Consider the following 144,179-nt stretch of genomic DNA (forward strand, 5'->3'; position numbering starts at 1 on the left):
TAAAACACGGAGTAATACTCTACCTGCTGTTTCTGGAGTAGTATTGTTGCAGACAGAGTGACATCTTTACACGGCAGATGACTTGATTCTTGGTGGTAAAGCAAGTGGTTGGTTATAAGTATGGGGTCTCATCGTACCTAGGTTAACATTTCTTTTCCATTCACTATGTGCCATTAAGTGAGTGATTTAACCCATCTCTCTGTGCCTCAGTTTCCTTATATGCAAAAGTGGGGATGATAATATTACCTGCGTCAGAGAGTTGGTGTGAAGGTTAAATCAGATCAGATATTTAAGTACTTACTTAAGACAGTACCTGGAACATAGTAAGTACTTACTACATTTTAACTATTGTTCTTAACTAAATAAGTTTTAACTTCATAGTAACAACAAGGGGTTTTTAAATATACAAGTGGAATCTTTTTAAAAATACTTTTCACCATGATATTTCAAAGCCATTCTTTTAACATAAATTATTACTCTTTTTGCACACACTATGTACATTATCCACTGAAATTTGTATTTGCAGGTAACTACGCTTTTGTGGAGACCTACTTAAAAACTATCTTGTTGAACACAAGGTACCTTTAAGTGAGACAGTGTTACATGGGCTTCCTTTATAAGACATTAGTCCAACTAAAAATCCTTGTTAATTATTAAACCCTTAGGTGTTACAGGAATACCTGACACTGCAGATTGGAAACAGACAGTGTTTGTCTTTCAAGTTAAACCAACAAGCCGGTAGAAAAATGTAGTTATCAAGAAATTTTAAAAACTTCAACCCTTTTTCTCTTATATTTAGTAAAGAGAGTAAAATATCTCCTGTTTTGGCTGACATCTCTACAACCTGAACAATTGGCTTAAACCTCACTTGGGATTCCTGGTTGCTTGTTTTAGCATGGAGAAACTTGGCGTCCACAGAATCTTTCTTCTGGCTATTTCTCTGACAAAGTGTCTGGAAAGTACAAAACTGCTGGCAGACCTGAAAAAATGTGGTGACTTGGAATGTGAAAGTAAGTTTGCTTCCCCCGCTTCTTCTCCTCCTAAACTGGGGCTCTGAAATGACATAAAATCTTATTGTGGTCATGCATGACAAAAATGAGTACTGGTATCATTGAGAAATATTTGCATTATGAAGCATAGCTTGGTGTAAAAAAGAAATGTTGGAAGCAAAGCATTTTGTGATAGTATTTAATACAAATATACAAACAGCAAAAATCAGTCTGCTATAGAAATATATCAGAAGTTAAAATGATATTAATTCATACCTCAAAAACAAACTAATCAGCCCTTTTACTATTTTTAAAGATAAATCTGGGAGTCTCTGAGCCTATTCTGGCTCAGAAGGCTGCCCCATTAAAAAAAAAAAAAGGATAAATCTAATTGATTCATATAAAAAAAGACATCAGGCTAATTTGATAGTCCTTTATTTACGAAAGCCTTCTACTTTTTAGTTTCTGTTTCACATACAAAACTTTCTGATTCTCATGACGTTCCTAAAAAGTGTTCTTATTTCAAACCATCATGATTTATTCTTCTAAACTTTATCAAATGTTAATCATTTCTGTGTTATTTGTTATGTAAAAATACTGAAACCAGGGTTAGAATATAAATTTTTTATTTATATCATTGAATATAAAGCTTTTTTTTACTGTAAATGGAAATTAATTTCCATTCTATTAAGAACTAATTTTCTGTTATTCTATGGTGCAAAATAAATTATATCCCAATATATTAGAGTTGCTTTAAATAAGTTATTTTTCCTTTTGTTTTTATGTTATAATAAATATGTATTTTTTCTCTCGCAGCAAAATCAAGAGTTGCTTTAAATAAATTCTGCCTTTTTGTTTTTTTTTTCTGAGATGGAGTCTTGCTCTGTCACCCAGGCTGGAGTGCAATGGCACGATCTCGACTCACTGCAACCTCCGCCTCACAAGTTCTCCTGTCTCAGCCTCCAGGTGCACAACACCACACCCGGCTAATTTTTTGTATTGTAGTAGAGACGGGATTTCACTGTGTTGCCCAGCCTGAGCTCAGGGAATCCACCCGCCTCAGCCTCCCAAAGTGCTAGGATTGCAGGCATGAGCCACTGCGCCTGGCTGTGAGAATTACTTCTAATTTGTAACATGAAAATTAAAAATGGAAAACATTATTAGTATAAACATAAATAATTTATAAGTAGTAATTGTGAGTAAACATTCTTCTTTAACTTTTTGGACATACAATGTAGTATGTAGAGAAGTTTGCTAGATGATGTTTTATTATCATAATAATCTTTTGGCTGGGTGTGGTGGCTTGCACCTCTAATCCCAGCACTTTGAGAGGCTGAAGTGGGAGGATCACTTGAGTCCAGGAGTTTGAGACCAGCCTGGGCAACATAGTGAGACCTCATCTCTACAAAAAATCAAAAAAGTTAGCTGAGCATGGTGGCACAAGCTATAGTCCCAGCTACTAGGGAGGCTGAGGGTGGAGGATGGCTTAAACCTGGGAAGTGGAGGCTGCAGTCAGCTATCATTATGTCACTGCACTCTAGCCTGGGCAACAGAAAAAGACCCTGCCTCAAAAAAATACCCTGTAGTCCCAGCTACTCGGGAGGCTGAGGCAGGAGAATGGCGTGAACCCGGGAGGCGGAGCTTGCAGTGAGCAGAGATCCGGCCACTGCACTCCAGCCTGGGCGACAGAGCGAGACTCCGTCTCAAAAAAAAAAAAAAAAAAAAAAAAAAAAAAAAATAAAGAAAAAAAAATCTTTCTTTCCCTCTTTATATTACAACATCATTTTAGTTTCCTTAAGGCCAGACATAGAACCTGAAAAGGGAACATTCAAATTTATAGAAATTTATAATGTTATTTTAATTGCATGACAATAAAAATATCTTGTTTTACACATGTCAGTATAATTATAATAGATAATATGGTGTGTATATTACTTCATGTGTTGAACTGCTGAATCTGGCATATATGACTGTGATTCGTTCATAGTTATTGAGGGCCTTCTACATGTTGGGTTGGACGGGGGGCAGGTGCTATGCATCTAAGGGGAATAAAATAAGATGTAAGATAAGTTTCTTCCCTTTCAGAAAATTTAATTTTAGTGAACGATGACAAGACAGGTTAAATGAAACAATAAATAGTGATGCAGCCTAGTAAGGATAATACGTAATATTAAAGTTCAGAGAAAGGGCAATCGGAGTAGGTTGGAATAATCAGGCTGCCTCACAGAGGAAGCAGGACATGACTTAAGCATGAAGGGGCAAATAGGTGTCTAGAGTGGGGAAAGGACAGAAAGAAAAGCTCAGAATAAGGAAGGAGATTTTGCAGTGAGAAGAACCTCAGGGCAAATCGGGCTCCACTGGGGTTGTGTGACCACTTCTCTGAGTCTTCACTAAAGACTCATTTGTTAGACTGAGATGAAATTATTTACCTCATAGGTCTGTTCTGAGGATTTAATAAAATAAAAATATGAAAGCAATTATCATAATGCCTAGAATATGGTAAGTGCCAGGAAGAAAACTGATTATCTTTTTTCCTTTCCTACAGACTAGAGAATGATGATGATACGTTCCAGGGACAATGGATAAACAAGCTTGAGTGTAGCCAAGTCTGTGTGAAGGGATAGGAGGAGGTCCTTTCAAAGAGAGAAAGGGGACCAGGTTATGGACAGCCTTGGACACCAGGCCCAAAGGCTTAGACTCGCTAAGGCTACGTAGGTTTTTGAGGCCATAAATGATATAAAGATATTAGCATTTGGAAACATATAGGATGGATTGGAAGAGAGCAAGATGAAAGGGGAGAAATAACATTTTAATTTAATGTGTGTGTTTTTCTTTACATGTTTTACATAGCTTTAATAAGCAGAGTCTCAGCCATGAGAGATTACAGAGGACCTGACTGCAGATACCTGAACTTCACTAAGGGAGAAGAGATATCTGTTTTTGTTAAACTTGCAGGGGAAAGGGAAGATTTGTGGGCAGGAAGTGTAAGTAACTACTTTTAAAAATTGAATGCAGAATAAATGACCAACTTGCACAAGGATTCCTTTTCTTTTCTTTTGTTTTCTTTGGAAACAGGAAACAGGGCCTGACTCTGTTGCCCAGGCTAGAGTGCAATGGTATGATCACAGCTCACTACAACTTCCAACCTCCATGTCCTGAGTTCAAGCCATCCTCCCACCTTAGCCTCCTGAGTAGCTGGGACTACAGGTGTGTGTCACCATGCCCAGCTAATTTTTGTATTCTTTTTTTTTTTTTTGAGACGGAGTCTCGCTCTGTCGCCCAGGCTGGAGTGCAGTGGCCGGATCTCAGCTCACTGCAAGCTCCGCCTCCCAGGTTCACGCCATTCTCCTGCCTCAGCCTCCCGAGTAGCTGGGACTACAGGCGCCCGCCACCTCGCCCGGCTAGTTTTTTGTATTTTTAGTAGAGACAGCGTTTCACCATGTTAGCCAGGATGGTCTCGATCTCCTGACCTCGTGATCCGCCCGTCTCGGCCTCCCAAAGTGCTGGGATTACAGGCTTGAGCCACCGCGCCCGGCAATTTTTGTATTCTTGATAGAGACAGTGTTTCACTCTGTTGCCCAGGCTAGTCACGAACTCCTGAGCTAAAGTAATCTGTCTGCCTCGGCCTCCCAAAGTTCCAGGATTACAGGTGTGAGCCACCGCACCCAGCCAAGGATACCTGCTTTTCATCTTTAAAGAAACGTTAAGAATTTCAAAACACAGTATATATATTAAAAACCCTTAACATATTTAAACAAACAAAAAATGGTCATGTTCAGTGGGAGTTCCAATATTTCTATAAAAGAGGCTTTTTGGGAAGGCAGTATAGTTGGGATGGAGGGCTAAGAGAATGCCTTGAATTCTTGAATTTATTTTTACATAGCATGCATCATTTTTAAAATTAGATTTTTATATTTATATGGAGGGACTTTATATTATGGGATGGTTAGGCAACCCCAGTCATTTCTTGGTGCTGCCAAAGGTCAAGGTTTTTTTTTTTTTCGTTTTTTTTTTTGTTGTTTGTTTGTTTTTTGAGATAAAGTCTCGCTCTTGTTGCCCGGGCTGGAGTGCAGTGGTGCAATCTCTGCTCACTGCAACCTCCGCCTCCCGGGTTCAAGCAATTCTCCTGCCTCAGCCTCCTGAGTAGCTGGGATTACAGGCGCATGCCACCACGCCTGGCTAATTTTTGTATTTTTAGTAGAGATGGGGTTTCACCATGTTGGTCAGGCTGGTCTCAAACTCCTGACCTCAGGTGATGCACCTGCCTTGGCATCCCGAAGAGCTGGGATTACAGGCATGAGCCACTGCACCCCGCCAATGGTCAAGTTGTAAAGAGACTGCAAAGTTTTAGTTAATCAGATTAAAAGACATTTCTTTCTGAGCAAATGAAGGGCTGAGTTGTTATTGAAGAGATCTCCAGAAAGGTTGGTAGCGTAGGGAAGCTAGGTGTATAAGTTTTGTTTGTTTGTTTGTTTGTTTGTTTTTGAGACAGAGTCTCGCTCTGTCACCCAGGCTGGAGTGCAGTGGTGCGATTTCAGCTCACTGCAACCTCTGCTTCCCAGGTTCAAGCGATTCTCCTGCCTCAGCTTCCTGAGTAGCTGGGATTACAGGTGCCTGCCACCACGCCCGACTAATTTTTGTATTTTTAGTAGTGGCGGGGTTTCATCATGTTGGCCAGGCTGGTCTGGAACTCCTGACCTCAGTTGATCCACCTGTCTTGGCCTCCCAAAGGGCTGGGATTACAGGCATGAGCCACCGCACCTGGCCCTACACGTGTAAGTTTTTTATAGAAAAAAATAACAGCTCAGGTCAGGTGCGGTGGCTCATACTTGTAATATCAGCACTTTGGGAAGCTAACGTGGGTGGATCGCTTGAGGCCGGGAGTTTGAGACCAGCCTGGACAACATGGCGAAACCTCATCTCTACTAAAAATATAAAAATTAGCTGGGTGTAGTAGTGCATGCCTGTAAACCCAGCTACTTGAGAGGCTAAAGTGGGAGGATCACTTGAGCCCGGAGGTAGAGGCTGCAGTGAACCGTGATTGCACCACTGCACTCCAGCCTGGGTTACAAAGTGAGACCCTGTCTAAAAAAAACAAAAAACAAAAAAATAAAAACAAACAAAAACAAAAAAACAAAAAAGACAACCCAGATGAGAGAGCCTTTTATTTGGCCCAAAGCTTTAGTATGCGGAAATTTCTAGAAGGTTAAATCATCTCTGAATATATAACATGGGAAAATCAATGATTAATACTTTCCATTGAAAAAAGGTTTCTCTTTGATTGTATCATTATGGTTTATAATGCAAAGGTGCTACGATAAGTACTTTTACTCCCAAGCTGAACAAACATGATAGACTTGATACATATATCACTTCCATATTACATATGCACCAGACCTCTTCTTTTGTATAGCCCCTGTGGTCACTGTTTGAAGGAGCAGATTTTATTTAAAAATTCTCCTTTACCATCAGGGGCTATAGGACTGGACTTCTAATTGTCACTGGCCAGAATTGCTTGTCTGGCCTCTGCAGTTCCCAACTTGCCCTACTGCTTCTGGTGCCTTTAAAATGCCAATCTAAGGCCAGGCGTGGTGGTTCATGCCTGTAATCCCAGTGCTTTGGGAAGCTGAAGCAGGAGGAACACTTGAGGCCAAGAGTTTGAGACCAGCCTGGGCAGCATAGCAAGAATACACACACACACACACACACACACACACACACACACAAATTAGTGGGGTGTTTACATGTCTGTAGTCCTAGCTACTTCGGAGGCTGAGGGAGGCTGAGGCAGGAGGACAGCTTGAACCCAGGAGTTAGAGGTTACAGTGAGCTATGATTGCACTGCTGCACTCCAGGCTGGGCAACAGAGCAAGACTCTGTCTCTATTAAAAAATGAAAACGAAAAAACAATCTATGTCTTGAATTCATTGGAGGCATCCAATGCAGCCGTACAAAAAGTGGCATCTTAGATGGCACAAAAGTGAAAGAAAGCATTCTTTTTTATTTACTATATGTGAACATAATGGTTCCACATAAAAGCAATGTTTAATGTGTGGAGCCAGGGCGAAGTTTTAGGCACATTTACTTTTGTGCATTTGATGTTTAGTTCATGCAGTTAGCTGTTTAAGAAACTACACTGTGGACCCACAGGCTGTCAGTTTCCAAATAGTTACAGCTATGGAGAGCTGGACAAATCACAGTTGAGGTACAATGGTGCTGGAGTAGAGGACCAAAAGAAATATGTTCTTTAAAACTTTAACAGGGTTAGGAAATGGGCTGAGGGTGGCTGTGTAAAACATTCACCCTTGGGGGACAATCTGCCTTGCTTGAACTGGGTTAAGAGGATCTCTGTTATTAAGGTAGCCCCAGAAAAGCAGAATGGAACCAAATCCTCCCTGTAGGAATTGTAGACCTTTACTATCTTGATGAATCCATTTGTGGCCCTTCAGAGTTTAAACCGCCTGTCTGATTTTAACATCCTGAAAACATTGAATATGTCACTACTCCATCTAGCTTGGCTACCGCCACCATTGCCTTGCCTTTTGATATCCCAGGTCTACTCGTGTAAATCTGCAGTTGACCTGGACAGGAAAGGTTGTTAACGAACAGAAAAAGAAATAAAATGAGTAAGTGGAACAGGTTTCTTTCTGAAGTTTGAAACAGCGACATTTTACCATTTGGCTCTTTGTTCCTTAAATAAATGCTCTTCTTTTGAATAACAAAATATGATTTTACTCTCTTTTATATGGAAATTGATTGTCAATGTTTGCGATTTGGAGTAGATGAAAGCCAAGGACATGGGACAAAATTAGGTTCAATAATTATTATTGCTTTGATCATTCTTCCTCGATGGTCTTTGTTCTTCATTTTGACAGAAAGGAAAAGAGTTTGGATATTTTCCCAGAGATGCCGTCCAGATTGAAGAGGTGTTCATATCTGAGGAAATTCAAATGTCAACTAAAGTGAGTAAACTCATTCTCAGTTGTTAATTGAATTTAAAATTTCTTGGTTAAAACAGTTTTCCCCAGTATCAGTGCCTATTGGTTATGTACCTTTTATAGTGAATGCATGAAATAGTTGACCTGAGAACTTGCTCTAGGAATAGCTTGAGCTTGAATAAAATTAAGTAAGACAAATTTGGTGACAGTAAAAGATTTTGCTTTCTGAAAAATTAACAGACAGGCAGTAGAGTGTAGTTGTTAAGAGCATGGATTCTGGAGATGGACTGAGTTCAAAGTCTGACTCAACCACTTACAAGCTATGTGGCCTGGTATGCCTCAATTTCCTTATCTGTAAAGTGGAGGTGCTGAGTATAATACAGTGCTACTTCACATATATTGAAGAATAAATGAGTATATGTAAAGTACATAGAAGAGCACTAAGTGCTCAGTAAGTGTTAGATATTATTACTAATGCTATTGTCTTACTAAGATAAAAGTTTATTTTCCACCACACTCGTTAGTCTCATATCTGCACATCCTCTTTTGCTGTTGGAGTTTTTCATGAGCATGATAATGCTGGGCTTCAAGGGAATCAGGAGGCGACTTTTCAATTAATAAACTTGGTTAGCCCATTTAATTCAGATTCTAGCTTAAGCCAATTTACCTTAAATGAGGTCAGTGAGAAGGGAGTCTATCTAGTTAAACAAACTGCCTATTTTCTGGCTCTTTCCCATCACAAACTCTGGGATTAGCTGTCTATTTACTGTATAATAATTGGTCCTGTCAGTTCTATTTCTAAAATATATCTGGAGTATATTGTCTTCTCTTCAATTCCATTTTCACTATCGCCCTAATTCAAGGCACCATCATCTCTTGGCTGGAACGCAGTGGTACAATCAAACTGTACTACAGCCCAGAATTCCTGGGGCTCAAGCAATCCTCCCGTCTCAGCCTCACCAATGCTTGGGATTACAGGTGTGCCACCACAAGCGGGCTTCATCTATTGATTAGAATACTACAATAGCCTTCTAACTATACTCTTTGTCTATACTTTTGCCCTCTTTCAATCCATTCTCCAAACAATAATGAATCTTGTAAAAACAAAAAATCAGATTATGTCATTCCTTTAAAGCCCTTTAGTGGCTTTTCACTGGACCTGGAATAAAACCCAGACTTCTTACCCTGGCTTCACAGTCCCACATGATCTGCTCCTGCCTCCCTTGCTGACCCTGTCTCTGGTGCCATTCTCCCGTCACTCACCACGATCGTGGCCAATCTGGACTTTTGACTGTTCTTAGAACATGCCAAGCTCTTTCGCAGCCCGGGGCCCCAAACAGGCTATTTCTTCTGGTTGGAATGCTTTCCCCAAACACTTCACTTGGCTAGTTCTTTCTTATCCTTTAGGCCTGAGATTAAACATCAGTGCCTCCTAGGAAACTTTTGGAAGCAAAGGATATGTTTCAATATCTGGATTGTGGTGATGGTAACACAAGTGTATACATTTGTTCAAATGTGTACATTCATTATATGCAGTTTATGTATACCAATTATACTTCAATAAAACTGAAATGAAAGTATGTTGAGTTTGAAAATTAAAAATAAAAACCAGTGCCTTGGAGAGGCCTTCCATGATGATTCTAAAGGAATTGTTGCTTCTTAATCACAGTTTTCTGTTTATTTTCTTCATAGCACTTATTACAATTCTTTTTTTCTTTCTTTTTTTTTTTTTGAGGTGGAGTTTCGCCTCTTATTGCCCAGGCTGGAGTACAATGGCACAATCTCTGCTCACTGCAACCTCCATCTCCTGGGTTCAAGTGATTCTCCTGCCTCAGCCTTCCAAGTAGCTGGGATTACAGGGGCCTGCCACCACACCCGGCTAATTTTTGTATTTTTAGTAGAGACGGGGGTTTCACCACGTTGGTCAGGCTGGTCTCGAACTCCTGACCTCAAGTGATCCATTCGTCTTGGCCTCCCAAAGTGCTGGAACTACAGGTGTGAGCCACTGCACCCGTCCTCATTTATTGCAATTTACAATTAGTTTTTTCTATTGTTTACTGCAGAATCCCAGCACCTAGCACAGTGCCATGCACAAAGTAAGTGCACAGATGCCCCAAATTCTTATATCAAGTTCCCTGGGAAACAGATATTGAAATGAATCTTTGCATCCAAGAAGTTTGCTGGGTAGTTTGGGAATAGCACCTGTGAAGGAACAAAAGAAAAAGCAGGACTTGGCTGGGCCCAGTGGCTCACGCCTGTAATCCCAGCACTTTGGGAGGCCGAGACAAACAAACAAACAAACAAAAACAACGAAAAAGAAAAAGAAAAAAGAAGCATGACTGGGCAGACAGAGAAGTTGAATTGTGATGTAGTTGCAGTGAAGGTCTCAGCTGATTTCCTATGGAGCTCTGGAGCTGGAATGGCCCTTCAGAGTTGTCTTTAATAGAGAGAGAGGCAAGACGATTTGGCCTTTTATCCCCACATTTCTGGTTGTATCTGGGGTACTGTAACTTTGGGCTGGGATATGCGACTATTTACTAGAGATAGTTACTATTCTAAACACTTGACTTAATCCTCACAACACCTCGGTAAAATAGGTACTGTCATTATCCCTGGAGGATTCAAGGAGGAAAGTTCTCTCTGAAAGTCAGATGAAAAGTCAACTTGCAAAAGGAAGATTAATACGTGAAAAGGCATACAAATTTATTTGATCACAATTTTACGTGACACAGGAATCTTCAGAATGGAGAACCAGGCTGGGCGTGGTGGCTCACACCTGTAATCCCAGCACTTTGGGAGGCCAAGGCAGGTGGATCACCTGAGATCAGGAGTTCGAGACCAGCCTGACCAATATGGTAAAACCACATCTCTACTAAGAATACAAAAATTAGCCAGGCGTGGTGGCGTGCGCCTGTTTTCCCAGCTACTTGGGAGGCGGAGACAGGAGAATTGCTTGAACCCGGGAGGCAGAAGTTGCAGTGAGTGGAGATCATGCCACTGCACTCCAGACTGGGCGACAGAGTGAGACTCCATCTCAAGAAAACAAACAAAAAAAAGAATGAAGACCCGAAGATACAGAGGAAACTGTCCATTTTTATGCTTAGCTTCAGTAACGTATGGATAGCCATGTAGAGATATGACTGAACAAAAAGGGTGTGATCTAATTCAGTAGACTGACTGGGGGAACCCAGAAAGGCCTGTCTGTCTAGATTCTCCTTGGCTTTGCTGAACATGCATTGCATCTTTCTGGTTATAGGGCAGGGCCTTCCCTGGAATGCGGGTCTTATGCCCTACAATCAAACAAGGTAGGTCAGAGAATTTATGAATAGCTTTGCATAGAAAAGAGGAGGAAACATTAGAGTAATAATTTTAGATTGTATGGCTGGCTTTGGAGAAAAGGGGTTCTTGTTTCTATGAGCTGCCTTGGGAAAGCGGGATTCTACTTTCTATGACTAGCCTCGGGGGAAAATGAGACTGAGAGGTGGAGAATAGGAGAAGTTCAGAGAAGAATTTTGCTTCTGATGTCTTCATTTTGGGGGTATTTCTGAGCCCCAACATCCCCATCTTACAGATGAAGGAGACTGAGGCATAGAAAGATCATAAAATTCACCCAAGGGCACAGAGGTAGTAGATGGCAGGGTTGGACATTGAACCCAAAGGGTTTGACTCCAGAGTCTGTTCTTAATCATGTACTAGACTGTAGTGCCAAGTGTATATTATAAAATTGCAATTCTGAAGCTTATTCTTTAAAAAATCTGAACGTTATCCTCATTTCATAATGGTAATATCTAAAGGCAGCACACGTCACTATTTCTAACATTCGGATTAAAAAAAAGTCTTCATCATGTTTCTTCTTAATGATTTGGTTGTTCTGTGAGATGGACAAGTAGATCCTCACTTCCATTGGCTGTATGCAATATCTCAATAAATGAAGCCAAATTGTTTCAGTGCAACTTTTTTTTTTTTAAAATAGGATCTAACTCTGTTGCCCAGGCTGGAGTGCAGTGGCACAATTATAGCCCACTGGAGCCTCAACTTCCCAGGCTCAAGTGATCTTCCCACCTCAGCCTCCAGAGTAGCTGGGACTACAGCACATGCCACTATGCCTGGCTAATTTTTGTATTTTTTTTTTTTTGTACAGACAGAGTTTCTCCATGTTGCCCAGGCTGTTTATAAACTCCTGGGCTCAAATAGTCTGCCTACCTCACCCTCCCCAAACGCTGGGATTACAGGTGTGGGCCACCACACCTAGCTAACTTTTTTTTTTTTTTTAAAGACAGGATCTTGCCCTGTTGCTTAGGCTGGAATGAAGTGGTGCAACCATGGCTCACTGCAGCCTTGACCTCCTGGGCTCAAGCACTCCTCCTACCTTGGCCTCCCAAAGTGCTGGGATTACAGGCATGAGGCACTGTGTCCAGCCTTTTGGTGCAACTTTTAACCAGGTTTTCACGCTTTAGAGCAGAGGTCCAATCTTTTGGCTTCCCTGGGCCACACTGGAAGAAGAATTGTCTTCTGCCACACATAAAATACCCTAACACTGATATAGCTGATGAGCTAAAAAGAAATATTGCAAAAAAAAATCCCATAATATTTTTTAAAAGTTTATGAATTTTTGTTGGGCCACATTCAAAGCCATCTTAGGCTGCATGCAGCCTGTAGGCTGCAGGTTGGACAAACTTGCTTTAGAGTCTCTGGTCTGTCTGAGACATAACTATATGCTGTGAAATTCCCCTCTGTCTTAGTCAATGTTGTGCTGCTATAACAGAATAGCAGAGACTGGATAACTTATAAAGAAAATAAATTTATTTCTCACAGTTCTGAAGGCTGAGAAGTCTTCTTGTTGCAACATCTCATACTGGAAGGCAAGATGGGGAAAAACGCTGGAGAGAGAGAGCAAGACAGGTGCTGAACTAGTGGTCCTTTTATAAGGGAACCCACTTCTGTGATACTAAGCCCGCTCATGCAGTAATGGCATTAATCCTACTCATTCTGCCCTTATGGACTGATCACCTTTCACCAGGCCTCATCTGTCAACAATATTGCATTTGGGATTAAGTTTCCAATACATTTTTTTTGGGGACACAGTCAAACCATAGAACCCTACCTCAAATCACTGCAAAGATGCATGTGTTCAGTCAGTGTGTTCTTAGGAGGTGCAAAATTTGTGGATATGCATGCCTTTTCATGAGATTTTGTTTGCAGAATACACTGAAAGCATTGATTGTCTCTGCTTCTCAAAAATTCCAACTATTTGAAATAAATTTTATTTATTTATTTTTTTGAGACGGAGTCTCACTCTGTTACCCAAGCTGAAGTGCAGTTGTGAGATCTCGTCTCACTGCAACCTCTGCCTCCTGGGTTCAAGCAATTCTCCTGCCTCAGCCTCCCGAGAAGCTGGGACTACAGGTGACCACCACCATGCCTGGCTAATTTTTGTATTTTTTAGTAGAGATGGAGTTTCGCCATGTTGGCCAGGCTGGTCTTGAACTCCTGAGCTCAGGCAATCCACTCGCCTGAGCCTCCCAACGTGCTGGGATTACAGGCATGAGCCACCATGCCTGGCCCCAAAATTTCAACTATTTAGTAACAAATAAGTCATAATGGGCCTGGTGCGGTGGCTCACATCTGTAATCCCAGTGCTTTGGGAGGCTCAGGTGGGATGATTGCTTGAGGCCATAAGTTCAAGAGCAGCCTGGGCAAAATAGCGAGACTCCATCTTCACAAAAGATTTTTTTAATTAGCTGGGTATAATATCAGCTACTTCGGAGGCTGAGGAGGGAGGTTCACTTGAAGCCTGGAGTTCAAGCAAGCTGTGAGCTGTCCTCCACCCTGGACAGCAGAGCAAGACCCTGTCTCTAAAAACAAACAAACAAAGAAACAAAAAGCCATAATGTAAAAGGTTTTTCATTTAGGTTTACATACTTAGCCTCGAAGTCAGTTGTGATATAAGTGTTTGAGTTTTTGCTCTGCTCTTGAGCTAGTCATGTGTCTTGGGAAAATCACAGTCATCCTTTTTACTTTCTTCTTTTTTCTTTTTTTTTGAGACAGAGTCTCTCTCTGTCCCCCAGGCTGGAGTACAGTGGCACGATCTCAGCTCACTGTAAGCTCCACCTGCTGGGTTCACGCCATTCTCCTGCCTCAGCCTCCCAAGTAGCTGGGACTACAGGTGCTTGCCACCACGCCTGGCTAATTTTTTGTATTTTTAGTCGAGACGGGGTTTCACCGTGTTAGCCAGGATGGTCTCGAGCTCCTGACCTCATGATCCGCCTGCCTCAGCCTCCCAAAGTGCTGGGATTACAGGCGTGAGCCACCAGGCACAGCCCACAGTCATCCATTTTAAATGAGTCACGGCCCACAGTCATCCATTTTAAATGAGAAACAAGGAGCTCTAGTACATTCATGTTAATCACATGTATATTTTTTACTTTTAGGAATCTGACTTTCTTTGTCTTCTTGGAGTAAGTTACACATTTGACAATGAAGATAGTGAATTAAACAGTGATTATGGTGAAAATATATATCCTTTTGAAGAAGATAAAGATGAAAAATCTAGTATATATGAAGGTGATTTTCAGCTAGAACCTGGATTTTATGCAACTTACGAAAGTACTTTGTTTGAAGACCAATTTCCAGCATTAGAGGCTCCTGAAGATATCGGAAGTACCAGTGAATCAAAAAACTGGGAAGAAGCAGTTGCTGAAAGTGTGGAACAGGATCATATTCCAGAAGTGCATGTCCCACCATCTTCAGCTGTGCCTGGACTCAAAGAATGGTTTGGATTGAGAGGAGAACAAGCTGAAGAGAAGGCTTTTGAATCAGTTATTGAACCTGTACAAGAAAGCTCATTTCGAAGTAGAAAAATAGCAGTGGAAGATGAGAATGACCTAGAGGAATTAAATAATGGTGAGCCTCAAACAGAACATCAGCAAGAATCTGAATCAGTGCCAAAGACGCATTCTGAACTAGCATCTGAGTCAGAGCACGTTCCCAAACCTCAACCCACTGGTTGGTTTGGTGGTGGATTTACAAATTATTTAGGTTTTGGAGATGAGGATACAGGGCTTGAATTATTAGCTGCAGAAAGCAATTCACCACTACAAGATTTTCCCAATTCCATATCATCTGATAAAGAAGACACAGTTCCATGTACAGAAATATTAACAGAAAAAAAAGACACAATCACTAATGATAGCTTGAGTCTCGAGCCAAGTTGGTTTGATTTTGGTTTTGCTATGCTAGGCTTTGCATATGCCAAGGAAGACAAAATTATGTTAGATGACAGGAAAAATGAAGAAGATGGTGGGGCAGGTGAACATGAATATCCTCTAACAAGTGAATTAGACCCTGAAAAAGAACAAGAAATAGAAGTGATACAAATTATGGAAACAGAAGATCAAATAGACAAGAAACCAGTCTTAGAAAAAACAGATGAATCTGATGCCATACCATATTTGAAAAAGTTCTTGTATAATTTTGACAATCCTTGGAACTTCCAGAACACTCCAAAGGAAATGGAATTGCCATTTCCCAAACAGACACTGGATCAAAATAACGTGATTGAAAATGAAGAAACTGAAGAATTTTCCATTGATAATTATCCCACAGGTAATACAAAAGTTATGATGGTCGAAAGTTCATACAATCTGTCAGGTTGGTATGAAAATATTTATATTAGAATTTATTTTATTTTTAAACATAATTTATTTTCAAAAGTGCAAATCAGATGAAAAAGTCCAGGAATCTGCCTTTTTAAAAATACTTAGCTCTTTCTTTTTTTTCTTTTTTTTTTTTGAGACAGAGTTTCACTCTTGTTGCCCAGGCTGGAGTGTAATGGCGTGATCTCAGCTCACCACAACCTCCACCTACCAGGTCCTGGTTCAAGCAGTTCTCCTGCCTCAGCCTCCTGAGTAACTGGGATTACAGGCACACACCACCACACCCAGCTAATTTTTGTGTTTTTAGTAGAGATGGGCTTTCACCATGTTGGCCACGCTGGTCTCGAACTCCTGACCTCGTGATCCTCCCACCTCAGCCTCCCAAAGTGCTGTGATTACAGGCGTGAGTCACCATGCCCGGCTCAAAAATACTTAGCTCTTTCATCAATTTCTGGTTTACTCTGGAATTTAGATCTTAATATTATAAAATAAAATCTCAGCAGAAAAACAATGACTGGAGATCTAAAGATGTTCCAAGAAAATCTTAAAGTATTTTACAATAAATTTTAATTTTTATCAAAATATTGTATGTAAATAGTTTAAAATTTGAAATAGTGCTAAGGTATTTTTTTTTTTTTTTGACAATAGCAATGTCTGTTCCCTCCATCTACCTCCACTCCCACTGCTTTCCCAGAGACAATAATTTTCTTTTTTTGTTTTTAAAGCAGTATCTTTTTAGTATTTAAGAGTTTTCTAAATCGAATCTTTATACTATTCTGCTTTGATTACCCTATTTTAGACAGTGTCTATTGACTTTCTATTCTGGTAGGTGTGGGTTTTCTCATTCACATTCACTTTTTAGCCCAATAACACCTTCCCAATACAACTATATTTGAATGTTTTTCTTAGAAACCTAAGCTAAGAGAAACTTTTTTTTTTTTTTTTTTTTTTTTGAGACAGGGTCTCATTTTATCATCTAAGCTGGAGTGCAGTGGCATGATCTCAGGTCACCACAGCGTCGACCTACTGGGCTCATGCAATTCTCTCACCTTTGCCTCCCAAGTAGCTGGGACTATGGGAGCGTGCCACCACGACCACTAATTTTTGCATATTTGTAGAAGCAGGGTTTCATTATATTGCCCATGTTGGTCTCTAACTCCTGAGCTCAAGCAATCTGCCCCACTCAGCCACCCAAACTGCTAGGATTACAGGTGTGAGCCATCGTGCCCGGCCAACTAAGGGAAACTTCAATTAAATAGTTTTGATTCCTAAGTTAGATCTTATTCTAGGTCTGTAGTTTTGCTTTTCCTGAGAAGGACTATGATAACAAGAGTTTTCTTTTGTTTTTGTTCTGAGACAAGGTTTCACCCTGTCACCTACGCTGGAGTGCAGTGGTGTGATCACAGTTCACTGTAGCCTCAGCCTCCAGGGCTCAATCTACCCCTTGACCTCAGCCTCCTGAGTAGCTGGGATGACAAGTGTGCACCACTGCACCCAGCTAATTTATTTTTATATGTTGTGGAGATGGAGTCTCCTTATGTTGTCCAGGCTGGTCCCAACTCCTAGGCTCAAGGGATCCTCCCGCTTCAGCCTCTCAAAGTGCTGGGAATACAGGCATGAGCTACTGTGCCCAGCTGATAACAAGGGTTTCCTTTAAGTGTCAATGTAATAAGAAAACTCAAGCAAAAAAAGGGAAAATGTTTTCAACTTTCTCCCTCAAGTTCCTCAATTCTGAGAGTTCAACAGAGGGCAACAGAAGATAGCAGAATATAAGATAATACTTTCAGATCTAGATGTCCAGGTATCTAGCAATTCCTATGATTAAAAACATGTGGATTGTTTTTTAAGTAGAAAATTTTATAATATGACTTTTCCACATCTCCATCCTTATGACTCTGTGATGGACAGAATATAAATGCAGCAAATATTGACCAATAATACAAAAACAATTAAACCCTAGAATGACAGAAAACTTTTCACAGGAAGAGGGCAACAAACTCAGAAGGAAACACATTTCTGTTAGAACCAGGTGATTTTTTTGAATTTCCAGAACTATATGTAATACCTTAACATTCCCTAAAATGGGAGCTCTCTACTCAATATCCTCAACCAACATATGGATATTTAGATTCTAACCCTTTTCCAAATGAGAAAGGTGCAGGTGTGATGCTTTTTATGACTAAAAAGCTTAGAGACCTTTTTAGGTTGTTAAAGGCTAATTAAAAGGTAAATTCTCTTATTCTAAACTTGTTAGATCCTAAAGGAATATTTAAGAAAAGGCAGATCACAGTAATTAGAAGGAAGACAGACTACAACAAAACAATATTAGATACAGAAATCTAGATGATTCCAAAGATTGATATATAAAAATATTTAAGAGCACAATCATAGAAACTCCAGGAATTCAAAAGGATTTCACAAAAAAAATCATTTTTGTAAATTTTATTTAGCTGGGAGTGTTGGTATGCTCCTATAGTCCCAGCTACTTGAAAGACTGAGGTGGGAGATCACTTGAGGCTAGATGTTCGAGGCTGGCCTGGACAACACAGTGACACTTTCTCTCTGAAGAAAATATTGGCGGGGTGTGGTGGCTCACACCTATAATCCCAGCACGTTGAGAAGCCGAGGCAGGCAGATTACTTGAGGTCAGGAGTTCGAGACCAGCCTAGCCAACATGATGAAACCCCGTCTCTACTAAAAATACAAAAATTAGCTGGGCATGGTGGTGTGCCCCTGTAATCCCACCTACTCGGGAGGCTGAGGCATGAGAACTACTTGAACTTGGGAGGCGGAGGTTGCAGTGAGCTGAAATTACAAAACTGCACTCCAGCCTGGTCAATAGAATGAGACTCAGTCTCATATATATATATATACACACACACACACACACACACATAAATATTTAAAATTTATAATTTCATATAGAGATACTGGAAGAATTTCTAAAGTTGGTAAATAGTTAAATGAGAATAGGATGTTGCTGCAATTTTAACTAGTTTTGAGGAACTTTTATGAAAATATTCAGAAATTCTTTTAAATTTCAGAAAAAAAAGATGTCATTTATTAACAAAGTGGGTTATTCCAAAACACTACAATATTAAATAAAAATAGAATGAAAAACAACCTGAGATCATGCAAAAATTTGTTTTTAAAAAAGCATCCTAAAAGATTTCTATAAAGCCACAGGCCCTATTTTCTGGATATTAGAGAAAGAACTAAACAACAAATCTTTTCAGATTTCAACAACTCTTTCAGGGAATAACAAATGAAAACTTGCTGTAATTATAGTGCATAAGCAAGATGAATCACTGATCTTGAATCTATGTTTGTGAAAGGCTCAGACTTGATATAACCACATTTACAGAAAACTAACATATTGATTTAGGAATTTACAAAACAGGTAAATTAGGGAACAGTTATTTATATTACAACGTGAATAACGATTTTACAAAAGGATTCCAATTGTGCATACTTAAGTAATGAGTTTCCCAAGTACAGTTAAATATTAAAAATTATTATTTTATTTGACTTAAAATTCTGCTAATAAGCAATAACAAAGAAAATCATATCCATATTTAATGTAAATCTTAAAGCTTAGGTTTGTGTAAATAATACCTAAAAATACAACTAAATATGAAAATGGAATAGGGAATATTCATTTTTCTTATTATATATTTATTTCAAATGCAGTTTAAAACAATATTTTAAAATAATCAATATAGTTATGTATAAATTTGAGTATATTTATTGAATAACCCTTTTATTCTCATAGTATTAAATGTTATTGTAGATCACTACTTGAGTCCTGTATGTATAATAATCCCTTTGAATTCAGACTCCTGATTTGAATGCTTTTAAGTATTATTATCCACAGGTGCTATTATTAAATTACTGATATGTGTTTGCTCAATTGGGACTTTCCTCTTTTAAACAATGATAAATAAATGACAGTGTCAAAGTGCTATGTTAAGACTCATAGGCTCAAAGAGCAAAATTAAACATTGAACAATTCACTTACTACTCTTTATTATTGTTTTTCAGGACCACACTGATACTTTTTTTAGACATTACACCTTCTGGTTAACAAATGCATACATAGCAGGCATAAAATCTGAAGGGAATCTATGTGTTGCCTTATTCTTAGTCATAGGCTTATATAGTACAACAGAATTGTTGACAGTTATGTTAGTTTTAGGTTTTTTTTAAAAAGTAATTTTTAGGACAAAAAAGCATGTAGAGAATAGAATTACATATAGCTTTTGTAATTCTTCCTTGGCTGAGGAATAAAGAAAAGGCTATGTAGTAGGCTGAATAAAAGCCCCCTAAAAGATGTCTGTATCTTAACCCCCAGACTCTGAGAATATGTTACTTTACATGGTGGAAAGGACCTTGCAAATGTGATTAGGGACCTTGAAATGGAGATATTATCCTTGTGTGTCTAATAAAATTACAAGGCTCCTTTTAAGAGGAACGTAAGTGTATCAGAGTAAGAGAGACAGAAATTAGAAGATGCTACACTGCTGGCTTTGAAAACGGAGGGTGGGGCCATGTGTCAAGGAATGCAGGAGGCCTCTAGAAAGTAGAAAAAGCAAGGAAATGGATTCTGCCCTAGAGCCTCCTGACGGAATGCAGCCTTGCCAACTTCAACACCTTGGTTTTAGAATTTCTGACTTTCAGAACTCTAAGAGGATACATTTGCATTGTTTAAACCACCAAGTTTTGGTAATTTATCTTACTAGCAATAGAAAGGTAACACAGGATACAATTTATGTTTTAGTGTATCCTTTCTTTAACGAAGTATCATAATGACCTACAAAAGTTCAGAAAAAAGACCTGCCTAGAAAACAAAAGGGGAGCCCTCAATAAAGCAAGTATTTGGGAAAAACACATTTCTTTTTATTTATTTGTAGATATGGTCTCTAACATAGAGTTACCTGTGAGAATTCACGAAGAAGTACATTTCAAACCTTCATCTTCTAAAGATAGTGATGAAAATTCAAAACCATCAGTAGACACTGAAGGGCCTGCTCTGGTTGAGATAGACAGATCTGTGGAAAATACCCTGCTAAATAGTCATATGGTTTCAACTGATAATTCTTTGTCTTCTCAAAATTATATTTCTCAAAAAGGTAAGAAGCAGGTTATTTATTTTCCAATGCATCAATTAAGGAAGAAATTAGAATCAGAAGTTATATAATATCATGTTAACATATTTTTATTTATAAATCAACAGAAGATGCTTCTGAGTTTCAGATTCTGAAATACTTATTCCAAATTGATGGTTATGATTTCATGAATTCTGCATTTTCATCCATTGTAATTCTTACAGAAAGGGTAAGTTTACCTTTTAAACCTTTTGCAATAATTTTACCTATTTTGCTAAATATAAGAGTGGCTACAAAATATGTTTGAGTGAATCCTCCCTGTATAATGTTTATGTAATGTTTCTCTTTCCATGACATCTTACCTGTAAGATTTCTGTTTATATGAATGTTTTGTCAAATGGATATTGATTTTTAAAAACATTTCCCTAAGCTTTGTTGATGTTGACCTTGAGCAGTGTTTGCTTTTTACCTCACCCTCCTCATTTTTCAAATTAGGGAAAATTATGTACGAAATAAGTTAACTCAGGAATAATAGAAACTAGAGCTGGGTATGGTGGCGTGTGTCTGGAGTTCCCACTACTTAGGAGGCTGAGGCAGGAAGAGCCTTTGACTGAATGTAACAAAGAGAATAAAAGGGAAGAGTGAGTCCAAGGGTTTGAGACCAGTCTGGGCAACATAGCTAGACCTTATCTCTTAAAAAAAAAGAAAAAACCGAAAATGAAAAGCAACTTGTTTGTATTCAATTGAGAGTTGTAACCTCAAAATGGTATAATGTAGGAGTACAAAAGCAACTAAAATATCAAAATTTAACCAAACTGTAACTGAAATTCCAAATTCTATTCACTTTTTCACTTGCTGTAAATTTTACTATTAAATGAGATATTGCAAAAGGACTAGCTGTAGTACTTGGCATATAAGAGGCCTTTTACAAATGTTGCTTTTCTCATCTATTGCTATGATAGAAATAATTGAGGAAGCGCTTTTATCTTCTTATTTATATTCTAAGCTGAAATTAATAGTGGTTGTTTTCAAGGAGCTCACTCTAGTTGGAGGACACATATAAAAAATAATAATTGGCCGGGCGCGGTGGCTCAAGCCTGTAATCCCAGCACTTTGGGAGGTCGAGACGGGTGGATCAGGAGGTCAGGAGATTGAGACCAGCCTGGCTAACACGGTGAAACTCCATCTCTACTAAAAAAATACAAAAAAAAAAAAAACTAGCCTGGCCGGGCGCGGTGGCTCAAGCCTGTAATCCCAGCACTTTGGGAGGCCGAGACGGGCGGATCACGAGGTCAGGAGATCGAGACCATCCTGGCTAACATGGTGAAACCCCGTCTTTACTAAAAAATACAAAAAATTAGCCGGGCGAGGTGGCCAGCGCCTGTAGTCCCAGCTACTTGGGAGGCTGAGGCAGGAGAATGGCGTGAACCCGGAAGGCGGAGCTTGCAGTGAGCTGAGATCCGGCCACTGCACTCCAGCCTGGGCGACAGAGCGAGACTCCGTCTCCAAAAAAAAAAAAACTAGCCGGGCGAGGTGGCGGGTGCCTGTAGTCCCAGCTACTCGGGAGGCTGAGGCAGGAGAATGGCGTAAACCCGGGAGGCGGAGCTTGCAGTGAGCTGAGATCTGGCCACTGCGCTCCAGCCTGGGCGACAGAGCGAGACTCCGTCTCAAAAAAAAAAAAAAAAAAAGTAATAATTTTAATATAGTGCTATAATAGTCACAGGGTGCTACTGATATGCAGGAGTAGCTGTCTAGTAGATTGATTGGGAGGGTTAAGTAGAGAGGGTGGGGAGAAGGAGCCTGGGAGAGTGTCCCAGAGAAGATCGTATTTGAGCTGATTTTGAAGGAAGAGTAGGAGTTAGCCAGACAAAGAAAGGATAGGCATTCTAGATTGAGAAGAGCACTTTTAAAGTAGTGAAGTGGGAGGGAATATGGCACTTTTGGAGCACAATAAGCAATTGAGTTTGAACATAGATTGAAGTTGAAGAAGTACAGAGAGGTCAAATAATAGGGAGTTCAACTCTATCTTATAGATGATGGGACACTATTGAATTTTAAGCAGGGACTAAAATGAAAAAGTTTTATTTATAAAGTCTGTCAGTGCTGTCAAATAAAGATTAAAGGGGTAAAGACCAGAGGCATGGAGTTCAGTCAAGAAGCTGTTGTATTAGTTCTGAAAATGAGGAAAAGGCGAAAATCTAAATCAGCGTTTACTAACTCAAATGAAATGAGTGAAGTGTGGGTAAAGGTGAGAACTGTAGCCAACTAGAGATTTTATGCCCTGTCTAAAGGATAAAAGTACTACTTACCTTCAGCCTCATTTCCCTAGATACTCTGATTTTCAAGAAAAGCTGGAAATCTGGATTTTTGTGTGTGAAATCTCGCAGTTTTTAATACTGGCAAATATTCAGAGTAAAATAAAACACAATGCAGGTCAGAAAAAACATTCTGTGAGTGGGATTTGGCCTACTGGCCACATTTTTTAGCCTCTGGCCTAACATCGATGGTTGTAGTCGAAATGATTGGAAGGACAAATTGGATAGATCTTTTGTAGACAGAATCATTGGATTTAATGACTGACTGAATGCAGCATGGAGAATTACAAGGAAAAGTGAGGATACCAGGTTTCGAGCTCAGGGACCCAATAACTTATGAGGTTTCTAGCTTGGGGGACCCGTTAGATGGTGGTGCCACTGAGTCTTAGTGAAAACTGGGCTTAATAACATACATCATTTTGCTTTGGGAGGCCTCTTCCTCACTTAATTTTTTTTTTTTTTGCTTGGTTCAAGAGAGTTGACATTACGTGATAAATAAGCCCAGAGAAATCATTAATTTATTCTGTATGATTTGGTGTTGAAGATGTTGATTATAAAACGTTAGTTAGGCCGGGCATGGTGGCTCCACTTTGGGAGGCCAAAGTGGGCTGATCACTTGAGGTCAGGAGTTCAAGGCCAACCTGGCCAACATGGTGAAAACTCATCTCTACAAAAAATACAAAAATTAGCTGGGGGTGGTGGCGTGTGTCTATAATCCCAGCTACTTGGGAGGCTGAGACACGAGAATTGCTTGAACCTGGGAAGCAGGGGTTGCAGTGAGCCAAGATCGTGCCACTGCATTCCAGCCTGGGCCGTAGAGTGAGACTCTGTCTCAAACAAACAAACAAAACAAAACAAAACCAGAAAAAGTTAGTTAGAAATCTGTCCCAGGTTAGGAGAAAAAAAAAAAAACTAATAATAATGATAATTACAAAATAGTCCATAATAAAACTTTCAACTCCCCATGGAATTAATTCTATTTTTTGGTATGTCTTGCTGACATAACCCTCCCCTTTTAACCCCCTCCTCCACCAATTATATTAAGTTAAATAATTGAACAGATAATTTGCTAATCAATACATGATATTCACTTCTCTATAAAGTGCTTGTTTAATAAAGTCTATACTAAATATGCTTTTTTTTTGGACTCAGTAAACATAGTTAAATACATTTTACTTGGATCATTTTGGATGAAATTATTTAGACATGAAAATATTGAATTTACATTTATTAATTATCTTGTGATCTTGGAAAGTCACTTATTGTCTGGGAAGGAGTCCCAGTTTGAAAACTCCAGTATCAGAGCTGAGATGAGATCACAGGCTGCTGGTCAAAACTGGCTTTGTATTGTCTAAGAAAATTATGAATGAGTTGTCAACATTTAAAAGGTGAGCTCGTATTAAAATCTGAATTTCTGGGTTCTCTTGAAAAAGAAGACTGTGATATATAGCTGTCAATTTTTCTTGAGCGAAAAGAAACTCAAGTTGGTTAGTGCTTGCTTACATAGACATGGACTCTCCATTTTCCTACATTTATGTCAACTGCTTGGTCTCTACAGGGCTTTAAGTTCATAATCTTCAGACTAAATATTCTGAGAGTTCCTGCTAGATCTAGGATTCTAACAATCTGAATGTATCTATGAAGCACCCATAATATAGATTTGAATAGCTGTAGTAAATGGAAAATTTGAGCAATTTTCCAGTTACATTTACGTGAAAGGTTTCCTTGTCTTCTTGTCTAAATACTTTAGGTAATTCTTCCAATTCAATGGTAGTTTCAGGTAGATTTTGTGCAGAACATACTTTCTTTGTAATGTTCAAGTACTAGGGATCAACACTACATTTTTCTTTTGAAAATTAAAATGATATTTCTTAAATGATTCCATCACATCAAAAGCAATGGGAAATTAAATGAGGCAGTTTTTTTTAAATATAACAAAAAAATTATGAGAAAGCAAAAGGTTTTGGAAAAAAATGATTTTTAAGTTTAAAGATTCCAAAAATGTGAAGAAATTGGAATCAGCACTACTGAAAACTGAATAAGTGTTTTGAAAGTTCAAATATAGAAACTATCTAAAAAAGAAAAATAAACATAAATAGAAATTATGAGTAAAAAAAGAAAATATATAACAAGCCAGGAGATTTATGCCAAGAATAGAATTTCCAGAAAGAGAGAAGGCAAATGAAGAGAAGGAAGCAATAATTCAAGAAATTTTAGAAAGAAAACTTATCTGAGCTTTAAAAGTAATCAAGTTGGTTTTGAGTGAGATTCTTAATCCTGAGTTCTAATTCGATTGCACTGTGATCTGAGAGACTGTTATGATTTCCATTCTTTTGCAGTTGCTGAGGAGTGTTTCACTTACAATTATGCGGTCGATTTTAGAATAAGTGCTGTGTATCATTGAGAAAAATGAATATTCTGTTGATTTGGGGTGGAGAGTTCTGTAGATGTTTATTAGGTCTGCTTGGTACAGAGCTGAGTTCAAGTCCTGAATATCCTTGTTAATTTTCTGTCTCGTTGATCTGTCATAATATTGACAGTGGGGTGTCAAAGTCTCCCAATATTATTGTGTGGGAGTCTAAGTCTCTTTGTAGGTCTTTAAGAACTTGCTTTATGAATCTGAGTGGGTGCATATATATTTAGGATGGTTAGCTCTTCATGTTGCATTGATCCCTTTACCATTATGTAATGCCCTTCTTTGTCTTTTTTGATCTTTGTTGGTTTCAAGTCTGTTTTATCAGAGACTAGGATTGCAACTCCTGCTTTTTTTTGCTTTCCATTTGCTTGGTAAGTCTTCCTCCATCTCTTTATTTTGAGCCTATGTGTGTCTTTGCACGTGAGATGGGTCTCCTGAATACAGCACACCAATGGGTCTTGACTCTTTATCCAATTTGCCATTCTGTGTCTTTTAATTGGGGCATTTAGCCCATTTACATTTAAGGTTAATATTGTTATGTGTGAATCTGATCCTGTTGTCATGATGCTAGCTGGTTATTTTGCCCATTAGTTGATGCAGTTCATCATGTCGATGGTCTTTACATTTTGGTGTGTTTTTGCAGTGGCTGGTACTGGTTTTTCCTTTCCATATTTAGTGCTTCCTTCAGAGGAGCCCTTGTAAGGCAGGCCTGGTGGTGCCAAAATCCCTCAGCACTTGCTTGTCTGTAAAGGATTTTATTGTTCTTCACTTAGGAAGCTTAGTTTGGCTGGATATGAAATTCTGGGTTGAAAATTCTTTTCTTTAAGAATGTTGAATATTGGTCCCCACTCTGTTCTGGCTTGTAGGGTTTCTGCAGAGAGATCTGCTGTTAGTCTGATGGGCTTCCCTTTGTAGGTAACCTGACCTTTCTCTCTGGCTATCCTTAACATTTTTTCCTTCATTTCAACCTTGGTGAATCTGATGATTATGTGTCTTGGGGTTGCTCTTCTTGAGGAATATCTTAGTGGTGTTCTCTGTATTTCTTGAATTTGAATGTTGGCCTGCCTTGCTAGGTTGGGGAAGTTCTCCTGGATAATATCTGGAAGTGTGTTTCCCAACTTGGTTCCATTCTCCCCATCACTTTCAGGTACACCAATAAATCATAGATTTGGTCTTTTCACATAATCCCATACTTCTTGGAGGCATTGTTCGTTCCTTTTCATTCTTTTTTCTTTAATCTTGTCTTCACGCCTTATTTTAATAAGTTAATCTTCAGTCTCTGTATCCTTTCTTCTTCTTGATTGATTTAGCTATTGATATTTGTGTATGCTTCACGAAGTTCTTATGCTGTGTTTTTCAGCTCCATCAGGTCATTTGTTCCTCTCTAAAATAGTTATTCTAGTTAGCAGTTCCTGTAACCTTTTATCAAGGTTCTTAGCTTCCTTGCATTGGGTTAGAACATGCTCCTTTAGCTCAGAGGAGTTTGTTATTACCCACCTTCCGAAGCCTACTTCTGTCAATTCATCAATCTCATTCTCTGTCCAGTTTTGTGCCCTTGTGGGAGAGGAGTTGCAATCATTTGGAGACGAGGCATTCTGGTTTTTGGAATTTTCAGCATTTTTGTGCCAGTTTTTCCTTTTCTTCATGGATTTATCTACTTCTGATCTTTGAGGCTGGTGACCTTTGGATGGGGTTTTTGTGTAGGGGTCCTTTATGTTGATGTTGATGTTGTTGCTTTGTTTGTTAGTTTTCCTTCTAACAGTCAGGCCCCTCTTCTGCTGGTCTGCTGCAGTTTGCTGGAGGTCCACTCCAGACCCTGTTCATCTGGGTATCACCAGTGGAGGCTGTAAAACAGCAAAGATTGTTGTCTGCTCCTTCCTTACATCAAGGGGCACTGGCCTGATGCCTGCCGGATATCTCCTGTATGAGGTGTCTGCCGACCCCTGTTGGGAGGTCTCTCCCAGTTAGGAGGTGTGGGGGTCAGAAACTTACTTGAGGAGGCAGTCTGCCCCTTAGCAGAGCTGGTGCGCCATGCTGGTAGAATCCCTCTTGTTATGATCAGCTGCTCTCTTCAGAGCTGGCAGGCAGGAACGATTAAATCCGTAGAAGCTCTGCCCACAGCCGCCCCTTCCCCCAGGTGCTCTGTCCCAGGGAGATGGGGGTTTTGTCTGTAAGCCCCTGACTGGGGCTCTACCTTTTCTTCAGAGATGCCCTGACCAGTGAGGAGGAAACTAGAGAAGCAGTTTTGCCCAGTCCAGACCAAACTCATTGTTCAGTTTCCTGAACCTGGCCAAGGAGGCAGATTTTGGAGAGCTACTAGTATACTGACTCTCCTGGTTCAACAATGGAAAGAGAAGAAGAGTATCTCTTTCAAATCTCCACAAGGAGCCTTGGCAAGAGTAAGTTGAAAATTTAATGGATGTCTTTTGAAAATTTACTTCCCCTTAGCACTTTTCTTTTCTCTCTCTCTCTCTTTTTTTTTTTTTTTTTCTATTTTTTGAGACAGGGTCTTGCTCTGTCACCCAAGGTGGAGTGCGGTGGCCCTATCACAGCTCACTGCAGCCTCAGCCTGCTGGGCTGAAGCAATCCTCCCACCTCAGGCACCCGAGTAGCTGGGATAACAGGCATGTGCCATCATGCCTGGCTAGTTTTTCTTTTAAATTATTATTATACTTTAAGTTCTAGGGCACATGTACACAACATGCAGGTTTGTTACATATGTATACATGTGCCATGTTGGTTTGCTGCACCCATTAACTTGTCATTTACATTAGGTATTTCTCCTAATGCTATCCCTCCCCCATTCCCCCACCACAGGACAAGCACTGGTGTGTGATGTTTCCCACCCTGTGTCTAAGTGCTCTCATTGTTCAGTTTCCACCTATGAGTGAGAACATGCGGTGTTTGGTTTTCTGTCCTTGCGATAGTTTGCTCAGAATGATGGTTTCCAGCTTCATCCATGTCCCTGCAAAGGACATGAACTCATCCTTTTTTATGGTTGCATAGTATTCCATGGTGTATATGTGCCACACTTTCTTAATCCAGTCTATCACTGATGGACATTTGCGTTGGTTCCAAGTCTTTGCTATTGTGAATAGTGCCACAATAAACACATGTGTGCATGTGTCTTTATAGTAGCATGATTTACAATTCTTTGGGTATATACCCAGTAATGATGTCGCTGGGTCAAATGGTATTTCTAGTTTTAGATCCTTGAGGAATCGCCACACTGTCTTCCACAATGGTTGAACTAGTTTACAGTCCCACCAACAGTGTAAATGCACTCTTATTTCTCCACATCCTCTCCAGCACCTGTTGTTTCCTGACTTTTTAATGATTACCATTCTAACTGGTGTGAGATGGTATCTCATTGTGGTTTTGATTTGTATTTCTCTGATGACCAGTGATGATGAGCATTTTTTTCATGTGTCTGTTGGCTGCATAAATGTCTTCTTTTGAAAAGTGTCTGTTCATATCCTTTTCCCACTTTTTGATGGGGTTGTTTGATTTTTTTCTTGTAAATTTTATTAACTTCTTTGCAGATTCTGGAAATTAGCCCTTTGTCAGATGGGTAGATTGCAAAAATTTTCTCCCATTCTGTAGGTTGCCTGTTCACTCTTATGGTAGTTTCTTTTGCTATGCAGAAGCTCTTTAGTTTAATTAGATCCCATTTGTCAATTTTGGCTTTTGTTGCCATTTCTTTTGGTGTTTTAGACATGAAGTCCTTGCCCATATCTATGTCCTGAATAGTATTGCCTAGGTTTTCTTCTAGAGTTTTTATGGTTTTAGGTCTATCATTTAAGTCTTTAATCCATCTTGAATTAATTTTTGTATAAGATATAAGGAAGGGATTCAGTTTCAGCTTTCTAGATATGACTAGCCAGTTTTCCCAGGACCATTTATTAAATAGGGGATTCTTTCTCCATTTCTTGTTTTTCTCAGGATTGTCAAAGATCAGATGGTCATAGAAGTGTACTGTTATTTCTGAGCCTCTGTTCTGTCCCAGTGGTCTGTATCTCTGTTTTGGTACCAGTACCATGCTGTTTTGGTTACTGTAGCTTTGTAGTATAGTTTGAAGTCAGGTAGCTTGATGTCTCCAGCTTTGTTCTTTTGGCTTAGGATTGCCTTGGCAATGTGGGCTCTTTTTTGGTTCCATATGAGCTTTAAAGTAGTTTTTTCCAATTCTGTGAAGAAAGTCATTGGTAGCTTGATGGGGATGGCATTGAATCTATATATTACCTTGGGCAGTACGGCCATTTTCATGATATCGATTCTTCTTATCCATGAGCATGGAATGTTTTTCCATTTGTTTGTGTCCTCTTTTATTTCGATGAGCAGTGGTTTGTAGTTCCTCTTGAAGAGGTCCTTCACATCTCTTGTAAATTGGAATCCTAGGTATTTTATTCTTTTTGTATTAATTGTGAATGGGAGTTCACTCATGATTTGGCTGTTTGTCTGTTATTGGTGTGTAAGAATGCTTGTGATTTTTGCACATTGATTTTGTATCCTGAGACTTTGCTTAAGTTGCTTATCAGCTTAAGGAGATTTTGGGCTGAGATGATGGGGTTTTCTAAATATACTATCATGTCATCTGCAAACAGGGACAATTTGACTCCCTCTTTTCTTAATTGAATACCCTTTATTTCTTTCTCTTGCCTGACTGCCCTGGCCAGAACTTCCAACACTATGTTGAATAGGAGTGGTGAGAGAGGGCATCCCTGTCTTGTGCCACTTTTCAGAGGGAATGCTTCCAGTTTTTGCCCATTCAGTATGATAGTGGCTGTGGGTTTGTCATAAATAGCTCTTATTATTTTGAGATACATTCCACCAATACCTAGTTTATTGAAAGTTTTTAGCATGAAGGACTGTTGAATTTTGTTGAAGGCGTTTTCTGCATCTATTGAGATAATCATGTGGTTTTTGTCTTTGGTTCTGTTTATGTGATGGATTATGTTTATTGATTTGCATATGTTGAACCAGCCTTGCATCCCAGGGATGAAGCCAACTTGATCTTGGTGGATTTTTTTTTTCTATATTTTTTGTAGAGGCGAGATCTCACTATGTTGCCCAGGCCGGTCTGGGGCTCCTGAGCTCAAGGGAATCCTTCTGCCTTAGCCTCCCAGAGTACTAGGATTACAGGCTTGAACTATCATGCCTAGCATCTTTCTTTTCTTTTTTCTTTTTTTTTCTTTCCCTTTCCTTCCCTTTTCTTTTTTCTTTTCCTTTTCCTTCCCTCCCTCCGTCCCTCTCTCCCTCCCTCCCTCCTTCCTTCCTTCCTTCTTTCCTCTCTTTCTTTTCTTTTTTCTTTTCTTTTCCTTTCTTTTCTTTTTTCTGAGACAGAGTTTCACTCAGTCACCCCTGCTGGAGTGCAGTGGAGTGATCTCAGCTCACTGCAACCTCCGCCTCCTGGGTTCAAATGAGTTTCCTGCCTTAGCCTCCCGAGTAGCTGGGATTACAGGTGCACACCACCACGCCCGGCTAATTTTTTGTATTTTTAGTAGAGACGGGGTTTCACCATCTTGGCCAGGCTGGTCTCGAACTCCTGATCTCGAGTGATCCACCCGCCTTGGCCTCCCAAAGTGCTGGGATTAAAGGTGTGAGCCAACTGCGCCCGGCCCTTTCTTTCTTTCTTACTTCCATTTTTATTTTGGATTCAAGGGGTACATGTGTAGGTTTGTTACAAGGGTAGATTTTGTGGTGCTGAAATTTGGGCTTCTATTGATTCTGTCATCCAGATAGTGAACATAGTATTCAGTGGGAAGTTTTTCAGTCCTTGACCCCCTCCCTCCCTCTTTTTAAAGTCCCTAGTGTTTATTTTTCTCATCTTAATGTCTGTATGTACCCAAGATTTAGCTGCCACTTATAAGTGAGAACATGTGATATTTGGTTTTCAATTTCTGCATTAATTCACTTAGGATAATGGCTGCCATCTGCATCCATGTTGCTGCAAAGAACATGATTTCATTTTTTGTGGCTGCATAATATTCCATAGTGTATATGTACCACATTTTCTTTATCCAATCCACCGTTGTTGGGCACCTAGGTTGAGTTCATGTCTTTGCTATTGTGAATAGTGCTGCGATGAACATAAGAGTGCGTGTGTCTTTTGTTAGAACAATTTACTTTTTCGGGTATATACCAAGTAATGACATTGCTGGGTCGAATGGTAGTTCTATTTTTAACACTACTTTTTTTCTATTTTACAATTGAGGAGCCTTTTTGAGTTCTAACATTTATATATTCTTAAGTAGAATGCTTCATTTATTCACAGAATATACAATGGAAATTACCCAGCTATTGTTCAACAGGTAGTTCCTGATTCAATATGTTCTGAGAACAACTCTTACATCACTAGTACAGAGATTAAAGATGTGGCTCCACAATTTTGATTTTCTTCCAAAGGACTAGATCTTAAAGTCTGTGACACTGCCTATTTAATTAAAAGGGAGTAACTAGCACTTACAGCTTTGCAATGGGACCCTTCATAAGGGATGTCGGTGTCTAGGCTGTGAACAAGTTTACTGGTTAGCATGTTTCTGATGTTCTTGGATGTTTTCTAGTAACTGTCACAAACACTGACAGCATTTGTTCTAACATCTGCTTTAAAACAGGCACTATATAAGACCAAAAAAATCGCATGTCTACTTATGGAGGACAGTCTTTGAATATCTTTTAAATGATAGAGATCATGTACTCTATATGAATAGGCTATAGAATAAAACATTTTAGTTTTTATCAGTTATCAAATTCAGGATTTTTCTTTTCAATTATAGATTGTAAGAGGGTAGTAATATGTATGACGTTTAAAAAAATATATAGGCACGTATATATGTGTGTGAGTATATATATACTTAATAAGGAGTGAGGTCCATGAAATTGGGTTATGGGTTGGTAGTCACAACTCCACCTGTAGCACCCCTTCACCACACAAATGTCAAAACAGGATCACAGTGTAGAAAGAGAAGAGTGCAGGATATATTAGAATCTGAAATCTTTCTCAAGGATACGAGGTGCCTGGTAGAACTTTATTTACGTGTTAGGAAATTTTAACATGAGCTTTTTAAGAAATGGAATTGAAAAATCCAGAGGAAGAGGTGAGTTTGTAACTATTAAGCATACTGAAAAAAATTAGGTTTGGAATTTTGCAGTAAGTTTGTTAAGCTTTACTGTGTTTTTGCTATGGGGGACACTTGGATTTTTCTTTTTTTTTCATTTTATCCTCTGTCTTTACTATTTTTAATATTTGGAATGGTAATTATTGAAAATTGGAGAGGGGCATAGAGTGACTTAGGGAGGGCAAAGGGAGGTTTTGTTTTGTTTTTTATTTTTTTGCAAGTTCTAAAACCTGAAAATGATTCTGGAGTCTCCTGAAAAATGTTCAGACACATTGAAGAATTTTTATCGAGTAATACAATATTCTACTTGAGGCATACACATTGTTCTAGGAAACTGTTAAATTCTAAAGATAAAAGTTTGATTATGCTTCTGTTTTGACTTCAATAAACTATTCACATAATGTAATTTTAATATACACTAATACGTATGAAAGTTGTGTATGCTCTCCAAGGTTTAAGGTATAAACCTGGGAGAATTACTAAGGTAATGGAGAATTACTAAGCAATTTCGGCTACTCTGTTATTAGCATTTCCTGAAACTCCGCAGGCTGATGTGGCAAAGGAGAAATAGCAATCTGAGTTGTGAAAAGCTAGGCCGCATTTTGGTCCTGAAAAATCGCTTGCTGTGAACTTGGGCCAGGTTTTGATTTTTTAAATGGCATAACAATTCGTTGCTACAAGAGGTTACATCAGGAAAATTCCCTAAGGATTTAGGATTTTGTTCATCTATTGAGTTCTTTTGGGTGATTTATTTAGGAGAAGGTATCTGCTCCTTTTTGAGTTGCTTCACGAAAGACTTGAGTGAGAAGGCAGAATATAATAAGAATGATTATGCTGGCAAGGAAGACATATATATGAGATGGGTTATCCTTTACACCTACTTCAGCTAAAACCGTCTCCTACGAACAAATCCAGCACTTGGCACTTTATTCGACGGTCCTAAAAATAGGGTCCTAAATTTAGAAGGCAAGGTGCTACTTTTAGTTCCTCTTCTCGGAGGAAAACAGCCGCGCCGAGCCAGGCCAAGGTCCACGGGGATTTGATTTAGCATTTGGGTAACTGGGTGCTAATGGAATTGAAAACAGCTGGGCCTAACAAATGCCCAGGTGACTCAGGTAAGCGAGGAAACCCGAGCGAGGTTCTCTTGCGTGGGACAGGTTAAACTCTTGACTAGACCACAGCTGAGCCGGGACGCCTTCCTGTCCAAAGTCCAAGGTCCGGACTTGGTTGGCAGGGCGCACCGGCACCTGCGCGTGCCCCGCAGGCCATTTTTCTGACTGGAATGACGGCGGCGGCTGGCTTCCCGGGGCCGCCGGGGTCTCCCGGGGTACGCCGCCGTCAGGGCTTCTACAGGGCGCAGAGAGCGGGCTCTAGCGGGACTGCGGCAGGAAAGCTTTGGGTGTCGGGGTTGGGCCTGGCGCCGGTCCCTGGGTCGAGGGGGCGCGCTGCGCTCGCCCCAAGGGGTTGTATAGAGACGCCTCTAGGAGAAGCCTCGCCGCCGCCACCCGAGGCGGGGGACCTTGGGACATAGCCCTAGTCTTTCGGGCTGTGCGGCTCACAAGACAGCGCACAGTATGAGGCCGAATCCCATCCTCTAGTCCCAAGCCTCTCTCTACTACCACGGCTAGGTGACTGCGCTAGGTAGAGCGCCGGCCCCTTTAAGAGCGAACGACCGGGACACGTCTGCGAAGCTTGCGCGAAGAAGGGGAAGTTTGCGGCTGTCCGCGCCTCCCCGCCTTCTCGCGGCTGCCTGGCCGAAACCAAACCGAGGGTTGGGGTGGCGAGGACAGGGTGCGTCGCAGGCTTGTGCAAGTGGGGCTCGGACCTGCGCTGCCTCAGGATGTAAAGTGTAACAAGGGGGTCGGGATGGGCAGCGTGGGCCTGTGAGGCCTGTGGGTGCCCGCGTCCCCCAGCTCCCCCCGCAGCCGGCTCCGCAGTGGTCCGCTCCTGTTGCCGGGTGCGGATTCGGGTTCCGGACCGAAGGCTGTGTGTTCTCTGCCGTTTATCGTGGCCCCGACAGGCCGGGGTTACTGCGGCGACCACGAGAGCAGCTTTGGTGCTATGGAGGAGCCCGGGGCTACCCCTCAACCGTATTTGGGGCTGGTCCTGGAGGAGCTACGCAGGGTGAGCCCAGGCGCGATGAGTGTTACGTGGCCCAGGGGTCGCGGGAGCAGCCGGGGAAGGAAGCAGTAGATGGGCTTTGGGGTGTGAGCCGCAGTGGTTGGAGGTCCCGAAGCCAGTCCTCGTCTACTGCCCGGCTCCGGCCTGTGTTCGAGGCAGTAGTGAGGCTCGTAGGGAGCTCGAGTGGTTTTTGTGTGATGGTGGAGGACCTGGGGCTCTGGAAGGTGAAGAAAGCACTTGCTTAGCTGGACTTTGCAAGGATGTAAATGTTTCCCGATTCCTGAAACTAATTAGCCTTTTCGCTATGTTGTTTATTTTGAGCAGGGGTCAGTGACACGTGGTTCCGTCGACTGTGAGAAACTTGAGGACTGTTCCTTTAAATTAGTTACATTTAGTGATGTAATTTTTCGTTGAACCTTGAAAGGACACCTGAGATTGGGCGGGGAGTTGAAATTTTGATTCTCCTTTTTTTTTTTTTTTTTGGAAAGAATGCCCTTTTGAGATGCTCTACCATGAGTGAGTTTGTTCTTCGCTTCTGTCTTGTTAATGTACAGTCTAGAGATAGTCAACTCCCAGTGTTCAAATTTTGTTTTTTTTTCAAGTCTAGTTTATAATCAGGTTTTAGAGATTTTTCTCCTTAAGTGTTTCTAGGTATCTTTGTTCACATGTGTAGGGGCATTTATGTCGCCGTGTTTTTAAAAACTGGATTAAATCTTTAAAAAGACCACGTAATTATTGAGGCAGTTATGATTATGTTTTCGTGTTATGTGAATTAAAAGTACTGTTGCCATGATGTTAGTTTATGAGTTCATAGTTTGTCTAGTGCATACGTATATGTATTTAATATGAAAGGAGCACCTTTATGGAGATTCTAAATGGACTAAGACATAGTTTTGGCCACTAGCATCATGTTGTCTGTTAAGAGAAGACCAAAAAAAAAAAAAAAAAAGTACAAAGTAGAAACTGATGAAGTGCTTACCTAAGCATACACACAAAGTGCTTGAGAAATTGAGGGGTGGGAGAGATTACATTTTCTTGAGCGTTAGGAAAGTCTTTCCAAGGCTGAGCAAATAATTTAAGCAGAGGTGACATGAAACAGCACGGTGGGTGCAGGGAACTAGGAGCTATATTACTTAGAGTGTAAAGTGGGCTTAGGGAGTGATGTGCAATGATGCTTGCCGGAGATGTAAGTAGGTTCCAAGTGCTGTAGGTGTTGGAGAGCTGTTGAAGACTTTTCCGTGGTTAGGCTTTGGTTTAAAAGCTCTTCTTGATAGTAGCATGTAGATTAGATGTCAGGGAAACAAAACTTGAAATAGGGATTAAGGGAGAGATAACAGTAGTAGGGATAGAAAAGAGGGTACTGTGTGGGGAAATAGCCTCATAAGAGCTAAAATATGTTTAGCTTTATTGATTGCTTGTGAAGGGTGAGAGAAAGAGAAGGAATCTAGAAGGACTTCCAGGTTTCTGGCTGTGGTAACTTATTCATGGAGGTAGGGTTTATAGGAAGAGAAGCATATTGTGGGATGGGAGGTAATTTCAGATTGCACATTATTTCCCTTTCTTCACTAAAAACAATAATAATCAAGATTTAGTTTTTATAGGACTGCCAATTTACAGAGACATGGAGAAATGCAGCCAGATTTTGCAGTTTTCTCTAGTCTGGTGTGTTGTATCTTCACCTGCACAGTTTTTTTGTTTTTTTGTTTTTTTTCTTTTTTAAATGCAACTGCCCTGGCCTGGGGGCTAGGATGGCGCAGCATTGTTCTGCTTTAAAATTTTTTTTAGTTTTAAAAATTATTTTGTATTGAGATGTATTCACACAACATAAAATTAATCCTTTTATAATGTCCATTTCAGTGCTGTTTTTGGTATATTCACTATGTTATGCAACTGTCAGCACAGTTCCTCAACATTTTTATCACTCCAGAAAATAAACTCTGTACTGATTAGCAGTCTTAATTCCCATCCCTCATCCCTTGACAACCACTAATCTATTTTCTGTCTGTATGAACATGTCTATTCTGCATGTGTCATGTAGTCATACTCTATGTGGCCCTTTGGCTTCTTTTACTTAGCATGTTTTCAAGGCCTATCCATGTTGTAGCATGTAACAGAGCTTCATTTCTTTTTACTTTCTTTCTTTTTTTTGAGACAGGGTCTCACTCCTGTCACCCAGGGGGGAGTGCAGTGGCACGATCTCAGCTCATTGTAGCTTAGACTTCTCCAGCTCAGGTGATCCTCCCACCTCAGCCTCCTGAATAGGTGAGACCACAGGCATATACCACCAGGCCTGGCTAATTTTTTTGTATTTTTTGTAGAGACAGGGTTTCTTCATGTTACCCAGGCTGGTCTTGAGCTCCTAGGCCCAAGTGATCTGCCCACCTCGGCCTCCGAAAATGCTGGGATTACAGGCGTGAGTCACTTCACCTGGCCCTTCATTTCTTTTTATGGCCGAAAAAATATTTCGTTGTGTGAATATATCCCATTTATGTCATAGTTGATGGACATATGGATTATTAATACTTTTTGGCTGTTACGAATAATACTGCTATGTGTACAAGTTTTTATATATGTTTTTAGTTCTCCTGGGTAAGTACCTGGGGTGGAATTGCTGAGTCATATTTACCATATGTTTAACTTTTTGAGAATTGCCAAATTGTTTTCCACAGAGGTCATACCATTTTACATCCCCACTAGCAGTTTATGAGGGTTTCAGTTTTTTCTGCATCCTCTCCAACGCTTGTGATTTTCTGTTTTCTTTTGTTTTTAATTGTCACCCTTGTGGGTGTACGAGTGAGTGGTATTTCACTCTTTTTTTTTTTAATTTTGAGACCGAGTCTCACTCTGTCACCCAGACTGGAGTGCAGTGGCGTGATCTCGGCTCACTGCAGCCTTCACCTCCCAGGTTCAAGAGATTCTCCTGCCTCAGCCTCCTGAGTAGCTGGGACTACAGGCACTAACCACCACACCTGGCTAATTTTTGTATTTTTAGTAGAGACGAGTTTCACCATGTTGGCCAGGGTGGTCTCGATCTCCTGACCTTGTGATTCACCTGCCTCACCATGTTGGCCAGGATCGTCTCGATCTCCTAACCTTGTGATTCACCTGCCTCGGCCTCCCAAAGTGCAGGGATTACAGGTGTGAGCCACCGCGCCTGGCTTAACTATTTTTGTTTGTTTGTTTGTTTTGTTTTTGAAGAGATGGGGTCTTGCTTTGTTGCCCAGGCTGGAGTGTAGTGACATGATCATAGCCCACTGCCACCTTAAATTCCTGGCCTCAAGGGGTCCTCCTGCCTCATCCTTTCAGAGTGCTGGTATTACAGATACGAGCCACCACACCAGGCCTCATGGTTGTTTTGATTTGTATTTTCCTAGTAACTAATGATGTTGAGCATGTGCTTATTGTTTGTATCTTCTTTGGAGAAATGTCTATTCATTTCCTTTTGCTCACTTAAAAAATGGGTTGTCTTTTTATTGTTGAGTCGTAAGCATTCTTTATACATTTAGGGTGCTAGATGCTTATCAGATAAATGATTTAGAAAGATTTTCTCTCATTCTGTGCATTTTCTTTTCACTTTCTTGGTGTGTCCTTTGAAGCATAAGCGTTCTAAATTTTGATTGAGTCCAATTTATCTTTTCTTCTTTGGTTGCTTGTGCTTTTAGTGCCATAGCTAAGAAACCGTTGCTTAAGACAAGGTTACAAAGATTTACAGTTATGCTTCCTTCTAAGAGTTTTAGCTCTTACAGGAAGTTCTTTGATCCACTTTGAGTGATTTTGTTTTCATATGTGTTGTGAAGAATGGGTCTAGATTCACTCCTTGGCATATGGATATTTATTGGCTTATTCTAGTATGATTTGTTTGAAAGGACTGTTTTTTCCTCATTGATTTGTCTCAATACTATTGAAAATAATTTACCATAAATTTAAGGGTTTATTTCTGGACTCTCATTTCTATTTCATTGGCCTGTGTCTGTCCCTATGCCATTACTACATTATCTTTAAAACTTTTTTTTACCCAATGTCTTGATTATTGTAGCTTTGTAGTAAGAAACAGTAGGGAAGTATCAGTCCCCCAATGTTGTTTTTGTTTGTCAGTATTCTTTTTCTTTATCAATATTGTTTTGGCTGTGTGGAGTCCCTTGCATTTCTATATAAACTTTAGGAATTCAGTTTTAGGAATTTAGGATTCAATTTGTGCATTTCTGCAAAAAAGGCAGTTGGAATTTTGATAGGGGTTGCATTGAATCTGTAGATCAGTTTGGGGAGTATTGCTCTCAATAATATTAAGTCTTCCAAGCTGGGTGCAGTGGTTCATGCTTATAATCCCAGCACTTTGGGAGACTGAGGTGAGCAGATCATTTGAGCCCAGGACTTCGAGACCAGCCTGGGCAACTTGGTGAAACTGTTGTGGTCTTTCTGCTCCTTAACTCAGGTACGTCTGAGTTCTTGTCTCACAACCAAGAAGAATTAGGCATGCAGACCCTGGAGAGTGAGCGGAGTAGTATTTATTAAGTGAAAGGAAAGCTGTCAGCAAAGAGGGAATGCAGGGGGTGGTTCCCCTACCCGAAGGCGGGAAAGTCGCCCTGTGTGACTGGGTCTGGGGCCTTTTATGGACTCAGAATGGGGAGTGCGTGCTGACTGGTTTGTGAGTATGCAAAAAAGTTAAAGCAAAGACACCACTCAAAGGTGGGCATGACAATGTAGACAACTGATTAGGAGGCTGGGTGTGGTGGCTCATGCCTGTAATCCCAGCACTTTGGAAGGCTGAGGTGGGTGGCTCACGAGGTTAGGAGTTTGAGACCAGCCTGGCTAACATGGTGAAACCCTGTCTCTACTAAGGATAAAAAAAATTAGCTGAGCATGGTGGCGTGCATCTGTAATCCCAGCTACTCGGGAGGCTGAGGCAGGAGAATCGCTTGAACCCGGGAGGCGGAGGTTGCTGTGAGCTGAGATTGCGCCATTGCACTCTAGCCTGGGTGACAGGGTGAGACTCCATCTCAAAAAAAAAAAAAAAACAAAAAAAAACCAAAAAAGAAAACATTAGTAAAGGGTAGGTATATGTAAAATAGTTGAAAGATGGGGATCAATCAGAGGAAAGCACGCCAAGCAAGAGGGCAAGTTCTCAGTCTGGTCCAAGGATTTAACTTGTAGCTTGGCTTTCAAGCTTTAAACTGTCTTTGGCTTGAAGTTGGGGTTTCACTAGAGACCCGCCCCTATCTGCCTAAGCATTTGCCTGCCTCCTGCCACTTTCAAAATCCTGTCTCTAAAAGAAATACAAAAATTAGTTGGGCGAGGTGGCGTGTGCCTGTAGTTGCGCTGCTTGGGAGGCTGAGATGGGAGGATCACCTGAGCTTGGGTAGGGCGAGGCTGCAGTAAGCCAAGATCACACCACTGCACTCCAGCCTGGGCGACAGAGTCAGTCCCTGCCTCAAACAAAGAAGTCTTCTAGCCCATGGACATGGATTGGCTTTACATTTGTTTAGGTCTTCCTTAGTTTCTTTCCACAATGTTTTGTAGTTTCAGTGTGCACTTCTTTTGTTAAATGTATTCCTAATAATCTTACTTTTTTGATGCTATTATATATGGAAATGTTTTCGTTATTTCATTTTCAGGTTGCTCATTGCTATTGTATAGAAATTCAACTGATTTTTCTATGTTGATTTTTTATTCTGCAATTTTGCTGAGCTTATTAGCTCTTGATAGTTTTTCTATAGGTTCTTTAGGATTTTCTCTCTATATAGAATAGCATTGTCATCTTCAAACAGTTTTTCTTCCTCCTTTCCAGTCTGGATGCCTTTTATTTATTTTTCTTGCCTAATTGCTCTGGCTAGAACCTTCATTACAATGTTGAATACATGTTGATAGAGTGGATGTTATTGTTCCTGATCTTAGGAGAAAAGTTTTTTTTTTTTTTTTTTTTCATCATTAAGTATGATGTTAACTGTAGGTTTTGCATAGATGTTCCTTGTCAGGTTGAGGAAATTCCCTCAAATTGTACTTTGTTGAGTGTGTTTTGTTTTGTTGTTGTTTGTTTGGGACAGGGCCTCACTCTGTTTCCCAGGCCGGAGTGCAGTGGCATGATCATGATTCACTGCCGTCTCAACTTCCTGGGTTCAGGTGATTCTCCCACCTCGGCCTTCTGAGTAGCTGGAACTACAGGCATGTGCCACCATACTTGGCTAATTTTTGTTGAATGTTTTGATTATGAAAGGGTGCTAGATGTAGTCAAATGCTTTTTCTGTGTCTATTGAGGTGATCATGTGTTTTTCTTTTTCTCTTCATTTTCTTAATATGGTTTATAACATTATTGTATGTTAAACCAACCTTGCATTTCTGGGATAAATCCCACTTGGTCATGGTACATAATCCTTTTTCTATGTTGTTGAATTTGGTTTGTCAATATGTTTTTGAGGATTTTTGCATCTGTAGTCGTAAGATGTATTGGTGTTAATTTTCTTTTCTTGTGATGTATTTGTCTGGCTTTTAGGGTAAATACCGGCCTCATAGAATAAGTTAGGAAGTATTTCTTCCTCCTATATGTTTAGGAATAGTTTAAGAGTAATTGGTGTTAATATTTTATCTTGGAGAGGTGTACCTTCAGGGAACTTTGTGTTTTAATCAAGTATTTACAGGGCCTGCATATTGACATTCTTTTTGTTATTAATATATATCATGTTTGAGATTAGATGAAAAATAATTTTAGTTCATTCTTAGTATATTTTATCAACTTGATTAATTGATTTTTTTAAAGCTACTTGATCTTGAACTCCTTTAGTACTTACGTTTTGGAAATGGAATAGATTTTAAGTGTTCTATGGTTAGTCACTACCATATTTTATGGAGGGTTACTCTTCGGGGGGGGTTACCCATCACCCTTTAAATTCCAGTTTATCAGATTACGTGTAATTATGTATTATATTTGTTGATATTTGAGAAATTTGGTGGTTCTTTCTATGTTTTTGTGAGATAGGGTGTTATGTTGTAGATAAAATTTAAGGGTGAAAATCTCCTTGAGAAAGCTGGAATAATTTAGACCAGAGCAATGAAGTTGAGATGAATCCTTTAGAACTCAGTTGCTTTTTTTGTTTTTGAGATGGAGTCTTGCTCTGTCACCCAGGCTGGAGTGCAGTGGTGCGATCTTGGCTCACTGTAGCCTTCTCCCGGGTTCAAGCAATTCTTGTGCGTCAGCCTGCCGAGTGGCTGGGATTACAGGCTCATGCCACCATGCCCAGCTAAGTTTTGTATTTTTGTTAGAGATGGGGTTTCACCATGTCGGCCAGACTGGTCTCAAACTCCTGACCTCAAGTGATCCGCCCACCTTGGCCTCCCAAAGTGCTGGGATTACAGGCCTGAGCCACCGTACCTGGCCAAGACTCAGATTCTTTGCTTTTCTCCTGTCTACCAGATCTAACCACTCAAGGTTTTATTTTATTTTTTGTTTTTAAACTGTTTTTTATTTTTATTTTTTGTAATCCCAGCACTTTGGGAGGCCAAGGCAGGTGGATCACTTGAGGTCAGGAGTTTGAGACCAGCCTGGCCAACATGGTGAAACCCTGTCTCTACTAAAAATATAAAAACTAGCTGGGCATGGTGGTGGGTGCCTGTAATCCCAGCTACTCAGGAGGCTGAGGCTGGAGAATTGCTTGAACCCAGGAGACGGAGGTTGCAGTGAGCCTACACGGTGCCACTGTATTCCAGCCTTGGCAACAGAGTGAGACTCCGTCTCAAAAAAAAAAAAAAAAAAAAAAGATTTTAATATGGTTTATTACATTATTGTATGTTAAACCAACCTTGCATTTCTGGGATAAATCCCACTTGGTCTTGGTACATAATCGTTTTTATATGTTGTTGGATTTGGTTTGTCAATATGTTTCTGAGGATTTTTACATCTGTAGTCATAAGATATATTGGTGTGTGATTTTCTTTTCTTGTGATGTATTTGTCTGGCTTTTAGGGTAAATACCGGCCTCATGGAATAAATTAGGAAATATTTCTTATACTTCCTAACTTAAAAAAAAAAGTGTGTGTGTTTTTTTTTTAAAAAAATCCTTAATTTTCATGTTTCCTTAATCCCCCCCACTCCTTTTTTTTGAGACAGAGTCCAGAGTCTTGCTTTGTCCCCAGGCTTGAGTGCAGTGGCACGATCTGCAACCTTTGCCTCCCAGGTTCAAGCGATTGTACCACCTCAGCCTTTCTAGTAGCTGGAACTACATGTGCCTGCCACCATGCCTGGCTAATTTTTGTATTTTTAGTAGAGGCAGGGTTTTGCCATGTTGTCCAGGCTGGTCTCGAACTCCTGGCCTCATGTGATCTGCCTGCGTTAGCCTCCCAAAGTGCTGGCTTGAGCCACTGCGCCCGGCCCTAGCTCAATGCTTTAAACTAGAATTTACCGTGTCCTTTTAGAGGAGAAGAGCTGATAAAATATGATTGGATCAAAGAAATATTATTGCACTGAAGATAATTACATGTTTGATCTGAGAGATGCTTTTGGAATTGCCTTTTAGAGTATCATAAGTCATACTGATTACACAGTTTTTGAGGTAGTGTGCATCTTATGTGTGAGTAAGTTAGCTAAAAGTAAGATGCTTGGAAAATGCGTAAACTGTGAAGAAAACTTTTCTCACTGGTATTATGTACTGAATGCCTTTTTCCCCCAGGCAAAATAAGTATTTTTAAAAAATCATTAATTGCCTGTAATGATATTAGATTTCTGCGAACTGGTACCTAGGGTAACGTAGGGAGAGGCAGAAGCAGAGATCAGGGTAAAGGGATATTTGTTAGAAGTATAATCAGGTTTGTTTGGTACAGGTTAATGAAGTATAGATAGTACCTTGGAAGGAGTATGTATTTGGATTAGAGTTATACAAGATTTTGGAGAGGAAAATAACTATAAACACTGTTCTTATAGGCAGAAGGGGCCTAAAAGGAAGATTTGCTGTAGACATTTTGGGTTAAAGCCTGAAAAGAATGAAACCCAATCATACTTGAGATTGCTCTTAAAATGGCATTTTTCTTTTTTCACCTTACCTTTCCCCTTTTCTTTTTGATCGAGTGATATCTTGGGCCTGGTAACAAAGAGCAGAATAACCCCATTAGCTAAGGATGAGTAATGAACTGACCCAGAGAAAGGTGAAATATAGAAGCAACAGCAAAAGCCTTAGGCTGTGTTGTGCTGAAGGTCTGCTATGGGGAGAAGTAATGTGGAAAGGCCATGGTCAGAAGAGCAGGACCTTTGGAGGAGATAATAGAAACAATTACCCTTTATTGAACACCTATCTGGCATGTTCAAACAGCATTATTCTCATTACACATAAGAGAAAGGACCCGCAGAGGTAGGGTGGAGAGATTCAAACTCCAAACCCAAAGCTCTATCAGTGGTGTTCAAAACATTTTTTTTTATTTTTTGAGACAGATCTTACTTTGTTGCCCAGGCCGACTTTGAATCAAAGTTTTTATTTTTAAAGCTGCAAATTGATTTTTTCTTCCTGTAAGGAAATTGTATATTGGGGAACTGATTATACTCTACAGATAAAACCTAAACTAGTTGAAATCAGGGTAAGAGTACCTGAACCCCAGGTTACTCAGTTTCTTTCTCTGGCCTTCTCTTATTCTCATCCTTGGAAGCTTTAAGGCACCTCTGTAGAACTCCAGTTTGAAGATAATTGCATTTCACCATACTGCTGTTCTTTACTTGGTGATAGTGATTGAAAGTTGCCAAAAAAATGTACTCTGATACCTTCTGTTTCCCTGTTAGTCTGGTAGCCCATTTTGTGTTGACCACATAAACTTGTACCTATGTTTGTAATCAATATTTTTATCAAAAGTGCATTTTTAAGAACTTAACTTTTCTTTATCTTGAAGGTTGTGGCAGCATTGCCTGAAGGTATGAGACCAGATTCTTATGGTTTTCCATGGGAATTGGTGATATGTGCAGCTGTTGTTGGATTTTTTGCTGTTCTCTTTTTTTTGTGGAGAAGTTTTAGATCGGTAAGTAACCAGTGGTATACTAAGAGAATGTTCATTCTGTCGCTGGGCTGAACAAATAATATGAGAAACTTACTTATTTGTTATTTTAAGGAAACAAGTTAGAAACTACATAGGGATTCAGGGTTTTTTTTTTTTTTTTTTTTTTTTTTTTTTTAGGGATGAGGGTCACGAATGAGAGTCAGGCCCAGTGCTGTGGCTCCCACCTCTAATTCCAGCACTTTGGGAGGCCAAGGCAGACAGATCACTTGAGCTTAGGAGTTTGTGACCTGGGCAATATGGTGAGGCCCCATCACTACAAAAAATACAAAAATTAGCTGTCTGTGGTCTCACTCAGGAGGCTGAGGTGGGAGGATTGCCCGAGCCTGGGATGTCGAGGCTGCAGTGAGCCATGATTGCAACACTGCACTCCAGCCTGGGTGACGGAGAGAGACCCTGTCTCAAAAATAAAAAAAAGAGATGAGGGTCTTGTGTTGCTCAGGCTGGTCTCAAACTCCTGGGCTCAAGCGATCCTCCTGCCTGGGCCTCCCAAAGTCTTGAGATTATAGGTGTGAGCCACCATGCTTGACTGAGATCTTTTAATGTAAGATTTTTCATATATATGTATTTAAAGAGATGGGGTCTGACTATGTTGCCTAGGCTGTAGTGCAGTTGCTATTCATAGATGCAATTATAGTGCACTACAGCCTCAAACTCCTGGGCTTAAGCTATCCTGTCTCAACTTTCTGAGTAGTTCTGACTACACAGGTCCACGTCACTCTGCCCAGCTTCATCTTTTTTTAAATTCTGAGAAATTTTATTTATTTTTGAAACAAGGTTTCACTTCTGTTGCCCAGGCAGGAGTACAGTGGCACGATCTCGGCTCACTGCAATCTGTGCTTCCTGTGCTCAAGCCATTCTCTTGCCTCAGCCTCCTGAGTAGCTGGGACTACAGGTGCGCACTAGTATGCCTGGCTAATTTTTGTATTTTTTTGTAGAGATGGGTTTCACTGTGTTGCTCAGAACTCCTGGCTTCAAGCGATCTGCCTGCCTCAGTCTCCCAAAGTGCTGGGATTATAGGCGTTAATCACCACGCCTGGCCTAATTTTGGGAAATTTTTAATGCATTTTTGGGACTGCTATTTTTCAGATGTTGGCCCTTCTACTTCTGACTTCCCTATCTCTTAACTTCTATTTTTCAATTTCTTTATGGTTTTCTATACCTTTTGAGAGAGTTTCTTAATCTGAGGAACTGAAATCTATTCTTCATTTATGCTCATTTTAGAGTATCTTGTCTTTTAAAGGTTTTCCCTTTTAATTTTATCTCTATCCATATTCCGTAGATGATTGAAGTCCTCGTTTCTTTTCTACTTGTTTGTGTTACCTCAACCCTAAGTGATCCTTTTACAAATGAATTCCCCCTGCTTCATTATTTGAGAGAGAGGTTAAGGAAGAAAAAGGTTTGGTTTACTGTTTCTTTAGTCAGTTCAGATCTATGGCCCTATGGTAACGTTTCTCAGACTGTTTTATTTAGGATATTAGCATCAGGGGATATGATAATAGGGGCTTCTTGAAATTATTTTTTTAGGGTCAAATATGTTTGGGGAGCGATGAGTTGCAAGTGTCTTTAGAGTAAAGTTATTTCAGAGCATTTTAATATGCTAATTCACAATGCGAATCTTCAGTAGGGAGTCTTTAATAAGTAGTATTTCGGCTGGACGTGGTGGCTTATGCCTGTAATCCCCACAATTTTGTGGGCCCAGGCAGGTGGATCACCTGAGGTCAGGAGTTCTAGAGCAGCCTGGCCAACATGGTGAAACCCTGTCTCTACTAAAAATATGAAAATTAGCTGGGCATGGTGGTGGGTGCCTGTAATCTCAGCTACTCAGGAGGCTGAGGCAGAGGAATCGCTTGAACCCGGGAGGCGGAGGTTGCAGTGAGCTGAGATCATGTCATTGCACTCCAGCCTGAGTGACAGAGCAAAACTCTGTCTCAAAAAAAAAAAAAAAACAAAAGGAGCATTTATTTTCTCATTGGAAACAGAATACTTTTGGCTTGTATTTATACTAAGGCAATAAGAAACCTGTATTTTTAAGTTGGCAGAAGTTAAATTCATTGATTTATTTGAGAGTGTATTTGTTTTAATGTAATTTTTATTAAAAATTTGTTTCAGGTTAGGAGTCGGCTTTATGTGGGTAAGTTCTTTTTTCTGCTTTAACTCTCATTGTTGTGATGTAAACACTTATAATAATTTACTCATGATAATACTGACTTGACTCTTTTAGGAAGAGAGAAAAAGCTTGCTGTAACGCTTTCTGGACTAATTGAAGAAAAATGTAAACTACTTGAAAAATTTAGCCTTGTTCAAAAAGAGGTAAGATATTTTTGAAAATAATACTCATGTTAGAGTCAGAGAACTTTATACTTCTCACTGTAGGTACTTCTGTGTAAATTTAAGATTATGAATGCTTTCTTTGCAGAGTATGAGAGTTCGAGAAGCTCTTCATATTCAACACTTAACCAGTCTTACTAATTTTAACCATTGTAGTAGGTGTACAATGGTGTCTCCTTGTGCTTTCCTTTTGAGTTTTCCTGACTGATGAGGTCGAGCACACAAACACGTCCTCTGCATGTGCACATTTCTGGTATCTGTTTGTGTATCCAAATGTTCTCTTTTCCTAAAGATAGCAATCAGACTGGACTAGGGCCCACCCTAACAAGCTTATTTTATTTTGACCACCTCCAAAGGCCTTGTCTCCAAATACAGTCACATTCTGAGGTACTGGGGTTGGAGCTTCAACATATGAATTTGTGGGGACACAATTCAGTCCATAATAGTCTTTGATCCATTTGAAATCAGATCTGTGATGGTCCAGTCGATGGTCCAGTGTGTGTGTGTGTCGTGTCGTGTCGAGTTAACCAATGCCATTTATTGGAAGGACCATCTTTTCTCTGTTGTTCTGTAGTGTCATCTTAAGTCACTGAATATATGTGAGTCTGTTCTGTTAAATCTTCCATTTTGTTGGGCTTTTTCTTGTTTGTTTTTTGCCAATAACATACTTTTTTATATCCTGTAGTTTTATAATAAGTCTTAGTATCTGGTATGGTTAATTTACAGTTCTTGGCTATTATGAATAAAGTTACTGTGAACATTCTTCTACAAGTTTTTTTTTTTTTGTGGGCATGTATTTTCATTTCTCTTCAGTAAGTAGTAGTGGAATTGGTAAGTCATTAGGGCAGGTAGTATAGTTTAACTGTATAAGATAAGAAACCGGCCGGGCGCGGTGGCTCATGCCTGTAATCCCAGCACTTTGGGAGGCTGAGGCGGGTCTATCATGAGGTCAGGAGATCAAGACCATCCTGGCTAACACGGTGAAACCCTGTCTCTACTAAAAACACAAAAAAATTAGCCAGGTGTGGTGGTGGGTACCTGTAGTTCCAGCTACTCGGGAGGCTGAGGCAGGAGAATGGTGTGAACCCGGGAGGCGGAGCTTGCAGTGCGCTGAGATCACGCCACTGCACTCCAGCCTGGGTGACAGAGCCAGACTCTGTCTCAAAAAAAAAAAAAAAGAGAGAGAGAGAGAAAAGAAACCCTTCTGGCTATTTTTATCATTTTTTCTTTGTTTTTGGCTTTCAGCAGTGTTACTATGATTTGTCTGGGTGTGTTTTTTTTTTTTTTCTGTTTATCCTTATTGGGATTTATGATGCTTCTAGAATCTGTGGCTTAATGTCTTTTATTAGTTTAGTTTTTTTTTTTCTTGAGACGGTGTCTCTCTCTGTTGTCCAGACTGCAGTACAGTGGTGTGTGATCTTGGCTCACTTCATCCTCCGCTTCCTGGACTCAGGTGATCCTCCCACCTCAGCCTCCTGAGTATGGGACTACAGGCATGTACCACCATGTCCAGCTAATTTTTAAAAATTTATTGTAGAGATGGGGTTTTGCCATGTTGCCCAGGCTGGTCTCGAACTCCTGGGTTGAAGCAATCCTCCCACCTTGGCTTCCCAAAGTGCTGGGATTACAGCTGTGAGCCACCGTGCTCTACCTTCTGTTAGTTTTGAAACGCTCTTGATTGTTACTTTTCCACATACTATTTTTGCCCTTTTTTCTTCTTTCTTTCTGGGACTATAAAAATGGGTATTTTAACTTTTTGTTATTTCTCATCTGTCTCTTATGTTCTTTTCTGAGATTTCCATCTTTTTGTTTGCCCACACTTCAGTCTAGCCATGTTCTTCTTTAACTTCCATGTTACCAATTGTTTTCATTTATGTCTAATCGTCTTTTAAACCATCCATTGAGACCTTAATTTCATCTCTTGCCTTTTTCAGTTCTACAGTTTTATTGTGGCTCTTTTTGTAGTTCTTTTTCTCTGGTACAATACTATTTTTAAATTCCATTTACACATTATACTCTCTTATTTTTGTTTTGTTTTGGTTTGGTTGTTTGGAGACGGAGTCTCCCTCTGTCACCCAGGCTGGAGTGGAGTGCAGTAGAGCGACCTCGGCTCACTGCAGTCTCTGCCTCCCAGGTTTAAGCGATTCTCCTGCCTCAGCCTCCCAAGTAGCTGGGACTACAGGCACACACTGCCATGCCTGGCTAATTTTTTATATTTTAGTAGAGACAGGTTTCACTGTGTTGCTCAAGCTGGTCTCAAACTCCTGAGCTCAGGCAATCCACCCGCCTTGGCCTCCCAAAGTACTGGCTTACAGGCATGAGCCACCACACCTGGCCTATGCTCTCATTTTATTTATTTATGTGTTATTTTTATTTTCTGATTTTCAGACACCTGCCGAGAAATGTGCTCTCCTGTTTTAATGTCTACTGCATTATCTAGTAGTCTGTTTCTGGTGCTCATTTTTTTCGCCTGTTTCTTAGTCAAGTCTTGTCCTCTTGAATGCCAGGTTATTTTATATCAGCTGTCAGTGATAATATAATAAAAATTGTAGAGATAATTGTGAAGCTGTGGGTGCTGTCATCTCTCTTCAGTGAGGATTTACTATTGCATTTCATAGGCAGCTAGGCTAGGGACATTAGAAATTTTAGATAACTTTATTTATTTGAGTTTCTTTTTGTAAAATAAGTTTTATTGTATATACTTAAGGTATAGAAATTTCAGATAACTTTGAGTTTCTTTTTTGTAAATTAAGTTTTATTGTATATATTTAAGGTATAAACATGTTGAGATACATATATAGTAAAATGATTACTATAGTGAAACAAATTAACGTATTCTTTATCTCTCATAGTTACCCATTCCCTGCCCACCCACCCCCGAAGGGCAGCTGTAATGTACTCATTTAACAAAAATCCTGAATGCAATACGCTATTATTAACTATGGAACTCAGTTGATATCTTTTAACTTGTTCATCCCACGTTTTCTTTTCTTTTGTTGAAACAGAGTCTCATTCTGTCACCCAGGCTGGGGTGCAGTGGCATGATCTTGGTTCATTGCAGCCTCTATCTCCTGGGCTCAAGTAATCCTCCCACCTCAGACTCCTGAGTAGCTGCGGCTACAGGCACATGATACATGTTTGCCTGATTTTTAAATTTCTTGTAGAGATGGGGTCTCCCTGTGTTGCCCAGGATAGTCTCAAACTCCTGGGCTCAATGATCCTCTTGCCTCAGCCTCCCAAAGTGTTGGGATTACAGGCATGAGCCAACATGCCCGACCATATTTTCTACTTTGTATATTTTGACCTACATGTCTCTGTTTCCTCCCTCCCACCCAACACTGCTAACCACTGTTTTATTCTCTATCTCTATATATTTGACCTTTACAAAAATTTCGCATGTAAGTGAGATCATGCAATATTTTTCTTTCTATGTATGACTTATTTTACTTAGCAAAATGCCTTCTAGGTCCATCCATGTTGTAACAAATGGCAGGATCTCCTTTTTATGGCTGAATAATATTCCGTTGTAAATATATACCACAGTTTCTTTATTCATTTGTTCATTGATAGATACCTAGGTTGTCTCCATATTGGCTACTGTGAATAATGCTGCAGTGAACATGGGCGTGCAGCTATCTGTACAAGGTGCCAGTTTCATTTTTTTCAGATAAATATCTGGAAGAAGGTTTGCTGGATCTAGTAGCTCTATTTTAAATTTCTTTAGGAGTCTCCATACTATTTTCTATAATGACTGTACCAATCTACATCCCTGCCAATAGTGTAGGGCAAGCCCTCAATGTCCTTGATAGTTTCTTGAAAATTGACTTTAAGTGAAACAGTGTATATACTGAACTCAGTTTTCCCCCCTCATCAATGTTATGATGAAACAATGTTGAAGAAAACAATATAATTCAAAGGACAAAGGACCTGCTTTATGCCTTTCTCTTTTCTTGTCTAGAAAAAATGTTCTCTCTTTTTTTTTTTTTTGTAACTTTTATTTTCAGTTCAGGGGTACAAGTGCAGATTTGTTACATAGGTAACAAATTGGGTCTTGGGGGACCCCCAAATTGCGTCTTGGGGGTTTGTTGTATGAGGGTTCCCTTTTCTCCATAACTTCACAAATATTTGTCGTCTCACTTGTCTTTTTGATAATAGCTATTCTAACAGATATAAGGTAATATCTCATTGTGTTTTTGATTTGCATTTCCTTGATGATTGGTGGTGTTGAACACCATTTCATATACTGTTGGTCATTTTTATGTCATCTTCAGAGAAATATCTATCTCAGTCCTTTGCCTGTTTTTTTAATCAGGTTATATGTTTGTTTGCTGTTGAGTTGTATGAGGTCTTTTAAAATATTGAATATTAACCCCTTATCTGATATATTTTTTCTCAATCTGTAGGTTGCCTTTTTATTGTGTTTACTTATGTATATTTTTATTTTTTTTACCTTGCAGCTTCGCCTCAAAGGAACTTTCATTTTATTGTTTCTTTTGCTGTGCAAAAGCTTTTTAGTTTGATGTAGTCCTGTTCACTTATTTTTTGCTTTTGTAGCCTAAGTTTTTGATGTGATATTCAATAAATTATTGCCAAGGCCAGTGTCAGGGAGCTTTTTCCCTGTGTTTTCTTCTGGGAGTTTTGTAGTTTCAGGTTTTATGTTTAGGTCTTTTATCCACTTTGAATTGATTTCTATGTGTTGTATAAAATAAGACTTCAGTTTCATTCTTTTGCATGTGAAATCCAGTTTTCTCAGTTCCATCTGTTGAAGAGACTATTCTTTCTGCATTGTGTATTCTTGGTGCCCTCTTGAAAATTTGACCATATCTGTTTGGATTTATTTCTGGGCTCTCTGTTCTGTTCCACTGGTCTGTGTATTTTTTATACTGGCACCACACTGTTTTTATTACTACAGCTTTGGAATATAATTTAAAATCAGTCAGTCTGATGCTGCCAACTCTGTTTTTCTCAGAATTGCTTTGACTCTTTGGGATCTTTTGCTATTCCATATTAAATTTAGATTAAAAAATTTCTGTGAAGAATGCCATTGAGATTTTGGCTGCCTTTCCATTTCTTTGTGTGCTCTTTAATTTCTTTCATCAATGTTTTATACTTTTCAGTGTATAGATCTTTCACCTCCTTGGTTGAATTTGTTCCTAAGTATTTTATTTTATTTTTTGATGCTTTGTAAATAGGATTGTTTTCTAGGTTTCTTTTTTGGCTAGGCCGTTATTTGTGTATATAAATGACATAGTTTTGTTCTGATATTATATCCTGCATCTTTATTGAATTCAGTTATTAGATCTGTATTTTTGATGACATCTTTTGGGTTTTCTACATACAGGATCATGTCATCTGCAAACAGATAATTTTACTTTTCTGATTTGGATATCTTTTATCCTTGTCTTCCTTCTTTCCTTCTTTCCGTTTTTTTTGAGACAGGGTCTCACTCTGTTGTCCAGGCTGGAGTGCAGCAGTGTGATCTCAACTCACTGAAACCTCTACCTCCTGGGTTCAAGTGATTCTCCCACCTCAGCCTCCCAAATTGCTGGGATTGCAGGTGTGCACCACCATGCCTGGCTTTTTTTTTTTTTTTTTTGTATTTTTTGGTAAAGACAGGGTTTCACCGTGTTGGACAGGCTGGTCTTGAACTCCTGACCTCAAGTGATCTGCCCACTTTGGCCTCCCAAAGTGTTGGGATTATAGGCATCAGCCACTGTACCAGGCCTTTTATTTCTTTTTCTTGTCTAATTGCTCTTGATATACTTTCAGTGCTATTTTGTTTTTGTTTTTTTGAGACAAGGTCTCACTCTGTTGCCCAGGCTGGAGTGCAGTGGCATGGTCATGGCTCACTGCAGCCTCAGCCTTCCAGGTTCAGGTGTTTCTCCCACCTTAACTTCCCAAGTAGCTGGGACTACAGGCGTGCACCACCACGCTCAGTTAATTTTTTGTGTTTTTTTTGTAGAGATGGTGTTTGGCCAAGTTGCCCAGGCTGGTCTCAAACTCTGGGGCTCAAGTGATCCACTCGTCTCAGCCTCCCAAAGTGCTGGGATTACAGGTGTGAGCCACCGCACCCAGCCCTTCCAGTACTGTTTTGAATAGAAGTGTTGATTGTGGGCATCCTTGCTTTGTACTAGATCTTAGTGGAAAAGGTTTCAGTTTCTCCCCACTGATGATGATATTTGCTGTAAGTTTTTCATAAACGGCTTTTGTTATGTTGAGGAACTTTATTTCTTTTTATTTTTTCTTTTTATTTTTTTCATTATTTTAAAAATTTTATTATTATTTATTTTTTTATTTTTTTGAGATGGAGTCTTGCTTTTTCACCAGACTGGAGTGCAGTGGCACGATCTCAGCTCACTGCAACTCTGCCTCCTGGGTTCAAGCAATTCTGCTTCAGCCTCCTGAGTAGTTGGGACTACAGGTGTGCGCCACTACACCCGGCTGATTTTTTGTATTTTAGTAGAGATGGGGTTTCACCATGTTGGCCAGCATGGTCTTGATCTCCTGACCTTGTGATCTGCCTACCTCGGCCTCCCAAAGTGCTGGGATCACAGGCATGAGCCACTATTATTTCGTTTTTTGAGACAAGGTCTCCCTTTGTTGCCCAGGATGGAGTGCAGTGGCATGCTCATGGCTCACTGCAGCCTCAACCTCCTGGGGTCAAGTGATTCTCCCACCTTAGCCTCGCTAGAGTAGCTAGGACTAGAGGTGTGTGCGACTCCAAGCCTGGCTAATTTGTGTATTTTTGGTAGAGATGGGGTTTTGCCATGTTGCCCAGGCTGGTCTCAGACTCCTTGGACTTCCTAAAGTGTTAGGATTATAGGTATGAGCCACCACACCTGGCCGGAACTTTGTTTCTATACTTAAACTGTTAAGAGTTTTTTTTTTTAAATCAAGAAATGATGTTGGGCTGGACGTGAGGGTATGTGCCTATAGTCCCACCTACTTGAGAGCCAGAGATGGGAGGGTGGCTTGAGCCCAGGAATTCAAGTCCAACCTGGGCAACATAGGGAGAACCTATCTCTCAAAAGAAAAAAAAAAATGGATGTTGAACTTTGTTGAATGTTTTTTTCTGTGTCAATTGGTATGATCATGTGGTTTTTGTCTTTCAGTCTGTGAATGTGATGTATCACATTAATTGATTTATATATATGTGTGTATATATATATATATATATATTTTTTGAGACGGAGTCACTCTGTCACCCAGGCTGGAGCGGAATGGCGCGATCTCAGCTCACTGCAACCTCCGCCTCCCGGGTTCAAGCGATTCTTTGGCCTCAGCCACCTGAGTAGCTAGGACTACAGGTGCCTGGCTAATTTTTGTATTTTTTAGTAGAGACAGCGTTTCACCATGTTGGCCAGGATGGTCTGGAACTCCTGACCTCGTGATCCGCCTGCCTCGGCCTCCCAAAGTGCTGGGATTACAGGCGTGAGCCATAGTGCCTGCTGATTTGCATATATTAAACTGGCTTTGCATGCCAGGGATACATCCCACTTGATCACAATGCATAATCTTTTTGATGTATTGTTAATTTCAATTTGCTGATAATTTATTTAGGATTTTTGCATCAGTGTTTATCAGAGATATTGACCTATAGGTTTTTTTGTTTATTTATTTTTTGTGGTTTCTTGGTCTGGCTTAGGTATCACGGTGATGCTGGACTCAAAATGTGTTAGGAAATATTCCCTCCTGTTGTTTTTCTTGGAAGAGTTTAAGAAGTATTGGTAATAATTCTACTTTGAAAATTTGGTAACATTCAGCCATGAAACCATCTCTTCCTGGGCTTTTCTTTGTTGGGAGGTCAGATTACTTTGATAACAGATGGAGATATTTGGAAGCTGGGCCTTAGTTCAGAGGATTAGTCTGTTTTTGGTTTCGACTTTGTTATAAGGTAGGCAGGTTTTTTTTTTCTTTTTTATTCTTTTTTTTTTTTTTTGAGATGGAGTCTCACTCTGTCGCCCAGGCTGGAGTGCAGTGGCCGGATCTCAGCTCACTGCAAGCTCCGCCTCCCGGGTTTACGCCATTCTCCTGCCTCAGCCTCCCGAGTAGCTGGGACTACAGGCGCCTGCCACCTCGCCCGGCTAGTTTTTTGTATTTTTTAGTAGAGACGGGGTTTCACCGTGTTAGCCAGGATGGTCTCGATCTCCTGACCTTGTGATCCGCCCTTCTCGGCCTCCCAAAGTGCTGGGATTACAGGCTTGAGCCACCACGCCCGGCCTCTTCTTTTTTTTTGAGACAGTCTTGCTATGTCACTCGGGCTGGAGTGCAGTGGCATGATCTTGGCTCACTGCAACTTCTGCCTCCTGGGCTCAAGTGATTCTTGTGCCTCAGCCTCCTGAATAGCTGGGATTACAAGCACATATCACCACGCCCAGCTAATTTTTGTATTTTTAGTAGAGACAGAGTTTCACCATGTTGGCTAGGCTGGTCTTGAACTCCTGATCTCGTGATCCTTGTGATCCGGGCTCCCAAAGTGCTGGGATTACAGGTGTGAGCCACTGCGCCCATCCAAGGTACCAGTTTTGCTTGATAAGGATATTAATTTCCTTTTGCTGCTGTAACAAATTACTGCAGACCTAGTGGTGTAAAATAACACACATTTATTCTCTTACAATTTTGAAGGTCAGAAGTCTAGAACTAATCTTTTAAAAATTATTTTGTTGTAGAGGTGGGATCTCACTATGTTTTTCAGGCTGGCCTTGAACTCTTGGCCTCAAGTAACCCTCCACCTTTGGCCTCCCAAAGTGCTGGGATTACAGACATGAGCTACCATACCCAGCCTTAAAACCAATCTTAGGGACAGAAATTAAGATAGCAGCAAGTCTGTTTATGCAATGTTCTAGGATAGAATCTGTATCTTGTCTCTTATATGGAGTCTACCAACATTCCTTGGCTCATAACTACATCACCCCAATTTCTGTTTCTATCTTCATATCATATCATTCTTTTCTAAGTTTGGTCCTCTTGCCTCCTCCTTATAAGGACCCCTGGCATTATATTGGATGCATTATAGCATCCAAAATAATTTTGGATGCTCTTTCCATCTTAAGATCCTTTATCACACCTGAACATTCTAGGGTAGAATATCTTTGGACAGGTCATTGTTTAGCCAAGGACAGGGTTCATCCAAGTTGACAGGTCTTGAACTCCAAGTTTTTTTTCTCAGCTTTGATTCTCCTGAAATCTCTGCTGAGTTTCTTAGCCCATCAGCCTTTACTTCTAGGAGGAATAGACATGCCAAAGGTGGATCCAGAACAACCTCGTCTTCAATTTAATCACTTTTTTTGGGAATAATTGAAGTGCATTTTGCCAAATCTTATAGCATTACATCTTTTATTGTTCTTTTCATTTTTTGATGGCTGTTCCCTACTTTTACAGATTTTTATATTCCCCACTTGCTTTATTTGTTGTATGGTATGAATTAAAAGTGAAAAGTTTTGATGGTCAGTTACTATAAATTTCTCTTTAATGAATAGGCTTAAAGAAAGGGTTTACTTGTGGCCATAATTAGACAGCTTACATAAAAATATGCTCTTTGAGTAAATCTTTGAATAATCTTTAGTACAATCTTACCATTAGAATTTTTACCTCATTTTTAGTAAAAGACGCTGATACGAGTTATAGTCCTATGTTCTCTGAGAAGCAGACTTTACTCTTAGAGGTGAAGTTCTGATATTTGTTGCCTGAGCTAGTGGTCTGTGATGTGTTATTTGCTCTGGCATTGTTATAGTGATCAGATTTGAAAAACTTAAAGCTAAGTAAATCCAAGTAAACTTAATGTACATGTGGAAATGGATTCTGTCTGCTTCTTAGGCATCTATCCAGACAAGATTTAGAATAAAATTGGTAGAGTTTTTACTTGTGCTGTTGCTTTGTTTCAGTATGAAGGCTATGAAGTAGAGTCATCTTTAAAGGATGCCAGTTTTGAGAAGGAGGCAACAGAAGCACAAAGTTTGGAGGTAAAAAAATCAAATGCTATAATTTAAAAGCTGGGGAAAAAATACTAAATAACAAAAACTTTAAAAATGTGTCATCTGAAAACTAACTGTTTGAAAGAAATGTGAAAGAGCATCTCTGGATGTTAAAACTTAAAGGAGAAAATTAATATAGGAAATCGGACAATAGTAGGTAGCATAAAATATTATAAAAATTTGAGCTTTTATTGCTAACTTGTTTTGAGTCAGGCATGTTTATGGTCAAGGAATCAGGAGCTATATAGAAACTTCATTCTATCATTCCTGGGAAACGTATTAAGGTGATCATTCCTTTTTTGACTCAATTTGCTCTAGAAAGGAGAAATAAGATTCATTTTTACAAACTTAGGAATAGTTGGCAACAAGAACTTATGTAAATTATGACAGTATTTGCCTTTACTTTTATCTTGAGGATATTAAGAGCTAACTAGAATTAGGCCAGAGGCTTATAAGTAATGGTCCGTTGGTAAATGTTTAACAACTTTTTTTAAAAAAGCAGCCTGCCTTGTAGCCATTTGCTGAGTTCTGTAGTATGAATACTTCCACCATGGCCAGTTTCAAGCTACCAACATGATGTCACTGAATAAGGAGTCTGGGAAGATAATGCTTAAAGTAGGCTTTCCTGAGCCAAGTGTGATTTGGTTAATTTTAAGGAAGGAAAGTATGGTAATTTGTAATTTAGCTAAACTAAGACAGATAGGGTAAGTGATGGGAATGCCTTACTACTGTTTAGATATGGACGTCTTGTAAAAAGCAGAGTAGTGACAAAGGATAGCAGAGGACCCCTGCATCTGCAAATATTAAAATAGAAAACAGTAGACCTTGTACCTTTGATAAGTGTCCAGTACAGTGTGGCAGTTCTCAATCACTGCTGTCCGTAATCATCAGAAACTCTTATGTGTTATGATTCAGAATTTTCTAGTAGAGTCCAAAGGAAGTTATAAATTGGATTCCAAATAAGTTTCTTGGTATTTTCTTCACTTGTTGTCTATTACTGTCTTCAAGAAGTTGTTGAAATTATATTTTATTTGCTGACCCTCTGTCTTAACTACTCTCCCAGTAGTAATTTATTAGTTTGATAAAAGAATTTTAGAAGGCATTTGCCATGCTAACAGAAGAACAAAAAGTAGGTAGCAAAGACATTTACTCAAGCTTCATAATATTGAGGATAAAATATTACACACCAATTTATTTTCAAGGTAATGAATTATAGGAGTAAAATTTTCTGAATTTTTAGCTGCATTCAGTATTTTGGAAAATCTTCAATTTTAGTAATTTTTTAGCATGGTATTTTCAGTAATAGTAATCATAATTGAATTCAAACTATAATGTAATGCAATTAAAAAAATATGATCGCTGAATCTGTAGATAAAATCAAACCAATAGAGTAATTTTGATTCAGGTCAGGGAATTCCTGTAATGAAATTGTCAAATTTGGGGTAATATGTATAAACAAGCTTTTAAATCACCGTAATGCAGTATGTATTTGTTCTGCTTTTATTTTGGCCTGCATTAAAATCTTTGAATCTTTTGGTTTATTTTTCTTTAACAAGTTTGTTGAAGGATCACAAATATCAGAGGTATGTTTATTATAGTATTTAAAATCCAGTTGGAATAATCCAATAACGAATCATTTTAAATTAAAAAGGTCATAGAAAATAGGTCTTAATTCAATGTGGAATATTATCATGAAGCAGTGTTGATGGTTTTTTAGTTGATTTTTTATGTCATGCCTTTAATTATATTAAATTAGCTTTATTTCTCATTTTTTTCTTTATAATGGTTTTAAGCAGAGGTTGGCAAACTGTGCCTAGTGGGCCAATTTTTTTAATAAAAAATTGTATTGGAACACAGCCATGCTCATTCATTTAGGTATTGCTTTTGTTTCTCACTGCAATGGCATAGTTGAGTAATTGCGACAAAGACTGCATGGCCTACGAGCCTAAAATATTTATTCCCGGGCTCTTTACAGAAGTTTGCTGACCACTGCTACAGTTGCTGTTATTTTGATATTATAAAAATGAGCAAATATATAAATGAAAGTTATTTAACTTACAGTACATATTTTTGATTATGCTCATCTGATTTTCTCTAATGAAAAATTCTTATATCTGTTTTATAAAGTTCGCTTTCTCTCTTAGGCAACCTGTGAAAAGCTGAACAGGTCCAAGTCTGAACTTGAGGATGAAATATTCTGTCTAGAAAAAGAGTTAAAAGAAGAGAAATGTAAACATTCTGAACAAGATGAATTGGTAAGGCTTTTTTATTTGAGGAGAATATAAGAAAAAGAAAGTTACTGAGCTTTAAAAAATTAATGTGATAGTGGTTAAAGTATTACATTTTTGTAAAAAATGTAAAGAATACAGAAGGTTGTAGGGAGCAAAATTTTCTAGAGCCACTCTTTTCACTTCCCCCTAGATGTTACTGTGTTAAATTTCTTGCATATTTTTATAGAAAATTTCTATATGTACTATGCAAGTAGCTCATGTAAATAAAAACTGAATAATTGTGTACATAGTGTATATTTGTAATTACTTAACATGTATATTAACATTATAACTTTTTCTTTTAAAAAACCTATCTTAATGAAAATCTTGATGTATATGAGATTATTTAGTAAAACATGTTAGTGGACTTATCTTGAGCCTATATAACTTAAATGTTATGAAATATTAAAGTTGATATGAGATATTATAGTTATGTAATGTTCATATAAAATCCCTTTAAGCATATGGCTAAATAAACTGAGACGGTTTCTTAATTTGAGCTGTCGCTTATGGAGCAAAAGTGTTAGGTTAATAGTATATCTAATATTTATGGCATTTTGGAAACTAGAGTTTAGTAAATATTTATTGCCTGATACTGTCTTTCTAGATGGCGGATATTTCTAAAAGGATACAGTCTCTAGAAGATGAGTCAAAATCCCTCAAATCACAAGTAGCTGAAGTAAGTTGAATTAGTCTGGTAGGTCTGTTGCTTTTGAAAATCATTTTAATTTAATTTTTTTAAATTAAGAAATAAGATATAATAGTAGAATTTGAGATATAGGGGATCCCAGGTATGTATTTTTTTTTTTTTTTTTAATAATACCTAAATGAATGAGCATGGCTTTGTTGCCCATGCTGGAGTACAGTGGCATGATCTTGGCTCACTGCAACCTCCACCTCCTGGGTTCAAGCAATTCTCCTGCCTTAGCCTCCTGAGTAGCTGGGATTACAGGCATGCGCCACCACACCCGGCTAAGTTTTGTATTTTTAGTAGAGGCGGGGTTTTGCCATGTTGGCCAGGCTGGTCTTGAACTCCTGAGCTTAAGTGATCAGCCCACCTTGGCCTCCCAAAGTGCTGGGATTACAGGCATGAGCCAACGCACCCAGCTTGTATTTTCTTTTTTACATGAACTACTTCAGAAAAGTTCATCTTTTCAATGGATAAGTGTTTGTTGAGCTATTACTGTATATTGAGGACTGGTTGCTTGATACTTAACATTAATAGACAAAAAAGTCCCCAGGAAGCTTAAATTTTAGTAGGGGAGACAGAACAAATAGTTATCAAAATTTGCTGCACAGTACATAGAAAGTTACAAGAGGTTTGTCCAAGGTCACATCGTAGCAAGTTAGTGGGAGAGGCAGGACTAGACTGCAATTCTAGACAAGCCTTTTTTCTGCTACACCATGCTGCCTCTGCTGTTAATATTGGCATGGTTTTGCCTTTGTTTAATTCTGTGTTCTAGGGAGTATTTGTAAAGATGTGTATTAATTGTTACAAACTTGATATGTTTTGTTTTACTTAGGCCAAAATGACCTTCAGGATATTTCAAATGAATGAAGAACGAATGAAGATAGCAATAAAAGATGCTTTGAATGAAAATTCTCAATTGCAGGAAAGTGAGAAACAGGTTTGTGTTCTGTAGGGACTCTTCAACTTGTGAATATGTAATTATAAATATTCTTGGCATCCTCATTACTGACCCATGCTAGGGACAAGTGTAGGCTTTTCCTTGAGAGCATGAGAGTAGGACAAGTCTCCCTTACATATTTCAGTGTCTGTCTCTTTTGTATAGTATACCAAAGTGTATACTTTTGGCAGCCTCTACCCCCAGGGCAGGGAAAGTAAGCCAAGGCATTTAGCATTTTGGTAATCATAACCAACTTAAAACCAAACTGAAGGGGTACAGAGAATACGAGTGAGGATTATTGAAGCTATAGATCTGGGGCCTAAAGATAGAAGGAGTTCTGGCGGCAGATCACATGAGGAGGTGGCATTTGCCCTGTTTCTCGCCCACATACATAGATACTCCCAGGTATATTTCTTCTTCTGCTTTGCCAATATAATTGTAACTTTTCAGTGGGAAAATTTTTCAGTGATTAAGTTATTGTAATTATCCAAATATTACTCACACCAGAGCCACATGGTTTGTTGTTATTGTTGTTGTGGTTTTTTTTTTTTTTTTTTTTAAGGACGGAGTCTCACTCTGTTGCCAGGCTGGAGTGCAGTTGTGTGATCTTGGCTCATTACAACCTTTGCCTCCCAGGTTCAAGCAATTCTCCTGCCTCAGCCTCCTGAGTAGCTGAGACTACAGGCCTGTGTACAGGCACACGCTTCCATGCCCAGCTAATTTTTGTATTTTTAGTGGAGACGAGGTTTCACCATGTTGACCAGGATGGTCTCGATCTCTTGACCTCATGATCCGCCCGCCTCGGCCTCCAAAAGTGCTAGGATTATAGGCGTGAGCCACTGCACCTGGCCTCGTGGTTTGTTCGTATTACATACTCTGTCTTATTCAATATTTTCCTTAGAGTTAATAATTGTTTTGTTTCTTGTATACTTACCTGGTTCATCTGTACGCTGTCTTCTAGAGATACAGGTATCTTATTCATGCCTTCAAATGCTTTGTTTAATCTGTTAATTTCGTTTTCTTTTTCTTGAAGCAGTTTTTTTCTCGGGCCTCTCCTGGTTTAATAAGAACTTATTCTGTAGGTGTGTGTTCTGTTCTGTGTCCCGAGATTTCACTTCACCCCCATCCTAAAGATTCCTCTTGTCTTTCTCCTGTGTTAGATCTTCTATTTCCCATATCTAAGCTCTTTTGTGGTTAATTCTTTTGGTTAACTTTCTGAGGAAGAGGTATAGGAAGTAATTTTTTAAGAACGTACATGCCTGGAAGTGTCTTGCTTCTCATACTTGTTGATATTTTGGTTGAATATATTCTGGGTTGGCATATTTTTTTTCCTCAAAATTTTGACACTGTCCCTCCATTGTCTTGACTTTCCAGTATTGCTTTTAATAAGTCAGAAGCTATTCAGATAATTGGATATATTTGGTAATCTGCTTTTTTCCTCCCTGGAAGCTTTTAATATCTTTTTATTGTTTCCTCTTCTCTGAAATTACAGATCATAACACATCTCTTGACCTCATGATCTACCCGCCTTGGCCTCCCTAAGTGCTGGGATTACAGGTGCGAGCCACTGTGTCTGGCCACTGGCGGGGTTTTCTTTTCTTTTCTTTTGTTTTTTTTTTTTGTTTTTTTGTTTTTGAGACGGAGTCTCGCCTTGCTGATCAGGCTGGAGTGATCTTGGCTCACTGCAACTTCCGCCTCTTGGGTTCAAGTGATTCTCCTGCCTCAGCCTCCCAAGCTGGGATTATAAGCGTCTGCCACCACACCCGGCTAATTTTTTGTATTTTTACTAGAGATGGGGTTTCACCATGTTGGCCAGGCTGGTCTTGAACTCCTGACCTCAGGTGATCCACTCACCTCGGCCTCCCAAAGTGCTGGGATTACAAGCGTGAGCCGTTGCACCCAGCTGTTGGCGGGCTTTTCTATAGGATATTCTGGTTAGAGTATTTCTTTTCTTTTTTTTCTTTTTTCTTTTCTTTTTTTTTTTTGAGACAGAGTCTCACTTTGTCACCCAGTCTGGAGTTCAGGGCGCTATCTCGGCTCACTGTAACCTCTGCTGCCTGGGTTCAAGTGATTCTCCTTGCCTCAGCCTCCCAAGTAGCTGGGATTACAGGCATGCACCACCACATCTGGCTAATTTTTGTGTTTTTGGTAGAGATGGGGTTTCACCATGTTGGCCAGGTTGGTCTTGAACTCTTGACCTCAGGTGATCTGCCTGCCTCGGCCTCCCAGAGTGCTGGGATTACAGGCAGGAACCACTGCACCTGGCCAGGTTAGGGTATTTATAATTGGAGGATTCTCAGTTGTTGGTATCTGACGACCGTTTGCACGTGGATGAGTCCTCCACATTTCCCATTTGGGAGATGTAAGCCTATTTGCCAACAGTCTTGCAACTCAGTCAGGTAAAGTGCTGGTGTCTGACTGTTCAGTAAGTCAGTTTCCTCTCAGTACTTTTATGTTTTTAGTATGTTATTTCCACCTTCACCTGGATAGATGTCCCAGAGTCTCAGGTTCTACCTCTCCAAAGAATAACCCAGTAGGGTTTTGCGTGTCTGTGTGTGTCTGTGTGTGTGTTTGTGTGTGTGTGTGTGTGTAAGAGACAGAGATAGAGAATGAATGAGAGAATAAGAATGTGTATATATTTATGTCATGGGAGGCTCTGCAACTGCTTTTTATACAGACTTTTGTCCAGTCCTCCTTTTTTCCAATCCTGCTTATTTTCCCTACTATTTGTGCCTTCAAATCATGAGCCTTTCTGGGGTATATCAAATCAGCCTACTTTTGGGTGTTCCTACGTTCTGGCTTAGATTTTAGTTCTCTCTAGTAGGTTGAGTCTTTTTATCACACTTCCATCTCTTTCCATTTTCTACTTCTACAATTATCTTTTGTCTCACCTCCTATTCTTTTTTCCTCGTGGGTTTATGCCTTTGAAAAAAAAAATCTGTTTTCTGCCATTTTAATAGATTTGAGTAGAAAGTGGTGGTAAACCCCATGTTAAATTTGCCATGTTATGATCAATAGTTACCTTTTCCACCTTGGAAAATATTTCACCTAGATTAGTCTTACTCTTTACAACTGCTTTCATCTAACTCCCTTGTAATAATCAAAGTTCTTGAAACAAACTGGATTCACTGATGCCATGTTCTAATACACTCCTTCTCTCATGTTTTAATACTGCATACTGTGTACTCAAGTCTCTTTATTGCCTCATGAGAGATGACCTAATCACCAAATGTGAATTGTTTCCTGAATTCTCATTTGTTTTTACCTGTATCGTCTGATTCTGTTATATATACATAGAAAAGGGTTACTTTTCATGTGTTAGGAAATATGCTAATGAAGCCTTAGTTTTGCAGAGAAATCCAATAATTACTGTTTGGTAGAACATAGTTTCAAAGACTGAATAAATTTAGACTTTTTCATATATATGAGCCATTTCTTTTGTGAATTGCCCGCTCAGTCTTTTTTTTTCTTTGCCTATTTTTCTTATTGAGGTCTAAGAGCTCTTTGCATGCTAAGGTTATTAACCTTCTGCTACAAATGTTATGAGAATACTTTCTTGGTGGGGTGCAGTCGGTCACACCTGTAATCCCAGTGATTTGGAAGGTCCAGGTGGGAGGATCACTTGAGGCCAGGAGTTCAAGATCAGTCTGAGCAACAGAGCAAGACCCTGATTCTACAAAAAATAAAAATAAAAAGATTAGCAGGGTATGGTGACATGTGTTTGTAGTCTAGTTGCTTGGGAAGCTGAGGTGAGAGAATATCTTGAGCCCAGTAGTTAAGATTGTGGTCCAGTTTGAATGAGAGAATGAGACCCTGCCCCTTATAAAAAAAAAAAAAAAAAAAAAAACCTTTCTAGTTATTTGTCTTTAAATTTCATTTGTGTTATATTTGATTTGTGAAGCTTTTAAGCTTTATATAGTCAAGTCTGCCTTTTATGATGATCTTTACTTTTTGTCATGTTCAGAAAGGCTTTCCTTTCCTGTATACGTCGTAGAATATATGTAGTGTATGTAGTAGAATATACTTTCCTGTATATGTAGTATATGTAGTAGAATACTGTTTGTGCAGAATCTGGTCTGTTCTAGATTAATGTTATTATTATTATTTTTTCTTTGAGATGGAGTCTCTTTCTGTTGCCAGGCTGAAGTGCGGTGGCACAATCTCAGCTCACTGCAACCTCTGCCTCCTGGGTTCAAGTGATTCTCCTGCCTCAGCTTCCCGAGTAGCTGGGATTACAGGCATATGTCACCACGCCCAGCTAATTTTTGTGTTTTAGTAGAGATGGGGTTTCACCATGTTGGCCAGGCTGGTGGTATTTCTAAAGATTAGTTATTTTAAGTACAAAATTGCACAATGATTTAAAAAATAAATTTTAATGCAAGTAAGGCATGACATTTTATATGGGATATGAGGAACGGTAAGAAATGATCAAATCTAAGATATGTATAACTCAGAAAACCTTTATTTGATATAAATATATGATATAAACTAGTTGAAGAATGTGTGTGTTATTTTACACTACCCCATTTTGAAAGTTCTTTGAAAACAGGAGCCATGTCTTTCTTTTTTAAGTGGCTACACAATGCCTTCTTAGTATCTTTTAATGATTCACTTATGTATTGAGTTGCATTTTTAAAATTTTCATTTTCAGCTTTTGCAAGAAGCTGAAGTATGGAAAGAACAAGTGAGTGAACTTAATAAACAGAAAATAACATTTGAAGACTCCAAAGTACATGCAGAACAGGTTCTAAATGATAAAGAAAATCACATCAAGGTAAATGGCTCTACTGGTTTTAGTGACCAAGTTGGCTAGAATTTTACACTAACTCTGAAGTTTGAAAACTAGTTTTTAGCAGCTTTTATTTTCACAACACATTTTTATAACGTATTTGGCCAGATTTTCAAATGTTTCTTGAATACTTACATATTTGCAGTATGTACATGCACATACACACATACATACTTATATGTATATTCTGTGTGTCCTGTTTCCTTCTCTGTATTTTAGCCTACGTATTTAATAAAGAAATAAAAATAATGATTTTTACTGTTTCTCTTCAGGATGCTGTCTGCTCCTGTTAGGAGGTTGGAAGAGTTTGAGAAATTGGACACATAGTTATATATATTAATTGAGTATCTTTAACTGGTGTATGTACTTTCATGGAGAGGAATACTTTTAAAAAATAAATTTAATTGAAACTTGACTCTAATTGTAGGAATAAAATAATTGATATTACGCCTAGGATTTTTTGACTTTTTTCATTTCCTACTCATTTAAAAAGTCTTAGTACTGGTAAATACAGATACTCACGTGTATCAAATACTATGTAAAACTAATGTTCTATAATTTACACAGTGATGTTGTCATATTGAAAGTGATGGATTTATGCTAGTTATGTTGCTGCTAAGAATATTTTCAAAATTCCAGCTTTTATTCAGAATTTGGCACACACACACACATATATTTAGTAAATAATATATATTATATATAAAATATATATTAAATAATATGTAATATATATAAAATATGTATACTTATATATATATAAAGTCCTATATATATAAAAATTATATATATATAAAGTAAAAAAAAAATATGTGTGTGTATATATATATATTTTTTGGAGACAGAGTTTCAATCTTGTCGCCCAGGTTGGAGTGCAGTGGCACCATCTCAGCTCACTGCAACCTCTGCCTCCTGTGTTAAAGTGATTCTCCTGCCTCAGCCTCCTGAGTAGCCGGGACTACAGGCATGTGCCAATATGCCTGGCTAATTTTTTTGTATTTTTGGTAAAGACGGGGTTTCACCATTTTGGCCAGGCTAGTCTTGAACTCCTGACCTCAGATGATCCACCTATCTTAGCCTCCCAAAGTGTGGGGATTACAGGCGTGAGCCACCGCACCCGGCTGTGACATATTGTTTTATTTTTTCTAAACTTCCTCTACTAAAGGGTTTGGGATTCTTTTAAAGATAACAAGAATGAAATGCTAACCTCAAGCTCTGCTCAAAGGTATAGGCTATGTTATTTGTGCTTGGAACTCTGAAGAGAGGGAGGAGATCGAAGGGTGAAAATTGTAGAGCAGTGCATTATTTTTAGGTGGGTTCCTACAGAGGAATACGTGACACGTCATTTGATTATCTGTAGTGTTGGAAAATATTCTTTATTCAACAAAATTCAAAAAGTACTTTTGGAAAACCTCTAATGTTCCATTCAAATTCTATTTTATAAATGTCTTTATCTCAGTTGAACTCCTCAGCTAATTTTTTCCTTGAATAAATCAAGTAAAAATCTATGATCTTTTTATACATTATGTATCTCACTGTAGATGTGTTTGGTGTCACACAGAATTTACTCTTATGTTAATTAGGCCACTGTTATTTGTGGCATGTGAGAAATGTCATATACAAAAATATTTTACTACTTTTTAGTTGCATGATATTAATATGTACTATACTTGATTTGGGAATAACTAGTTTTGGTTTTTATCTTGCAGAGTTTAATAGTCAATAAATGTTACCATTTCTCAAGACTTTACAATATCTTAAGAGGTGGAAAATAAGAGGTCTTGTGTTGTTATTTATGTGGATTGATTTTTAAACTATAACTGGACATTCAGAAGCTGTAAAGCTCTTAGCATAAGGCATTACTCTCTCTGTTTTTCCCCTTTGTTAAATGTCAAGACTCTGACTGAACGCTTGCTAAAGATGAAAGATTGGGCTGCTGTGCTTGGAGAAGACATAACGGATGATGATAACTTGGAATTAGAAATGAACAGTGAATCAGAAAATGGTGCTTACTTAGGTATTAAGTCATGACTCATCTCCTTTTGCTAAAATGGTGACTAGCTCTTCTATTTCCTTTTTTTCCCCTATGTGCACCATGTTCTTTATATGCTTTTACTTTGGCACATTCTGTCTGTCTGCAACATACTGTCCTTTCTCACCATCCCTTGTAGTTTAGCTTCAGCTGGAGCATTGCCTTTTCAGTAAGTCTTTCTCCAGCTGCTCAGATACACTTACAGCCTCCCCGCTTTGTTTTCTTTGTATATTATACATATCTTTATTATAGCCACTTTCAAAATTACATCATAATCATTTCAATACCTGTTTTTCCCTGTACTGTAAGCTAATCAAATGGATGAATGACTAGTTTGAGAAATGAGTGTTCTATAAATGAATACTTCAGGATACTTCTTTTGCTTTTGTCAGAGGTTCAGATGGTTCCAGTACTTTTAATCTTAGCCATTCAAATTGTTATTGCCATTGCTGGTTGTGCTCTGAAGTTGGTGAAAGTGGCAAAAGTTAGTTTCACTATAGCCACTTACTGTATTCTCACACCAATTCCTTTGACCTGAAAAAAACCTTTTTATTTTGAAGTATGGCATCATAGGGAGTTCTAAAACTAGTACAGAGGCCCCATGTACCCCTCTCTCATTTTACCCCAGTAGTAGTTCTTCAGACTTTTATGTTATTTTTCTGTTCTCTTCCTCAACCCCCTGCATAATTAACAAATTTATTAAGGAGAAAAAAGTGCGATTAAAAGGTTTTTCATGATAACATTAATATGTTGGAAAAAATTACATCCCTAAAATAAGTATATAAAGTTCTGTTTATACTTTTTCATTTCTACTTGATCATATATGAAATAATTCTTTCTCTATTTGAGAAAACTCATGCTTGTTTAATGTTGTTTTAACTTGGGTTATAATTTTACTCATATTTTGGATGCTGTAAGAATCCAAGAATAGTTAACGATTGTGGTCTATATTTAGATGAATATCGAATCCTTGTTATAAGACTGTTCTTCGAGTTAGAGCTGAAGGACATTGTTAAATGATATGGCACTTCAGTGCTTTTATTGTTTAGCTTCCTGGAAGCAGGTCCAAGGCCATTCTGCTTTATATCAAATACTTTATTGTAGCAAGAAGAGGGATTATAAGTTTCTGGTTGCGTGAACTGATAAACTCATTTTGATGTCTATTGTCATATTGTACTATTTTCCTAAATCATTGTTGTGCTTTTGATTTTCACTGTAGATAATCCTCCAAAAGGAGCTTTGAAGAAACTGATTCATGCTGCTAAGGTTTGTGCTATTAGATACATATAAAGAATAAGGAGGAAGAAAGAGAACATGGATTACTCATGTCTCCTTTATAGTAACTGTTTAAAAAATCCATTTTATTGTTCCCCTATAAAAATATTTAAGAAATTACCAGAATTTTCATCATCAATTACTTTTTACTTTCAGTTATTAACTTTAGAAGTTCATATAATTTTTGGAATTTATCAAAATAAAAAGTTCCAAGTTCTGTACTCATTTTTTCAGATAAGAATATGTTTAAAATGTTTCTTGTATTTTATCTCGTACTTCCTTCAGTGCACTCTTTTTCTTCTACTCTCAGTATTTTCTTACCCCTTCTGCCCTATATTCTATTTTAAGTAAATACTAGATTCCTTTTTTTCTGGTTTATTCCTTCTCTTTTCCACCCTAGTAGTGGTATTCTCATTTTTGCTGATCTATGTGAAGTCTTGGTAATGTAGTTTGAAGGCTGCTTTAATAAAAACTTTTGTTGAAAGTAAATAGAATGAAAATAGTCACTTTCTTAAGCATCCAGTGAAAAGCATTCACTACTTTTCTCTATCCCTTGTTCTGAGATTTACAAGTATCGATGACTTTGCTGGTTTTTTTAAGATGGAAGTTGCATTATTGGTTTCTGTATTCCAGGTGATAATTTCATCAAAATGATAAAAGAGCTTAAAAAGTGTTGGGGTTGTTATAGTGAGGTTTTATGTTATTTTTGTTGTTGTTGTATAACTAATTAATGTTACTTTTCTCCTTCTTCCCTTCTTTAAAGTTAAATGCTTCTTTAAAAACCTTAGAAGGAGAAAGAAACCAAATTTATATTCAGTTATCTGAAGTTGATAAAACAAAGGAAGAGCTTACAGGTAGGTCATCTATATACACACTTTTGATGTTTTTCTAAGTAAGTACACCTCCTTTCAGAGAATGGTAAAAATTAATTGAATTAATTTTGGGAAGGTCCAATTATATATATTTTTTAACTTTTGTTCTTGTTAGGTATTTGTGAAACAGTCCTGGTTTTTGTTGTCATTGTTGCTAAAGGTATATTGATTTCCTCTGTATTTATGTGAAGTTAAAATAATGAAATTTTTAAAAACACATGTAAAACTATTTATCTTTGAATTACAGTGCTATGTGTTTGTTATGTTTTAGATGTTAAAAAGTAGCAAATTGAAACTTAATGTTTAAAATCTCTGTTAATTGAAAAATTGATCTTCAGTAGTGGTACTACTTGCAGTATGATTTGTTCCTTTAATGTACATACATAATATATTAGCACATACAAGAGTGATGTTAGACCTGTAGAAACAAAGGTTTTGTTTTAATTGAAAACATTTATGTTTATTTTGCTGATAGTGTTTGTATTTTCAAAAAGTAAACAAGTTCCGTCAATATGTTTGAAAAATTTTAAAGTTGGCATAAGTAGCATCTCATTCTGTAAAAATAAAAAAGAATAAGTAAAAAGATTTACCATATACATTTGGAAGGACATACTCAAATGTCAACAATGATTATCTCTGAATATGGGATTATGGACAGATTTTTATATTCTTTTTACTTATCTATATTTTCAAAAACTTCTACACTATGTGAACTACATTTATAATACTATTTTAAAAGATTGAACCACCAAAGATAGAGGTTATTAAATAATTATGTCCCTACTCATATGATTTTAGTAATTGTTTTTGGATTTAGAGAAACATTAGTATTAGTTTAAGAGAATGTTGCTATATGTAAAGCATTGTATTAAAAGCCATGGGAGATTCACAGAAGGAAAAGATAGCTTACTTTCAAGGAAGTGGTATTTGAAAACACGTGTGTACAAAGTGCCAGAGTAGCAAGGAAATTTGCTCACCAGCTGTCCCACTCCTTAATACAGTTTCCTGGCAAGTCTTTGTTTTTTTTCTTAGATTAATATTTGGAGACTCTATGTCTGCCTGTACTCTTCTTCCAAATCTAACTTTTTTTAATGGATCATGAAAGATAAATTTCTGTAATTGATCTTTTATTCATAGCATGAAGATTTTCCTCTAAACTGTTTCTGCCTTTTCTCGTAATCATTTACAGTGGTCTTTAAGTCACAATTCAAAACAAAATAGCTAGAGTAGAAGTACAAAAATATGGCCAGGCATGGTGACTCACGCCTGTAATCCCAGCACTTTGGGAGGCCAACGTGGGCAGATAACTTGAGCTGGGGAGTTCAAGACCAGCTTGGCCAACATGGTGAAACGCTGTCTCTACTTAAAATACAAAAATTAGTTGGGCGTGGTGGCACATGCCTGTAGTCCCAGCTGCTTGGGAGGCTGAAGCATGAGAATCTCTTGAACCTGGGGTGAGCCAAGATCACACCGCTGCACTCCAGCCTAGGTGACTGAGTGAGACTCTGTCTCAAAAAAAAAAAGGAGTACATAAATACATTAATTAAGTATTGGGTTGTAGTTTGCTTATTTGTTTTACAGTAGGGATGATTGAATTTTAATAGAGATAATACCCAACGTTAATTTTTTTATGTGATTGTTCTTGGCAATGGCTTAAAGCCTAGGTCAATGAATTTTTTTTTGTGATGTAGATTAAAAAATTTCTGTGGAAAGATAGTTACATACAATTTCCTATACATTTAATCATTTAATATTTAAAGGTTTATGTAAACTGTTATTTTGGTTTGTATGTTTAATGGGTTATATTAGTCCATTCTCACATTGCTGTAAAGAACTACCTGAAACTGAGTAATTTGTAAGGAAAAGAGGTTTAATTGGCTCATGGTTTTGCAGGCTGACAGGCTTCTGCTTCTGGGGAGGCGTCAGGAAATTTACAGTCATGGTGGAAGGCGAAGGGGAAGCTAGCACATCTTACATGGTGGGAGCAAGAGGAAGAGAGTGAAGGGGGAGGTGTTACACACTTTAAAACAACCAGATCTCTTGAGAACTCTATCACCTAGCGGGAGACAGCACTAGGAGGATGCTGATAAACCATTAGAAACCACCCCCTTGGTCCAATCACCTCCCGTCAGGCCCCACCTCTAACACTGGGAATTACAATTCAACATGAAATTCGGATGGGGACACAAAGCCAAACCATGTCATGAGGGTTTTAGAATAATTAAATATCATTACATGTAATTACTAAAATTTTCATGCTTGTTAATACGATTTCCAAAATTTTCCTCTTTAGGCAGATTGAGTTTTGTCTGTTAAGATTTGTGGTGGTGATTCATATACATGTTATGGGAGATGATACCTTCCTTCATCTTAGAGGAGTTGAGGTTATTATCTTGGTACCTTAATATTAGAGATGTTCAGAGTTGGTACTTCAATTTTGGAGGAGCTCAGAGTTGAGGTAATTATTTTAGAAGAGAAAGGAGGTTTTTTAAAAAAATTGGTGCTTAAATTATAAAGCATTCATAATTATTTAGAATTACTCATTTTTATTTTATAGATTTTTTTCAGATGGTTTAGCAGTTGAAACAAAGCTTAAAGTTGGTATTTTTCTCTCTGCCTTGATCTGCTTTAAACTAGGAGTATGTTTGGGCATTTGTTATGAGAAGATCCAGATTTCTGGCTTGACTTATATGTCAAAATTTTAGCTTAAAAGGGAGGGCTAGGTAGAATTTAAGTATTTATTGAGAGATAAAGTTTTTACTAGATAAAAACAGGCATTATTCATCACCTGGGAATAGTTTTACAGGGAATGTTGAACTACAATATCTCCCTTTAAAACTCTTATCTGCAAGACCTTCCTGAGAAAGTTAGTGGCATTTAGCTCCAAAATTGAAAATTAGATGCTAGAATTAGAATGTTTAAGGTTTTGGGAATCCTATAAATAATAATAAAAATTAAATTTTTTTTTTTTTTTTTTTTTTTTTGGAGACAGGGTCTCACTTTTTCACCCAGGCTGGAGTGCATTGGTGTGATCTTGGCTCGCTGTAAGCTCTGCCTCCCAGGTTCAAGCAGTTCTCCTTCCTCAGCCTCCCAAGTAGCTGGGATTACAGTCATGCCCCACAACACCTGACTAATTTTTGTATTTTAAGTAGAGACAGGGTTTTGCCGTTGGCCCGGCTGATACTGAACTCGTGGCCTCAAGTGATCCACCCACTTCGGCCTTCCAAAGTGCTGAGATTTACAGGCGTGAGCCACTGTGCCCGGCCAAAATTAAAACAATTTATATAGCTCCTTAATTAAAATATTAATACACTCAGTGGAACACTATTCAGTCATCAAAAAATAATGGGATCCTGTTTTGTGGCAACATGAGTGAGCTTATTTTAAGTGAAATAAGCCACACCAGAAAGAGAAATGGCACATGTTCTCACTCACATATGGGAGCTAAAAATGTTGATCTTGTACAGGTAGAGAGTGGAATAGTAATAGTAATATGAGGTTGGGAAGTATAGAGGGTAGCGGATTTAGGCAGAGGTTAGTTAGCAGATACAAAATTATAACTAGATAGGTGGAACGATTTCTAGTGTTCTATAGCACTGTAGGGTGACTAGTTAACTTTATATTTTTCTTTTTCTTAGATCTATTTTGTCATATTGTTATTTTTAAATAGCTAGAAGAGAGGATTTTGAATGTTCATAACATAAACAAATGACAAATGTTAGAGGTGATGGATATGCTAATTACCCTGATAGGATTATTACGCATTGAATACTTGTATTGAAATATCACACTGTACCACATAAATATGTACAGTTTTTATGTGTCAATCAACTAATAACAATAAAAGCATTCAGGTAATCAAAATACCTTATAGATTTTCTGTTATTGGATAGAGTTCAGTTTATTAATAATTTATTATTTTTAGTAATTTTTATGTTTCTGAAATGTTAGTATGCAACTCAAAATGCTTACTCCTTTAATTATGACTTAAACTTTTTATATAGAGCATATTAAAAGTCTTCAGACTGAACAAGCATCTTTGCAGTCAGAAAACACACATTTTGAAAATGAGAATCAGAAGCTTCAACAGAAACTAAAAGTAATGACTGAATTATATCAAGAAAATGAAATGAAACTCCACAGGTAATAAAAATTATGTTAACTCCATTGAACAGCAAGTAAAATAGCTTTAGGGATACGTTACATGGTTAGCTGTAGCGATTACTGAAAGTTCTCAATTTGTGAATAGATTGTATGTCATCAACTTATTTTTAAGAAAGGTATTTGATCTGGAATACTTTTCAATAAATCTGGAAACACTTTTGTTTTCAACAAAGAAAATATTGTAAATGATGTTGGAATTTCCAAGCTAGTTAACGAATCCTCTTTAGCTTCTAGTAAGTAGTCAGCAAATTATTACCTTAAACTTCTTAATACTGGCAGGGTTTCTGAGTGGACACTTTTGATCGAACTGCCCATTTAATTCCATCTCTGATATATGTAAAACGGATTTCTCTGTTCTGTGCAAGTTGCTTCTGCCCAAGTGTTCCTTGTCTTAGTAAATGGCAGTGTCCTTTACTTAGTTATATAGGGTGGCTCCTCAAGCCATTTTTGACTTCTTTCTTGCTTTTATATCTCCTATTTATTCTGTCATTAAATCCTGTCAGCTTTTTTATAGCCTGAATCTGATCACTTTTTACCATCTCCCATATTAGTCTAGTCATCAGTAGTTAACATCTGGCTTATTACAGTAGCCTTATGAGTAGTCTCCTTCTTTCCACCCTTTCTCCTGCACTATGTTTTCTCTGCAGCATGCAGGATGACCCTTAAAGTGTGAATTGTGAGTATGGTCACTCTTGTGCTCAAAATCCCCAGGTGCCTTTATATCACACTCAACCCGCAGCTTTTATGTCTTGGCCTACAAGACAGTACAGGATTGGACCCTTGGCCACCTCTTCAATTTTAGCTTATTCATGTTCTTTTTCCTCTCAGTACCCTCCATCCGACACTGGCCTTTTTGATGCTCTTTAGCACATTGACCTCAGGGTCTTTTGCACTTGTTTCTTCTGCCTGGAATGATGTTTCCTATATATTTTTATGGCTCAGTTCTTCATTTTATTAGGCCTGGGTTCAAATGTTACCTCAAAGAATCCTTCCCTGGCTACTCTAACTAAAATAATACCTGCTACTCTTCATCCCCTTATTTTGCCTCATAGCTCTTATTGTCCTCTGATGATTGATTGCTTTTATTTCTTTTGTCTTCCCTACATTAAATATGAACTCTGAGAGAGAATTATTTTCTTCACTTCTGTGTTCCCAGTGCCTAAAGCACGTGAGACACATGATAGCTGTTCAGTGCGTGTTTGTTGAATATATGTACAAATATGTTCAGTGCCTTTATATATTGGAGTGAAGGAGAGTGTGTGTGTGCATGCTGTTGCCTAAATGCCTAAGTACACTGAAGACCCTTGAGATATCTGAAGACTCTAGATTTTCAAATAGTACCATAGCACATATTTTTTTCATTGTAAAGGGTAATAAGATGTAACAGACTTTCAGGTTCCTTTAGGCTCTTAATAAAAGTTATTACAGTTGTTCTTCATTATTTATAGAATCTGTATTTGTGAATTCACTTACTTGCTAAAATTTATTTGTAAATCAGATCAATACATGAAGAGCTTTTGCAGCCTTTCATGAACACATTCTGAATGATGAAAAATTGGAGTTGCCCAATGTGTATGTTCCCCACTGAGGTCAAACCAGGCAGTGCTCTGCTTTCTTATTTCATCTCTCATTCTGCAAACAAGTGTCCTTTTACAGTATATTTAGTACCTCATTTTTTACATTTTTATGCTTTTTGCTGGTGATTAAGCTGTTTTAAATGCCCCCTAAGCGTAGTGCTGAACTGCTATGTGGTGTTTTGAAGCACAAGAAGGCTGTGATGTGTGTTACAGAGAAAATACATGTGTTAGATAACCTTTGTTTAGGCATGAAGTACAGTGCTTTTGGCTGTGAGTTCAATGTCAATAAATTAACAATATATGTTAAATAAGGTATCTTTAAACAGAAGCACACAAAAAACAAGGTTATATATTGGTTGGTTGATAACATATTTGTGACCAGAGGCTATAGCAGGAAGCTAACCCTGTATTACCCTTGGGAGCAGTGATCTAGTATTTGCTAATTCACGATTTATAGTGACTTTGTGGAACATAACTAGCACAAATAATGACAGTTTACTTTATATATTTGGAAACTGATAGTACTAATGCTTCTTTGAGATCAGGATGCTGGCTAGTGCTTGGCTTATTCACTGCCAAGTTCTATACTTCAGTCATGATTTGGATTCAGTTCACAATTAAAAATGGCCATTTGGGACTGCTCAGGGTATGCAAGAGAATAAACTTGACAAAATGGAAGAATTACAGTATAACCTCAGGGTTTTTCAGCCAGTATACCTAGGAGTGGGCCCTTGTTTTTACGTTAGAATGAAAGGTATTAAAGTAAAACTTAGATATAAGTGATTGAGGTAGAAGAAATGTTTTTGAATGTATCTTTTGAATAAAAAAGTATGGTTGGTTATAGAATTTTGATGAGTAATGTTTAACATTTCAAAGAAAAGGTATTTTCTTTAGATTTTTAAAGGATAGGAAACTGAGTAGTATCCCAGTTGTGTGTGTTGTTCACATGATTTCATTCATTAGTTTGAAATTATTTTAAATTCCTAAAATATTTTACATTTCCTTCTTATATTTAAGTTAAACTACTTGCTACTGAAATTCAATGAATTATGCCATTGGTACTTCTTCAGAGTAGAATATTGAGTTGATAGTACCAGTAAAATGTTAAATTTATATTTTTGCTGCATATAGTATAATTTAAGTTCAATCTAGATGTTGGCCTGATGTTTTTCATGACTGATATACTGTTTTCCCAAATTTAATAGTGGAAACAAATGAAATGGTAGGACCTACAAGCTTGATGTGTTACTTTTGTTTTTTTTTTTTTTTGGGATGAAGTCTCGCTGTGACCCCTAGGCTAGAGTGCAGTGGCGCGATCTTGGCTCACTGCAACCTCCGCCTCCCGGGTCACGCCATTCTCCTGCCTTAGCCTCCCGAGTAGCTGGGACTACAGGTGCCCGCCACCACACCCGGCTAATTTTTGTATTTTTAGTGGAGACGGGATTGCACCGTGTTAGCCGGGCTGGTCTCAAACTCCTGACCTCATGATCTGTCTGCCTCAACTTCTGAGAATGCTGGGACTATAGGCATGAGTCACTGTGCCCGGCCAAGATATGATATTTTTAAGTCATATCATCAGGTCTCCTTTCACAGTGTAATTTCTATTATTAATAGGCCCACCCAAATTCAATGGGAAGTTATATAGACCTCACCTTTTATCAGGAGGGGTGTCAAAGAATTTCTAGCTATCTTCAGTCTACACGGTCTGTAAAAGCACATCTCTCTTCCATATCCATGCCCATCGCACTTTCGTGCTTTTCCTAAGGAGATGACTTATTTTTTTTACAATGTCCATGAATGAGATTGACTTTAGGGAATGCTTTCTAAGCAATAGGTAATGTAGTGTGTAGAATACAAAACATTTACTGCTATGCTGCAAGACTTCTTCAGTCGTTTGTCTTGTTCCTTCTCAAAATTCATGACGGAGGGAAGTTACCCATTTAGGACTCCAAATGTGTTTTCCTGTGGTATTCAATAAATGTTTCTTGGGTGACCAAGGTTGTTAATGACAGTATGTGAAATGAAACAACATGGGTGTTATAGCATAAAAGAGTCACTGCTTATGAGCTCTAGGCCTTGGTTTAATGATTTCTCTGTGCTTCATTTTCGTTTTTGTAAGATGGGAATAACAGTACCACCCTTCTTGTAGAGCTGTTGTGGTAATTAAATAATACATGTAAAAGTCTAAGAACAGTTTTTGGCACATACTAATGGCTCAATAAGTTATTATTAATAGAACTAGATGTAGTAAATAGGACTGCTACTACTACTGTTTACTTTGGGTTCATTGTAATTATAATTGTGTGTGTGTGTGTGTGTGTGTGTATACTCACCTGGAAGCCTAACACTAGCCAATATAAAAATTAATGAAACACATTTGATTAATTGGTGACTTCTTACTAGCAAATGTCATGCTTATTTATACAGAAAGACTTGATAAGTGATAGTCATAATAGTTTTTATTAAATATATCTTTGATCCTGTTTTTAAGATAAATTTATATAGAAAACTCTTGAAACTGTTAGTAGTTGTGTATTAGGCACAATGCTTTACAATTTCGGTTTTTAATATTAAATCTCACACCAGGAATATTTATACAGGTACTTTTTTTTCCCTTGTAGGTAATGTTTTCAGTGGTATTTTAGAAATCATTTTATAGGAATCACCAGTTTTGATACAATTAAAAAGATAGAATTATCTTATGACATGTATTAAGAGAATTAAAACATTTTTTGTTTTTAAGGAAATTAACAGTAGAGGAAAATTACCGGTTAGAGAAAGAAGAGAAACTTTCTAAAGTAGACGAAAAGATCAGCCATGCTACTGAAGAGCTGGAGACCTATAGGTATTAAATACGTTTTCCCGGTTTCTTTATTGGGATGGGAAGAGTATCTAAAAAACTTAATGCCAGAAAAAATAATAAATGAAAATAGAAGACATTTTGAAATCTGACAGGTGGTACAGACAAAAAATATATATTTTTGTCTTATCACTTTTCATTCAGATTTCTTGGTCAGCAATTATACAGAAAATATAAAAAGGAAAAATGTTTTTCTTTCAGGTTGTGCGATTTTTAAAATCTCTCAAAGTTGAATATGGACAATTCTATTTCATGTTAGTGTCAATATGAACAGATTTTAATTTTAAGGTCTTTCCTCATTGGTTCAAATGGAGAAGAATGTATGTAATATTAGTGAATCAATAGGTGTGCCACAAAAAGAAGAGTGAGCCACAGAGCATTCTGAAGTATTTAAAAGACCATAAGTCTAGATTTTACCTTGGTTTGATTTACTAGATCCTAGGAAATAGAAAATATAGAGAAAAAAAGGGGCAAGATTCAGCTGTATCCCGAATAGTTGTGATACTTCATTTTGCCTCAGCAAGCTTGAGTTTTATACAAAATAAGTTATCTTATTAGTCTCATAAAAGTAACAAGCACAATTTTACTTCACGATTGCTAATTTCCTAGAATTCTATTAAGACTACCCACATCTGGCTGGGCGCGGTTGCTTACGCCTGTAATCCCCACACTTTGGGAGGCCGAGGTGGGTGGATCACCTGAGGTCAGGAGTTCTGAGACCAGCCTGGCCAACATGAAACCCCATCTCTACTAAAAATACAAAAAAATTAGACTGTCGTGGTGGCAGGCACCTGTAATCCCAGCTACTCAGGAGATTGGGGCAGGAGAATCGCTTGAACCGTGGAGGCGGAGGTTGCAGTGAGCTGACATTGTGCCACTGCACTCTATCCTGGGGAACAAGAGCGACACTCCATTTAAAAAAAAAAAAAGACTACCAACATCTGAATGAATCTTCTAGGATCATTCTTCTTAAAAATAAAAACAACACAATATACCACATAAATATTTGCATGACTTTTGATTTAGGTAAACTCAAGTACTAGTATTATGTTGTAATCAATGTTAAAATTACTTCAGGAAAAAATTTACTGTAGAACCTCTCAGAGGTGATTATTTCTTAATGTGGAATTCTGGAGAGTTTTTTTTTTTTTTTTTTTTTTAACATGAAATAGAGCATTCCGGGTTTTCTAATAAATATTTTTTAGTAGAGAGTATGTTCTGTCATTTCATATTATATGTTAATAGTAGAATAATTATTCATTCCATTTAGAAAGCGAGCCAAAGATCTTGAAGAAGAATTGGAGAGAACTATTCATTCTTATCAAGGGCAGGTATATATGTGTGTGTGTGTGTGTGTGTGTGTGTGTGTGTATATATGTATAATTGAAAACAATTCTGATTTGTTTGAATTGATGCAGGAATATAATTACCAGTTGCACACCTCTTTTGAGGTGTTGCATGTGGCGGTGGGACACTTCCCAGGAGCCAAAGATTCTGGGATAAGAAATCTTATTTAAAATTGCCATATTGGCTGGGTGCAGTGGCTCACGCCTGTAATCCCAGCACTTTGGGAAGCTGAAGTGGGTGGATCACTTGAGGTCAGGAGTTCGAGACCAGCCTGGCTAACATGGCAAAACCCTGTCTCTACTAAAACAAAACAAAACAAAACAAAAATCAGCCAGGTATGTTGACACATGCTTGTAATCTCAGCTACTTGGGAGGGAGAAGCGGGAGAATCGCTTGAACCCTGGAGGCAGAGGTTGCAGTGAGCTGAGATTGCGTCACTTGCACTCCAGCCTGGATGACAGACTGAGACTCCATCTCAAAAAAATAAAATTGCCATATCTCCTGCTGCTTTGAGAAGGTGGAGTGCATCACATAAATGTGTATCAACAGTGGGGTCTCATAGTCAGGCTAGTTATATGTTAACTGGCAATTCCTGTTGATTATTGCATAAAGTAAAAGTTTACTAGACAAAAAATGTAATTGTCTTTACATTCAGTTTTTATTTTAAAATGTAATAGATTATACATGAAAATTTGCTTTGAAAATGTTGCCTACTCTTCAGAGATGCTTGGGATATTTTTGAGTTGTGTGCTACATCATAGTAGTAGATATGAATGTCTTTTACTTAAGAGAAATAATTGTTAGTGGCATTTTGATTACTTTCTTTTTCAGATTATTTCCCATGAGAAAAAAGCACATGATAATTGGGTAAGTTTTAAATTTCCTTAAGTCTCTTTTGTCAAATTGTATTTTTTTTTTCAGAAGATATGTTGCTTACTTAAATTAGATGAAAATATAGTATTCTAAAAAATCAGTTTCTTTTAATTTTACAAGTATTGAAATTATGTTCCTTGTGAACTAAACAGTTTGTTCCAACACAGTTATCCAAAAAATCTGATTTTTCCTTCTTTGCTTTTATCACATTGCTTCTTTGAAAGGAGTTTATGCTCCATAGGGAAGGTGATATAATCATGGATTAATTGTTTCAGGGCACTAAATTGCCACTGATTAGTTGTGGACAAGCTACTTAAAATTCTTTGGGCCTATTTCCTCGTTTGTGTAACAATGGGATTAGATTAAGTGATCTTCAAAGCCCCTTCTAGTTCTAAAATTCATAAAGTTCTGTTACCTGATTCTCAGTGTTGAATTACTGGGTACACATTAAGAAAAGGGTCATTATGAGAAATAGTGTATCTGTGCTCCAGAGGAATTGACTGTGTGGGGAAGTGATAAGGATGCAGATTTTGACTAATTATAAGAAAGACACTTTAACATATAGGACTGTTGTAATAGCTGGCCTTTGGAGTACTTGGCATTAGGGGTCTTCAACAGTAGGCAGTTTCCACGGTGGGTGAATACATGGAGTCTGGAATTAGGCTGTCTTGGCTGGTGTCCTGGCTCCATCACCTATCATCAGTTTTCTTATATGTAAGATAGAGATATCAATAGTACCTATTTCATAGGGTTATTGGGATGATTAAATTCATGTAAGGTTATTGCCAAATGCCTGACACACAGTATACATTCAGTGAATGTTAACTGTTGTTATTGTTATAGTGAAACTTGGTAGATGTTTCTTAGACATGTTGGAGTGGAGATTCCCCCCTAGGGTGAGAGATTAGGTATGTTGAGAGGTATCTCACCTATTAGGTAGGGTGAGAGATTAGGTCCTCCTCAGTTGTAAGATTCTGTATGCTTTGGTATTGTGGGTTCAAATGAAAATTTGTTACTAAATTAAGCTGGGCTTGGAGATGAATTTAGTTAACCACTCCTCACCACTTGTAAAATACTTAGATGTAGATTACTCTTTGAAGATGGAGAGGTCCACACACAGTTCCAGGGTAAGTTGGTAAGAAGGCTGTTTCTGAAAGGGCAGCAGGAACATCTTACAGATCTTAGAGGGATACTGACTTGTAGAGATTAGAATAAAAACCACAAACAACAATGGCCAAGAAGGGAATATGCTGAGACCCAGAGGCAACAATTCCACATCCCTTCCTCACCCCTGCATATTTAGTAAAGTCTCCAAAGGTAAAGGTTATCTCAGACGACATGGGTAGAGGCTACAAAGAGACAGTTAAGCAGTTGGATATACAGATCCGGGACAGCCAGATGACAACCTAGGATATATCTGTCCTCACGTGTTCTAGAGCACAGGACAGGCAGGAAAACCCAAGGAACCACACAGGCTAAAGAATTTTGTATCAGGAAGGTCACCTGGGAGAAGCTCCACAGACAAGGTGTGTTTTTAGCTGAATTGGGATTGGTAGAGGGAATGAAAGTGACACTGAGCAGTAGCTTGTCACACACTCCAGAGCTGAGCTACCCATAGGAACAGACTGGGGTCTGGGCAGAAGACAGTTAATAGGAGAGGCTCATATTAGTTTCTGAAAAGTCATGTGGTAACAGAGTTTAACTTGTATTTTAGGGAAAAAGTGTTCATTTCAAGGAACTAATCACCCAATCAGATAGAACCCAGACTGGCTGAGTTTAGAGTCCATGAGGCTCTGAATGTTTGACCGCAGGATGGATGGGGACAAGGACATGGCTCAAACTGTCAACTTTAGAGATTTGAGGGTAGGGGGATAATAAGAGTCTCAACTACAATAATAAAAAGATAGGATGTTTATTAAAATCTCTTATATTCTAGGCACTGTACTTAAAGGCCTTTTACATACCTTACTTGTTCAATCTACTCAGTAACTCTGTAAAGTAGGTATTATAATCCAGATTTATAGATGAGGAAACAGCCTAAGATCATATTACTAGAGGGTAAAGAGTAGATACAGAAATTCTGATCTTTCAGAGTCCAAGTCTTACACTTTTTCTTACTTAAGTGATTATGATTTGTATACCATTGTTGTGATATATATATATTTTTAAAAAAATATAATGAGTGTTTATATTGACATGTTTATGCTTATGTTTTAAGTTTATATAAATGTATTTTTAAAATTTGTTATTTTCTTGAAGTTGGCAGCTCGGAATGCTGAAAGAAACCTCAATGATTTAAGGAAAGAAAATGCTCACAACAGACAAAAGTAAGTATGTTAGTGGGAACATTTAAAGTTAATTATTATTCTTACTGTTATTTCATTAATTAGGTAATACTTTTATAAGGCTAAGTAAGAAAACTTACAGTGAATCCAGCATATCTCGTGAGATATCTATTAGTTTTACTAGGAATGTCTAGTTTTTTTTGTTTGTTGAAGTACTTGTCCCAGGTCACTGAAGTGGCACTTGGAGGAAACTGTTAACAGATCCTTCTGCAAAAATTATAGCTAAAAAATTTTTTTAAACCAGTGTAGATGGATGGAGGTAAAAATGGATGGAAAGCGAAAGGATGAATCTCTCTGACATAGTAATGCCGAGAATTTCAGCCTCTTTTAATGGATAAGTAGATAGGATAATATTCACTAATTTCTCTCATTTCCTGGTTTTGTAGTATTGGCTGACATTGTTTTTCAATAATAAAATGAAACGTAGAATAAAAGTCTACAATATAGAATAGCAGGGAAGAGTAAGTGCTTTTCTATGAAGATTATAACAGTCTTCCTAGAATGTTGTAATTTCTTGTCACAATGTACTGTTAACATTATCCAATATTAGTTTTTAGTCCTCTTGCTTGTCTTTTCTAGTCTCAGAAATTAAAATCAAATTATTAAATGTTTTATATCTCATGATTAAGAACTAGAAACAAGATTCTTTTAAAATGTCACATTTGTAGGATAAAACATTTACGAGTAAGATAGTAGGACAAATTAATGGAATTTCCAGTGTTATAACTGGAATCATGAGTGTCACATTACAATGGAAAGCATACATGACTCAAAGCCAGGAACTCTATGTCTTAATCCTGGCACTTTCATTGTGAATAAATCATTTAAACTCCTAGCCTTAGTTTCCTTAGTTGTAAAGTGATAGACTTGAACTGGTTGACCTTGGAGGACTCTTGTATTTCAAAAATTTGGATTCTGTGATATGGTACTCACGGTAGTCTAGTTTTGAAGAAGAAATAAAACAATTGTAAGGCGCCACAAAACATCACTATCCCTAGGGCAGCAAGAAACTGGTTACCCTAGTTAATAAGCAGTGGGAGATAAAAGTGTTTTGGTCAGAATAATAAATTATAGAGGATCTGTTTGTTCTGGGTAGATATTAAGATAGTGAAGAGTAGCTTGTACTTGGTAGAGGCATTTTTTTTCTTGTGGTGCTTCTCTTGGATGAGTAACTTAGAGATGTTTGTTCTTTATTTGCAGATTAACTGAAACAGAGTTTAAATTTGAACTTTTAGAAAAAGATCCCTATGCACTTGATGTTCCAAATACAGCATTTGGCAGAGGTAGTCTTTTTTTTTTACCCCTCATTTAAAATACATATTTTATTTATATATATATATATTGCACATATAGTTTCTATTAGTGTAAGTTAACACTGTTATTTATATAAATATTTTAGATTTTAGAACCAAGGTTCTAGTCTGAGCTTTCTCATAGATTCACAAGTTTCTAGGTTTTGTTTCCTGTGCAATAATGAAAATTATTATTGCTTTTATTTCTCAGTGGGATTTTGTGAGATGATATATATTTAGTGCCTTGAGCTTGAAAAGCCAGGTGCTTGGCACATAGTAAGGTACTCATTAACAATTTTCTAGGAGATTGAATGAATAAGGAGTGCTTACTTGGAATAGCATTGTGACTGTTTATATATTAACTGTACTTGGAATTTGCTTGTTTGATAATTAAAAAATAGTTTTTAATTATTTAAAAGTATTAATTTAAAATGTGGAAAAAACTCAATCTGAGTTTTGATTGCTTTAATTACCTTCAAGGGAGGACCGATTTTTTTTGTAAGATATATTTAATGTTTCTGTCCATTGTTGAGTTAGGGTCTGCAGTGATCTCAAACTATTGCAAACAGTTTAAATTTTTTCATAATAATTTTGGTTGAATTGGAATGAAGCTTCTAAAGTAGTGAAAAATAAATATATATATATATAGGTAGAATTCCATTTTAATAACCTTGGAAAGTTATAAAAATCACTTTTGAGAGTAAAATTTCATTAAAATAAAAGTCTATTTCTACATTTAAAAAATATTAGATTATTACGAATTTCAGGTAGTAAAGTTTGGATTGGGGTGAAGTACACAGAAGGATTTTTTTTTTTGTCTGAATCCAACACAAAAGTTTCAAGGAGGGTAAATAATGCTTTGATGTTTTCTTGTAGCTGGTTTGAATATTATACCAGCTACACTCATGTTTTACATTTAATATGTTTTAAAAATGTTATTTTGGTGGTTTTTGTTTGTATTTTGTTTTTGATTTTTGACTTTGGAAACAAAACCATTATTTGAGAGTGGTGAAGTTTGTAAAGTGGTAGGTGTCTTGGCTGTATAGATTATAGATAAAGTGATTTATTTGATAATTAGTATTTGTAAACTGACTTACTGGTAATGAATCAAAAGTAAATTGTAATCTTGTTTCAAAGTATTTTATGCATTTTTCTCCTCTTCATAATCTGAGCATTATTTATTGTGGCCCAATACAGCCTACCTGGCCCTGATTTAAACTGAGTACTTCTGTGTTGCAACTCTCACTAGTTGAAATGTCCGGATGCATACTGCCAGTAAAAACAACCCCCAAAAGATCTAACTTTATGCTCCTGTAACTCTAAAATATATCTCCAATATCCCTTCTTAATATAAATGATTATTTAAGTGTATTAATTCCCAATAGGTTGATGTTTTTATTGGTTAAAGTGTCTGGTAGACAAATATTGAAAACACCAGGGTCTGTATTTAATTCTGTGCTATGTTAGCAAAATCAAAGGATACATTCAGGACATAGATTAAACTTAAATTGGCAATAGGATGACCTGATGGTAATTGTTGAAATGGGATTCTAACTCTATAGTGTAGCTAAGTGAAACTATGAATTTAAATATGCTGTTTTAATTATTCCAGAGCATTCCCCATATGGTCCCTCACCATTGGGTCGGCCTTCATCTGAAACGAGAGCTTTTCTCTCTCCTCCAACTTTGTTGGAGGGTCCACTCAGACTCTCACCTTTGCTTCCAGGGGGAGGAGGAAGAGGTATATTGTTTAAACATCTTTATTACTCTAGATTTCTTCCTTACTTTATATTTTCATTTCAACTTACCTTAAAAATGATCTGTAAAATAAACATTTGGAAAATACAGGCATTCCTTGCACTTATTGTACATAACTTTTATTTGGAAAAGGATCTCTATGATATCTAATTTTGATGTATTTTTCTCTTAGAAACAGTGCTATATTAGATAACATTTTGATCAAGGACTTGATATGTATCTTTTTAAGCCATATTTTTGACTTCTTAAAAACTATATATTACATGATGTAATATAAAATTTTATAAGACCACATGAAATAAAATAACAGTATAACCTAGCATAAAATTATATATGTGTATGTATATATATGTAATTTTTTTTTTTTTAAGACAGTTTTCGCCCTTGTTGCTCAGGCTGGAGTGCAGTGGCGCGATCTCAGCTCACTGCAACCTCCGCCTCCCAGGTTCAAACGATTCTTCTGCCTCAGCCTCCCAAGTAGCTGGGATTACAGACACATGCCACCATTCCTGGCTAATTTTTTTTGTATTTTTAGTAGAAACGGGTTTTGCCATGTTGGCTGGCCAGGCTGGTCTCGAACTCCTGACCTTAGGTGATCCACCCGCCTCAGCCTCCCAAAGTGCTGGGATTACAGGTGTGAATCACCATAAAATTGTATTTTGATGAAACATTAGAATTTTGTTGGGAACCTTTACTGTGGTCTACATCATTTGTTAATACACTGGGGGCCGGGCATGGTGGCTCATGCCTGTAATCCCAGTATTTTGGGAGCTGAAGGGGACAGATCATGAGGTCAAGAGATCAAGACCATCCTGGCCAACATGGTGAAACCCTGTCTCTACTAAAAATACAGAAATAAGCTGGGTGTGGTGGTGGGCGCCTATAGTCCCAGCTACTCACGAGGCTGAAGCAGGAGAATTGCTTGAACTGAGAAGGCGGAGGTTGTAGTGAGCCAAGATAGTACCACTGCACTCCAGCCTGGCAATAGAGCGAGGCTCCAAACTCAAAAAAAGAAAAAAAAAAAAAGTTGGGAAACCAAGCCACAATTGTCTGCTGTCACCCACTTGTATGTTTTTGAGAATTTCTGTAGGTACCTCAGGCCTAATCATTAGCTATTCTACATTTATCTCATCAGCATCACCCTGGTGTTACAAAAGGCCCTATTACCTTTGAAAACTCCTGTGTACCTGGAGTTTTCCTTTTTTGATTTCTCACCATACTTTCTTCGTCAAGTTGCTTTAAAGTTTTCCCTTAATTTGTGTCGAAATTCAAAGATATAGAGCCCTATTTATTTCAAAATCAGAAGTCTTACATTTTCAGTTCCAAGTATGTGTTTTATAAGAGTTAATGGCATTCTTCACCAGTGAAACATTCCCACCCTTTGTATCAGTGATTTTACCAGATTGAATTTGAGATAAGAACATAAATTAATGAATCTAAACAAAAACACCAAATTAAATACAACAAATCAAAATTCGTATACTCAGATGGATATTACTCATCTAAATAGTATCTCAGGAAGTCTGTGTACTTGTTAGTTGAAGCTGCCATTATTCCAAATATTTTTGGAACTCTTCCTTTGGAATTGCCTTCAAAGAATATGAGAAAATCAACTTTCTACTCTATGTTCATGAGATATTCTCCCTTTGCCCGTATCCTGTTTGTATCCTCTTTCTCCACCCTCATTGTGCTTCACTTAGAACTGTTCTTGTCCACCTCCCAGTCCCCCCAGTAGATTGGGCCACAGCCTGGGGTCCCTACAGAGCCTTTGCTTGTATTGATTTTGAACTGGAAGCTCCTAGGGAAAGGGACTGCCCTATAGACTGATACTTAGCGCCTTAGGGAGGCTTTGCATTGAGCACTTCAGGAAAGGGACTGATTTTGATATTGATATGTCTGCTGCAAGCTTAGGACTTGGTTATCTAAGTCCACTCCCACCTCTCCATTTTTTACCTTGACTTACATTAAGAAGTGTATTTTATATCATGTCATATTGTACACCAACATAAATATGATTGAAATATAATTGAAACCAGCTACATGAAATAGTACTTACCATTATAGTTTTGATGCTTTCTATTCAGTTTTATCCCATTTCATTAATTTAATCTTAATTAGCATTATTTTTTAAACTTCACACATCACAAATGAGTAAGAGCTAGCAGTCTGAAAAAACAGTGCCCTAGAAATAAGGGTATAATTGGCTAAACTGCAAATATGAATCACTGGAAATTGAATTACATAAGTCAAGGATTGCTTGTAGTCAGTTGAATATTTGGAATGATTAAAATTTACATTTGATTTCTCCTCTTTCCTCTCCTATTTAATTTAAACATACAGTGTGTTTAGATTATCTGCAAGGGTGTTTTACTATTTGTTTAAAAAGCTACAGAAGTTCTAGGTAAGTTGTCATCGGGTCTTACAGAGTTGATTTGAACTAAAACTTTCTATGATCCACCAAAGGAGGATGGAGAGTACCTGTTGTTTTCCTTACTTTTATTATCTTTTTAATTTGAAGTTTGGATGAGTGGTATATTTGAATAATATTGAGTACGAGTAAAACAATTTCTTCTTAAATTGTATGTAACTTGGTTTGAATAGAAAACTTTAACCATTAGCATTTTTAGGTTTGTAATTTTCACTGGGTAATCAGTTGGTCTGTAACTTTGGTCTTCTGGAAGTAAGCAATCAGGAGGGAAAGCCTTTGAATGTCTCCTTTAAATCTCTGAGCTTCATTCCAGATGAACTCAGCCTAACTGACAGCTTGCGCATTTTCTGCTTTCCCAGCCTCCTCCTTCTAATGAGCTAATTATTAGGATGAGGAAGCGAGAAGGAAAGATTTGGGGAATTTGATAGAACGTATACTCATAAGGCAAAATGATAGTTTACCTCCTGATGTAAAAGCCAGTTGATCTGATTCAACTAAAGGGAGTAGATGGAAAATTTGTTTTAAAGATTACTATATATTAAACTTGAATGCTTATGCTAATTTGTACTAGTTACCAAGAAAAGTTAAAATTAATTTTGTTGTGTTCTCTTAAAGGAGGTACTGAAATAGAGTAAGCATTTTTGTTAGACTTCTTTTTTTATTTTTTATTTTCTTGAGATAGAGTCTCACTGTGTTGCCCAGGCTGGAGTACAGTGGCACGATCACGGTTCACTGCAACCCCTTTCTCTCAGGTTCAAGCGATTCTTGTTCCTCAGCTTCGTGAATAGCTGGGATTACAAGCATGTGCCACTACACCCAGCTAATTTTTGTATTTTCAGTAGAGATGGGGTTTCACCATGTTGGCCAGGCTGGTTTCGAACTCCTCACCTCAGGTGATCCACCCACTTCAGCCTCCCAGTGTGCTAGGATTACAGGCATGAGCCATTGCGCCTGGCTATTTTAGTTAGGCTTCTATTGAAAAAAAATTGTCCGCTAGGTGCAGTGGCTTACACCTATAATCCTAGTACTTTGGGAGGTCAAGGTGATGGGATTGTTTGAGCCCAGGAGTTCCAGACCAGCCTGGGCAACACGGCAAAACCCTGTATCTGCAAAAAATACAACAATTAGCAAAGTGTGGTGGTGCATGCCTGTTGTCCCAGCTACTTGTAAGGCTGAGGTGGGAGAATTGCTTGAGCCCAGTAGGCGGAGGTTGCAGTGAGCTGAGAATCGCACCACTGCACTCCAGTCTAGGCAACAGAGTGAGACCCCGTCTCAAAAAAAAATTTTTTTTTTAAGCTATTCCTTGAGAATAATAAGCTTTTGTTTCCTGGACAATATAATTTTGAGAAGACCCCCCCTTTTCCCCCTCAATGACACGTAAATGAGGTATTAATATATTTTATTGAATGTTAATTTTTTTTTTTTTTTTTTTTTTTTTTTTTGAGACGGAGTCTTACTCTGTCGTCCAGACTGGAGTACAGTGGCGCGATCTTGGCTAAGTGCAAGCTCTGCCTCCCGGGTTCACGCCATTCTCCTGCCTCAGCCTCCCAAGTAACTGGGATTACAGGCGCCCGCCACCATGCCCAGCTAATTTTTTGTATTTTTTGTAGAGATGGGGTTTCACTATGTTAGCTAGGATGATCTCAATCTCCTGACCTTGTGATCCGCCTGCCTGCATCTCCCAAAGTGCTGGGATTACAGGCATGAACCACCACACCCGGCCAAAATTTTTTTATATTTGTCTTTTCCATTTTAACTGAATATGGGTTTTGTTTTTTGTTTTTTTGAGATGGGTTCTCACTCTGTCACCCAGGCTGGAGTGCAGTGGCACGATCTTGGCTCACTGCAACCTCCTCCTCCTGAGTTCAAGCCATTCTCCTGCCTCACCCTCCCTCATAGCTGGGATTACAGCACCTGCCACCATGCCCGGCTAATTTTTGTACTTTTAGTAGAGACAGGATTTCACCACGCTGGCCAGGCTGGTCTCGAATTTCTGATCTCAGGTGATCCACCCTCCTTGGCCTCCCAAAGTGCTGGGATTACAGGCGTGAGCCACTGCACCCCGCCCTGAATGTGGGTTTTTAATTAAGGTATTATCTTTTCTGTAGTCATTAAGAAGGGAACTTTAAAATTACCACCCTTTATAAATGTAAACATACCAGATTTTCTTATCCAAAATGGATGTTAGCTCATTTAAAGTGATTATTTCAACAGTGCTGTTGTTTTTGAAACTATTATTTTAGACTTGTCTTCAGAACTTACGAATTCTCCTTTTGAATGTGAATTTGGTATTTAGAAATTACTAAAAGCCATTTAGTGCCAATTTATCTGTTGTACATAATGTTTTAAATCAGGCTACTTAAAATCATTTTTGGGCAGAAGTATTTATCTTTTTTATCTTCTCATTGACTCCTAACATTATTCAGTGAATTTGGACAGAAGTAGAGAGTCATGTTTTAACTTTGAGATGCAGTTTTTTACATGGCTCTTAAGTTAATCTGAGTGCATTTCCAAAAAAGTTTTTCTGAAAAATACTTTAAATAGTAGCAAAATTACTAAAATAGATATAGAACTGCTAAGACGACTGTTTTAAAGGAATCAGGCTCATTTGGACTATGACATACTAGTTTAAGCAACAAAATCATTTATATTTTTATTTAATCATTTTTTATATTTATTTTAAATATTTTATATTTTGTTTATTTTATATTTTTTATTTAATCATTTCTTATAATTACTTTATAATTATCCTGTTACATCTGGCATAGGAATCATAGCAATTTACTTTCTATACCCTTATTTTTCAGACTTCGTATTTATAACTTATGATTTAACCACTGATTTTATGTGTAAAACAAGCATATAAGACTTTTTAAGATGAAACAGATTTGTATGTTTTTTTCTTTAATTAGGCTCAAGAGGCCCAGGGAATCCTCTGGACCATCAGATTACCAATGAAAGAGGAGAATCAAGCTGTGATAGGCTAACCGATCCTCACAGGGCTCCCTCTGACACTGGGTCTCTGTCACCTCCATGGGAACAGGACCGTAGGATGATGTTTCCTCCACCAGGTATGTAAAGACAATAGTTATTATTTCTCTTTGAAAGGCAGCTGGGATGTGGAATACACAGGAATGGAAGAAGAGAGGAGTATATGTTTGTTTTCTCTTAAGAAAAATCATCATACATTTTTGAAAACAACAATGATAAGTAATCCAAACAGAATGATTGGAGGTAATTGTCCATATTATAGAAAGCCGTTTTCTCCCTCAATGGAATGTTTTTATTGTTTTTGTTGCTTACTTTAGAAAATCCAGACAACACAGAAATGTATAAAGAAGTGAAAAATCCCTTTTGTCATCTTAGTGTGTCCTTCCCAGAATTTAGTTGTAGGTATATATCTTTCAGAGATTTTTTTGGGTATACATTTATACACATAGCTATTCAAATTCTTTTAATCACTCTATGCAGTTGTACCATTCACTCTCTTTTGTAATTGTCTTTTTTCACTGACCATTTTATCTTACCAAAATAAATATATTTACCAGAAGAGTGACAGCAGAATATCTTGAAATAAGATAATAACTGCTGTTCTAATAGCTGCATCATCTACATTAGGTATTTCTCCTAATGCTATCCCTCCCCTGGCCCCCCACCCCCACACGGGCCCCGGTGTGTGATGTTCCTCTCCCTGTGCCCGTATGTTCTCATTATTCAACTGCCACTTATGAGTGAGAACATGTGGTGTTTGGTTTTCTGTTCCTGTGTTAGTTTGCTGGGAATGATGGTTTCCAGCTTCATCCATGTCCCTGCAAAGGACATGAACTCATTCTTTTTTATGGCTGCATAGTATTCCATGGTGTGTATGTGTCACATTGTCTTTATCCAGTTTAACATTGATGGGCATTTGGGTTGGTTCCAAGTCTTTACTGTCGTGAGCAGTGCTGCAGTAAACATATGTGTGCATGTGTCTTTATAGTAGAATGATTTATAATCCTTTGGGTATATACCCAGTAATAGGATTGCTGGGTCAAATGGTATTTCTAGTTCTAGATCTTTGAGGAATCACTGCACTGTCTTCCACAATGGTTGAACTAACTTACACTCCCACTAACAGTGTAAAGCGTTCGTATTTCTCCACATCCTCTCCAGCATCTGTTGTTTCCTGACTTTTTAATGATTGCCATTCTAACTGGCATGAGGTGGTATCTCATTGTGGTTTTGATTTGCATTTCTGTAATGACCAGTGATGATGAGCTTTTTTTCATATTTTGGTGGCTGCATAAATGTCTTCTTTTGAAAGTGTCTGTTGGCATATCCTTCGCCCACATCCTTCACCTACTTTTTGATGGGGTTGTTTGCTTTTTTTCTTGTAAATTTGTTTAAGTTGCTTGTAGATTGTGGATATTAGCCCTTTGTCAGATGGATAGATTGCAGAAATTTTCTCCGATTCTGTAGATTGCCTGTTCACTCTGATAGTTTCTTTTGCAGTGCAGAAGCTCTTTAATTATATCTCATTTGTCAATTTTGGCTTTTGTTGCCATTGCTTTTGTTGTTTTAGTCATGAAGTCTTTACCTATGCCTATGTCCTGAATGGTATTACCTAGGTTTTCTTGTAGGGTTTTTATGGTTTTAGTTCTTATGTTTAAATCCTTAATCCATCTTGAGCTGATTTTTGTATAAGGTGTAGGGAAAGGGTCCAGTTTCAGTTCTTTGCATCTGGCTAGCCACTTTTTCCAACACAATTTATTAAATAGGGAATCCTTTCCCCATTGGTTGTTTTTGTCAGGTTTGTCAAAGATCAGATGCTTGTAGATGTGTGGTGTTATTTCTGAGGCCTCTGTTCTGTTCCATTGGTCTATGTATCTGGTTTGATACCAGTACCATGCTGTTTTGATTACTGTAGCCTTGTAGTATAGATTGAAGTCAGGTAGCATGATGCCTCCAGCTTAGTTCTTTTTGCTTTGGATTGTCTTGGCTATATGAGCTATTTTTGGTTCCGTATGAAATTTAAGGTAGTTTTTTCTAATTCTGTGAAGAAAGTCAGTTGTAGCTTGATGGGAATAGCATTGAATCTGTAAATTAATTAGGGTAATATGGCCATTTTCATGATATTTATTCTTCCTATCCATGAGCATGGAATGTTTCTTCTTCTTTTGTTTGTGTCTTCTCTTATTTCCTTGAGCAGTGGTTTGTAGTTCTCCTTGAAGAGGTCCTTCACATCCCTTGTAAGTTGTATTCCTAGGTATTTTATTCTCTTTGTAGTAGTGTATCAAATGGGAGTTTGGTCATGATTTGGTTCTCTGTTATTGATGTATAGGAATGCCTGTGATTTTTGCGTATTAATTTTGTATCCTGAGACTTTGCTGAAGTTGTTTATTAGCTTAAGGAGTGTTTGGGCTGAGTTTCTAAATACACAATCATGTCATCTGCAAACAGAGACAACTTGACGACTTCTCTTCCTATTTGAATATCCTTTATTTATTTCTCTTGCCTAATTGCCCTGGCCAGAACTTCCAATACGATGTTAAATAGGAGTGGTGAGAGGGGGCATCCTTGTCTTGTGCTGGTTTTCAAAGGGAATGCTTCCAGCTTTTGCCCATTCAGTATGATACTGCCTATGAGTTTGTCATAAATAGCTCTTACTATTTTGATATACGTTCCATCACTACCTAGTTTATTGAGTTTTGTTTTTTAGCATGAAGGGGTGTTGGATTTTATCGAAGGCCTTTTCTGCGTCTATTGAGATAATCTTGTGGTTTTTGTCATTGGTTCTGTTTATGTGATGGATTACGTTTATTGATTTGCATATGTTGAACCAGCCTTGCATCCTAGGGATGAAGCTGACTTTATGGTGGTGGATAAGCTTTTTAATGTGCTGTTTGATTTGGTTTGCCAGTATTTTATTGAGAATTTTTACATCAATGTTCATCAGAGGTATTGGCCTGAAATTTTCTTTTTTTGTTTTGTCTCTGCCAGGTTTTGGTATCAGGATGATGCTGACCTCGTAAAATGAGTTAGGGAGGAGTCCCTCTTTTTCTCTTGTTTGGAATAGTTTCAGAAGGAATGGTACCAGCTCCTCTTTGTACTTCTGGTAGAATTCGACTGTGAATTCGTCTGGTCTTGGTCTTTTTTTGGTTGGTAGGCTATTAATTACTACCTCAATTTCAGAACTTGTTATCGATCTATTCAGAAATTCGACTTCTTCCTGGTTTAGTCTTGGGAGGGTGTATGTGTCCAGAAATTTATCCATTTCTTCTAGGTTTTCTAGTTTGTTCACATAGAGTTGTTTATAGTATTCTCTGATGGTAGTTTGTATTTCTGTGGGATCAGTGGTGATCTCCCCTTTATGATTTTTTATTGTGTTTATTTGATTCTTCTCTCTTTTCTTCTTTATTAGTCTGGCTAGTGGTCTATTTTGTTAATCTTTTCGGAACACCAGCTCCTGGACTCATGGATTTTTTGAAGGGTTTTTTGTGTCTTTATCTCCTTCAGTTCTGCCCTCATCTTAGTTATTTCTTGTCTTCTGCTAGCTTTTGAATTTCTTTGCTCTTACTTCTGTAGTTCTTTTAATTGTGATGTTAGGGTGTTGATTTTAGATCTTTCCCGCTTTCTCCTGTGGGCATTTTAGTGTTATAAATTTCCCTCTAAACACTGCTTTAGCTGTGTCCCAGAGATTCTGGTGTGTTGTGACTTTGTTATCATTGGTTTCAAATAACTTATTTATTCCTGTCTTAATTTTATTATTTACCTAGTAGTCATTCAGGAGCAGGTTGCTCAGTTTCCATGTGGTTGTGCGGTTTGGAGTGAGTTTCTTTTTTTTTTTTTTTGAGACGGAGTCTTGCTCTGTCGCCCGGGCTGGAGTGCAGTGGCCAGATCTCAGCTCACTGCAAGCTCCGCCTCCCAGGTTTTCGCCATTCTCCTGCCTCAGCCTCCCGTATAGCTGGGACTACAGGCACCCGCCACCTTGCCCAGCTAGTTTTTTGTATTTTTTAGTAGAGGCGGGGTTTCACCATGTTAGCCAGGATGGTCTCGATCTCCTGATCTCGTGATCTGCCCGTCTCGGCCTCCCAAAGTGCTGGGATTACAGGCTTGAGCCACCGCGCCCGGTCTTTTGAGTGAGTTTCTTAATCCTCATTTCCAACTTGATTGCACTGTGGTCTGAGAGACTGTTTGTTATGATTTCTGTCCTTTTGCATTTGCTGAGGAGTGTTTTACTTCCAATTATGTGGTCAATTTTAGAATAAGTGCTATGTGGCACTGAGAAAAATGTATATTCTGTTGATTTGAGGTGGAGAGTTCTGTAGATGTCTATTAGGTCTGCTTGGTCCAGAGCTGAATTCAAGTCCTGAATATTGTTGTTAATTTTATGTCTCGTTGATCTAACATTAACAGTGGGGTGTCAGTCTCTCACTATTATTGTGTGGGAGTCTAAATCTCTCTGTAGGTCTCTTAAGAACTTGCTTTATGAATCTGGGTGCTCCTGTATTGGGTATATATATATTTAGTATAGTTAGTTCTTCATGTGGCATTTATCCCTTTACCATTATGTAATGCCCTTCTTTGTCCTTTTTGATCTTTGTTGGTTTGAACTCTGTTTTATCAGAGACTAGGATTGCAACCCCTGCTTTTTTTTTGCTTTCCATTTGCTTGGTAAATCTTTCTCCATCCCTTTGTTTTGAGCATATGTGTGTCTGTGCACATGAGATGGGTCTCCTGAATACAGTACATCCATGGGTCTTGACTCTTTATCCAATTTGCCAGTCTGTGTCTTTTAATTAATTAAAGATTAATATTGTTATGTGTGAATTTGATCCTGTTATTATGATGCTAGCTGGTTATTTTACCCATTAGTTGATGCAGTTTCTTCATCTTGTCGATGGTCTTTACATTTTGGTGTGTTTTTGCAGTGGCTGGTACTGGTTTTTCCTTTCCATATTTAGTGCTTCCTTCAGGAGCCCTTGTAAGGCAGGCCTGGTGGTGCCAAAATCTCTCAGCATTTGCTTGTCTGTAAAGGATTTTATTTCTCCTTCAGTTATGAAGCTTAGTTTGGCTGGATATGAAATTCTGGGTTGAAAATTCTTTTCTTTAAGAATGTTGAATATTGGTCCCCACTCTGTTCTGGCTTGTAGGGTTTCTGCAGAGAGATCTGCTGTTAGTCTGATGGACTTCCCTTTGTGGGTAACCAGACCTTTCTCTCTGGCTGCCCTTAACGTTTTTTCCTTCATTTCAATGTTGGTGAATCTGACAATTATGTATCCTGGGGTTGTTCTTCTCAAAGAGTGTCTTTGAGGTGTTCTCTATATTTCCTGAATTTGAATGTTGGCCTATCTTGCTAGGTTGGGGAAGTCCTCCTGGATAATATCCTGAAGAGAGTTTTCCAACTTGGTTCCATTCTCCCTATCACTTTCAGGTACACCAATCAAACCTAGGTTTGGTCTTTTCACATAGTCCCATATTTCTTGGAGGCTTTGTTCATTCCATTTTATTCTTTTTTCTAATCTTGTCTTCATGCTTTATGTTGGTGTTCGATCTCTGATATCCTTTCCTCTGATTGATCAATTTGGCTATATTGATACTTGTGTATGCTTCATGAAGTTCTTGTGGTGTGTTTTTCAGCTGCATCAGGTCATTTATGTTCTTCTATAAATTGGTTATTCTAGTTTGCAATTCCTCTAACCTTTTATCAGTGTTCTTAGCTTCCTTGCATTGGGTTAGAATATGCTCCTTTAGCTTGGAGGAGTTTATTACTCACCTTCTGAAGCATACTTCTGTCAGTTTGTCAGACTCTTTGTCTGTCCAGTTTTGTTCCCTTGCTGACGAGGAGTTGTGATCCTTTGGAGGACAAGAGGCATCCTGGTTTTTGGAATTTTTAACCTTTTTGCCTGGTTTTTCCTCATCTTCGTGGATTTATTTACCATTTGTCTTTGCTGTTGGTGACCTTCAGATGGAGTTTTTGCATGATCAATCACAGCACAGTCCCTCACACTTCCCTTGGCTAGGGGAGGAAATTCCCTGAACCCTTGCACTTCCCGGGTGAAGCGACGCCAACCCTGCTTCTGCTTGCCTTCCGTGGGCTGCACCCACTGTCTAACCAGTCCCAGTGAGATGAACCAGGTACCTCAGTTGGAAATGCAGACATCACCCACCTTCTGCGTTGGTCTCACTGGGAACTGCAGACCGGAGCTGTTCCTATTTGGCCATCTTGCCTGTGAATCAACAATTTCTTTTGATCTACCTTCAGGTTTACTGACTCTTTCCTTTGTCATTTCCATTCTGCTATTAAGCCTGTCTAGTAAAAGTTTTACTTTAGATGTATTTTTCAGGTCTAAAATTACCATTTGATTCCTTTTTTATAACTTGATTTGTCTGCTGAGTTTTTAATCTTATTATTCATTATAAGCATTTTTTTAAACCACTGAGTATATTAGTTTTATAATAACTTTTTAAAAGTCATTGTATGGTAATTCTAACATCAGGGTCCTCTTGAGGTTGACCTCTAGTGATAATATTTTCCCTTAAGGATGGGTCACATTCTCTTTCTTGATGAGTTTGTATTGGATACTAGACATTGTGGCAATTCTAGATTCTATTCTATTCCTCTAAGAGTGTTATTGGTCTTACTGTAGAAGACCATTAACTTGGATGGGCTCAGACTGCAGCCTTTTCCCTTCTGTGGTGGTGAACAACTCAAGTATTGGTTCAGTTCTTCTTGCTTTAGCTGAAAACTGCTTAAATTTGCCATACATATGTGTTGCTCAGGAATCAGCCATAGACTTGGGCAGAGATTGTACCCAGAATATTGGGCTGTACCTTTCCAGCTTTCTTCTTTCTAGGATATCCCAATCCTATTGCCTCGGGCTTGGGCTCTGTGCACTTGTTCTTCAGGCAAGAAAGTTTTATCAGTTTTGACTGCTGTGTGCTGCAACTCACTGTGGTCTTCTATCAGGCTAAAACATAAAAATGGAAAACTCACCCCATACCTAGTTGTTATTCCTTTCTTCTTCCAAGCTCTCTCTTCTTTTCTAAGTCCTCCTGCTTTTGTTCATGCCCAAGGGCTTCAGGCAGTTATTTTTTTGCATATCGTCTGGAATTTATAGTTATGTGTAGGAGAGTCAGTCTGAGTTTACCATACTAGAAATGGAACCTGGTCTCCAACTTTTCATTAATTTGTTAGCTTCTTAATTGATACCTTCATCAAAGAGATATGTGTCCATTCTACAGAGTATCTCCAAATAATGAACCTGATCCCTTTGGTTTGACAGAGGGCCAACCTGTGTCAACTGTAATCTCAATGTCATAGACGAGTAATTCTACGGACACAGTAAAGGAATTTTCTGTATTGTTCCCAAATTTATGATGAGTGAGAAGGGCTAAATGACTCCTGAGGCTCTAGCATGAATTAGAGTAATGCTGATAAATGTATTTCTCAGTTAGCTTCATTCCTACCTAAAGTTACAAAAATATTCTATGTTTGCTCTTGGTACATTGGTACATGCTATTTAAATAGTCACTGAACAGGACGGGTGTGGTGGCTCACGCCTGTAATCCCAGCATTTTGGGAGGCTGAGGCAGGTGCGTCACCTGAGGCCAGGAGTTTGAGACCAGCCTGGCTAACATGGCAAAACCCTGTTTCTATGAAAAATACAAAAATTAGCTGGGATGGTGGTAGGCGCCTGTAATCCCAGCTACTCGTGAGGCTTGAGGCAGGAGAATTGTTTGAACCTGGCCTGACGACAGAGAGAGAGACTCTGTCTCAAAAAAAAAAAAAGTCACTGAACAGATTTCAGGGTTCTTTTCTTTTATGTTGTGTTTCAGTTAACAAAATGATAATGAGTGAGGGGACTTAGGCCTTTTTTTTTTTTTTTTGAGATGGAGTTTCGCCTTTGTTGCCCAGGCTGAGGTGCAGTGGTGCTATCTCGGCTCACTGCAACCTCCGCCTCCCGGGTTCAAGCGATTCTCCTGCCTCAAGCCTCACGAGTAGCTGGGATTACAGGGCATGCACAACGATGCTTGGCTAAGTTTTGTGTTTTTAGTAGAGACAGGGTTTCACCATGTTGGCCAGGCTTGTCTCGAACTCCTGATCTCAGGTGATCCACCTGACTCAGCCTCCCAAAGTGCTGGGATTACAGGTGTAAGCCACCATGCCCGGCCTAGGCTTTTTAAATCTTATCATTGCTATTACTTTTTTGTGTAACTTTGAGCAGTAAATTTTACCTGTCATGGTTTTCTCTCTTTCAAAATAATGGTCTCCTGGCTGGGTGCAGTGGCTCATGCCTCTAATCCTAGCACTTTGGGAGGATGAAGCAGGAGGATTGCTTGAGGCCAGGAGTTCTAGAGCAAGCTGGCCAAAATAGTGAGATTCTGTCCCCACAAAAAAACAAACAGAATAGTGACTTCTGTAAAACAGAGATGGTGATGTTCTAAAGTAATCTGCCTCTCTTTTGTGTACGGTTGACTTATTGGGACTCATGAAGAGTCCTTCTCACTAATAATTGTCTTTAAGATTTTTCTTCAATTTTAAAATATTTTAGTTTAAAATACATATGTTAAAAAATAATATGACAACTAAAATAACTAATTTTCTGAAGAATATGGATTCCGCATTTGAGATTATCTGTCATTTAGTCTGTTAGGCATAATTTATAAAATGTATATATTTTCTTAACATGTTACTACTTGGAAGAAGTGTTTTAGATTTCCATTGACTTGGCGTGGAAGTCAATCTTAGCATCTTAGCATGCTAAGATGAGTTAGCAGAAATTATTTTAAATAGTTCCATAATTACAAGGTATAATTTATCTTTGCACCATTAAATACTTTGAAAAAGGAGAGAACTTTACGTAGCTTATGTAGTCAGAAAAAACTGCTCTAACTTACCTTTTTTCTCATGTGCTCTATTCCAGACATTCTTTTAAAAAATATTTTAATAATGTTAACTTTTATTTGAGATTCACAAGGTACATGTGCAGGTTTGTTACATGGGTATATTGCGTGATATTGAGGTTTGGGGCGTGTCTGAATTCATCACCCAGAAAGTGAGCACAGTACCCACAGTTTTTGAGCCCTTGCCTCCCTCTCTCTCCTCGCTCTGCTCTGGTAGTCCCCAGTGTCTCTTTTATATCCATGTGTACCCAGTGTTTAGCTACCACTTATAAGTAAGAATGGGTTAGTTTTATGTTTCTGCATTAATTCGCTTAGGATAATGGCCTCCAGCTGCATCCATGTTGTTGCAAAGGACATGATTTTATTCTTTCTTATGGCTGCGTAGTATTCTGTGGTGTATATGTACTGCATTTTCTTTATCCAGTCCGCCGTTGGTGGGTATCTGGGTTAATTTCATGTCTTTGCTATTGTTAATAGTGTTATGATAAACATGTGAGTGCTTGTGCTTTTTTGTAGAACGACTTAGTTTCTTTTGGATATTACCCAGTAATGGGATTGCTAGGTCAAATGGTAGTCGTGTTTTAAGTTCTTTGAGAAATCTTCAAACTGATTTCCACAGTGGCCTAACTAATGATTTACATTCCCACCAACAGTGTATAAGCATTCCCTTTTCTCTGTTATTTTGAGTTTTTAATAGTAGCCATTCTCACTAGTGTGAGGTGGAATCTCACTGTGGTTTTGATCCAAACATTCTTATTACTTAAAGGTTTTATTAGCAAGTATACACCTAGTTTCTTCAAGTAATCAACATTTTATTTTCATTATTTTCAGTAGCAGACTCAATCTTATAAACTAATAAGGATTTTAAAACGTTTAAGTTTTCTTTTAAAACTCTGTGGTATATAAATGGTTATTAAAGGTTAGTACACAAATTTGGCTACCTTATTAGGATAGAGCTAATTCTGCTGAAGCATAATATGTGTACAAAATTTTATACAGTGTTGAACAGTCTACAATGTATCTGTTCATCTAACATTCTTATATGTGCTTTTAGTTAGTTTGCATGTTGAGAACAAGACTGGCTTAGGTGAAAAGGCATTTGGACTGGAGATCAAGAAATTTGCTTTCTGGTTTTCACTCCTTTATATTTTAGTGTGATTTAAAAAATTTATTAAAAAATTTTTTAGAGACAGGATCTCACTTTGTCACCCAGCTGTAGTGCTGTGGCGTGATTATAGCTCACTGTAGCCTTGAACTCCTGGACTCAAGCAATCCTCCACTCTCAGCCTCCCAAGTAACTGGGACTGTAGGCACATGCCACAATGCCTGGGTAATGTTTATTTTATTTTAAATTGTTTTTGGAGACAAGTTTCCTCTGTGTTACCCAGGCTGGTCTCAAACTCTTGTCCTCAAGCAGTCCTCCCTCCTCAGCCTCCTGAATAGCGGGGGATTACAGGCACGACCCTTTGTGCCTGGCTTTTAGTGTGATTTTTAAAACGTGTTTCATTTATTTGGACCTTATATGTTATATAGTGACATAACTATATACAGTCTATAAGAAACTCATTCGAATATAATAGTATAAGTAGGTGGAAAGTAAAAGGATAGAAAAGATACACCATGCAAACATTAATCGAAAGAAAATGAGGTCAAGAAGATATAGTAAATGATAAATGTGTATATGCCATCAGCAGCTACAAAGTATGGGAAACAAAAAGTGATAGCACTGAAAGGAACAAAGACAAATCCAGTTATAATTGGAGATTTCAACATCCCTTTCTCAGCAAGTAACGGAACAACTGAAGAGAAAATTCAGCAAGTATGTAGAAGAACTGAACAGTGTCCTCAACCAATAAGACCTAATTGACACTTATAGTAGAACAAGTTACCCAACAGCTGCAGAATACACATGCTTTTCAAGTAGCAGTGGAACATTTTACAAGATAGATTGTATCCTGGGCCATAAAACAAACCTCAACACATTTAAAAGAAGTGAAATAATATAGAGTATGTTCTTTGATCACAATGGAATCAAACTATAAATAATGAACTATTGAAATGTGCAACAATTTGGATGTATCTCAATGGTTGAGTGAAGAAAAGCAGTCTCAAAAGTTTACATACTGTATTATTCCATGTATATAACATTCTTTTTTTTGAGATGGAGTCTCACTGTGTCGCCCAGGCTGGAGTGCTGTAGTGTGATCTGGGCTCACTGCAACCTGTGCCTCCCGGGTTCAAACTGTTCTCTTGCCTCAGCCTTCCGAGTAGCTGGGACTTCAGGCACATGCCATCACGCCCGGCTAGGCTAATTTTTTTATTTTTAGTAGAGACAGGTTTCGCCATGTTAGCCAGACTGGTCTCGAACTTCTGACCTCAAGTGATCCACCCACCTTGGCCTCCCAAAGTGCTGGGATTACAGGCGTGAGCCACTGTGCCCAGCCATATATAACATTCTTGAAATGACAGTATAGAAATGGAAAACAGATTGGTGGATGCAAGAGTTTGAGATAGTAGTGGGGAGGGGAGTAGGTATGACTATAAAGGGGTGGCACGAGGGAGGTGTTTTTGGTGGTACAATAATTCTGTATCTTGAGAGTGGTAGTGATTACATAAATCTACACATGCAGTAAAATGTCAGAACTGTACACATGAGTTGTACCAGTGTCAATTTTCTGGCTGTTACAATACACTATAATTATGAAAGATGTAAACATCGAGTAAAGGGTGTGCAGGACCTCTCTGTAGTATTTTTGCATCTTTCTGTGAATCTCTAAAAAAGTAAAAATCTTCTTATTATATGTCATACACATACAGGAAAGTGCAAGTATTAAGCATATAATGTGATTTTTTCCCACAATTTGAGCACAGTGATATAACTAGCACTCAGATAAAGGGATAGTTTTCAGTTTGGTTTTTCATAAGTTTAATTAGAAGTCTTATTCATAATTTTAGCAGAGAAAGTGTTCTTGAATAATATAAGTAAGTTGGTAATATTCACATAGTAATCAGAATTAAAATTTTAACACAAATATGTCCTGGGAATAACCAGTTCATTATAAATTCCTTATAAATACTTACCTGCAACAAACATTTATCAATGTGACTTACTTTGTTCAGCACTTCAGTCGATAAGAAAAAACGTAAAAGTGTTTTCATATGTAGAATGAGAATATTATAGATCAAAGAGACCTGGTAAGAAGGTAGTTTAGATTGTTCACATAATTCTTTTGCCAGGGTTAACTGTAACAAAGGTGATTCTCATAAAAACTTTCAAGTTGTTATGTGTTGGCTTGTTTTGTTTTCCCTTTTGAAAATGAAAGTGAGGTATCATAATTTATTAAGTAGATAACGTCACTCTCCTGTACATCAGCAGTCCCTAACCTTTTTGGCACCAGGGACTGGTTTCATGGAATCCAGTTTTTCCATAGAGGTTGCGGGGAGGGGGATGGTTTTGGGATGCAGGTGTTCACTTCAGATCATCAGGAGTTAGTTAGATTCTCATAAGGAATGCACAGGCTAGATCCGTCACATGCGTAGTTCACAGTAGGGTTTGTGCTCCTATGAGAATAGAATGCCTCAGCTGAGGAGGTGGAGCTCAGGTAGTAATGCTTGTTTGCCCTACTCACCTCCTGCTGCGCAAACAGCCAGCAGCCCACAGAAAGGCATCGGCCCACAGCCCAGGGGTTAGGGACCCCCACTGTAGATGACGACATACATACATACATGCATTTATTTATTTATTTCCCTGTCTTATGGTGCTGATTAATGACTGCTTCTAACTGTAGCTCAGTTTGGGATATACAGTTTGAAAATTGTTGGCATGTATTTAGATGGAAAGATACAGTGGGTTAGTAGCTTTCCCAAGGAGGAGTTAATATGTTAACTCTGTATTTTTAGTTTCAAATATATTTTTAGAATCTATGTGCTATAGTTTGTTTCATTTTTACAAGAATTTCTACTGAACATCTTATTCAAGATGTTGGGACAAAAAAAGAATAAATTATTAAAAATGTGTCGTTATGTATTTCAGTGATGAGTTAATATAATGAAATGAATGTAATACTGAAATGGATCTTTTTCTACAACAGCTCTGTCCAATAGAACTTTCTGCAATAATAGAAATGTTTTATATCTATACTGTCCAGTACAGTAGCCACTAGACACATGTGGCTAGTAAATTCTTAAAATGTGTCTAGTACAACTTGAGAAACAGAATTTTACATATTATTGAATTTGAATTGTCAGTTAAAATTTATTTTCTTTTCTTTATTATTTTGTTTTGTTTTGAGACAGAATCTCACTCTCATCCAGGCTGGAGTGCAGTGGCATGAACACAGCTTACTATAGCCTTGACCTCCTGATCTCAAGTGACCCTCCTGCTTTAGCCTCCCAAGTAGCTGGGACTATAGGCATGCACCACTAATGCCTAATTTTTAAATTTTCTGTAGAGACAGGGCCTCGCTATGTTGCCCAGGCAGTTTCAAAATCCTTGACTCAAGCAGTCCTCCCACCTTGGCCTCCCAAAGTGCTGGGATTACAGGCATGAGCCACCATGCCCTCCTCCATACCTTTTTGAGCTTTATTATTCCTAGTTTTAATTGTTTAAAAGAACAAGGAGTGTGTATGTGGTTTCTCCTTATTTTTGTCGATGCTTATCTTCTACTGATTTGGAAAATATATTTTATGTAAGCATAACAAAGAGACTAAGCAACTATACCTTGGTGGTGTAATCATGAGTTAAATGTGGTCTCTAGCCTGGCATGTTTAAAAATATTTTTCTTAAAGAGCTGAGCAAATAAGAGACATACAGTGTACAGCTAAATAGATGAGAACAGTTTTGACTTTTTCCTTGGGAAACAAGTGTGCGAAGCAGATCAAAATACCTTGGATAGCTTTGAATGCACAGGCATAGATTTTTACTTCACTGGCTCTTGATTCATAGACATTTATGCTGACCATTGTCCTACATTCTGAATAGTTTTTTCAGACAAGACTCATTTGGTAGAATTATAGTTTGTCTTAATTAAGGCTCATTTTGATCTTCTTGATGAAAACTTGTGGTCTTCACAAACTTAATAAGGTGTTCTAAAGTCTTGGTATATATGCTTTTATGCTCTCAGAGGATGATATTTACTTAAAGTTGTTCCCAAATTTTAGGCTACCACTTCTTTGGGAATATATATATCTTAATCACTTATGTCTTATATAATGATCCTTTATACATTCTCATGATTATGTGGTTGATAAATTGCCACTGTGTATGTTTTTATAAACATTAAAAATCTGTGTTTAATTTGTCAGTCTTCCTGAAGAGACGAGGTTGAGGAGAGATTAAGGTCTAGGGACAAATGTGGACAACTTTTTGGAAAATTTTGCTTTGAATGAAAAAGAGATGGTAGCTGGAGGGAGAGGGTTTTCGTTTTTAAAGATGGATAATATTGGCTGGACATGGTGGCTTACGCTTATTATCCCAGCACTTTGGGAGGCTGAGGCGGGTGGGTCACCTGAAGTCAGAAGTTCAAGACCAGCCTGGCCAACATGGTGAAACTCCGTCTCTACTAAAAATAAAGAAATTAGCCGGGTGTGGTGGCATGCGCCTGTAGTCCCAGCTGCTTGGAAGGCTGAGGCAGGAGAATTGCTTGAACCTGGGAGGCAGAGGTTGCAGTGAGCCGAGATCACACCATTGCACTCCAGCCTGGGCAACAGAGTGAGACTCTTTCTCAAAAAAAAAAAAAATATATGAAAGATGAATAATATAACATTTATTTGCTGATGGGAATAATTCAGGCTAGAAGGAGAAATTAATGATGTCTGGGAGAGGGTCTGGTTATAAAAGTGAAACCCTGGAATATTAAGTACAAAAGATACTATCCAGAGTGTAATTGCAGAAATTGTGGTAGCTGGGTCACTTTATCCATTCTAAAAAGAAGGAAGGCAGAGCAAGTGAGCACAGATGTAGCGATGGGTGGAGGGTGAGTGGAGGTGTCCAATTGTTTCAATTTTCTTGGTGTGGCAAGATCATCAGCTGAAGCAGGTGGTAGAGGAGAGGCTTGTGAGATTTGAAGAGAAAAAGGTATGGAGTAGCTATTTAGGAGAGTGGAAGAATTCGATCATTAGTAAAGTGTAGTATGATTATAGGGCATTGTTGAGCATCAGTTTGAAATTTATGGTCATAAATTTGAAAAGCAGTCAATACTATATTTTTAATATAGTTTATAATCATAACAACAGGCTTAATTTATCAGATATTTATAAAGCTATATGTAAAATTATTTGTGTCAGACTAAATGCCTTTTAATCATTCTAACACTCTTAAGAGTATTATTCTGTTATTCCCATTTTACAGATGAAGAAACACAAGCACAGAAAGGTTGGGTAACTTGGTGAACATCACAAATTGAGATATTATAGCACAATCCTGGATATCACCCTTGAGAATTTGCATATTAATATTTGCTTCAGATATATATGTGTTTGTGTGCGTAAATGTGTAAATAAAACATAAAAAGAGAAAGCACACTATATAAATGAATTGAACACTATTACATTTCCTTTCCTGGGCATATTACCTTCCTTTCCTAGAAGCAGCTATTCATGAGTTTAGTGTGTGTAAACTTTCAGTTCTAATAATGATTTTTAAAAAATTAAAGTTCTCAGAGACAAAAACCACATGATTATCTCAATATATGCAGAAAAGACCTTTGACAAAATTCAACAGCCCTTCATGCTAAAAACTCTCAATAAATTCAGTATTGATGGAACGTATCTCAAAATAATAAGAGCTATTAATGACAAACCCACAGCCACTATCATACTGAATGGGCAAAAACTGGAAGCGTTCCCTTTGAAAAGTGGCACAAGACAGGGATGCCCTCTTTCACCACTCCTATTCAACATAGTGTTGGAAGTTCTGGCTAGGGCAGTCAGGCAAGAGAAAGAAATAAAGGGTATTCAGTTAGGAAAAGAGGAAATCAAATTGTCCCTGTTTGCAGATGACATGATTGTATATTTAGAAAACCCCATCATCTCAGCCCAAAATCTCCTTAAGCTGATAAGGAACTTCAGCAAAGTCTCAGGATACAAAATCAATGTGCAAAAATCACAAGCATTCTTATACACCAGTAACAGACAAACAGAGAGCCAAATCATGAATGAACTCCCATTCACAATTGCTTCAAAGAGAATAAAATACCTAGGTATCCAACTTACAAGGGATATAAAGGACCTCTTCAAGGAGAACTACAAACCACTGCTCAGTGAAATAAAAGAGGACACAAACAAATGGAAGAACATACCATGCTCATGGATAGGAAGAATCAGTATTGTGAAAATGTCCATACTGCCCAAGGTAATTTATAGATTCAATGCCATCCCCATTAAGCTACCAATGACTTTCTTCACAGAATTGGAAAAAACTGCTTTACAGTTAATATGGAACCAAAAAAGACCCTGCATTGCCAAGACAATCCTAAGCCAAAAGAACAAAGCTAGAGGCATCACGCTCCCTGACTTCAAACTATACTACAAGGCTACAGTAACCAAAACAGCATGGTACTGGTACCAAAACAGAGATATAGACCAATGGAACAGAACAGAGCCCTCAGAAATAACACCACACATCTACAACCGTCTGATCTTTGACAAACCTGAGAAAAACAAGAAATGTGGAAAGGATTCCGTATTTAATAAATGGTGCTGAGAAAATTGGCTAGCCATAAGTAGAAAGCTGAAACTGGATCCTTTCCTTACTCCTGATACAAAAATTAATTCAAGATGGATTAGAGACTTAAATGTCAGACCTAAAACTATAAAAACCCTAGAAGAAAACCTAGGGAATACCATTCAGGACATAGGCATGGGCAAGGACTTCATGTCTAAAACACCAAAAGCAACGGCAGCAAAAGCCAAAATTGACAAATGGGATCTAATTAAACTAAAGAGCTTCTGCACAACAAAAGAAACTACCATCAGAGTGAACAGGCAACCTACAGAATGGGAGAAAATTTTTGCAATCTACTCATCTGACAAAGGGCTAATATCCAGAACCTATAAAGAACTCAATCAAATTTACAAGAAAAATACAACCCCATCAAAAAGTGGGCAAAGGATATGAACAGACATTTCTCAAAAGAAGACATTCATACAGCCAGCAGACATGAAAAAATGCTCATCGTCACTCGCCATCAGAGAAATGCAAATCAAAACCACAATGAGATACCATGTCACACCAGTTAGAAAGGCAATCATTAAAAAATTGGAAACAACAGGTGCTGGAGAGGATGTGGAGAAATAGGAACACTTTTACACTGTTGGTGGGATTGTAAACTAGTTCAACCATTGTGGAAAACAGTGTGGCGATTACTCAAGGATCTAGAACTAGAAATACCATTTGACCCAGCCATCCCATTACTGAAGATATACCCAAAGGATTGTAAGTCATTCTGCTATAAAGACACATGCACACGTATGTTTATTGTGGCACTATTCACAATAGCAAAGACTTGGAATCAACCCACATGTCCATCAGTGACAGACTGGATTAAGAAAATGTGGCACATATACACCATGGAATACTGTGCAGCCATAAAAAAGGATGAGTTTGTGTCCTTTGTAGGGACATGGATGCAGCTGGAAACCGTCATTCTCAGCAAACTCTTGCAAGAACAGAAAACCAAATACTGCATGTTCTCACTCATAGGTGGGAATTAAACGGTGAGATCACTTGGACACAGGAAGGGGAGCATCACACACCGGGTCCTATTGTGGGGAGGGGGATGGGGAGGGATAGCATTAGGAGATATACCTAATGTAAATGACGAGTTAATGGGTGCGGCACACCAGCATGGCACATGTATACATGTGTAACAAACCTGCACGTTGTGCATATGTACCCTAGAACTTAAAGTATAATAATAATAATTAAAAAAAAATTAAAGTTCTGTTTTATCAACTTTCCTTACCAGCCTTACATACTTGAATTTTTTCCATGTTAATATATAGAGAGTTTATTACCTTAATTGTGGTATGGTATTTCAGTATATAAGAAACCACAATATATTTATCCAGTTCCTGTTGGTGACCATTTAGAGTGTCTCCAATATTTCTCCATTACTAACAATGCTGCAGCTAACACGATTTTTGTACATATGTTCTTTCAAGATTAGTCCAGGAAATGGAATTACTAGGTAAGAGGATATGCACATTTTTGGTTTTATTTTTAATTTTTTTTGTGGGGAGTAGGGTGTTGCTTTGTCGCCCAGGCTGGGGTGCAGTGGCGTGATCTTGGCTCACTGCAATCTCCGCCTCCTGGGTTCAAGCGATTCTTGTGTCTCAGCCTCCCGAGTAGCTGGGATCACAGGCCTGTGCCATCACACTTGGCTCATTTTTTTGTGTTTTTAGTAGAGATGGGATTTCACCATGTTGGCCAGGCCGGTCTCAAACTCTTGGCCTCAAGCAGTCCACCTGCCTTGGCCTCCCAAAGTGCTGGGATTACAGGCGTGAGCCACCATGCCTGGCCTGTTTTTGGTTTTAGTAGATATCTCCCCATCGTCCTCAACAGAAGCCGTGAATGAAGTATATGAGAGTAGCTTATTTCTGCAGTATAATCCTTAGTTTGCAAAACTGCTTCAGAATGCCCTGTACACTTATTCTCACTCCTTATTCATTTTTTTCTTATATTTTTTTCCTTCCATTCTTTCTTTCTAATCATGTCTTCTATTGTAAGGGTAGAATACTATTATAGAAAACAAAAGTTTGAAAGCAAAAAAGAAAGGGACCTTTCACGTCCTTCTTTTCTGTAGTTCAGTTCAGTCTTTGGTCATGTGCTTTCCACACAGCTGTATCTTATTACGTGTATATGTGTGTGTGTATATGTGCATATGAGGGTGTGTGTATATGTGTGTGTGTATGTGTGTATATGTGTATGTGCATTTGACCAGAATACCCTTGATTACTTGTTCATTATTACTTTTCTTTCAGGGCAAGCTTTACTGCCTCTGACTCCATTTCTGATTCCTGCAATCAGAAATAGATAGGCTGCCTCTTATATTATGTATATTTCCTTTTATTAAGACATTAATCACATTGTATTTATGTGTTTCTATCAGAATTAGACTGTAAGGGCAGGGGGTGTATCAAGACCAACATTGTATTGTTTGTGCCTGACACATACTAGGCCTTGGTAAGATTTAAGGAATGAATTGCTTTTGCCAGTGGAGGGCAACATAGCCCTGTAGTTTATAAAGTAGTACGTTTGTAACAAAATTTTTTATTTCTGAGATTGCTGGTGTATGGGGATATAATTTAGAAGCAAAATAATGATGTAGTATCTTGAGACCTAGTTAAAAAAGAGTTGGTGTTCAGGTTTCCTTATTTCATCCCCTCGTCCAACTCCACCATTTAATTAATCCTATGTTTGAAGTAGAAAGGGAAAACTGAGTTTAGATCTCAGTGGTTGGTACTGACCTTTTCTTTCATTAGGCTAACTCAAACCCATTGAAACAGCTCCTTCCTAGGATTTTGAAAGGGAGTGTAAATGAGCCTTCAAACTATCTGGATCTTTCTCTCCTCAGTCACATTTCCCAACCATTGGGAGCTCATTAAATATAATCTCTTTATTGACTCTGGTTGATGCCAGGTGGTTTCTTTGGTTTTGTGTAGGAGAGATGATGTGTCAGTAAGGTCCTCTGTAGTAGTAGAGATAGGGTTTCACCATATTGGCCAGGCTGGTCTTGAACTCCTGACCTCAAGTGATCTACCCACTTTGGCCTCCCAAAGTGCTGGGATTACAGGTGTGAGCCACCATACCCATCTCTTTCCATTTGGTTTGGAATAGATACTAAATTCCAAAATGTCAATATTACTAAAAGTTTGACAGTGATGACCTCTGAATACTCTTTCTGCTTTGATGACAAATTATCACCTATTCTGGTAAATTTCTTGCTGCGCTTACGTTTTTTCTCTTTACTTTTTCCCTATGTTAGTAGTTGTTTCCTGGGTCTTTTTTGATATATGGATGTATTTACTTCCATCCATTCTTAAAATGGAAAGTTAAATGAATTTATATATATTATATATAAATTATATAAAGTATATGTATATAAATATATATTTATTTTTATATACATATAGTTTATATAAACTATATATGTAGCTTATATATAGTTTATATATATAAACTAAATTCTGTTTTCACATGTTCTGATTTACACATAGTAATTGAAACTTTCAAAATTCAAAGTAGCAGGTTATGCTTGTGTTTACTATAAAAGTTATTGCCTATAGTAAAATAGGCAATTCTTCTGAAATTGTCTACTATTGTCAACCAAGAAGATGAATATAAGTTTTAGAATGCAGGCCAAAAGTCTTAAGTTCAATACATTAAACTTAAGTAAACTTGATTTATATTAAGACATTTAAAAAACTTATTTTCTAGGACAATCATATCCTGATTCAGCCCTTCCTCCACAAAGGCAAGACAGATTTTTTTCTAATTCTGGTAGACTGTCTGGACCAGCAGAACTCAGAAGTTTTAATATGCCTTCTTTGGATAAAATGGGTAAGAAGTACTTTGTGCTTTTCTTCTTTAAAAATGTTGGTGGCACACTAAAGAACTGAAAGTTAGAATAAAGACCAATATAATTGCTATCTCTAGTAGTTCCTAAGGCCAAAATCTCTTTCCTGAAAATGTCCTGGTTTTGTGTTTCTTGTTATATTGTACACAGACATGGCATCCAAATATATGTTGGTGGGTTGGTTTGAGCACCATGGAAATAGGTTTACTCCATATACCTATGATGATAAATTTTTCTCTGCTCTATGACTAATTTTCTAATTCTTCTAGTCCACTTACATGTGTCCTGTTTAGTAATCAGGGAAATAAGCCAGGCAAATGTGAATGGATACATAAAAACCCACCAAACAATTTAGATGCATGCTCTGTTGATATTGTGATCAGTTATATTATTTAAACATTTCAAACTTAGATATAACTAACATATACTGAGCAATCTATTTGTCCGGCTCTCTTTTACTTAAACTACCTCATAGCAACCCATTAAAGTTGGGAAATAGATGTATGCAGTATATCAACCAGAAGTATATAACATTAAGAAAATAAATTTTTTTTTTTAAAGTCAAGATTTAAATGTATTGGTAAAAGGTTTCCTCAGGAAAGGAAATATATTTATATTTTATTAAATATATATATGTGTATATATTAACATATATATAATATATACATAATTTAAAAAATAATATTGATTTTCTGAAATAGTAAACTATATAGTATAGCTGGGACTACAGGTGTGCACCACCACACATGGCTAATTTTTTGTAGAGATGAGGTTTTGACATGTTGTTGAGGCTGGTCTTGAACTCCTGGGCTCAAGCAATTCACCTGCCTTGGCCTCCCAAAGTGCTGGGATTACAGGTGTGAGACACCTTGCTCAGCCTAGAAAATCAGTATTTTATTTTATTATTTTAATTATTATTTTTGAGATAGAGTCTCTGTTGCCCAGGCTGGAATGCAGTAGTGCCATCTTGGCTCCACTGCAACCTCCGCCTCCTGGGTTCAAGCGATTCTCGTGCATCAGCCTCCCAAGTAGCTGGGACTACAGACACTCATCACCATGCCCAGCTAATTTTTTGTATTTTTAGTAGAGATGGGGTTTCACCATGTTGGCTAGGCTGGTCTCGAACTCCTGACCTCAAGTAATCCACCCTCTTTGGCCTTCCAAAATGCTGGGATTATAGGCATGAGCCACTGCGTCTGGCCAAAAATCAGGTTGTAAAAGTAACAAGCAAAGAAAGCAGTCCCAAGGTCCTTACAGAATTACAATGAATTCTTTCTGTTTGGCTTTAGAAATTGTTTTCCCCCCATTAAATCAGGTTTAATGGAATGAAAGTAATGGGTGATTAAACATCCATTTCTACACTATTTAAAAATTTTTATATTTGCCCATTTTTTAATACCAGTTGACCAGTACCTAATATGGCATAATAATATTTAAGTGCTACCGTTTGTAGTTGAATGTTGTCAAGCACAAGTGAAAAATGACTAGTAAGACAAGGACATTTATAACTGGCTGAAGTCATGGACTTTGGAGTCTAGTTAATTGGGGAAGGAAGTGAGGGAGGAAACTCAGTGGTCAGAAGCATCAGTGACTTCTAAGGACAGATGTAGTGAGAATAAATGAAAAAGCTACAAGAGGAGAGGTAGTTATGGTCAGAGAGGATTGCATTTCTTGATGATAACAAAGTTCAGGAACATTTATTTAGGAACAGTAGCTAAATTCCAGTGGCTAGTCTCTCTTACTTAATGCAGCAATAAGGACAGAAGGAAGAAGGGGAGGAAGGAGAAGAGGATAGGAGGGAAAAATAAAAGGAGGGAGGGGGAAAAGAAGGAAGGAGGGAGATGCTTCCTCCCAGATGTCTTCTTCGTATGCTGCTCCAGCAGGATTGCTTAGGAACTAGCCAGAGAAATCACTGCCACATGCCATCATAGAACTCTGAGTCTGCCAGAATTTCTAGGGACCTCAATCTGTTCTTATGGCTACAATATACGATATTGGTGTCCAAATGGTTTATGTGCCAACAAGGGGAGTGGGAAAATACCAATTTTGTGATCTGGAAATACTCTAGGAATAAAGTGGTAAATCATGTACTTTTCATGGTTTAACTTTTATGTCTAGATGGGTCAATGCCTTCAGAAATGGAATCCAGTAGAAATGATACCAAAGATGATCTTGGTGTAAGTATTGAAAGAGTGGAATTGTATCTATGTATTCAACAGCCTTCTTTTTTTTTTTGAAATGGAGTTTCACTCTTGTTGCCCAGGCTGGAGTGCAGTGACGCTATCTTGGCTCACTGTAACCCGGGTTCAAGCAATTCTCCTGCCTCAGCCTCCTGAGTAGCTGGGACTACAGGCACATGTGACCACACCCAACTAATTTTTGTATATTTAGTAGAGACAGAGTGTCACCAGGCTGGTCTTGAACTCCTGACCTCAGATGATCCGCCCGCCTCAGCCTCCCAAAGTGCTGGGATTACAGGTGTGAGCTACTGTACCTGGCCTGAGCCTTCTAATCTCATGGTTTACTAGAATAGAAATAACAGCTAATAATCTAGCTTTTAATATAAAGCTGATTTTGTCTTTTTGATTAATATACTTTCTACTTAGCATTAAAGCTGTTTCTTTTGTAGATGGTAACCTGTGGTGATAAAATACAATTTGCAGACTAGGAGTTTGAGTTATTTTAGTAGTTAAACAAGATTTTAGTTCCCCTCACCCTTGGATTTTTATTTGAATATTTTAAAATATATTTTTGTTTATTAAGATAATGGTTTTTTGGAAAATATAAACATAGACATCTTGCTTTTTCTTTTTTTCCAGTATATATTTGATAAAATAATATATATTTTGGTGCTCTTGGGTTATATTTCTGTTTTATCTTTAGACAGACTATTACTTTGTTGGTTAAAGCTGTTTTCTGTTGACTTAATAAAATATTTGTGATAACTAAAATGTGATAGCTAATAGATTAATGTGGAAAGGTGTTTGAATCTTTCCCTAGAGCTTTCTAAGACTATCATGGAATGCTTTCTGTCTAGATGGTTTGTTTTGAGCCTGAGATTTTAAGGAAAACAATTGCAAATTTGCTGTTTTAGTGACTGCTATATGTCAATTTGTTGTAGAATTTAAATGTGCCTGATTCATCTCTCCCTGCTGAAAATGAAGCAACTGGACCTGGCTTTGTTCCTCCACCTCTTGCTCCAATCAGAGGTCCATTGTTTCCAGTGGATACAAGGGGCCCATTCTTGAGAAGAGGACCTCCTTTCCCTGCACCTCCTCCAGGAGCCATGTTTGGAAGTTCTCGAGATTATTTTCCACCAAGGGATTTCCCAGGTCCACCACATGCTCCATTTGCAAGTATGCTTTTTTAAACTTCTTTTTAAAGCTCAATATGTGTTTTATTAATCAGAGATTTAATTTTACTATCTGTTAATGTAGTAACACAGTGGAGGAAACATTTTTCTAGCATTCTGTGAGTGTACCATTACTTTTCCGAATTGGGAAGGCAGCCAGCCATAAGTGGACTATAATGAGGTTTCACCTTGATTCATCTTAATAATATGGAATTATTTCTGTATTTTGGTAGTCAAGAAAATAATTGGCTTTTTGCAGGTCTTATGATAAAACTAAAATCATCTGTACCTTATCTGGTAGCAACTGGTCATTTTGGCACTTAGTGAAAATAATTAAAACTTATATTCTAGCATTACGATTACTGGCTATTTTTTAGTCCTTTTCATAAGTAGTTCTGATGTAGTCCTACTTATTTAAAATTTAAAATGTATTTAATATGTTTGACCTAATTTTTGGATTTATTGAATTCTTTTAAAGCTTCACATAAGAAAAAGGGAATAATACATTGCTTTTATATTCATACTTTACTGTTTTGAATTATAAGGTTCTGCAGAATAAATAAGTGGTTACCAAATACTAGGCTTTTCCTATGAATGTCTCATATAGTCATTCCTTTCCTTATTTCTCCTCTCTTTTTAAAGTTAAAGGTGAATTAAAATGAATTTTGTTTGGGGGAATTTTAAGGTGGCCTTTGATATTACTGGAAATGTTTCAGTATAATATCAAATCAGAGTTGGGAATCACTGATATGAATTTTAAGTTTGGTGAAAATATTACATGAAAATGTTTTTTGAGAAGGACTTTGATAATGAAAGATAAAAATGTTATTTTTACAGTAAGTTTTATATATTTTGAAATAATTCCTCTTTTTTAAAAACAGGTGTTAAGATAGGACAAAAATTACATAAAAAATTAATGATATTTCCTTTAATCTTCTGTATTGGAAGAGGTACATTTTTCTCAATGTAAAAAGTAATTTGTTAGATGAAGTAATTATCTGGTGTCAATTTTCAAAGAAAAGAATAGGTAATGGAAGTTATAAACTTAATGATTTATTAGGGCACAGTACAGGTTCTTAAAGTTAAAAAATGTCTTTTACCAATCTCTTTGAACAGTGAGAAATGTCTATCCACCGAGGGGTTTTCCTCCTTACCTTCCCCCAAGACCTGGATTTTTCCCCCCACCCCCACATTCTGAAGGTAGAAGTGAGTTCCCTTCAGGGTTGATTCCGCCTTCAAATGAGCCTGCTACTGAACATCCAGAACCACAGCAAGAAACCTGACAATATTTTTGCTCTCTTCAAAAGTAATTTTGACTGATCTCATTTCCAGTTTAAGTAACTGCTGTTACTTAAGTGATTACACTTTTGCTCAAATTGAAGCTTAATGGAATTACAGTTCTCAGGATAGTATTTTGTAAATAAAGATGATTTAAATATGAATCTTATGAGTAAATTATTTCCATTTTATTTTATTCTAGATGGTATAACTATTTTAATTTGATTAATCCACTATTACATAAACAATAGTGGGAGTTTTATATATGTAATCTTGCAGGTGGGGAGGCTTTAAATTCTAAAGGCTATGTCTTTATGCCAAGAACTGTATTTACTGTGGTTGTAGACAAATGTGAAAGTAACTTTATGCTTAAATAAATTTTAGTTGATTTAAAGATTTGTTTGGCATTGATAATAATAAAATCAGCTAGTTTTTCTATAAGTTTGACTCTATTAATTAACTTTTTTACTTTTACCAATAACTTTGAGGTGCAAAACTCAAACTTATATGGGTCTTTCGTGTTCAGTTATGTCATGACAAATGTGCCCTCTTTCTTGTAAATAGACAGGAGTGGCCCAAAGCAACACATTAATACAGTCTTAGAAGTCAAAATTGATTACATTTCAAAGAAAGCCGGGATATTATCTAATGGTCAGTTGTAGACTTTTGATCTTCTTATTCACTGAATTTCTTGCACAGTTTCTTTATTGCTTTCCCTGCCCCCCTACCCCGCTCTTCCCTTGTAAGGTATTTACTATTTTCTGTGGGGAATATCGAGATTTACTACAGGATAACTGTAGTGAGTGATGTGTCATCATTTTGTGCTTTGGACTCAATATCTTTAGTGTTTCCCTAAATCAGGTTTGTAGGTCATGTTAGGCTTCTTGCACATTAATATGATTATGGAGGAAAGACAGTGAAGCATAGCTAATAAACATCACAATACTTATGTTGACCAGTTGGTTGTTTAAGTATTAGACTTTTTTTTCAGTGCTAAAAGCTAGAAGATTAAATATTCTTGAATAAAAGCGGTGATACATTTGTAATTGGAACACTTTCCGCCAGCATTTCCCCAGGTGTTCTTTAGAACAGTGATCTTGTGAAATATTTTTGCTCCCTTTCTATTCTAACCCTCACCTCAAAAAAAAAAAAAAAAAAAAAAAAGGCTAAAAAGAAATACTGGAAGTGAAATGAATGCTTGATTAAAATACTAAGTAAAATGAGGACTGTGGAAATATCATTACATTTCGTGCTTACCATGGTCTGAATGTGTTCCCCAAAATTCTTATGTTGAAATACTAACCCCCAAGGTGATATGTTAGAAAGTAGCCTTTTGGGAGGTGATTAAGTCATGGGGGTGGAACCTTCATGAATGGGATTTGTGCCCTTATAAAAGAGGCTTAAGGGAGCTTGTTCACCCCTTCAACCATGTAGGAGTATGCAGCAAGAAGGTTCCATCTCTGAGGCAGGGAGCTAGAAACCTCACCAGAATCCAAATCTGAGAATGCCTGATCTTGGATTCTCACCCTCCAGAATTGTGAGAAATAAATTTCTTTTGTTTAAAAGCTGCCCAGTTTATAGTGTTTTATAATAGCAGCCTAAATGGACTAACACAGTGATTAAAAGATTTCAGAGGAAACAAAAGATTTTTAAAAGTATTAATTTTTAATTATTTATTATTATTTTTTAGAGAACAAGGTCTCACTATATTGCCCAGGTAGGTCTCAAGCTCCTGGGGCTCAAGCTATCCTCCTGCCCCTGCCTCCCTAAGTGCTGGGATTCCAGGTGTGAGCCACCATGCCCAACCACTTTTCTAATTAATTAATTAATTAGAGACAGGGTCTTGCTCTGTTGCCCAGGCTGGAGTACAGTGGCACTATTATAGCTCACTGCAGCCTCTATCTCCTGGTCTCAAGGGATCCTCCTACCTCAGCCTCCCAATGTGCTGGGATTACACGCATAAGCAACCACACCTGACTGAAGACTGTTTTTTAAGTTGGAAAGTGAAAGAAGTAGGACAGAAGTTACACAGAATATTCCAATTAAATTAATTTTTTAATAAAATAATATTTGAGGATAAAGAGTAAGTTTTCTCTCTTTATTCCTTATTCCCAGCTATATTTTCTAGATAGTTTGTTTTTAGACAATTTAAAATTGTTTAAAATGTAAAATTCTTTTTCCTTTATTCTGGTGATTCTAGAATTTTAGGAGATATACTTATACCTCTAATTGCTGATTTATCAACTCAACTTACTAAATATATTAATTTGTGAACTGATTTCTTGAGATGAATATTTAGATTCAACACACTTGTACTGTTTTTGTTTCCATTTTTCTTTCCTCATGTTTGATATTTATCAAAATTAAAGTTTTTGTTACTGTTGTAATTTTAATATGTTTAAACCTCTGTTAGCACCCCTTCTTTTATTCCATCTTCCTTCTCCCCTACCCTGGCTAATATCCTCACTTCTGTTAGCTGTACATTTATATTTTCAAATTTTCTAATAATTACGTTATGCCTACAAGTATAATCTATCTTCAGTACTTGGTACGTAGTTGATCTAAGATTTGAAAAGCAATGAGTAGCATTTACATTACTATAATTATTTAAATACTATTCACCATTAGGCCTAATAATGTACTCAGTTTATATATATATATATATATATTTTTTTTTTTTTTTTTTTTTACACAGACTCTTGCTCTGTCGCTCAGGCTGGAGTGCAGTGGCGCGATCTTGGCTCACTGCAACCTCTGCCTCCCGGGTTCATGCCGTTTTCTTGCCTCAGCCTCCCGAGTAGCTGGGACTACAGGCGCCCGCCACTATGCCCAGCTAAATTTTTTTGTATTTTTAGTAGAGATGGGGTTTCACTGTGTTAGCCAGGATGGTCTCAATCTCCTGACCTCATGATCCGCCCGCCTCGGCCTCCCAAAGTGCTGGGATTACAGGCGTGAGCCACTGCGCCTGGCCAGTTTATATTTCTTTCTCAGTAAATCCAGTGTTATAATTCCTGAGTCACTCAGAAGGGAATGTTCTTAAACATCAAAGTCAAATGACCGATTTTTTTCTTACCTTTTATTCCTCCCTCATTTGGCAGTAATAGGCTAATGATACATTGTAGTTTGCTTTATACTTAGGCCAGGTATACAATTTCCCCTTCTTACTGTTCTGATGAATTTTCTTCTCCTTTTTTGTCTCCTCATATTTACCTTTGTTATATCCTGATTAAAAAAAATTCAATATTGTTTTTGACTTTTTTTTTTTTTGGTTGAATACTTTCATCATGGAGGCCTGCTGTAAACCTTACTGGTTGCTCTCTTGGCCTGTGAACAGAGCCTGCCTTTTTACTGATTTCTTGGGATTGCTTCTCTGTTCCATGTGAATCATCTATCTTGGTGTTTTTATTTCTTTATTTTATTTTATTTATTTTGTCTTTGGTTTTGTTGGAATTCATTCTCAAGTAAAATCCTAAGAAAGAATTTATGCAATATAAAATGTGAATCCTTTGATGTCTGAAAATCTCAATTCCCCTTCTTCCTTTTATTGATGTTAGTTTATCAGGGTATGAAATTGTAGGTCAGAATTTGGAGTATAGTCACCCCTTTGGTATCTCTCGGGGACTGGTTCCAGGACCCCCACAGATACCAAAAATCCATGGATGCTCAGGTCTCTTATATAAAATGGCTTAGTATTTGCCTATAACTGCACTTCTTCCCATATATTTTAAATCATGTCTAGTTTACTTATTAATGCTATATTCATAGTTATTCTACTGTATTTTTAAATTACATTTTTAAGGTTATTTAAATTGACTAGAAGTGTATATGTTGTATACAGAATGATATTTTGAAGTATGTATGCATGTAGAATGGCTAAGTTGAGCTAGTTAACATATATATTACCTTGGATGCTTATTTTTTATATTGAGAATATTTCAAATTTAAACTTTTAGTGGTTTTTCAAGTAGTAAGATATTGTTATTAGGGTCTTCAAATTGTGCAATAGATCTCTTGAACTTATTCCTGCTGCCTGACTGAAATTTTGTATCTTTTGACCTGTATCTCCCCAGTCCCCCTTCATCCCACCCCTATCCTCTTCCACTATTTCTTTTTCTTTTATTGGCACACAATATTTTACACATTAATGAGGTATATGTGAGTGTTACTTGCATAGACTGTGTAATGATCAAGTCAGGGTATTTGGGGGTATCCATCGTCTTGAGTATTTGTCATTTCTGTACATATGGTATCATTTCAAGTCCTCTTTTGTAATTACTTTGAAATATATAAAATATTGTTACTAAGTATCATCACTATCAAAATTACCAAAGATAGGAATTTATTTCATCTAACTGTATGTTTGTACCCATAACCAACTTCTCTTCATGTTCCCCTCACACCCATTAACCCTTTCCAGTCTGATATCTATCATTCTGTCCTCTGTGTACATGAGATTAAGTTTTTTAGCTCCCACATATGAGTGAGAACATGTGGTATTTATTTTTCTGTACCAGGCTTATTTCACTTAATTTAATGAACTTCATTTCCATTCGTGTTGCTGTAAATGTTGTGATTTCATTTTTTATGACTGAATAGTATTCCATTGTGTATATATACCACATTTTCTTAATTCGTGTATCCGTTGACAGACACTTAGGTTGATGATGTATCTTTGCTATTGTCAATAGTGCTGTGATAAATACACAAGTGCAGGCATTCCTTTGATATACTGATTTCTTTTCCTTTTTATAAAGACCCAGTTAGTGGCATTGCTGGATCATACAGTAGTTCTATTTTTAGTCATCTGAGAAATCTCCATAGTCTTTGCCATAGTGGTTATACTAATTTACATTCCTACCAACAGTGTATAAAAGTTCCTTTTTCTCCAGATCCTCTGCAGCGTGTTTTGTTTTTTTTTTTTGTCTTATTAATAGCCATTTTGGCGGGGCGCGTTGGCTCATGCCTATAATCCCAGCACTTTGGGAGGCTGAGGATGAGCTCAGGAGTTGGAGACCAGCATGGCCAACATGATGAAACCCTATCTCTACTAAAAATACAGAAATTATCTGGGCATGGTGGTGCATGCCTGTAGTCCTAGCTGCTCGGGAGGCTGAGGGATAAGAATCACTTGAACCTGGGAGGCAGAGGTTGCAGTGAGCCAAGACTGTGCCATTGCACTCCAGCCTGGGCAATAGAGCTGTCTCCAAAAGAAAGCCATTCTAACTGTGGTAAGATGATATCTCACTGTGGTTTTGATTTACATTTCCCTGGTGATTCGTGAGGTTGAACATTTTTTCATATACCTGTTGGCCATTTGTATATCTTTCAGAATGTGAATTCATGTCCTTTGCCCATGTTTTAATGTTTTTTATTTTTTGGTTTTTCTTTTTTTGGTGGTTGTGTTTTCTTTTTGAACCATTGAGTGCCTTGTGTATTCTTGTGTGTTCTTTATATTAGTCCTTTGTTGAATGAATAGTTTGCATGTATTTTCTCCTATTCAACCAGTTGTCTCTTAATTGTTGATTGTTTCCTTCTGCCCTTCTGCTGTGCAGAAGCCTGTTAGTTTAATATAGTCCCATCTGTCCATTTTTGTTTTCGTTATCTGTGCTTTTGAAGTCTTAACCATAAAATCTTTGCCTAGACCAATGTCCTATAGTGTTCCCCTTATATTTTCTTCTAGTAGTTTTATAGTTTTAGGCCTTATGTTTAGGTGTTTAATCCATCTTGAGTTTAATACATATGGTGAGAGATAAGGGTCTAGTTTCATTCTTCTGCATACGGATATCCAGTTTTCCCAACTCGATTTATTGAGAGTGTTCTTTCCTCCAATGTATGTTCTTGGAAACTCGTTGAAAATCAGTTGGCTGTAAATACATGGATTTATTTTGGGGTTCTCTGTTTTATTTGTCTGTGTGTCTATTTTTATACCAATATTATGCTGTTTTGGTTACTACAGCCTTGTAATATATTTTGAAGTCAGATAATGTGATGCCCCCGCCTTTATTCTTCTTGTTCAGGATTGCTTTGGCTAGTTCTGGCTCTTTATTGGTTTCATATGAATTTTAGGATTGTTTTTCTATTTCTGTGAAAAATTATGTTGGTATTTTGATCACCATTGCATCGAATTTATAGATTGCTTTAGGTAGTATGGACATTTTAACAATATTAATAATTCCAATCCCATGATGGTGGGATGGGATCTTTCTGTTTATAGCCTCTTACAACTTCTTTTATCAGTGTTTTGTAGTTTTCCCTGTGAAGGCCTTTCACCTTCTTGTTTAAATTTATTCTTTGGTGTTTTACCTTTTTCTTTGTGGCTATTGTAAATGGGATTTCCTTCTTGATACCTTTTTTAGCTATTTCATTCATTGGTGTTTACAAACACTACTGATTTCTGTATGTTGATTTTGTATCTTGCAACTTTGCTAAATTTGTTTTTTAGATCTTAAGAGTTTGTGTGTGTGTGTGTGTGTGTGTGTGTGTGGGTGGGTGGGTGGGTGGAGTCTTTGGGTTTTTCTAAACATAAGATCATTTCATCTGCAGAGAGGGATGATTTGACCTCCCTGTTTCCAAGTTAGATGTCTTTCTCTTGCCTGATTGCTCTGACTAGGACTTTTAGGACTATGTGTGTGTGTGTGTTTTTTTTTTTTCTGAGACAGAGTTTTGCTCTTGTTGCCCAAGCTGGAGTGCAATGACAACATCTTGACTCACTGCAACCTCTGCCTCCTGGGTTCAAGCGATTCTCCTGTCTCAGCCTCATGAGTAGCTGGGATTACAGATGTTCACCATCACGCCCAGCGAATTTTTTGTATTTTTAGTGGAAATGGGGTTTCACCATATTAGGCTGGTCTCGAACTCCTGACCTCAGGTGATCCTCCTGCCTTGGCCTCATAAAGTGCTGGGATTACAGGCTTGAGCCACTGCACCCGGCCTTTTACTACTGTATTTGATAGGAATCATAAAAGTGTCTTATTCCAGTTCTTAGAGGGAAGGTTTTCAGTTTCGTTTTGGTATGATGTTAGCTGTGGGTCTGTCAGAAATGGTCTTTATGATGTTGAAGAATATTCTTTCTATATGTAGTTTTTTGAGTGTTTTTTATCATAAAGGGATGTTTAATTTTATCTACATCTATTGAGATGATCTGTTTTTTGTCCTTCATTCTGTTCATATGATGTATCACATTTATTGATTTGCGTATGTTGAACCATCCTTTTATCTGTGGGATAAAACCCACTTGAATATAGTTTATTACCTTTTGGTGTGATTTTTGATTCAGTTTGCTAGTATTAGTATTTGTTGAGGATTTTTATGTCCATATTCATCAGAGATATTGGCCTATAGTTTTATTTTTTTGTTGTGTTTTTGTCTGGTTTTGGTATCAGAATAATGCTGACCTTATAGAAGGAAGTTAGGGAGAATTTCCTTCTCTTCAGTTCTTTTGGGAATAGTTTGAGGAGAATTGGTGTTAATTCTTTATAAGTTTGCTAGAATTTGGCAGTAAAGCTGTCTCATTCTGGGCTTTTCTCTGTTTGGAGACTTTTTATTACTGATTTAATTTTGGTACTTGTTATTGGTCTGTCCAGGTTTTTGCTTTCTTTCTCATTCAACCTTGGTAGATTGTATTTGTCTAGGAATTTATCCATTTCCTCTAGTTTTTTCAGTTGGTCAGCATATTGTTCATAATAGCCTCTGACATTCTGTGCTATCAGTTGTAATTTCTCCTTTTTCATTTCTGATTTCTTTATTTGGGTCTTCTTTTTTTTCTTGGTTAGTCTAGTTAGCAGTTTATCAATTTTATCTTTTCAAATACCCAACTTTTTGTTTCGCTAAACTTTGTAATGTTTTTCTAGTCTCTATTTTGTTTAGTTCTGCTCTGATCTTTATTATTAATTTCCTTCTAATTTTGGGTTTGATTTGTTCTTGCTTTTCTGTTTCCTTGAGGTGCATTGTTAGAGTATTTGAACTTTTTCTACTTCTTTTATGTAGATGTCTTTTGCTATAAAATTCCCTCTCAGCACTGCTTTTGTTGTATTACATGGGGTTTGATGTGTTGTGTTTCTGTTTTCACTTGTTTTAAGAAACTTTTTTATTTCCTTCTTAATTTCTACGTTGACCCAGTGGTCTGTCATTCAGGAACATATCATTTAATTTCCATGTATTTGTATAGTTTCCAAAGTTCCTTTTCAAAGTTTCCATTTTTGTATAGTTTCCAATCAAAGTATTATTGATTTCTAGTTTTATCCCATTGTGTTCTGATAAGATATTTGGTATGATTTCAAATATTTTAAATTTGTGGCCTAACATATGGTATCACCTGGAGAATATTCTATGCCAGTGAGAAGAATGTGTATTCTACAACTGCTGGATAAGATTTTCTGTAAATAGTCTGTTAGGTCTGTTTGGTCTAAGGTACAGTTTACATCTAATGTTTCTGGCCAGGTGCTGTGGCTCACACCTGTAATCCCAGCACTTTGGGAGGCCAAGGTGGGAGGTTTTCTTGAGACCAGGAGTTGGAAACCAGCCTGGCCAACATGGCAAAATCCTGTCTCTACAAAAAATACAAAAATTAGCTGGGCGTGGTAGAATGTGTCTGTAGTTCCAGCTACTCATAGGCTGAGGCATGAGAATCACTTGAGCCTGGGAGGTGGAGGTTGCAGTGAGCTGAGATGGTGCCTTTGTTCTTCAGCCTAGGTGACATAGCGAGACCCTGTCTCAAAAAAAAAAAAAAAAAAAAAAATGTTTCTTTGTTATTTTTCTGTCTGGATGATCTGTCTGATGCTGGGAGAGCAATGTTTTGTTTAAGTCTGTAACTATCATTGCATTGGAGTCTGTCTCTCCCTTTGGATCTAATAATTATTTGCTTCAGGTATTTCTTCTAGGTTCTTCATTGTTTGGTGCATATGTATTTAGCTGAATTGATTCCTTTATTGTTTTGTGATGTTATTCTTTGCCTCTGTATACTATTATTTGACTTAAAGTCTGTTTTATCTCATGTAAGTACTCTTGCTTGCTTTTGGTTTCTCTTCACATGGAGTATCTTCTTCCAGCTTAAAGAGCTGAAAAGTAAAGCTTTCAGTCTATGTGTCTTTACAGGTGATATGATTTTCTTGTAGGCTGTATATAGTTGGGTTCTGGTTTTTAATTCATTCAGCCATTCTATACCTTTTAAGCAGAAAGTTTAATCTCTTTATGTTCTAGGTCATTGTTCATATGTGGTGAACTTATTTTTGGCATTTAAAAAATTGTCTTCTGGGGCCGGGCGCGGTGGCTCATGCCTGTAATCCCAACACTTTGGGAGTCTGAGGAGGGTGGATAATGAGGTGAAGAGATCGAGACCATCCTGGCCAACATGGTGAAACCCCATCTCTACTAAAAATACAAAAATTAACTGGGTTTGGTGGCGCACACCTGTAGTCCCAGCTACTTGGGAGACTGAGGCAGGAGAATTGCTTGAACCCGGGAGGCAGAGGTTGCAGTGAGCCAACATCATCGCGCTGCTGCACTCCAGCCTGGGGACAGAGTGAGACTCTCAAAAAAAAAAAAAAATGTTTTCTGGTTATTTTGTATATCTCATGTTTCTTTCTCTCTTGTTTATTGTAGTTTGTTGGTTTTTTTTTTTTTGTAGTGGTAACATTTGAATCCTTTTTGTTCCTTATTTGTATTTGCTTCACCAGTAAGTTTTATACTTTTGTGTTTTCATGCTGAAAGGTATTGTCCTTTACCTTCCATGTTATAGGACTCCCTTAAGCATTTCTTGTAGGTCTGTTCTAGTGGTGATGAATTTTCTCAGTTTTTGCTTATCTAGAAAAGACTTTATTTTCCCTTAGTTTACGAAGGAATACTTTACTGGGTGTAGTATTCTTGGCTGATAGTTTTTTTTTTTTTTTTTTTTTTTGAGCACTGCAAATATATCATTTCATTGTCTCCTGGGCTATAAAGTTTCTGCTGAGAAATCTGTGATTATTTGGACGGGGATTCCCTTTTATGTTACTAGATTTATTTTTTCTTGTTGTTCTTGGAATCCTCTCTTTGTTTTTAACTTTAAACATTTGACTATAATGTGCTGTGGAGAACACCTTTTTGGGTTTTACATATTTGGAATCTCTGAATTTACTGTATCTGGATGTTTAAGTGTCTTGTTTTATATGAGAATGTTTCAGCCATTATTTTATTAAGTAGATTTTAGGTTTTCTTTTTCTTTTTTTTAAAATAACTTTTATTTATTTATTTATTTTTGAGATGGAGTCTCATTGTGTTGCACAGGCTGGAGTGCAGTGGCATGATCTTAGTTCACTGCAACTTCCACCTCCCAGGTTCAAGCAATCCTCCTGCCTCAGCCCCCCAAGTAGCTGGGATTACAGGCATGCACCACCACGCCTGGCTAATTTTTGTATCTTTAGTAGAGATGGGGTTTCACCATGTTGCCCAGGTCGGTCTCGAACTTTTGACCTCAACTAATCTGCCTGCCTCAGCCTCCCAAAGTGGTATAGGCGTGAGCCACTGCACGTGGCCATTAAATAGGTTTTCGGTGCCTTTAGCCTTCTCTTCATTTTTCTGGAACACCCAGAATTCAAATATTTGGTTACAGTATGGTGCTCTGTATGTCACATAGGCTTTGTTCATTCTTACTGTTTTTTCTTTTTTTTTGCGTGTGTGTGTTACTGAGTTATTTCAAAAGGCCTGGATTTAGATTCTGAAATTCTTTCCTCTGGTTGATCTAGTCTATTGTTGAAGCTTTCAAATGTATTTGTCATTTCATGTATTGAATTCTTTTATTTTAGGATATCTGGGTTTTTAAAAATACCTATCTATCTATCTATCTGGTAATTTCTCATTTATATCCTGAATTGCTTTTCTGATTTCTTTGTATTGTTCATCTGTGTTCTCTTAATCTCACTAAGCTTTAATAACATTATTTTGAATTATTTCTCCAGCATCTTATAAATTTCGTTTTTATTGGAATATAATGCTGGAGAATTATTTTGTTTCTCTGGCTGTGTCACATTTCCTTTCTTTTTTATGTTTCTTGTCTCCTTTATATTGATATTTGCATGTCTGGTGTAACAGTCACTTGTTTTAATTTTTTGTATTGGCTTTTGTAGGGCCAGAACTTTTCCTAAAAGTGTGCCTATGTTGTTGGTTGGGTAGGGCACTTTAGCGTTGATTCTGGGTGCATGCAGTAGTGTAGTCTCTATGCAGTTCTTAGACTTTAAGCAACTTCAGTGATGTTTGTGATTTCATCATTCGCTTAGGCTGTAGCTATTAGTGGAGGCTGTGGTGAGGTTTTGCTGGATATAGGGATGCCAGGTGGGCCAGGCTGTCTTCAGGGCCCAGTAGGGGGAACAGTGAGCTGAGTGTGCCTGTCCTTGGGCCTCTGGATGGCCATACACAGATACAGGTATTAACAGGTCCAAGTAGCCTGTTCTTGGGCTTCCGGGTAGTTTTCTTGGGTGCTGGTAGTTGCATTGGTGGGCCAGGGGGGTGGGTTGTTTGGCCCCTGGGCAGCGTGTGTATCATGGGCAATGTCTGTAGTGGTGGTAAGACAACTTTTGAGTTTCCAGATGGCACACACTTGTTTTGGAAATGGCTGTGTTGGGCTGGGTGGGCCAGCCCCCAGGCCCTCGGGGCACATGCCAGTAGGTACCAGCTGTGATGTTAGTAGCAGGCTAAGTGAGCCCATCTTCAGGCCCCTAGGAGTAGTGCACAGATGCCAGCAGTGGTGGATGGGTTGGGGTGATCCCCACACCGCTGGATGGTGTGTTTGGAAATAGCCTGTCCTCAGTCTGTCCTGTGGTGTGCATGGGTGCAGTTTGTGGTGGACACATTGGGGAGACCCTTATATTTCCTGGCAGAGCACTTGGATGGTGGCAGCTGCATTGTGGTGAGCGGAGAGAGCCCATCCTCAGGGCACACACTAGTGCACTGTTGTCCTTTTGCTGGCGGGGATGGGGTTGCTGTCAGTGCCCACAGCTGCAGGTAGGCAACTCTTAGGCTCTAGGGAGGACACACTCAACCTTTAGCATTGGTGGCAACAGCAGAAATAGTCCTCAGAAGAGTGTGTGCAAGTGCATGGCCACTGTGCTGCTGAGGGGCAGACAGTTGCTGCCAGTGGCGCACACTTGGGTCCCTGGTGGCAGCAGCAGTGGTGGCACACTGGAAAGCCATGCAGTTGTGTTGTGGCCCTGCTGCTGATGGAGGCAGGGTTTTTATCGATAGCAGTAGCTTTAGGCAGTCAGGTTTCAGGCTCTGGGGAACTTGTAGTACTTTGGCTCCCTTTGTTCTGGGGGCAGCCTCCCTTGTGTGCTACAGTACCCTTCAATAAATGAAGAGATTTATTGAGGGAGAACACCTGTGAAGGATTAAGGGGCGAGAGTGCAGAATTAGGTTGAAGAGGACTTTTGGATAATGATTCAGGTCTGTCATCAGTGAGTGGAGAGAGAGAAGGAAGAAAGATTGGGTGTAAACAGTCTTAGTGCAGCTCTGAGAAAGTCTCAAGCAGGGCAATGGCAATTCCCAGGGTAAAAATTGCCTGTTAGAATAGTCCCTCATTAGGTAGGAATGGCTGTATTCTGGATCCCCTGCTGTGTTCTGTCCTTGGCTTGGAGAATCTCCCAGGAGGAACCTGGTATTTGTGTGAATGCTGAAGGCTAAAGAACTATACCTCATAGCAGGCTTTTCTGCAGAGGAGAAACGTGATGGGTGTACTGTGGCTGCCACCTTGTGTTCAGGCACTTACCCCTGAAGACTCATGTTCTGAAATTCTGGGATTTTTTTTTTTTTTAAATCTTTTGAAAATTCCTTTTCTACTTTTCTTACATTTTTAATCTCTACTTTTTTTCTTTTTCTTTCCTTTTTTTTTGTAATTTTTTACCTATGGATAATTTAATCTTTTATCTTTTGTTCTGAAATTTTTTTTCAGTTATATATTTCTCTTGAAATTTTTTTTCAGTAAATGTGTTTAATCTTCAAGAACATTTTTATTATACTTTATTAAAGTATAATAGTTTGTATTATGTTTCTTTAGTTCATACTTTGTTTCATATATCTTGTCCTTTTTGTAAAGATTTATTATCTTCTTGAATCTCTATTAAATTAGAGCTTTCTAGAAGTTGTCTTCTAAATTATGTTCTCTCTGGAGTTAATAATTAAATTCCGTTTGCTCCTCTTGGGTCTTCTGTCCTCACCATGCTTGCTAAGCCTTCAGTTATCCATCTTTCAGAAAGACGAACTAGTTAACTGGTACTGGCTTGTATTTTTTTTTTAATGTAAGATGGACTTTTCCTGTTAGATGGCTTTCTCAAGTGAGAATTCAGACTGGGAGATCTTTTTTCTTGTGGGTAGGGCTTGGGAAGGGGAGTCTGTGACTGACAGGGTTTGCCTTGAGATGAACAGATAGGGACCTGGCTGGCAGGGTGAACGCTGTTCAGATGCCAGAAAGAGATCTGTCGCACTAGAAGCCTTTGCTTGTTCCAGTTTAATTTCTTTAGGCAAGATCTGTCCAGTGTTTTAGCCAGAGGCAAATCCAGGCTCACTGCCATGTGCCTGGGATTATAGGACTAGAATGGTGGCACCAACAATTTAGGTATTCTATGTACAGATCTTTAATCTTCCTCTTTTCACACTCATCCTTAATTCTGTATATAGTATAGGGAACACATCTTCAGGTACCAGCAGGTAGACTGGCGTCTAGGCCCTAGTAACAGATTCTGGGCTGTGGCTTTCTCTAGTTATTTTATCTTCCAACCTAATCCTCACTGCTCCTCCTTTCCTCCAAAAAAATGGAAAACCTCTTATTCGTTGGTGGCCTCCTTTGTTCTTTGTACTGTTAGGGGATTTCAGTCGACTCTGTGTTTTTTTCAGTGGGGTCTCAGGAGGGGCAGATGGTAAATGCATGTGCTTTGTCTGCCATCTTGAAGCTTAAGTTTTCTACTGTTAATGGTTACCACCTTCTGAAGTGATAGTGACATGAATAGGTAAAAGTTCAACTGAGCATTATTTTGTTTTGTTTTGTTTTTCTCCCCCTGTGTTGGCAGTTGTTTTAAAAAACAGCACCCCGTTTATTACAGTTTCTTCTTTGTCCATCATTTTGCTTATCAGAAGTTACACAAAATTTGGGGGAATATATTGTCTTTGCAGACTGTCATTTGCAGAGGAGTCATGAATAATGATTCCAAAGCCCCTAGTTTAGTTCCTGAATCAAAGAATAAATGACAATATAAGAATGAATTTTTTACAGCAATATTATAATACAACATTGAATTACTACAGTGAAGTGGTTGCAATTTTCACAATAAAATAATACTAGCCCAAACACTAGACAAACTAAAATCACCCAACTGCTTACAAACCGAAGTGATCAGTGCAAGCAATTGTTGCCTCAATAGCGAAAACCAAAATCGGTAAGGCTTTTCTGGCTGTCTCTGACATGAACACTCCATCTCTGCTCAGTGAGGACCCGGGCAGCCACACTTTGAATCTTGGTGTTTCTTTTTATCTAAAAGGGTGGAGTGGATCCCCAGCTTTCTCAGTTCTGCCACCAGGTCCTCATTCTGGCACATCTGCGGAAGAACATTACAGCCCCTCACAAACTCTCCATTGAGATATGCTTGTGAGATGGTGGGCCAGTTGGAAAAGTCTTTAATGCCTTGTCGGAGCTCAAGGTCATCCAGCACTTTGTAGGCCAGGTCATCACGGAGGCTGTGCAGTTGGCAGGATATGCACCACCGCGTTGCTGAAGCCTCACTGGGGCTGCTCTGGCGTCCTCTTGAGGAAGTCCAGCACCTTGTCCTTCACCAGCGCCTCTCCGCCAAGCCTCCATTGCCCGAGTCTGTCGCCCGTGCTGCATCCCCAGCACGGTAGAGCCACCACTTTTCGCCGCTCATCCCCACACATTTGCTGGAGCCCACAATGGCCCAGGCCCTCTAGCATTATTTTGAACTGATATACAGTAGACTTGAAAATTTCAAGAAAGACTACTTCTGGGTTCTATTTGGATAACTTTTCCCTTTGCTTTGATCTTATAACCTTTTAAATGGAAAACGAATGCATGGTTCTTGAAGAAAAGTTGGAAAATGGTCAAAGATAGAAGAAAAATCACTCCAAGGCCATCACCAAAGCAGAGTTGCATTTTGCATTTACATATTTCCTTCAAACTTTTATTCAAGTATCTTTTGAATTGTTGTAATTATATGTGTCTGTAATTTTATATTTTTTCCTGAAACTTAATCCTCTAACATAAATCGTTTTATGTTACATACTCTTTTGTAAACTTCACTTTTAGTGTTTGTAAGTGGTCCATTTTGTGAATATAGTTTACTTGACTATTCTTTTCTTGGTGAGCACTTAAGCTGTTTTCATTTTTTAAAAGGTTTTTTAAATAATTACATATGATGATGTAATATTAAATATCTTTATATATCCACTTTTGTTTTCTGGATTTAGGATAAGTTTAGGAATGTATTCCCAGAATTGGGGCCAGAATTTGGGGAAGGGGAGAGAGGGTAGTTAGGAAAAAAGGAGAAGATCATATTCTTTGTAACCAGGTTGGTTGCAAAAAAAGACTTTTTAGGGCCAATTTGTAGACTTGGTTAGATGCTATAAAATTATTTTGTTAACATAGTGAGTGATTTTTAGTCTGTTTTTGCAGATGTGGTTCAGGGTTCATCATGTGTCTATTTAGACAAGCATCCAGTGTTATAATCATGACAAACTAAACCTTCTGGTTTTTCAAAGTAGCAGCTACTTTTACAGAATTTGATGTGAGTGCTACAAAAGATGATGGGTTTTTTGTGTAATAGGAGAATGCTCTGATAATTTTCTATAAAGAGCAGTTAAGCGAATTATACATTGTTAGGTCTCTTGCTTGCAAGATGGAAATGCGACTCAAACTGCTTTGAGAAAAACAAATGAATTTTGTTTTTTGTGACTAAGAGTTTCAAGGTTTCACAGTTACATCTAATGACTTAAATTATATTATGAAAACATAGTCTTTCTGTCCTAGTCTCTTGGGCTCTGCTTTTTCTCTGTTAATTTCATTCTCAGGCACATTATCTTCCTGTGTAGGGGCAGCATCTCTAAGCTTATGTGGTATTTAGTATTTACTACTACTTCAGAAGGTGGAGAGAGTCCTTTTTTCTTTTTTCTTTTTAAATTGGAAAATTTCAGCAAAAGTCTTAAAGATGGCTCTAACTTTTCTGTCTTGGGGTAAATTTCCATCTCTGAACCAATCCCCTTGGCTGGGCCTTGGAATCGGGAGCTTCCCCCTGTGGCTGGGCAGGGTAATCCTCATCTGAATTATGTAGGATAAATTTCTTGTAAGTAGAGCGATTCTGTTATAAGAATGGAGTACTGTGTAGGCAGAAACGGCAGGGACCATTTCACATAGGAATAAGCTTATTCCTCTTTTCCTAGAAAGCCAGATGTGTGTTTTAAAGGTTCCCACTTGCTGAGTAGTATTGACTCAGTTTTGTGTGAAAACGTTAAAAAAAAAAAAAATTGATGCAGGACAAATATGAAGTCTCATTTTTCCATTTAAATTATTTTAGAAGTTGTTCTTACATCAGAGATCTATGAGTTATAAGTGAATAGAGCATAAGGTGAGTCAACAGTATAATGTGGGAGCTAAAGTAATTAAGGATGTATATAATAGAAGTTCAGTTTCCAAATTGGACCAGGCAGCAGTTTTTGGAAAACTTTGTTCATTCTGGGTGCCATATGTTAAATGTGCCTGCAGATTGCATGAACTTCGTAAATTTTACATAACTTGAGGGTATGTTTAGTTGAGAAGAGGAATCTAAGAGTATAGGAAAGGAAAATATCCTTGGTGCCAGAATTAAAAAAAGGATATTAAAACCTTTTTAATGAAAAGTGATAAAAGGATATTAAAACCAGATATAAGTTGTATGGACTAATGTTTTAATGTATAAATTGATATAGCGATTCCTGCACAAAGCTAGGACTCTTAAAGGAGTGCTAAAAACTGAATGTAACATATCTGGAATACTTGGCAGAAACTGTACTTATAATTGTAGTAATACTTAAGACTAGTTGTGACTAACAGCTTGTCCATAGACAAGCAATTCCTACTGAAATTGAGGACCCAATAAAAAGTGTGTATTTTATATTTCAAAATAAATAGAAGAGAGTAATTCAAATGTTCAAGGGGATTGGTTTAGAGATGGAAATTTACCCCAAGACAGAAGAGTTACAGCCATCCCTAGCACAAAGAAAAGACAAATATTTAAGGTGATGGATATCCCAATTACACGGATTTGATCTTGAACTACATGACCATATTAAATTAGCACATGTACCCTAAAAATATGTACATTTATTGTGTTTCAGTAAAGAAGTGAAAAAGGATTTAATTATGGTTTTAGGGTATCACTAAGAAAATATTCCAGTATGTTATGTCTTTTTAAGTGTATGTATCTGTAATTGCTTTATTAGTGTAAATACATACTGGCTTCCTATGTTAAAAAGCAAAAAATTCTTGCCCCCCCCCCCCCCAAAAAAAGTAAGCGTGCCACTGAGGGAAAACCAGAAGACATAATAGACTGGGAAATTAGCAACCTACGTAATTGAATTAAAAGAACAACTTGAATGAGATTTTAAAGTATATTTTTAAAATAATTTGAAAGATAAAAGAGTAAAAGCCACAAAGAGCAGAGCATTATGAAAAAGGCTGAGGCATTGTTGATAAGAATCAATTAGAATGTATAGAAATGAGAAAATAGGGCCAGGCGTGGTGGCTCACACCTGTAATCCCAGCACTTTGGGAGGCCAAGGTGGTGGATCACCTGAGGTCAGGAGTTCGAGACCAGCCTGCTCAACATGGTGAAACCCCATCTCTACTAAAAACACAAAAAATTAGCTGGGCATGGTGGTGTGCGCCTGTAATCCCAGCTACTTGGGAGGCTGAGGCATGAGAGTCACTTGAACCTGGGAGGCAGAGGTTGCAGTGAGCTGAGATCACTCCATTGCACTCCAGCCTGCGTGACAGAGCAAGAGTTTGTCTAAAAATAAATAAATAAATAAAAAATGAGAAAACAGTCATTAAAAAAACAAACTCTTGCCAGGTGCATTGGTTCATGCTTGTAACCACAGCACTTTGGGAGTCCAAGATGGGAGAATCACCTGAGCCCAGGAGTCTCTCCCAGCTTGGCAACATAGCAAGACTGTCTCAATAAGCAAACTCAAGGTGTGAGATTGGACCCAGCTAAAAAGAGAATATGTGAAATTACCAGAGTATATTAACAGATAAATAAATGGGGGAGGTTACGGGACAGAAGACAGAATGAAAAGTCCAATATGAGCCTTGTAGGAATTCAATACAAGGCTTCCAGAGGGAAGACTGGAAGAGCAGCAACATTCAAAGAAATGGTACCTGAGAATTTCTCAGAGTTGATGAAAAATGTAATTCTTCAGATTGCAGAAGTACTTTGAGTCCAAAGCAGATAAATAAAAGTATGTCTACACCTAAGGTCATGCCACTGGAAATCTACAGAATACGAAGGAAATTTGAAAGCAACCAGCAGGACAAATTACCTATAAACAGCAAACAATAGCCTTCTCATCAGTAATGATACAGGTCCAAAATTACGTATATACAGATGCTAACACATGGTAAATGCTCAATGAGTGATGAAATATTAACTTTGAGAGCAGGTATGAGTATGGCTATCTTTTTTTTGGAAAAAGGAAATGTGATCTTTCAAAAGGCAGAACATCAGAGAATTTTGGGGTTGGAGAAGACTGAAAAATAACTCAGTTCATTTCTATAGATATGGAATAGATATTTTGCTTAACCAGGGCCAGTGTGTGTTCATCCCAAGAGATCTTGTCTAATATTCAAACAGGCAGTTAGAGGAGGCTGTCCTCTTCCTATCAAGGTATGTGTTCACATGGAAATTGGGCAGCTATTTAACAGGTCTGAAGGATGTTTCGGTATTGAGACTGACCCAGTAGCCTCTGGGATTACTTCCAAACTCCTATTCTCTGAATGTTAGTAATATGAGAAACTCATTTTTGCATGTAATATTTCATATTTTTCAAAACAATCCTGTGAAGCAGTTAAGGCAGGTATTTGAATTCTCATTTTAGACATAACCTTAGGAAGCAGCTCTTTCAAATTGGGTTTTATAACTAAAACTGACTTATGATGAGGTACTTTAAAACTTACACAGTGTGCTTCATTTTTCACTTCTGAGTTATGAAGGTTTGGACGTGGCAAAGAAAACCAGGGATTAGACATGGATTGGTATGAGGTAAAGGAAATGTGTAATCAGGAAATAAGTATTCTTCCTGCTGCTTGTTAGTAAGGGGAGAAGCATGTGCTCCCAATTAAAACTTAAGAGGCTTCTGCTTTCTAAATTGTTTTTCATTTATGGAGAAAGCTATTCCTTCAATTTTAAGGAATTGACCAGGCAGATGAATAATTGACTCTGTTGATTAAAGTTGCACTTCTAGTATTTTTACTGGTGTTACTGAAAATGTTGTCATTAGTTCATACTTCATTCAGTATTTACCTTGGATAGAGTTTTTGCCATGTTAAGTTCAGCCTGAAATGGTAAAGCTTTTAGAAACTGTGTAAAATGTGTAAAAATTATGTTAAAGTTGTGGATCCAGGCCAGGCATGGTGGCTTACACCTGTAATCCCAGCACTTTGGGAGGATGAGGCAGACAGATTGAGCCTCAGAAGTTTGAGACCAGCCTGGCCAACATGGCGAAACCTTGCTCTACTAAAAATACAAAAAATTAGTGAGACATGGTGGCGCACGTCTGTAATCCCAGCTACGTGGGAGGCCAAGGCAAGAGACTTGCTTGAACCCCGGAGACGGAGGTTGCAGTGAGTGGTGATCAGGCCATTACACTCCAACCTATGTGACAGAGCAAGAGTCTGTCTTTAAAAACAAAACAAAACAAAAATTGTGGATCCACTTGAGAAGTTCAAGGAAACAACCTGAAAATTAATATTTTGTTACTGCTTCACTGAACAAAATCATGTAACTGAAGTTCATCTTTCATAAGCTCTTGACATTATGAATCTTGTTTAGAGAAAAAAAAGTCTATAGTCTCATGAGCTTTTTAAAGTAGGATATTGTTATTTTAGTTATGTAACTTTCTTTGTAACCTAAAGCAAAAAGTGAAAAATTGATTTTTTTTTTTTTTTTTTTTGTGACAGAGCCTGGCTCTGTTGCCCAGGCTGGAGTGCAGTGGCACAGTCTCAGCTCACTGCAACCTCTACCTCCTGGGCTCAAGTGATTCTCCTGCCTCAGCCTCCTGAGTAGCTGGGATTACAGGTGCATACCGCCACACCCAGCTTTTTGTAGTTTTAGTAGAGCTGTGGTTTTGCCATGTCGGCCAGGCTGGTCTCAAACTCCTGGCCTCAAGTGATCTGCCGGGCTTGGCCCCCCAAAGTACTGGGATTACAGGTGGGAGCCACTATGCCCAGCCAAGTGGTTTTACATTTCTTTATCTATAAAGTGAGGGAATTAGACAAGTTGATTTCTAAACAATTTTTTAATATTATAATTACATGAGTTTAACATGATATATTATTGTGTCATTTTATGCTGTGGGTTGATTTAGTGTTTTAAAAAGTTAAACATTTGAAACATTTTAATATATAAACATTTTTAAAGAAAATTAGCTCTAGCATTTAAAATTATGTTTAATATCAATAGGCTTCATATAATAAATTTATGAAAACAGAAAACATGGCCAATTTGAAATCTTTATTAACTGAAACATAAGAGAATGTACTATTTCAAGCTAAAGATGAACTAAGTATTTAGGAAGAGAGTTTTTCAATCTTATGTAAAACAAAAATTATGTGAGACAAATCTCAATCAGTTTAGAAGTTTATTGTGCCACAATATTTGAAGACACACCCAAGAGACAGATCTGTACCTGTCTCCAAAGATGATTTTGAGGGCTTCAATATTTAAAGGGGCAAAGCAGGCTGGAGGGGAAATAGGGAGTGCAGGGTCACATTACTGAATCCACAGGTTGCAAGATAAAACCACATAGGGGAATAGTCAGTTATGTCTTCGTCTTATGCTCAGTAAATCTGTGCTGTACACAAGATAAGGTGATAGAGTGGAGATATTTGACCTTTATCTGTAGCTCTCTGCTTAGGAACTAAAGGAAAGGCAATTGCTTGCATGACTCAGTTTTTAGCTTAAATTTTTCCTTTTGGCCTAGTGAATTGGAGTCCCGAGTTTTTATTTTCCTTTCACATTTCTCCCCACTTTTCTTTTTAAAATCTTTCAGAGAAAGCATTTTAGAAGAAAACGATTCTCTGGTCTTGGGTTTTGTCTGATCTTTTGTGGCTAGGACGGTTTATTCCTAGACGAAGAGGTCTCTATGTTGTTAGGAAGCTAACAATTTTGGCAGGTTGTGAAGTCTCATGTCCTACAAAGAGAACATAGAGGGAGGAAGAAAAACAAAAAACGATGGAGAACAATCCTGGAAAACTGACAAAGGCCATATTATATTACTCTGAAGTCCATTCATCAGTAGGCAGGTATGAAAGTGGTTTATGTATATAAGTAGGTTGCTGTTGTTTTCTTCTGAAGTTTAAGTTGTCTAGCTTCAGTTCACAGGGCTTTAAGAAAAGCAGAGCTTAATTTTCAGTGATTTCAAATCAGGAAAAAATAGAAAAAAAGAAGGAAAAGAAATAAGGAAAAGAAATTGAAAACATCATTTTGGAGAGTCATAGCCAGCAAAATTTTTAGAATTCAGTCCAAATCGTAGAAAATAATATAAATGAAAGCATTTAGGCAAGGCTGGAGTCTAATAACAGGTATACTGTAATTTAATTTGAACATGATTTTTCTCTCTCCAATAACCCAATTTTATTTAAAATCATAGTAGGACCAACTTATTTGTAAAATATATTTTAGACCTATTACACTTGGCTTGATTATTTGCATAAAGTACAGCAAGAATAATCATTTATTATACAGGCCCTCTCCCTTTTTTTCTTTTTAATTGGCTTTGCTGGAAACTTTTTTTTTATAAGGAATCTAAGATTCGACTTTCTTAAAAGCCTTGAGCCCAGCCAAGGATTTATATCTGTGCCTTCAAATACCTGTGTGAATTAGGTGATTTTTTTTGTCTTTTTGAGGTTCCAAGAAAACTTGGGGTTCCTGGGCCTGTCAGAAAGTGACATTCTTTACTTACCACAGATCAGGACCCTGTAAAGAACAAGGTATGAGGCCAGTTTTTCCAAGGGCCTCCAATTATACACTTGTATAAAAGAAAATAGCTTCTTATTGAAGTTATGCAAATAACTATATTTTCATATTCTCCTGGGTGTGTCTTCAATATTGGCACAAGAATTCTTATAAATAAGTTACCAAGTTTTGGAGAAATTAGGTTGAGCAAAAGGAATTATGTTTTAAATTTTTATCATAAGAGTATACATTACTGAATTGTTAAAAGCTGCAAGTAACCTAAAAGAAAAAAAAGTTTTCTTGACTCTGAAAAACAAAACAAAAAGAATCAGCAAATGTTTTAAACAAAAAGTCATAAAAGATTATTTCCAGTCTGCTACTAGTTCAACCCATGCAATTAACTCCTACTGTGCTCAATATTGGATCAGCAAACCTCATGAATACATCAGCTCTCCATAAGAATCCTGGAAGTTTTCCTCTTTATTCCAATGACAACATCTCTAAATTTATCCATAAATCTATATTTAAGAGTACTCCTTGGAGTTCTATAGCTGATTAGAAACTGCCTTATAAAAGGATCAAAGTATAACAACAATTGTGGATAACAAAAGTCTTAGAACAGCCATGTTTAAAGACACAATTGACAAGGAAATTTAGTTACTTCTCTGGCATACCATAATTTTACATAATCATAATTACTACTGATAACATATACTAAAACATCAGAATCACAGGAATCTCTTATAATTTTGGCACACATACTAATAACACATTTATATAAATATAATCCAAAGAAGGCTAAACACAATTTCATATTTGAGAATACTTCCTGTATGAATTTATTATACCAAATAAGCCAAATGTGTCTCTTGGACTTAAGGGTACTTAATGTCAAAAAATTAATGAAGACTGAATTTAGAATTTGATTTTGGAAAGTTTGTCAAATATAAAGAGTTTAAAATACTTGATATCACAAAATATGATCACAGATCATTGTAAAATAAGTCATTCATTTAGCCAAAGTGATAAAGATTTTGTCAAAAAGGCAAAAATCTTTATTCTTTGAGAGGGGAGACTTAATTCCTCAAACAATAAGCCAAAATAAAGACAGCATAAGGCCAATTAAGTCTGTATCTCAAACCTATTAAATTTTAATCATCTTGACCATAAAGATGGAATTTCCATAAACCTTTTTATAGTCTTTTATAATTTTTTTTTTTTTTTTAAAGTGGGTAAATGCTCCAAGAAAAGCTTGTTAATCTGACATGGGGGCCCAGATGCTGGTCCTGCATCAGTGTACCTTTGGTATTAATGTTTATAGACAAACTTTGAACTAATTTTCTCTCTCAAAATGAGCCCTTACAATCTTATGCACCCACCTCTTTCAGGATAGTCCCTGGGTCTAGAGTGGTTGAATAGTTTTAATTTCTGGCCCTGTGCCTCATGAATACAGTTCATGATGTAATAACCTTAATTTAAAACCTTAAATCACCTTAAATTTAAAAATGTTTTAATCTCAGTTTTCCTGAGACAAGCTCTCTCCTCCCCCCATACAAAACTAAGAAAAAATCCACCACCTTCTGCCGTGTGATTGCTTTTCAATATGGGGAGTACATTTAGATAACTTGCAAGCTAGGCTAGGCGTGGATTACGTGGCTCATGCCCACTTTGTGGATTACGTGGCTCATCCCAGCACTTTGGGAGGCTGACGCAGGTGGATCACCTGAGGTCAGGAGTTCGAGACCAGTCTGGCCAACATGGCGAAACCCCACCTCTACTAAAAATACAAAAATTAGCCAGGCATGGTGGTGAGCACCTGTAGTCCCAGCTGTCAGGAGGCTGAGGCAGGAGAACTGCTTGATCCTGGGAGGCGGAGGTTGAAGTGAGCCAAGATTGTGCCACTGCATTCTAGCCTGGGCAACAGAGCAAGACTCTGTCTCAATCCCCCCAAAACCTTAAATTACCGTAAATTTAAAAATGTTTTTATCTCAGTTTTCCTAAGGCAAACAAAAAACAACAACAAAAAAACCCCACCACCTTCTGCAGTGTGATTGCTTTTCAATGTGGGGAGTATGTTTAGATAGCCCGCAAGTCAAAACGAATGAAATGAAAACCATTGTCTTCCACAATGGTTGAACTAGTTTATAGTCCCACCAACAGTGTAAAAGTGTTCCTATTTCTCCACATCCTCTCCAGCACCTGTTGTTTCCTGACTTTTTAATGATTGCCATTCTAACTGGTGTGAGATGGTATCTCATTGTGGTTTTGATTTGCATTTCTCTGATGGCCAGTGATGATGAGCATTTTTTCATGTGTCTGTTGGCTGTATGAATGTCTTCTTTTGAGAAATGTCTGTTCATATCCTTTGCCCACTTTTTGATGGGGTTGTTTGTTTTTTTCTTGTAAATTTGTTTGAGTTCTTTGTAGGTTCTGGATATTAGCCCTTTGTCAGATGAGTAGATTGCAAAAATTTTCTCCCATTCTGTAGGTTGCCTGTTCACTCTTATGGTAGTTTCTTTGCTGTACAGAAGCTCTTTAGTTTAATGAGATCCTATTTGTCTATTTTGGCTTTTGCTGCCGTTGCTTTTGGTGTTTTAGACATGAAGTCCTTGCCCATGCCTATGTCCTGAATGGTATTCCCTAGGTTTTCTTCTAGGGTTTTTATGATTTTAGGTCTAACATTTAAGTCTGTAATCCATCTTGAATTAATTTTTGTATCAGGAGTAAGGAAGGCATCCAGTTTCAGCTTTCTATTTATGGCTAGCCAGTTTTCCCAGTACCATTTATTAAATAGGGAATCCTTTCCCCATTTCTTGTTTTTGTCAGGTTTGTCAAAGATCAGATGGTTGCAGATGTGTGGTATTATTTCTTAGGGCTCTGTTCAAAGACTTGGAACCAACCCAAATATCCATCAATGATGGACTGGATTAAGAAAATGTGGCACATATACACCATGGAATACTATGCAGCCATAAAAAAAGATGAATTTGTGTCCTTTGTAGGGACATGGATGCAGCTGGAAACCATCATTCTCAGCAAACTGTCGCAAGAACAGAAAACCAAACACCGCATGTTCTCACTTATAGGTGGAAATTGATCAGTGAGAACACTTGGACACAGGAAGGGGAACATCACACACCGGGGCCTGTTGTGGGGAGGGGGCAGGGGGGAGGGATAGCATTAGGAGATATACCTAATGTAAATGATGAGTTAAAGGGTGCAGCACACCAACATGGCACATGTATACATATGTAACAAACCTGCACGTTGTGCACATGTACCCTAGAACATAAAGTCTAAAAAAAAAATTGATGCGATGGTGAGGTGGCTCACACCTCTAATCCCAGCACTTTGGGAGGCCGAGGAGGGCAGATCATGAGGTGAAGAGACCGAGAGCATCCTGGCTAACATGGTGAAATCCCGTCTATACTAAAAATACAAAAATTAGCTGGGCGTGGTGGCGCACCCCTATAGTCCCAGCTACTCAGGAGGCTAAGGGAGGAGAATTGCTTGAACCTGGGAGGTGGAGGTTGCAGTGAGTTGAGATTGCGCCACTGCACTCCAACCTGGCGACAGAGCGAGACTCAGTCTCAAGAAAAAAAAAAAAGATGCCAAGTCAAACATAAAGTTATAGAAATCTACCATAGGATTGTATAAGGAGACCAATTTTGTTAGATTGGTAGTTTTAAATTTAGTCTCTCTCTTTTAACTAGATTTCTGAGCTCTGGGCAGAGCCCACACTGAACCCCTGGTTCTCCAAAGAGGGAAACATCATGGGCCTGTTCCGAAGAGACTAGGCCATGTAGTGCTTTTACAGTGTATTTTGTTACAAAGACTTTTCTGTAAGTGTCTAAACTATGCCCTTTCTTAAACACCCAAGAGCAGCCCCTGTGGTAATATCTATTTTAGTTAAAAACAAAACAAAACCAAACAGGTAACAATACAAAAGCAAGCAGTTTAAAAATCTGAGAAACTTGTCTGTTTACACTCTTGGTGTCATAAGGAGAAACAGAGCTTCTCCCTAAAAAGGAGTCTGGCATCTTCTTTGTTTTCATTAAGGAATCCTAGGCTGTTAGAAACTGTTTTAGGTCCTTCGTGCAGCAGAAGGTGGTAAGAGGAAGGAAAGATAGGTAGAAGTAAATGGAAAAGACAGAATTCAGTCAACTGAGAAGAAAAAAACCTTTTTCTCAAAAAACAAGATTGTAGGAGAGAAAGAAAGCATAAAGGCCTTTTAAATACACACACACACATCTTGATAGCAGCTTTTAATTAAGCTGACTTTCAACCATCAAACTGTTCAAAACATCCTTTTATATCTCATTACCCCATTTTAGCTGGGACAAATTGATAAATATAAAAATATAAAGCCAGAAAGGACTTGATTTAAGAACCAATCCCAGGTGTCACGGTGAAAAAAGGGCAAAAGAACGAACCACAGCGTGGGGTGGTGGCCAAAGTTCTTTCGGTTTCACTTGGCTAGCAAAAGGTGGCCTTGTTACATAAATAAAGTCCCTGTGTAGTCAAATCTTTTTCTTTTGCTGGCTGTTTTTTTTTTTTTCTCCTCTCTCTTTTTTTTTCCCCCCAGCTGTGGGAATTTAACCAATTCAGAGGCCTTATTCTTTTTAATTTGGAATGTTCCTTTGCATTTGATCAGTTCAGGTAGAGTTGGTCAAACCCAATGGGATAAAGACCGAAAAAAACAACAAAAAAACCAGAAACAAATCAACAACAACAACAACAAAAACAATTAAGCAACACAAACGATGCTTGCACAATTTATATGACTACTGAACTCTTAATGGTAAGGAGAAATTAAGACCAGCTAGTTGTTAATCTTAACCTTTAGTTAATAAGGAGAATTTCCAAGACAAACCCTAGTTCAGCTAACTAGGAATGGGGTCTAGGCTAAAGACTGTTCTCTAGGGTCCTAGAAGCAGGAAAACACTCAAACTTGCCTTCCCTGTTGGAAGCAAGCTGCAACTCCAGAAAGGAGTTGCCTGCTCTCCATTGTCATGGAAGCAGGCAAACTCACTTTTTCTTGTGGGAAGCGAGTAAAACTCTAGAAAAGGAGTTGTATAGCAAAATAAATCTTAGATCTCAATCAAATTTTGGGAGATCAGGGATTCTCTGGAAGGGAGAGCTCACAAGCCTCAGCAAATCATCCTATTTGAGCAATAAAGATAGCCCCACCTGGTACCAAGCATCGACAGGAAATTTATTAAAGGTCAAGGGGACCTCCACTGAGCCCCTTCCTGGTCACAAATTTGTAAACCAAAAAGTTCCTGAGAAAAGTCTCAACCAATTCAGAAGTTTGTTTTGCCAAGGTTGAGGACATGCCCAGGAGACAGCTTTGTGCCTTTCTGCAAAGATGATTTTGAGGGCTTCAGTATTTAAAGGGGAAAAGCAGGCTGGGGGGGAAA

At 37.9% G+C, this 144,179-nt stretch overlaps 1 protein-coding gene across 6 annotated transcripts; it reads left to right on the forward strand.

Moving 5' to 3' along the window:
- The first annotated feature begins 880 nt into the window (after positions 1-880).
- Positions 881-116,975, forward strand: MIA2 (MIA SH3 domain ER export factor 2). 6 transcript variants are annotated; one of them, XM_073010947.1, is made up of 29 exons: positions 881-1,010; positions 3,840-3,973; positions 7,865-7,951; positions 14,359-15,577; positions 20,493-20,711; positions 20,816-20,916; positions 44,516-44,641; positions 46,790-46,811; positions 46,902-46,990; positions 56,893-56,970; positions 59,127-59,237; positions 59,860-59,931; positions 60,776-60,880; positions 65,532-65,654; positions 67,563-67,683; positions 68,918-68,964; positions 69,737-69,827; positions 73,850-73,988; positions 78,330-78,431; positions 79,717-79,777; positions 80,625-80,660; positions 82,926-82,993; positions 84,212-84,294; positions 85,916-86,044; positions 91,402-91,560; positions 111,813-111,935; positions 114,070-114,128; positions 115,073-115,307; positions 116,420-116,975. In XM_073010947.1, exons 1-29 carry the CDS (start codon positions 896-898, stop codon positions 116,584-116,586), a joined length of 4,221 nt encoding a protein of 1,406 aa, XP_072867048.1. In that variant the 5' UTR covers positions 881-895; the 3' UTR covers positions 116,587-116,975. The 6 variants fall into 6 exon arrangements, with proteins under 6 accessions (XP_072867048.1, XP_037839847.2, XP_007984748.3 ...); XM_007986557.3 differs by lacking the exons at positions 881-1,010; positions 3,840-3,973; positions 7,865-7,951; ... (1 more) ...; positions 20,493-20,711; positions 20,816-20,916 and adding an exon at positions 32,375-32,512; XM_007986556.3 differs by lacking the exons at positions 881-1,010; positions 3,840-3,973; positions 7,865-7,951; ... (1 more) ...; positions 20,493-20,711; positions 20,816-20,916 and adding an exon at positions 34,257-34,657.
- Positions 116,976-144,179: the final 27,204 nt, after the last annotated feature.

Source organism: Chlorocebus sabaeus, chromosome 24, assembly GCF_047675955.1.
Source record: "Chlorocebus sabaeus isolate Y175 chromosome 24, mChlSab1.0.hap1, whole genome shotgun sequence".
NCBI classification, from domain to species: domain Eukaryota; kingdom Metazoa; phylum Chordata; class Mammalia; order Primates; family Cercopithecidae; genus Chlorocebus; species Chlorocebus sabaeus.

What these genes read in the sequence shown, in the direction of transcription:
- MIA2 (XM_073010947.1), top strand. Translation starts at nt 896, where the DNA reads ATGGAGAAACTTGGCGTCCACAGAATCTTTCTTCTGGCTATTTCTCTG. An exon ending in TGGTGACTTGGAATGTGAAA is followed by an intron (nt 1,011 to 3,839) that starts GTAAGTTTGCTT and finishes TGTTTTACATAG; the next exon opens with CTTTAATAAGCAGAGTCTCA. An exon ending in AAATTCAAATGTCAACTAAA is followed by an intron (nt 7,952 to 14,358) that starts GTGAGTAAACTC and finishes TTTTACTTTTAG; the next exon opens with GAATCTGACTTTCTTTGTCT.